This window comes from Coregonus clupeaformis, chromosome 20 (assembly GCF_020615455.1).
Source record: "Coregonus clupeaformis isolate EN_2021a chromosome 20, ASM2061545v1, whole genome shotgun sequence".
In the NCBI taxonomy this organism is placed as follows: domain Eukaryota; kingdom Metazoa; phylum Chordata; class Actinopteri; order Salmoniformes; family Salmonidae; genus Coregonus; species Coregonus clupeaformis.
Genome location: NC_059211.1, coordinates 44761703 through 44903199, shown reverse-complemented (window position 1 = coordinate 44903199; position 141497 = coordinate 44761703). Strand labels below are relative to the sequence as shown.

At 44.2% G+C, this 141497-nt stretch overlaps 9 protein-coding genes across 17 annotated transcripts; 4 read left to right on the top strand and 5 right to left on the bottom strand.

Moving 5' to 3' along the window:
* The first annotated feature begins 7864 nt into the window (after positions 1-7864).
* On the top strand, positions 7865-14764 carry LOC121533495 (UBX domain-containing protein 6-like). The gene is made up of 11 exons (XM_041839476.2): positions 7865-8258; positions 9157-9314; positions 9459-9529; positions 9645-9767; positions 9959-10056; positions 10371-10446; positions 10531-10615; positions 12173-12392; positions 12594-12724; positions 13258-13406; positions 13523-14764. The coding sequence occupies exons 1-11, from the start codon at positions 8176-8178 to the stop codon at positions 13646-13648; spliced, it is 1320 nt and encodes a 439-aa protein (XP_041695410.2). The 5' UTR covers positions 7865-8175; the 3' UTR covers positions 13649-14764.
* A 227-nt stretch (positions 14765-14991) lies between these two features.
* Positions 14992-27378, bottom strand: LOC121533493 (chromatin assembly factor 1 subunit A-like). Of its 2 annotated transcripts, XM_045205515.1 has the most exons (17): positions 27293-27378; positions 27080-27179; positions 24340-24390; positions 23422-24059; positions 23211-23267; positions 22867-23078; positions 22651-22711; positions 22445-22516; positions 22111-22328; positions 21751-21922; positions 19372-19452; positions 19132-19236; positions 18685-18940; positions 16702-16843; positions 16241-16568; positions 16053-16140; positions 14992-15926 (listed from the first exon to the last, which is right to left on the bottom strand). In XM_045205515.1, exons 2-17 carry the CDS (start codon positions 27150-27152, stop codon positions 15805-15807), a joined length of 2676 nt encoding a protein of 891 aa, XP_045061450.1. In that variant the 5' UTR covers positions 27153-27179; positions 27293-27378; the 3' UTR covers positions 14992-15804. The 2 variants fall into 2 exon arrangements, with proteins under 2 accessions (XP_045061450.1, XP_041695409.2); XM_041839475.2 differs by having other exon boundaries at positions 27080-27375.
* A 3556-nt stretch (positions 27379-30934) lies between these two features.
* LOC121533492 (secretory carrier-associated membrane protein 4-like) lies at positions 30935-35224 on the top strand. 2 transcript variants are annotated; one of them, XM_045205514.1, is made up of 8 exons: positions 30947-31019; positions 31292-31331; positions 31576-31607; positions 32375-32503; positions 32626-32782; positions 32882-32983; positions 33265-33382; positions 33553-35224. In XM_045205514.1, the coding sequence occupies exons 3-8, from the start codon at positions 31601-31603 to the stop codon at positions 33733-33735; spliced, it is 696 nt and encodes a 231-aa protein (XP_045061449.1). In that variant the 5' UTR covers positions 30947-31019; positions 31292-31331; positions 31576-31600; the 3' UTR covers positions 33736-35224. The 2 variants fall into 2 exon arrangements, with proteins under 2 accessions (XP_041695408.2, XP_045061449.1); XM_041839474.2 differs by lacking the exon at positions 31292-31331 and having other exon boundaries at positions 30935-31019.
* Positions 35225-35767: 543 nt separating this feature from the next.
* LOC121533491 (semaphorin-4E) lies at positions 35768-54063 on the bottom strand. Its single transcript, XM_041839473.2, has 15 exons — positions 53908-54063; positions 41169-41566; positions 40858-41000; positions 40580-40642; positions 40313-40411; positions 39924-40023; positions 39437-39547; positions 39011-39162; positions 38653-38825; positions 38194-38350; positions 37817-38039; positions 37612-37727; positions 37059-37222; positions 36898-36950; positions 35768-36776 (listed from the first exon to the last, which is right to left on the bottom strand). Exons 2-15 carry the CDS (start codon positions 41275-41277, stop codon positions 36037-36039), a joined length of 2403 nt encoding a protein of 800 aa, XP_041695407.1. The 5' UTR covers positions 41278-41566; positions 53908-54063; the 3' UTR covers positions 35768-36036.
* Positions 54064-54615: 552 nt separating this feature from the next.
* Positions 54616-63128, bottom strand: LOC121532706 (transmembrane and immunoglobulin domain-containing protein 2-like). Its single transcript, XM_041838489.2, has 5 exons — positions 63055-63128; positions 62461-62838; positions 62243-62287; positions 58359-58499; positions 54616-55207 (listed from the first exon to the last, which is right to left on the bottom strand). The coding sequence occupies exons 1-5, from the start codon at positions 63095-63097 to the stop codon at positions 54876-54878; spliced, it is 939 nt and encodes a 312-aa protein (XP_041694423.2). The 5' UTR covers positions 63098-63128; the 3' UTR covers positions 54616-54875.
* A 7942-nt stretch (positions 63129-71070) lies between these two features.
* LOC121533489 (fibronectin type III and SPRY domain-containing protein 1) lies at positions 71071-78418 on the top strand. The gene is made up of 12 exons (XM_041839470.2): positions 71071-71239; positions 72234-72329; positions 72522-72653; positions 73398-73499; positions 73847-73869; positions 74328-74449; positions 74645-74854; positions 75889-75987; positions 76112-76265; positions 76357-76691; positions 77035-77123; positions 77238-78418. The coding sequence occupies exons 1-12, from the start codon at positions 71225-71227 to the stop codon at positions 77346-77348; spliced, it is 1488 nt and encodes a 495-aa protein (XP_041695404.1). The 5' UTR covers positions 71071-71224; the 3' UTR covers positions 77349-78418.
* Positions 78419-78533: 115 nt separating this feature from the next.
* On the bottom strand, positions 78534-96198 carry LOC121533490 (signal-transducing adaptor protein 1). Of its 2 annotated transcripts, none has more exons than XM_041839472.2 (14): positions 96111-96198; positions 85814-85885; positions 85566-85685; positions 85421-85477; positions 84786-84943; positions 84501-84632; positions 84239-84308; positions 83574-83676; positions 83139-83240; positions 82726-82782; positions 82544-82621; positions 81232-81303; positions 79373-79516; positions 78534-79179 (listed from the first exon to the last, which is right to left on the bottom strand). In XM_041839472.2, exons 1-14 carry the CDS (start codon positions 96150-96152, stop codon positions 79124-79126), a joined length of 1263 nt encoding a protein of 420 aa, XP_041695406.2. In that variant the 5' UTR covers positions 96153-96198; the 3' UTR covers positions 78534-79123. The 2 variants fall into 2 exon arrangements, with proteins under 2 accessions (XP_041695406.2, XP_041695405.2); XM_041839471.2 differs by lacking the exon at positions 96111-96198 and adding an exon at positions 95464-96043.
* Positions 96199-96231: 33 nt separating this feature from the next.
* Positions 96232-112396, top strand: LOC121533488 (MPN domain-containing protein). Of its 4 annotated transcripts, none has more exons than XM_041839466.2 (14): positions 96232-96371; positions 96551-97029; positions 98313-98515; positions 100383-100604; positions 102939-103050; positions 103167-103248; positions 103338-103434; positions 103551-103623; positions 103755-103831; positions 103954-104122; positions 104249-104319; positions 104418-104507; positions 111416-111508; positions 111797-112396. In XM_041839466.2, the coding sequence occupies exons 2-14, from the start codon at positions 97026-97028 to the stop codon at positions 111881-111883; spliced, it is 1380 nt and encodes a 459-aa protein (XP_041695400.1). In that variant the 5' UTR covers positions 96232-96371; positions 96551-97025; the 3' UTR covers positions 111884-112396. The 4 variants fall into 4 exon arrangements, with proteins under 4 accessions (XP_041695400.1, XP_041695399.1, XP_041695402.1 ...); XM_041839465.2 differs by having other exon boundaries at positions 96363-96443; XM_041839468.2 differs by having other exon boundaries at positions 96367-96432.
* An 862-nt stretch (positions 112397-113258) lies between these two features.
* On the bottom strand, positions 113259-137272 carry LOC121533486 (endophilin-A2). 3 transcript variants are annotated; one of them, XM_041839462.2, is made up of 10 exons: positions 136882-137272; positions 129763-129831; positions 128963-129035; positions 128623-128766; positions 128361-128494; positions 128047-128205; positions 118372-118475; positions 117694-117833; positions 117420-117464; positions 113259-116124 (listed from the first exon to the last, which is right to left on the bottom strand). In XM_041839462.2, exons 1-10 carry the CDS (start codon positions 136924-136926, stop codon positions 115931-115933), a joined length of 1107 nt encoding a protein of 368 aa, XP_041695396.1. In that variant the 5' UTR covers positions 136927-137272; the 3' UTR covers positions 113259-115930. The 3 variants fall into 3 exon arrangements, with proteins under 3 accessions (XP_041695396.1, XP_041695398.1, XP_041695397.1); XM_041839464.2 differs by lacking the exon at positions 136882-137272 and adding an exon at positions 129935-130198; XM_041839463.2 differs by lacking the exon at positions 117420-117464.
* Between the last annotated feature and the right edge of the window lie 4225 nt (positions 137273-141497).

Below are 141497 nucleotides of genomic sequence, written 5' to 3'. Positions count from 1 at the left end.
AATTGTAGAAATTAATATACAAATATGGAAAGCATTTAATGAGAAAACTAAAAGGTGTGCATCATGAAAATATTCTCTCATTTACATTGTGTAATTTACTGACTGTCCCTAACTAGCCCCAGAGATAGGCTATCCAAAGTCAAAGTCAGGTCGCACACCAGCTGGCTGAAGCTAATTGGCTAAATAATTTGGCTAACCCTTCCCACCTGTGAACACACACGCGTGAGACCCACATCAAAACACACCCCAAAACCAACTCACGTTCAAATTCAATGATGGCCACTAGCATTTCTTAATTAACCAAATCTAAAACGAGGCCAAATCAGTAAGTGCAGTCACCCTTTAAAAATAACTAATGGCATGTTGCACCTCTACCTTGCTACCTTTCAGACATGCCAAGGAGGCGGACAGATGAGAACTGCAGGACAATGGAGCACTTAGAACAGCAGCAGCCCGGGGCTGATGATTTAGATGACCCAGACACAGACCCAAAACAAGTTAAGCTACCCCAGTATCCCCTTGACCATTTTGGATTTGCATAACTAAAGAGACACATCAGACAAGAAACAGAGACAGCAATAGAAAAGTAGAATATGATGGAGAGAGACACACCAGACAAGACACAGAGACAGAGACAGCAACAGAAGAATAGGTGATGAAGAGTGACACCAGACAAGACACTGTCACGACTTCGGCCGAGGCTGCCTCCCCTCCTTGTTCGGGCAGGCTTCGGTGTTCGTCGTCACCGGCTTACTAACCACTGCCGCCCCAATCATCATCACAATTGTCTTGTCTTGTCAATCACACACACCTGGTTCCTATCCCCTAATTAGTCAGTGGATAAGTGTTCCCTCTGCCCCCTTGTCCTTGTGGGTGATTGTTATTTGTGAGAGTAGTGTAGCTCGGTGGAGCTACTCGTAACTATTTGTTGCCAGGGTAGATTTTCCCCTGTGCCTATGTATTATTGGATATCCGTTACAGTGTATTTGCCAGGGATGATAGTTTCCCCTGTGCCTGTTTCGTTGATCGCTATTTGAGCGCATTTGTGTGTCTACGAAGGAATAAACTCTGTATTCGGTGATTACCCTCCTGCGCCTGACTCCTTTCCATCACACTCATCACAGAATCACCCACCCGCTATGGAGTCAGCGGGAGAAGAGCGCATGCCTGGAGTCATGGCACGAGTTCAGGAGCATTCCACGATGCTGGCCAGCTTGGGGGAAGCGATGGATCGGGTTCTTCAGGTCGTCCAACGCCTGAAGAGGAGAGGACCCGATCTGTCGAGACCAGCTGGTCAACTGGATCCAGTCACCTACACCCCAGCACCCAGTAGGATCCAGATATCCCGACCACGGGCGTTTGATGGGACGGCGCGCTGTGCCAGGGATTCCTCCTCCAAATGGAGCTGTATTTCTCCAGCATCAGGCCGGCGCTATCGGAGCGGGAGAAAGTGTCCGTCCTCGTTTCCTGCCTCTGTGGGAAAGCCCTGGAGTGGACCAACGCGGTGTGGAACGAAGAAGGAGACGCGTTGGAGGACTATGGGGAGTTTGCTCGCTTCTTTCAGGCAGTCTTTGATCACCCGGCCGAGGGTCGAGAGGCGGGTGAGCGGCTGGTCCACCTGAGGCAGGGGACGAGGACCGCGCAGGACTTCGCGTTGGGAGTTTCGGACGCTGGCAGTGGCGTCCGGGTGGAACGAGCGGGCCCTGATCGACCATTTCCGGTGCCGTCTGCGGGAGGACGTCCAACGGGAGCTAGCCTGCCGGCACATCATGTTGTCCTTCAACAAACTGGTGGACATGGCCATTCGTTTGGACAACCTGCTGGCAGCCAGAGGACGTCCTGGTAGGGGTCTTCCCGTTTCCACCCCAGACGACTCGGATCCCGAGCCGATGGAGCTGGGTGGAGCCGCCGGCCGAGAGAGCGGAGGAGGACAGCGACAGTGCCAGTCTGGCGGCACGAAGGGACAGTACACCACACGTCGTAGTCAATGTTCTTTTGGGCCGGGAGGCAGCAGGCAGGGCACTCACGTATCACTCCAGGTATCGAACACCCACACTTGTTCAGAGCCCTCTACTGTGCACTGTACCCTACCTATCCACTTTCCCGATCACATGGTAGTTCCCCAGTGTAAGGCGCTAGTCGATTCAGGCGCAGCTGGGAACTTTATGGGCATTCGCACGCCGTCAAGGCATTTCATTGGTTACCCTATCCATTCCACTTCCCATCAGAGCACTCGATAGTCGACCATTAGGGTCCGGGTTTGTTACAGAAGCCACTATACCAGTCACCATGATCTCCTGCTTTCCCTGTGGTATTAGGTATCCCTTGGCTAGCACTCTACAACCCCACCTTCTCATGGCCGCAGAGGGCTCTCACAGGGTGGTCGCGAGAGTGTCAGGATAGGTGTCTAGATGTTTCCGTTGGTGCAACCACGGTGGAAAGTCCAGACGGTACCTCCACCGTGCGCATTCCCCCCGAATACCTCGATTGGGCGCACACGTTTTCCAAGACGCGTGCAATTAAATTACCACCTCATTGGGCGGGGGATTGCGCGATAGACCTTCGGGTAGACGTTGTACCTCCCAGGAGTAGCCCCCTGTCGCAGGCTGAAAGTCCCTGGGCCAGGGGTATATACGTCCCTCCACTTCACCCGCCTCCTCAAGTTTCTTCTTTGTGAAGAAGAAAGACGGCGGTCTGCGCCCGTGCATTGATTATCGATCACTGAACAAGGAGACAATTAGATTTAGTTATCCTCTCCCCCTCATTCCTTCAGTGATTGAGTCAATGCATGGGGTACGCTTCTTCACTAAGCTAGATCTCAGGAGTGTATACAACCTGGTGCGTGTTCGGGAGGGGGATGAGTGGAAGACAGCATTCAGCACAACCACAGGGCATTATGAATACCTGCTGATGCCCTACGGTTTGATGAATGCTCCATCTGTCTTCCAGTCCTTTGTGAACGAGGTGTTTCAGGACATGCTTGGTCGCCGTGTGGTGGTCTACATCGATGACATCCTGGTGTATTCCGCTACTCGCACCGAGCATGTGTCCCTGGTTCGCAAAGTGCTGGCCCGACTGTTGGAAAATGACCTTTATGCCAAGGCAGAGAAGTGTATGTTTTTCCAGCAGTCCGTCTCCTTCCTCGGATACCGCATTACCACCTCAGGTGTGGAGATGGAGGGAGATCGCATTTCAGCCGTGCGTAATTGGCCGACTCCAACCACGGTTAAGGAGGTGCAGCGATTCCTTGGCTTTGCCAACTACTATCGAAGGTTTATCCGGGGCTTTGGCAAGGTCGCAGATCCCAATACATCCCTGTTGAAGGGTGGGCCGTCCCGGCTCCGCTGGTCTGCTGAGGCGGACCTGGCCTTCAGGAGACTGCGGGGTCTGTTCACCTCAGCTCCGGTCCTGGCCCACCCCAATCCATCACTACCGTTCGTAGTGGAGGTGGATGCGTCCGAGGTAGGGATAGGCGCTGTCCTGTCCCAACGCTCGGGCACGCCACCCAAGCTCCGCTCCTGTGCCTTCTTCTCTAAGAAGCTCAGCCCGGCGGAGCAGAACTACGACGTTGGTGATCGGGAGCTGTTGGCTGTTGTCCGAGCTTTGACCATGTGGAGGCATTGGCTCGAGGGGGCGAAACACCCTTTCCTCGTCTGGACGGACCACCGTAACCTGGAGTACATCCGGGCAGCGAGGAGGCTGAATCCTCGCCAGGCCAGATGGGCCCTATTCTTCACCCGGTTTGATTTTACACTGTCATACATTCCGGGTACGAAGAACGTGAAGGCAGACGCACTGTGATAAAGAAATGTGTGAGTAAGATATGACTAAAATGTCACACCCTCAGTTAAACTAATAATGTATGACTATTAGTAGACTAGAGGGAAACGCAAGGTGGTGAGATATTCTATATAGCTTAAGGTAATGTCACCCAATTAGTTATGAAAATAAAAAAATTCCCTATTACAAGGCTATTCAAAGTCAAAAACAAATTCACTATAATTATAGGCTAACTGTGAGCCGCCCTGCACAATAAATGAACCAACATCATCGCCTAGGGCTATACTTTCTCTCCCAGACTCGTGTATAGACATTTTGGAGCGTAGTACAAGGTAACCAGTCCATCCAGTATGCATAATAATACAGTCACACTCAAAGGCGATTACTCAAATGTGTTTATTTTGGGGTATAGGCCTGACTAATTATGTACCAAAGACATCTTAAATCAGTTTTGTTTGATGTTTTTCTGAAATTCGTAATATATGGTAGGCTATGTATCGTATAATGGCACAATCATACTAAAACTTAAAATAAATCGGGCTTGAGCACATAAACCTATCCGTATGCATAAGTTCTAATATGCATATGGTTGTTTTGAATTAATCAACACCTTGGAAAGCGCTGTCTATTTTGTTGTGTTACGCTTTGAAACAACATCCAGAACGACCATGTTTTACACTCAGTTTCAACCTGCTATAGAACTTTCTTCAAACTGATCATCACAGTGAGATACGTTTTTAAAGTATGATACCGTTCTGATGATAAGTGTTTGATGTGATTTTCGATTTAATTTGCATTGAAGTCAGAATGGTTAGAGGGACAATAGAGCCCTGAGTACCAGGATATTAGGACTTGATGGTTGTTAGGGAGTTGGGTACTACCAAATCAAATCACATTTTGTCACATACACTTGTTTAGCAGATGTTATTGTGGGTGTAGCGAAATGCTTATGCTTCTAGCTCCGACAGTGCAGTAATATCTAACAATTTCACAACATATACCCAATACACACAAATCTAAGTAAGGAATGGAATTAAGAATATATATATGGACAAGCAATGACAGAGCGGCATGGACTAAGAAACAGTAGAATATTATAGAATACAGTATATACAGTGGGGAGAACAAGTATTTGATTACATGCTTTGTAAGTAGGAAACACTGCCGATTTTGCAGGTTGAGGTCTGTCATTTTTATCATAGGTACACTTCAACTGTGAGAGACAGAATCTAAAACTAAAATCCAGAAAATCACATTGTATGATTTTTAAGTAATTCATTTGCATTTTATTGCATGACATAAGTATTTGATACATCAGAAAAGCAGAACTTAATATTTGGTACAGAAACCTTTGTTTGCAATTATAGAGATCATACGTTTCCTGTAGGTCTTGACCAGGTTTGCACACACTGCAGCAGGAATTTTGGCCCACTCCTCCATACAGACCTTCTCCAGATCCTTCAGGTTTCGGGGCTGTCGCTGGGCAATACGGACTTTCAGCTCCCTCCAAAGATTTTCTATTGGGTTCAGGTCTGGAGACTGGCTAGGCCACTCAAGGACCTTGAGATTGTTCTTACGGAGCCACTCCTTAGTTGCCCTGGCTGTGTGTTTCGGGTCGTTGTCATGCTGGAAGACCCAGCCACGACCAATCTTCAATGCTGTTACTGAGGGAAGGAGGTTGTTGGCCAAGATCTCGCGATACATGGCCCCATCCATCCTCCCCTCAATACGGTGCAGTCGTCCTGTCCCCTTTGCAGAAAAGAATCCCCAAAGAATGATGTTTCCACCTCCATGCTTCACGGTTGGGATGGTGTTCTTGGGGTTGTACTCATCCTTCTTCTTCCTCCAAACACGGCGAGTGGAGTTTAGACCAAAAAGCTCTATTTTTGTCTCATCAGACCACATGGCCTTCTCCCATTCCTCCTCTGGATAATTCAGATGGTCATTGGCAAACTTCAGACGGGCCTGGACATGCGCTGGCTTGAGCAGGGGGACCTTGCGTGCGCTGCAGGATTTTAATCTATGACAGCGTAGTGTGTTACTAATGGTTTTCTTTGAGACTGTGGTCCCAGCTCTCTTCAGGTCATTGACCAGGTCCTGCCGTGTAGTTCTGGGCTGATCCTTCACCTTCCTCATGATCATTGATGCCCCACAAGGTGAGATCTTGCATGGAGCCCCAGACCGAGGGTGATTGACCGTCATCTTGCACTTCTTCCATTTTCTAATAATTGCGCCAACAGTTGTTGCCTTCTCACCAAGCTGCTTGCCCTGTATTGTCCTGTAGCCCATCCCAGCCTTGTGCAGGTCTACAATTTTATCCCTGATGTCCTTACACAGCTCTCTGGTCTTGGCCATTGTGGAGAGGTTGGAGTCTGTTTGATTGAGTGTGTGGACAGGTGTCTTTTATACAGGTAACGAGTTCAAACAGGTGCAGTTAATACAGGTAATGAGTGGAGAACAGGAGGGCTTCTTAAAGAAAAACTAACAGGTCTGTGAGAGCCGGAATTCTTACTGGTTGGTAGGTGATCAAATACTTATGTCATGCAATAAAATGCAAATTAATTACTTAAAAATCATACAATGTAATTTTCTGGATTTTTGTTTTAGATTCCGTCTCTCACAGTTGAAGTGTACCTATGATAAAAATGACAGACCTCTACATGCTTTGTAAGTAGGAAAACCTGCAAAATCGGCAGTGTATCAAATACTTGTTCTCCCCACTGTACATATGAGATGAGTAATGCAAGATATGTAAACATTATTAAAGTGACTAGTGTTCCATTTCTTAAAGTGGCCAGTTATTTCTATAGGCAGCAGCAGCCTCTAATATGCTAGTGATGGCTATTTAACAGTCTGATGGCCTTGAGATAGAAGCTGTTTTTCAGTCTCTCGGTCCCAGCTTTGATGCACCTGTACTGACCTCGCCTTCTGGATGATAGCAGGGTGAACAGGCAGTGGCTCGGGTGGTTGATGTCCTTGATGATATTTTTGGCCTTCCTGTGACATCGGGTGCTGTAGGTCTTCAAGCTGCTCTGTAGATTCTAATTACTCGTATTTATTTGCACATATTATAAGAAGTGAAATACAGACAGTGAAAAGTAAAACATGGTGAGGTGAAAAAGTCTGAAATTACTATTAAAACAATTGTTTACTTTTACACTTTTTACAATCAGGACAGGACGAGAGAGGAGGGTAGACAAATGACAGCAACATAGAATACTAAGAGATAGCAACAGAAGAGGGCAGACGAGAGACCGTAACAGACGACACAGAGAATGTGATGGAGAGAGGCAGAGGAAGGGTGAGCACACAGTAGACTGTATCACTTAAAGCTGCTCTATGGATTCTAATTGCTGCACCGTGTGTGTGTGTGTGTGTATGTGTGTGTGTGTGAAGAGAGAGAGAGTGTGTTTGTTTGGGTACTGTGGGATTCTTTAATCAGTTTTGACTCATTGGACAGGTCAGAGTCTGTTTGATGTTGAGTGGTTTTTGGCAATACACTGTAGACGTAGGCTATGTGTTCCAGATTAGAGAGTAGAGTGTTCCAGAGTAGAGAGACCCACAGTAGCAAATGTAATTGAGTACTGGCAGTGTCTGCTGTGGAAGGTGCAAGTTACCTAAAAAATATCTCAAATCTCAATGTTCTAATCTCTCAATATTCATCTCAAAGTGCACCAAATTCATGCTGTTGAAATTCCTCCGGGGGGAGAATGCATCCGGACCCCCCTACTGGCTTTGGGCTAAGCCCCCAATGTCTTCAAATCCTAGAAAAGCCCATGCTAAACAGTGATTTTTGTATTCACTGATGACATTTGTATTTTGCAAAAGGTGGTCTAAGATATGCAAGTCCGGTACAAAGGCAAGAAAATGATCAGAAGTTCTGTTCATATATTTGAGCATTTGATAATTGCTGTTCTGCTATAGATACGTTTCCACATAAATCAAAAACTTGCTTGTACGCAATTGAGAAAAACTAATTTATTTCATTAGAACGCAGCAGCATGATTGTACATCCAGACCACCAGAGGCCGCTGTACATAATTTACCACTACTTAGTGTGACAGGCCCGTTTCTGGTTCTATTTCCTCTTCCTTCCCGAGTTTCCACTAGATAGCATAGCCACAAAGTCCAAATGTGCTACATTGTAAAAATTCATGAAAACAAAAATTAGCTTTTTGGTCTTAATTTACGGTTAGGCATAAGGTTAGCATTGTGGTTAAGGTTAGGTTTAAAATCACATTTAAGAATAAATTGTTGAAATAGGTGGAGTATGACTTTGTGTCTGTGGTAACGACCCTTGCATTTCGATGTAAACAATTTACTAAGCATTTCTCATTCCGCGCACCTAGTTACCTGTGCTGTATTTGAGGTTATTTTCCTGTGAAAAACAAAACAATGAAGAAATTTTTCGAGGACATAAAGAAAGATATCAAATTCAAGTCAGCGGGGCCAGGAAAGAAACTCGCAGAAGGCGGCAGGTAAACAAACTTTTCTAGCGAACTAGCAAGCTAACGTAGCCAGCTAACTGCTATGCTCATGCTGTTGACAGTTCAGTTGTTGAAAAGCTGGTTATATCGACACTGCTAGTGTATGGTGTGTCTGATCCGTAGAGTTGCCTTCCCCGTGACTTGGATGGGCTCCGTTATGTTTGCTTTTCTAATGTTCAGGACGGTGCATCGTCATTACATTATCCTGGTTTACGGGACCCACGTGACCACACAGCGAGGAAGACATAGTCAGGAATTTGAGTACTTTATAATTAAATTCTAATTTAATAGGGTCAGTGCTCTCCGGATCCTTGGGACGACCCTACCCTAACCATTTAAAATGTGGCACGAACCAATTTAATAGGATCTCAATGGAGGAAGAGCTGTGACTCACTGGTCTGGAAAGGAGGCCGTTTGTTAATGCGATATTCGCTCAGAAATGGAGCCGACTCATTGATTGGTTCTCTCAAAAGTTTTTTTTCCTGGGGGGTTGAGACCAAAAGAGAATATTTCTATGTTTGAGTGCTCTCGTTTGGATTTGAAAATTCAACAGTTGTAATGGAAGTGGGCAGCTCTCGGGGGCTGTGGGTGTTTGAGTGAGAATAACCTAACCTATTAGACATAAAATAAAGACACGTGGAGTGAGAAAGACCCAGAGGAGAACCAACCAGTAAAAGCACAGCCCCCTTCATTATCAACGCATCGTGCCAATAAATCAAAACAGCCTTTCCAGACTCTGAAGTCAGGAGGACTTTGAGTTTGGTATCAGCCAGACTACTTCATCATAGCCTGTTCTATTCAATGCAAACCCTTGTGATTGTAGCTAGCTAGCCATATAACTTTATACATGCAGTCAAATGGTGAACGTGTCCCCTTCTGTTCCCTGCAGCTCCAAGCCCCGAGTGGTGCAGAGCACTGGCCCTGCCAAGCCCCGTCATGCTGCTCCCACTGAAGGAGCTCAGAAGGCAGGGGCTGCAGCCCTGGCCAGGATCGAGGGGCAACCACGCCCACGGGTACAAACCTCACAGGATGCCATCCGGCTCCAGGGTGAGATGGATACCTATGCATCCAACAACTGCTGCTTGAATGACTGATGATGTTGTCAAAACTGTGCAGGTGTTTCACAGCAGTGGTCAGAAATAGAGAATTGGTTTGTGGGTTAATGGTCTTTCTTTATTTATCACTCCACAGTGAAAAGAGAGCTTGAGGCAGAAGCTGCAGCAGTAGCAGCGACTGAGAAGGAAAAGACAACAGCTGTTGAGGCAAGGAATACATTACATGAATGAATTTCCCCTTACTGTTGCTCACATACAAATTAATTGTGCCACTACTGCCATTGAGTTGTTATTTACAGCTAGTATGTGTCATCTTTTGCAGGGCTCCAGTGTTAAGGATCTGGCATTTCTCTCAGTAACAGGTGTGTATTTCACCTGCCCGCTTACTGGAGCCACCTTAACTAAGAGCGAGAGAGAAGTGCGCATTAAAGAGGCCATTTTCATGGTAGGTCTGAAAGTTATTCTTCTTTTTAAAGTCATATGATGTCATGATTGCATGATTCATGATTGCATTATCTGATATTGACTAACATGAAGAATTGATGTAAAAAGCCTTAGCACTAATATTCCCCAAACCCTTTTTCATTAGTATGGTCCTGACTGAGTACACATGATAACCCTTGTCTTGTCCAACAGCGGTTTGAAGAGGATGCAGTGGAGGCTTCCATTATGATGGTTTATACCTTCAACAAGGACAGGGAGAAAGTCAAGGCTGCAGTGGACATCATAAGCAAGTGAGAAACAGAGGGGAATGGAACTGTCCTATTATGCAGGGTTTCCCAAACTCTGTCCTAGGGCCCCCCATGTGTGTACGTTTTGATTTTTGCCCTAGCATTTCACAGCTGATTCAAATAACCAACTCATCATCAAGCTTTGATTATTTGAATCAGCTGTGTAGTGCTAGGGCAAAAACCAAAACGTACACACAGGGGGGAGCCCAGGACTGAGTTAGGGAAACCCTGCATAATGTGTGATTTACATTGTCCTGTTGACAATAGTTCATTCGATGAGTGTCCTGACACCCCATCATTTTCACCCATCTTGTCAGGTACATTGAAAACATCTGTAAGAACCCCACAGAGGAGAAGTACAGGAAGATCAAACTCAGTAACAAGGTGTTCCAGGTAAATTTGAGACATGAGGGTAATGTGAGACTCAATGTTTTCTGTCGGTGTGGTCCATTCACTTCTCTCTCTCTCTCTCCTTAGGAGAAGGTGAAGACTGTGGAGGGCAGTCGTGAGTTCTTGCAGGCTGTGGGCTTTCAGAGCATCATGCTGGATGTGGAGGGACAGGGTAAACCTATCCAAATGCACAATCTGTGCTTCCTATAGTCTGTGTGGCCTAGTATGTTTCTGCAGAGGCATACTATAGGGCAGCGATTCTCAACTGGTGGGTCGCGGGAAGTTTTGAATGAGTGTCTGAGTATTTTTTTTAAATACACTATATATACAAAAGTATGTGGAAACCTCTTCAAATTTGTGGATTCGGCTATTTCAGCCACACCTGTTGCTGATGGGTGTATAAAATCGAGCACACAGCCACGCAATATCCATAGACAAACATTGGCAGTAAAATGGCCTTACTGAAGAGCTCAGTGACTTTCAACATGGCACCGTCATAGGATGCCACCTTTCCAACAAGTCAGTTTGTAAAATATCTGCCCTGCTAGAGCTGGCCCGGTCAACTGTAAGTGCTGTTATTGTGATGTGGAAACGTCTAGGAGCAACAACGGCTCAGCCGCGAAGTGGTAGGCCACACAAGCTCACAGAACGGGACCACCGAGTGCTGTAGCGCCTACAAAATCGCCTGTCCTCGGTTTCAACACTCACTACCGAGTTCCAAACTGCCTCTGAAAGCAATGTCAGCACAAGAACTGTTCGTCGGGAGCTTCATGAAATGGGTTTCCATGGCCGAGCAGCCGCACACAAGCCTAAGATCACCATGCGTTGGCTGGAGTGGTGTAAAGCTCGCCACCACTGGACTCTGGAGCAGTGGAAACGCGTTTTCTGGAGTGATGAATCACGCTTCACCATCTGGCAGTCCGATCGATAAATCTGGGTTTGGCAGATACCGGGAGAACGCTACCTGCCGGAACGCATAGTGCCAACTGTAAAGTTTGGTGTAGGAGGAATAATGGTCTGGGGCTGTTTTTTCATGGTTCGGGCTAGGCCCCTTCGTTCCAGTGAAGGGAAATCTTAACGCTATAGCATACAATGACATTCTAGACGATTCTGGACTTCCAACTTTATGGCAACATTTCTGGGGAAGGCCCTTTCCTGTTTCAGCATGACAATGTTCCCGTGCACAAAGCGAGGTCCATACAGGAATGGTTTGTCGAGATCGGGGTGGAAGAACTTGACTGGCCTGCACAGAGCCCTGACCTCAACCCCATCGAACACCTTTGGGATGAATTGGAATGCCAACTGCGGGCCTAATCGCCCAACATCAGTGCCCGACCTCACTAATGCTCTTGTGGCAGAACATTCTTTCTCACAGTGTTTTCAATATAGAGGAAATAGCTGCAATATTTACTGGATTTGGTTGATTTTGTGGTCTCAAACCACTGAACTTAACATTCTTCATCAAGAATATGGGCAAAATGGAATTATTGTCAATGAAAAAGGTGGGACTGTTGTTCCCTTGTCATATCATTGTTACATTTACTATCAATATAGCATTAAAAATAGTTTTCCACATTGCATCTTTGACAACAACAAAAAAGTGACACGAATATTGGATCGCGACAGAGACAACCTGGTTCAATTTGGGTCCCGATGTAAAGCCAGTTGAGAACCACTGCTATAGGTGTTACCCAGGGTAATAATTTGCTGATTTATCTTGCCTTCCCAGAGGAGAGTGAAGAGTTCCTGGTGCTGATGGAGCATGACCCGGAGGCCCTGGAGGTGATGAAGGAGAGTAGGGACCGGCTGCAAAGGGGAGAACCAGTCAGAGCCCAGCTGGACCGCCAGCCCCAGGCCTTCAGACCCTCCCCCAATGCCATGCGCTTCGAACTACCCCCAGAGTTCTACAACCTCACTGCAGAGGAGCTCAAGAGGGAGCAGCAGCAAAAGTATGGACTCACTGATGGCACTGATTCTCTGATAAGAATTGTATTTGTTATTGTGTTAAATGATTACTGTACCAGTATTTAAGTGTGAGTAGGTACACTCCGTTAGTGCACATGATATGTGTATTATTGTTGGGTGATTTGTTCCAGTTATGACTATTGTGTGTGTAAGATAAAGTCATGGTGGTTGTGTGTGGTATTCAGGAGCGAGGCGGTGGATAAGAACGCCATGCTGCGTACCAAGGCCATGCGGGAGAGAGAGGAGCAGAGGGAGAGGAGGAAATACAACTACACCCTCCTGAGAATACGACTGCCTGATGGAAACATACTGCAGGGTCTGTATCTGTCAGCAAACACCTACTTTAATGTGATAAGCAGATGTATAAACATGAGCAAAGAATGTTTCTGGTTTCTAACAGCTGGTGTACTGTAGGTATTCACCAGTCAAATGCATTGGGGCGCTTATAACTTGTTGACACTGACAATCATTCTTAGATACATTTGGCAGGACTCGTAGCTCTGCAAATCTTAATTGCACAAAACCCAAACTACGCTACAATATAACTTCCATGGTCCGTTGGCGAGAATCAGCTTGAACAAAGTGAGGTATACAATCACTGATTTACAAATAGTATTCCTGCCAAATAATAGGTTTTGTGCGATTTAAGATTTGCAGAGTTACGCGTCCCGTGGCTTAGGCGATTCCCCCCACCAAACTCTCACACACAACCAGACATTGATTGATTGGAGACCACTTGGAACAATTACAGAACATTTCGTAGGATTTCCTACCTGCAGCAACACTAGTGGAAATGCTGTAAATACCGGTAAAAGCACAGCTTTACTTATCACACATTATGCCCTTCAGGCACCTTCCTGGCCTGGGACAAGGTGTCTGTGCTCTTCCAGTTTGTGCGGGACTCCCTGGTGGACGGCTGGCAGCCCTTTGAGCTGGTGGCGCCTGGAGGACACAAACTCGGAGAGGACCAAGAGGTGGCCCTGAATGAATGTAGCCTGGTAAGCAGAGACACACGGATAGTATTGTCAGAAATGTAAATATCAGGCAAAATAAGCAATGCAATCCATTTACTTTTGTTGTACAAAAGGTGCTGACTAATGTCTCTCTCTTGGAGGTCCCTGCGGTTCTGCTGACATTTTCTTGGAATGCCGCAGTGCAAGCGGACATTGCTGCCGCCGGTGGAAAGGGTCCTGCACTCCTCAAGCCAGAGCTACTGGAGAATATTCGGACCCTTGGCTGAACTGTCCCTGCGTCTCCTATCCTCGTCCTACCACCTTCCTGAGCCTCCACCTCCTAACCTCCCTCCTTCCCAGGTTGGAGATGACACCTTCATCCCCAAACCACATTTCAAAGGCTGTAGAAATACACTACTAATCCTTTAAAGGAAATACTAACAGGGGTTTCTAAGAGGAGACATAATGCCATGCAGTGTTTTTTGTATTGTACTCTGAATGTAGGATGAGGATCTGAAACGGCTACCCTTACCCTGACACCTATGATTAAGCAATCAGAGCTCAGCATGGTATGAGATCTTGTTGTCAGTGTCACCCTTCTGCTCCGCTTCAACATGCATCCTGCTTACACAACAAATACGCTCATAGATATACAATACTAGCTTTACATGTACGAGCGAATGGGTGGTTGAGACCAGACTGGTTGTCTAGTGGTAAGGGTTCGGTTGCTGCTTTTGTGAGCCAGACCAGCTGTGTACCACAATGTATAATGGATAAGCTATTTTATTTAAGACAGAACTTGTAATATTGTATTGGAAATCACTTGCACTTTAAGGTTGCAGCAGCAGCATTTCAAATGATGTACATTAAAAGTGAAGGTTACTGGACAGAGCTCCTTATGTTTAAGTTCCCTTTGTTATTGAATATGAGGGGAAAAAATGAGGGTTTTGTCACAGCAGTCATTCAATTGAGTAATTTCCTATTTTAATTATATTTCTAAATTATCAAGAATGTTATTTGATTTCAGCAGAATGGAAATCTGTGATAGTGGTGGTTGTTTGTTTTTGGATGGTTTGTACTGTATGAGACCAACAATGAAAGGACATACACACAACATGGTGACAAAATGAGCTGAGGGTTTATCCCCTAGTCTTTATCCTGGTGGTAGCTGGAATGACAACAACCTACCTCTACTCACAGCACGCATATTCAGGCGTGAATCCAATGTTTCAGTTCAGTCCGGGCATGAACAGCAACAATTAGCAAAGCAGTTGGCTTATGTACCAAGATGTAAATGTTGTTTTCCTAGCCTGAAGGTCATGCTCTGTCTAGGTATCAAAGCTCAGTCATGTGTTTTGTTGCTTTTAAACCTGCCTGTAATAAAGACGACGGTTGCATCAAGATATTGCTGTATCCCCCAAAATTAAAAACATTCAGGATATGCAGGGCCCCATGTAGCTCAGTTGGTAGAGCATGGCGCTTGCAACGCGAGGGTTGAGGGTTCGATTCCCACGGGGGGCCAGTATGAAAAAATAAAAAAATGCACTCACTAACTGTAAGTCGCTCTGGATAAGAGCGTCTGCTAAACGACTAAAATGTAAATATGCAAATGCCTGCACATAAAAGCATGTTCATTTTTAAATAATGCTTTATTTAACGAAATTGTGAGACACCTTTAATCATACCTGCAAACTGCAACAGTTAGGACAGGACAGCATTCTCTGCCACTGAAAAATGTAAGGCAAACCGCAACGTTTGTAATAATGGACGGCCATTTACTATTTCACCTCAACCATTATTAAGAACACACAAAATGGAAGTTTAGAATAGTACAATAAGCACTGTTTAGCAGCCTGAAAGACAACAGCACTTGCCATATTGAGTGAAATCCATTAACAAAACATGAACTACTTCTTGATAGGAAGGATGAGTGGTGGCATGTTGATAAAGGCATCCAGATAAGGCAGGGGGAGGAGGGCATATAAAAGTGCATTACATTTAATCATTATTTATTTTTAATGAATTCAACCAGTTCAAGTATTTATTTATTTTAAAACAAATACATATATAAAAAGGAGGACACTGGGCCTACGGTGAAGCAGAAAGCAACTACTTCAGTGGGCCTGGTCCACTCAATTGGCTGTGGTAGCAGAGCCTTGACTGTCTGAGCCACCTTCCACTCCTCACCAAGCAAAGACATCCATATAAACATGTCTGACAACTGAACCAAGTAATGAATGGTTGAACATTGGAACAAAATACACAATGAGTTTCTTTGTCAGACACTTTCCTTTTTACAGGCAGCTGTCTGGTACTTAGAGGAGCAGAGTGGGGGTGTAATACCGTGTGGGTGGCATATGTGCCACTACCAGAGTGTGTTATCTTGATTGAAGACCTGATTCTATCTGTGACAAATGCACACACCCAGAGTCAGGGGCAGTCATTAGGCGGTGGCCAGGGTGGGAGTGGCCCGGGGCAGGAGGAGAGCAGCTGTGTCAGAGGGGGTCACCTCCATTTGTTCTGTGCTCTCGTTCTCTGTGGGCGAGGTATCTTTTCTGGAGGATCCTGCAGAGGAAGACATTCACTGTCAATGCCTCCCCTCCTAGAAATATCTAGGACAAACTATTACTCTGTGTCTCTCAATTCCTCTTAACTCATGTCTAAAGGCAGACAATATGCCAGGAAACTGACCTTTGTGTGTGCTGATTATGACGCAGTCTGCTTCATCCTCATCTTCCTCTGTGTCTGCCTGGAACCCGTCCGTCTTCATCGCCTCTGCCTGAGAGAAAGGAGTACTCATTAGGATCTGACATAACGGTCAAAGCAATAGGATCAGAACAAAAGTACCTCATATGAAGATTTCACCAGACGTGTCCTACCTGCTCCGGGTTGGCAGCCTTCTTCATGAACTTGGTGATGGACATGCTGCCGGCACTCTTCCTCTTGTTGGAGGGGGTCTTGGAGGAGGAGGGTGTGGTGGAGGGCTGGGGGGTGGTTGGGGAGTTGCCCTGTGAGCCTGTGGCCGCTGGGGCCTCTTCACGGGGCACATGGGTCCCTGAGGTGAGGTAGTTCCACTGGCAGGGTACAGGGAGGGCCTCCTGGATGAAGCGAGCCAGGACATCTGATTTTACGTACCAGCAGCAGCGTCTGTAGGCTGAGCGTTTCTCATACATAGCATTCCCCTTGATAAGGCGCTTGAGACGGATCCTAGAGCAGAAGAGGACGGAAGTCCATTTCAGTTATGAAAAATGAACATTTTTATAAAGCATCTGCACATTTAATAATGACTGACTAATTCTGTAAAATAGGAAACGTTAAGTAAAATCAGGTATGAAGTCACCTGGTGGGGATGTTGTCTCCTAAGTTCTGAGGGCTGGAGATGGGCGAGGTCGATTGCTGGCGACAAAACTCCTGGAACTCTGTGATGATCACCTTATTGCTGTTCACATTTCCATGGAGCAGTGGCAACAACTGGAACAGCACTGAAGATATGGTATGGGAGATAGGAAGGTTTTTAAAAACACATTCTACATCTAGGCTTATTCATGCAAAGTTTGGGCGAAAGGTGGCATTCAATATGAACACATACTCCCTCAAGCAGCTATTGAGCATCTCAGGTCAGCCATGAAGACAGTTCACAATCAACTGTTGGCACAGTAAATACTAAGTGACTTCGATGCCGCATATAAAGCTGGTCTGAAAACAATACAGATCTCTTATGAGATTGTGAATGGTCTTTAGTTTAGACGTCAGTCTCCCTTGCAGTCTAGACAGCTGTCAATGAGTGCTTCGTGATGAGTACAGGTACATCTCATGTCAGTCTTGGGTGTTCCATCCATCACCACAATCAAAATATAGATTTTGGTGTAGACCAGGGGTAAAGTCATTTGGCTGCTTTCGGTCTTTACCGAGGTCAGGAGGGCCACACTAAAGATGGGTTATATTCCCTTTCCATCCAAATTATTTCCTTTCCGTCAAAATTTGCTAAAAGATGGTGCTCTATCCATTTGTATTTTATTTTGACGCTCCCTGTCTGTGTAGCTTTTGTTTTGGTGATTGTTACCAAGCGGATAGAGTAAAGACTGTTTAGTTGTAGGTCTATTATAATTTCTACAGTTTCGATTTGGTGTTATTCATTTCAATGTAGATTGAGGTAATTTCCCCCCCGGGAAAAAACGATGTGTTTGACACCCCTGGTGTAGACATAAATGCATGCTGAAGTCAGCTAGGGCACAGGTAACTACAGTTTAACCATTCAGAGCTACTCTCAAATAATGTCAGCCAAAACTAACCACGTTTCCATCACAAGTTTTTATGCGAGTAAAGTCATACCGCACAACAACAAAAAAAATCACAACAGCTGTGATGGAAACAGGAATTTTCTGTACATTTTTATAAATGGCGACAGATAATCTTTTTGTCTGTAAAATGTATTATGCGAGAAATGGTGGTGGAAACGCCTTTATGCGCAAATATTGATATAACAACCATCATATCGAAGTAAACTTGTAGTCACGCGATGATATGGTGTGTTGTCTTCCCACTATGACTAGGGAAACCATGCCATTTATTAGACTACAAACTAAATAAGTTCTGATGAACTTCACAGGGTGGTGAAAGTGCACGGTGATCTTGAATAAATATTGAGGGTCTTATTTTGGTGACATGATGATCGATGCTTGACTGCCGTTTGACAAATAAAAATATCCATAATAATCTCATAATGTATCTTGAGCTCTAGCGGTTGGCTAGAGTGCATGTGCCAAGACCAGAGTAGGCACATTTGCTATTTCATTAATGTAACAATTTGTGACAAAACTATCAGTAGAGTCGAAAATGCGATGGAAACACATTGAACTTCAGATTTCTATTCAGTAAATGAACAATTACATTGTGTGCACTAAGTCATCACGCACATATTTTTATCTGCAACAAGTCAGTTTGGTGGAAACACCACTGGTGGGAAAACGCACATATTTTCTTTATGCGAATTTTAGAATATTCGCCTGAAAATCTGTAGCCAATTGGGTGGAAACCTAGCTAGTGACACTATTCGAATAGCACATGGCTCAACCAAATTACTAATTTACATCATTCTGTAAGAACTCAGATAAGCATATCAAAGACAAACATACCCGGTCAGTTTTTCCATACAAACCAAGACCTACATTTTATCACACTTCAGTCAGTAAAACATTCTGACTCAAATGATCACTTAGCAGTGACAAGGCTAAGGCCGAAAAGGTGTAAAAGACAATATTGCAGAGACAAATGAACTCTGCTTTTATGCATGATGTTCCCCCAGGTATAAGAATGTACTCACGCTGCTCATCTTCTTGTAGTTTCTGTTGTAGTTTCTGTGTGTTGTCCTCTGGGGTTGTGGGCTCTGGCTTGGGCAGGGGTTCCAGCAGGCACACAGCGAACTGCTGGAAGAGCTCCAGATGGGGACCCTCTCCCTCCCACACACAGCCCCTCACCACAGCCTCTAGCACCTTCACCTTCTTCTTGGCCATCAGCTCATCCCACTCCCGGGCCTTCAGCTTCTGACGCACCTTCTGCTTCTCTGGGTCGCCACCCTCCTAGAATCGCACCACAGGGATAGGAGCAATTAAGTGTGCTAAAAATAAGTAGTGGATAAAGGTCTTCACCCCTTACAATGTAAAGCACTTCAAGCTCTTTATATCTGTTATTAGTCAAACCAGTCCACTGGAAAAGAACATTAAAGAAAATGAATGAGACAAGCATACGGATTAAGGGCAATTTAACGTACCTCTTCCTCCAATGCCCCCTCCCCGTCTGATAGGTATCCATGTGGTACGAAGAAACCATCCTCATCATCATCATCATTTTCACCTCCATCATTATCATTATCCTCCTGCAAAAACAAGAATCAGTTTGGGTCCTCACAATCAGCTATAATGATTCAGTTTGCAACAATGAGCTAATCTTGATATCAAACAGAACAGCAGAGCATCAAACACTGACAGAAGAGTATTCAAAAGAGACCTACCCCTTCACTGTGTGACAGGGACTCTCCTGGCTCCTCTTCCTCCCACTCCTCATCACTGTCCACCTCATAATCCAACAGGTCCTAGAGGGAACACAGACTTTAGTCCTACATAGAAAGCTCAAACATGGAAGTCACAGTACAACTGATGTCACCACCAGTTAGGGCTGGGAATTACCAGGGACCTCACGATATGATATAATCACAATACTTACAGTGGGGGAAAAAAGTATTTAGTCAGCCACCAATTGTGCAAGTTCTCCCACTTAAAAAGATGAGAGAGGCCTGTAATTTTCATCATAGGTACACGTCAACTATGACAGACAAAATGAGGGAAAAAAATCCAGAAAATCACATTGTAGGATTTTTAATGAATTTATTTGCAAATTATGGTGGAAAATAAGTATTTGGTCAATAACAAAAGTTTCTCAATACTTTGTTATATACCCTTTGTTGGCAATGACACAGGTCAAACGTTTTCTGTAAGTCTTCACAAGGTTCACACACTGTTGCTGGTATTTTGGCCCATTCCTCCATGCAGATCTCCTCTAGAGCAGTGATGTTTTGGGGCTGTCGCTGGGCAACACAGACTTTCAACTCCCTCCAAAGATTTTCTACGGGGTTGAGATCTGGAGACTGGCTAGGCCACTCCAGGACCTTGAAATGCTCCTTCGTTGCCCGGGCGGTGTGTTTGGGATCATTGTCATGCTGAAAGACCCAGCCACGTTTCATCTTCAATGCCCTTGCTGATGGAAGGAGGTTTTCACTCAAAATCTCATGATACATGGCCCCATTCATTCTTTCCTTTACATGGATCAGTCGTCCTGGTCCCTTTGCATAAAAACAGCCCCAAAGCATGATGTTTCCACCCCCATGCTTCACAGTAGGTATGGTGTTCTTTGGATGCAACTCAGCATTCTTTGTCCTCCAAACACGACGAGTTAAGTTTTTACCAAAAAGTTATATTTTGGTTTCATCTGACCATATGACATTCTCCCAATCCTCTTCTGGATCATCCAAATGCACTCTAGCAAACTTCAGACGGGCCTGGACATGTACTGGCTTAAGCAGGGGGACACGTCTGGCACTGCAGGATTTGAGTCCCTGGCGGCGTAGTGTGTTACTGATGGTAGGCTTTGTTACTTTGCAGGTCCCCCCGTGTGGTTCTGGGATTTTTGCTCACCGTTCTTGTGATCATTTTGACCCCACGGGGTGAGATCTTGCGTGGAGCCCCAGATCGAGGGAGATTATCAGTGGTCTTGTATGTCTTCCATTTCCTAATAATTGCTCCCAGTTGATTTCTTCAAACCAAGCTGCTTACCTATTGCAGATTCAGTCTTCCCAGCCTGATGCAGGTCTACAATTTTGTTTCTGGTGTCCTTTGACAGCTCTTTGGTCTTGGCCATAGTGGAGTTTGGAGTGTGACTGTTTGAGGTTGTGGACAGGTGTCTTTTATACTGATAACAAGTTCAAACAGGTGCCATTAATACAGGTAACGAGTGGAGGACAGAGGAGCCTCTTAAAGAAGTTGTTTACAGGTCTGTGAGAGCCAGAAATCTTGCTTGTTTGTAGGTGACCAAATACTTATTTTCCTCCATCATTTGCAAATAAATTCATTAAAAATCCTACAATGTGATTTCCTGGATTTTTTCTCTCAATTTGTCTGTCATAGTTGACGTGTACCTATGATGAAAATTACAGGCCTCTCATCTTTTTAAGTGGGAGAACTTGCACAATTGGTGGCTGACTAAATACTTTTTCCCCCACTGTAGGTGCCGATACGATATGTATTGCGATTCTCACAATTCTATTCGTATAGCAAATCAATACTGTGATTTGACGATTGCTCACTATATGTCTGCTGCAGAGAGACAAGAGAGCATGAGAAAACGAGTTTTGATCAGTTAGGGAAATAAGTGCTGAAAACATGTTGGCTCATTATTTAAAAAGATGGGAACAAGCTTTAGGATGAAAAATACCAGAGTTTTGGCGCAGGTACAGCCGACTAGCGCTAGCTAACGATACAAGGTAAAAACATTATTATAAAATAAAACAATTACAAATCTATACCTTGGGTCAAATATAGATATGTAACGGTATCGATCCCCCCCCCCACATTATTTTCTCATATCGAATATGACAGGGTCAATTTTACATTTTTGTCATTTAGCAGACGCTCTTATCCAGAGCGACTTACAGTTATAGTGAGTGCATACATTTTCATACTGGCCCCCCGTGGGAAATCGAACCCACAACCCTGGCATTGCAAACGCCATGCTCTACCAACTGAGCTACAGAGGGCCTAAATGAGAGCAATATGGCAGAAACTAAGAAGTAAAAGGCTTGAAAAGGATCATGGTCAGAGAATGAGTGAAGCCTCACCTTGTCCTTTCTGAGAGGGCAGCGAGGGGAGATGTGGGGGCTGTTTTTCCTCCACGTGCCCCAATAGGCAGGTCGGTAGTTCTCACGGAACTGAAGGAGCTTCATGCGGCCGTAGCGCTGACGGTCAGGCACACCGTCCGGTTTAGGGCCCTCAACCACCACCATACACTCCCTATGCAGAGAACAGAAAGAGGGGCCAACGACAAAGTCAAAATAGGAGGATACATAAAATGGCCTCTTTCCAGTAGGAATCCCTGATTCTTCATAGTTTCACAAAAATGTCAAGAGTTCAGTAATTCAAGTCACTAATATTATGGCCACGCAAAACTCTTGATTTTTTTCCAGGTGTGATGGTCTCACCTCATAGGGTCTGTGCTTCTGGGCTTGGTCTGGCCTGATCTGCGGGGCTCATTTCTGGTCCAGTCCCTCAGGCCGTCCAGGCTTCCATCAGGTTTAGCCAGGTACCGGTCCAGTTCCTCCAGGACCGCCTCCTCACATTGGACCCGGGTCAGTGGCGCCAGACACATATGCTCCTTTATCTCAAACGGAGCAAACTTTTCACAGGCAGACGCAAGTGTCTGAAGTGGGAGAGACAAAAAGGAAAGAAAGTTTCACATTAAATTAACATGCCACCATTTTGTGATTTAGATTTTGTTTTCTTCTTGTTCAATCTAGTCAGTCAGAGGAATCTTACCTTTGTGGCCTGCTGGGGAGTCTTGGGTTTCTGTAGAAATCGTGTGATCTCGGCTTTCTCTGCTTTGAGCCTCTGTATAGAAAATGTGAAGATGCATTATCAGGTCTGTTACAATTAAATGGCAATTGTCAAGCTTTAAAATGTCAGTCATTACATTTTGATTTAGAGAATAGAAACACTCCTCAGCATAAAAATGATCAACTCACATCCTTCTCTTCTTTCAACCGTTTCTCCTCATCTTTTTTTCTCTTTTCTTCAAGTTTTGCCCTGGGGGAAATTATATCATCTTAATATGTCAATTGCAAGAATTACATTTGCTTTAATAAATAAACGTTCAATCAATTTTTGCAGTTGCGTCAATATAAAAGTAACAAGACATTTCAGATCTGTTGCTAGCTGGTTTTTGATCAAGCAACACTCACTCTTGCTTCGATTTGCGTTGCTCCTCTTTCGCTCTTAATTTCTCTGCTTTTTCCTTTTCCTCTTTCTCCTTTTTCTCCTTTCTTTCCTTCTCCCTCTCCTCCTTCAGTTTGCGAGCCTCCTCTTTCTTCTTCTCTTTAGCTTCTTTAGCCTCCTCCCGCTGCCGCTCTCTCTCTTTGCGCTGGTGTAGCATCTCCTCTTGCTCCTGCAAACTCTATGGGAGAGAAGAAAGCACAATTCCGTTTTAGATAAGTGTCTAGATGAAGATGTTTAAATAGGCATTTGGATGCAAAAGTATGCCAATTAGCGGTGAAATACCGAAGTGACTTATTGCTGCTAATTATACCTTTAAAGATCGTCTTTTCACAGTTTTCTGCTCTATTTTAGGGGTGGTATTTGGCTCCTGTAATGAGAGGAAGAAAGGTAACATAGATTTATAATTTTTCATATCAGAATAGTGATTTGAAAAGTTAACAGGAGATTGCTGATGTACATTTATTCAAAAATCACTGATGACATTGAATGTTTATTGAATCGAATTGCCATTTTGTACTCACTGTGACAGTAGGAGTGTTCTCGGTCTTAGCAGCCTCTGGGGAACTCTCGGCCGCTGACAGAGAGCTGGTGGATGAAGGAGACAGCATGGACCCATTCCCATGACTGGACATATCAGCCTCGACAGACTCCTCTTGTTCTTCTTCATCCTCCTCTTCTTCCTCCTCCTCCGTGTCAGATCCCTGTGTGGTGTCTAGCTGTGAGATGGATGCAGTGTCCCCCCCTTCCTTCTGTTCATCACCCACCTTGCAATCTATGGGCTCCATCTTGACAGTGTGATCTGTTTTGGTGGCTGTTACAGCACTTAGGGTTTTGCTCAGGTGGTTGATTTGTGTCGGAGGACACGAGGCAACAATGGGTGTCGCAGGTTGCTTCTTTAAAAGGTCACTTGAATTGGAGTCCTCAGTGAGATCAATAACTATGCTTTTGGCAGGGGACGCTTGGGTGCTGCGACTCATGAATCCATCCAGGGGTCCGCGGCCATTAATCAGGGCCGGTCCGTGACGCACGGGTAGGGGGGAGCAATCGGATTCATTCTCCCCATCTGACAGCCCAGGCTCTGAGCGGGAAAGGGCGCAGGTCCTTTTGGGCTCAATGGTCTCCTTGGGCTCTAGATTTAGACGCTTGAATGGAAGGCGAGCTGAGGAGAAAATATCCTTTATCATCACTGATGTTCAAGTTGGACTAAATCCATTTCATATTAACAAGTCTTTGGGCAAACAATAATGACAGCTTTTAGAGTGATAAAGCAAAGACACTAAATTATTACAACGAATTTGATTCATTTGAAATATAAATTTACTAAATTAGAATTTCTATGAATTGTTTCAAATAGTTTGATAGCATTATGTATTATAAGTCTCCTTTTGCTAAATAAAACCATCTAATATGCATTCAAAACACCAGAAAGGTTCACTTACCCTGAACAAGCTTCTTGTTAGCATTGCTGGGTTTGACTTTGCCATCCATACCTGTAACCAAAACAAGGTATGGAAGATGAGATGACAACAATCCCACAACCATCCTCCGGTCATGAAACATTTTCTGAACAAAAATAAAACTCCTACATGCAACAATTTCAAAGATTTTACTCAGTTCATATAAGGAAATCAGTCAATTGAAATAAATTCATTAGGCCCTAATCTATGGATTTCACATGACTGGGAATACAGATATGCCTCTGTTGGTCACAGATACCTTAAAAATCGGTAGGGGCGTGGATCAAAAAACTAGTAAGTATATGGATAATGGCGGGAACTGGAACACGCTGTCGTACATGTCGATCCAGAGCATCCCAAACAAGCTCAATGGGTGACATGTCTGATGAGTATGCAGGCCATGGAAGAATTGGGACATTTTCAGCTTCCAGGAATTGTGTACAGATCCTTGTGATATGGGGCCATGCATTATCATGTTGAAACATGAGGCGATGGCGGCGAATGAATGGCACGACAATGGGCCTAAGGATCTCGTGACAGTATCTCTGCATTCAAATGGCCATCGATAAAATGCAATTGTGTTCATTGTCCGTAGCTTATGCCTGCCCATACCACAACGGGGCATTCTGTACACAACGTTGACAAACTGCTCACCCACACAACGGCATACACGCTGCTTTGCCATCTGCCCGGTACAGTTGAAACCGGGATGAATCTGTTAAGAGCACACTACGCCAGCGTGCCAGCGGCCATCGAAGTTGAGTATTTGCCCGCTGAACTACAGTCAGGTCAAGTCCCTGGTGAGGACGATGAGCACGCAGATGAACTTCCCTGAGACGTTTTCAGACAGTTTGTGCAGAAATTCTTCAGTTGTGCAAGCCCACAGTTTCATCAGCTGTCCGGGTGGCTAGTCTCAGACGATCCCGCAGGTGAAGAAGCCGGATGTGGAGGTCCTGGGCTGCCATGGTTACATATTATTATAATATATTATTATGATATTATATGTGGTCTGCGGTTGTGTGGCCGGTTTGACATACTGCCAAATTCTCTAAAACGACATTGGAGGTGGCTTATGGTAGAGAAATGAACATTCAATTCTTTGGCAACAGCTCTGGTGGACATTCCTGCAGTCAGCATGCCAATTGCACGCTCCCTAAAACCGCACATTTTAGAGTGGCCTTTTATTGTCTCCCGCATGATTAATTTGTATGTCGCTCTGGATAAGAGCGTCTGCTAAATGACGAAAATGTAAATGTAATGATCATGCTGTTAAATCAATTTATTGATATGCCACACCTGTCAGGTGGATGGATTATCTTGGCAAAGGAGAAATGCTCACTAACAGGGATGTTAAACAAATTTGTGCACAACATTTCAGAGAAATTAGATTTTTGTGCATATGGAACATTTCTAGGATTTTTTTATTTCAGCTCATGAAACATGTCACCAACAGAAAGTGATGTGTATATTTTTGTTCAGTGTAGATCGATTTGTTTTTCAATACACTTTTACTTCACTATCAGTAACTGCAGTAGTACAATGGTTCCAGCTGCAAACATGTTATGAGCCACTTTCTGTTACACAAAACGGATACTAGAACATCAACCATTCTGTGCAGTACCTTTATAAATGTCCAAAATCAAAGGACAACCACAAGAATAGTCACTACACCTATGACTTAATCACCAACTACTTTATCCCCCACTGAACTGTATTCTTGCTATCAGCTAGTTCTTTGTTCTTAGTTTACTCATACTGTTAACTTGACAAATGCATCCAGGTTATTCAATGAATGATCTGTAAAAATTAATTAAATGTCAGTCAACTAGGGAGCAATCAACAGTTATCTAGACTTGCCACTAACCAAGTAAACGGACTAGCGATGCAGTTCAAATAATTTTCAATATAATAGTTAGTAAAAACTAAATACGAGACTATGGTACAAGTGGTTGGGCAAACTATAGGGAGGTGTTTGCTTTGCTCTCCCGCCATTCGGTGAATCAATCTAAGCCCAGTGCAAAGGCCCGGGTGTAGCTAACGTTACACTCATACCGCGGCGGGGAGAGAAGGTTGCCTCAAAGCAGATGTTAGTTCGTTTGTTAGCTAACATGCCAAGTTTATAACAGTAAGATAACAATGTGTGACTCGATGTCTAATTTAAATGATATATTTTCTGACTATCAACAAGCTGGTCAGCAAAACAACCAAAACACTCAATTTTGGTGCACATCAGCTAGCTAGCTTGCTAGCTGAAGGCAACGGGGTTTCTAGCTAGCTCGCTAGTAAGCTTAGCACAAACTCTCATCACATCAGAGCCAAATGACGTTAGCTCCCATGCTGGCTGACGAATAAATTATGAAGATTAACTAGACTAAGGAAACTTCAAGGGTAGATAACTACATGAAAGCTCACTTTACACTAACGACGTTACTAGTTACGTGTTTGAAAATGTTATGACGGTCTGGCTAACGTTAACAACTTAGTGTTAGCTAGTTAGCGAACCTTACTTGAGGTTAGCTAAAGTTACAACATGCTACTAGTAGTTAGCTGGCTAAATACAGCATGCTAGTTAGCTAACCTAGCTAGCAAGACAGAAGTTAGTGTTGACTAGCTATGTGGTCGTAGACAAATTGAAAGCTAAATCAAACAGTAACTAACTACCTCAGATAACTAAATGCCCAAAACATTTGAAGGTTAAAACATAGCTAAATATCGTCGCTACCTCTCCTCCGTGGAGTGGATGCTAAATGCCCGTCCACGGATGGATCTTCCACCGCCAGCATCACCACCACCATCCGAGAACTTCCCTCACTTTTGATATCCTTGTGCGGAAAAGCGTTGCAATAACACAAAACCATATGAAGTAGCAATATTGACAGGTCTTCCAGAGTAACACTAATATCATGCAAATATAATGTTGGCTGGGTATTATTACTTTTAAGACTAAGTTAATTTTATTATATCCGCATCTCCCACACGCTCCCTTTGCTTTGCCTGGATCCCCGTATCTTGCCTCGCGCCCGTCAGTCAGATTTGGCGGGAGTGTGTAGCTGTCCTCAGAATCCTTTGCTGATTGGCTGGATCACTAGCAAACCGAAGGGCGGGATCTATACTTTTTTCTGGATATTTTGTCAGTCACGCCTTCTTTTGAGATGTTGTTCTTTATGATAGGTTGCTTTCTCTGTTTTCAAGAGAGTACGATTAGTGATTGGATGTCACCGAATAGTGTCGTGGAATAAATTCAAATAAAGTTGTGATTGGACGAAGTCACTCAGTGGGTTTAACCAAGTAAATACTCAAAACATGTTGACAATCAGAAAAAAAGTATGTACTCTGTAGCAATCAAAACACAAGCTTGCATGCATGCAACATTAAATTAATTAACAGAATGTCAGTCTGAATGTCTTTTAATGGGAAAATAAAATGATGGCAAAACAACATGACAAAGAACTGAAAATAATACAAAAGGCAAAACCTCTATGACGAGAGACACATGATGTAGACAAACGTTTCAAGTTTTAATGTCACGTGCACAAGTTCTGTGAAATGCCTTTCTTGCAACCTCTACACCTAACAATGCAGTGATCAATATCAATGTAGTACTAAAAAATAACAACAAAAATAACTAGATGTAACGCTGAGGAGAAAATGAGATCTATAAAAGGAAAAATCATTGATTGTCGATCTCTTCCTCTCACAACAAGGCCTTCATGTGAGGAATTCCTCCTTTTTTTTTTTTTGTTCAGATGCCCTCTCTCAATAAATAGATACAGTTGAAGTCGGAAGTTTACATACACCTTAGCCAAATACATTTAAACTCAGTTTTTCACAATTCCTGACATTTAATCCTAGTAAAAATTCCCTGTCTTAGGTCAGTTAGGATCACCACTTTAATTTAAGAATGTGAAATGTCAGAATAATAGTAGAGAGAATGATTTATTTCAGCTTTTATGTCTTTCATCACATTCCCAGTGGGTCAGAAGTTCACATACACTCAATTAGAATTTGGTAGCATTGCCTTTAAATTGTTTAACTTGGGTGAAACGTTTCGGGTAGCCTTCCAGAACCTTCCCACAATAAGTTGGGTGAATTTTGGCCCATTCCTCCTGACAGAGCTGGTGTAACTGAGTCAGGTTTGTAGGCCTCCTTGCTCGCACACGCTTTTTAAATTCTGCCCACAAATGTTCTATAGGATTGAGGTCAGGGCTTTGTGATGGCCACTCCAAAACCTTGACTTTGTTGTCCTTAAGCCATTTTGCCACAACTTTGGAAGTATGCTTGAGGTCATTGTCCATTTGGAAGACCCATTTGCGACCAAGCTTTAACTTCCTGACTGATGTCTTGAGATGTTGCTTCAATATATCCACATAATTTTCCTTCCTCATGATGCCATCTATTTTGTGAAGTGCACCAGTCCCTCCTGCAGCAAAGCACCCCCACAGCATGATGCTGCCACCCCCATGCTTCACGGTTAGGATGGTCTCCCGTGTAGCTCAGTTGGTAGAGCATGGTGTTCAAAACGCCAGGGTTGTGGGTTCGATTCCCACAGGCGGCCAGTATGAGAGGGAAAAAATGTTTATGCACTCACTAACTGTAAGTCGCTCTGGATAAGAGCGTCTGCTAAATGACTACAATGTAAATGTGTTCTTCGGCTTGCAAGCGTCCCCCTTTTTCCTCCATACATAACGATGGTCATTTCTTTATTTTTTATTTCACCTTTATTTAACCAGGTAAGCCAGTTGAGAACAAGTTATCATTTGCAACTGCGACCTGGCCAAGATAAAGCAAAACAGTGCGATAAAAACAACAGAGTTACATATGGGGTAAACAAAACATAAAGTCAAAAATACAACAGAAAATATATATACAGTGTGTGCAAATGTAGCAAGCCAAACTATTTTTGTTTCATCAGACCAGAGGACATTTCTCCAAAAAGTACGATCTTTGTCCCCATGTGCAGTTGCAAACCGTAGTCTGGCTTTTTTTAATGGCAGTTTTGGAGCAGTGGCTTCTTCCTTGCTGAGCGGCCTTTCAGGTTATGTCGATATAGGACTCGTTTTACTGTTGATATAGATACTTTTGTACCTGTTGTTTCCTCCAGCATCTTCACAAGGTCCTTTGCTGTTGTTCTGTGATTGATTTGCATTTTTCGCACCAAAGTACGTTCATCTCTAGGAGACAGAACGTGTCTCCTTCCTGAGCAGTATGAAGGCTGCGTGGTCCCATGGTGTTTATACTTGCGTACTATTGTTTGGACAGATGAACATGGTACCTTCAGGCGTTTGGAAATTGCTCCCAAGGATGAACCAGACTTGTGGAGGTCTACAATCTTGGCTGATTTCTTTTAATTTTCCCATGATGTCAAGCAAAGAGGCACTGAATTTGAAGGTAGGCCTTGAAATACATCCACAGGTACACCTCCAATTGACTCAAATTATGTCAATTAGCCTATCAGAAGCTTCTAAAGCCATTACATAATTTTCTGGAATTTTCCAAGCTGTTTAAAGGCACAGTCAACTTAGTGTATGTATACTTCTGAACCACTGGAATTGTGATACAGTGAATTATAAGTGAAATAATCTGTCTGTAAACAATTGTTGGAAACATTACTTGTGTCATGCACAAAGTAGATGTCCTAACCGACTTGCCAAAAGTATAGTTTGTTAACAAGAAATGTGTGGAGTGGTTGAAAAACGAGTTTTAATGACTCCAACCTAAGTGTATGTAAACTTCCGACTTCAACTGTACAATTAAGAGTTGCAGACAAAATTATCATTGATCAACTCCTTTGAGAATACAGTTGCCAACCAAGTATCATGTCTCAATGAAAATCACCAGAAAATACTAAAGTTTCGGAAAAGTATGAGCCTTTTTGTTGAGGTGTGGGAGGCAAGTTGTAGAGGTAGTGATGGATTAATTAGGTGTGACTGAGATCAGCAGAATTGAAGTTTCTTCACATATTCTGTTTGCGTTTCTGCTACTGTCGGGTGCAAAAGGTGTTGTAGGACATATTTGTAGGACACAGTACGGTACCCACATGGAAAAGACAGTTGCCTAAGCCTATGGTAAATACAATATAACGTATGTCAAGGGAATCGGACAATAGTAAACTCCTGACAATAGAAAAAACTTATTCAACATCAACTCCACAAAACTGATAGTTGATCAAGAAAATACATCATTGTTAATTTGCCATAACGTAGCTTTTCTTATCTAGGGACAAGAATTATCCAGCTCTCTCTGAAGTCACACGTCTCCTGTCCACGCCCTCTATAGGTTACGGGATCTGTAGTTTCACAATCGAAACAATCGTATTTAAATTTGCTTTGGTGGGACCTGTGTTGAACTACCACTCCCTCAATGCAGTGCGGTGGCTTTGGTTCGACGCGACCCCTAACGGTTTCCACCAGCTAGATACCACAGCCACAAAGTCAACATTCGCTATACCATACAAATTTATGAAAACAAAATGTCGCGTTTTGGTCTTAATTTAAGGTTAGGGTTAGGCATAAGGTTAGCAATGTGGTAAGGGTTAAGGTTAGGTTTATGTGTAAAATCCGATTTTAAGAAGATAAATTGTAGAAATAGGCGGGGTTTATGCCTTTGTGGCTGTGGTAGCTAGTTACGACCATCCCGAACCGAGTTGAGTTAGTGGTTTTCAGGTAGGTGCTAGCAAAACATTGAATTACAAGAAAATAAGTTACACAATCACTAGCTTTATTTCTTTAACATTGAATCTGCTATTAATCAGTTCATTGTATCCACATGGCAGCTGACCTTTTTATGACATTTCGCTTGAAGACCGCTAACAAATCATTATCTACATACTGACAGTAGTACTAGCTAACTTTACGTTAGCTAATTACCTGGCTAATAGGGGTAGTTAGTCAAAATTGTATCTTACGCGTGGTCTTATTTTCTTGCCTAAATATAGCTAGCTACTTACATTTCTTATTTTTACGAAGTTATCAAAGGTAAGTGTATCTTTTAAACTGGGTTTACTAGAAAATTACCTCCTAGCTAGCATACCCATATCTAGTAGGGACACGTGACCTGACTATCTCATGCATATAATTTAATCTTTGTCATCATCTTGATATCACTGAGAGTATTTTGTTGTTGATTAGTTATAAATCACACACTGCACGTTCCCAGATAATTATTTATTTGAATGTTTATGAGATGTAAAGTATGCCAATTATTTGTGTTATGTTGCAGGAAAGGACACACATAGGATTTCATAATGACAGGTTTGTATCTAAATGTTTTGCAATTGAAGTCTTGCTGTAAACAATGCAATTATGTTCTTCATGAAACATGACATGTACCTGTTACAAGTAATGTATACGCATGACACAGATTATAAGTGACACACTCAATCTTTTTATTCAAATAGCCATACCATACTCATTAGGGCTGGGAATTGCTAGGGACCTCACGATATGATATTATCGCGATACATTGATGCCGATACGATATGTATTGGGATTCTAACGATTCTATATGTATTGCGATTCGATGTTCCCAACCTATTGCTCACCATATGTCTGCTGCAGAGGGACAAGAGGGAGCCATGTGAAAACAAGTTTTGATCACTCATGGAAATAAGTGCTGAAAACAAATTGGCTCCGTATTTAAAAAGAAGATGGAGAACAAGCAATGAAGGAAAAATACTGGAGTTTTGGTGCAACTACAGCCAACTAGCGCAAAAATAATATTACGATTGTCAAAACAATACGATATATTGGCAAAAATAATATCCTGACGTAACTATATATATATATATATATATATATTTTTTTTTTTATCGCATTATTATTATAAAAAATAAAATAATAATTTAATCACAAATTTTCATAGTTAAATTGTGGCCATAAAGATCAACTAATAACACTGACCACTTTCACTATTGTGCCTCACCATTTGTTATATTCCAAAAAATTCTCAAAATTCACCGTATTCTCGTTTCACTGACATCCTGTTTTCCCACGTGTAATCATCCGTTTCCTGTTTTCAGAGCGGGTCAACAACTTCCCCCCGCTGCCTCAGTTCCTAAGAATCAAGCCCTGCTTTTACCAGAATGTGGAGGAGGAGATCCCAGCCCCGCACCGACAGCTGGTGCGCAGGGTCTACAACCTCTGGATGTGTGAGTTACACCAACAATCTTTATTGGGTCACATATAGGCCTACTCTGGGAACTGGACTGTGTTTCATTCAATGCTGAGTGAATATGTTAATGTTTTGTGGTGTCTCTGCTCCTCTCTGCAGTGTATTCAGTCACACTGTGTGTGAACGTGGTGTCATGCATAGCTTGGTGGGCAGGAGGTGGAAGTGCAGCCAATTTCGGCCTTTCCCTGCTCTGGCTTCTTCTCTTCAGTCCGTGCAGCTACACATGCTGGTTTAGACCTCTCTACAAGGCCTTTCGGTAAGGTCCACTCAACAAACGTCAAGCCAAACATCTATAATTTTGCACTCCAAATACAATTTTCTTGACTGACTCCATAACTCCCTTTCTCTTTCCTAGGGCTGACAGTTCCTTCAACTTCATGGCCTTCTTCTTCATCTTCTTCCTCCAGTGTGTTCTTGCTCTCATTCAGACTGTGGGCATCTCTGGTTGGGGTGCTTGGTGAGAATGAATATTTTATATCCTCAAGTCTGGAAGGGACTGTCTAGGATTTTGGCTGCTATATCTGAATGGCTTGTGCCTCACTTACCTCAGGAATATAGAAAAATCTTCACAGCTTAGCAATAAAGATCACCTGTAGATTATGTATCAATGCCACCTTCATTTTACTCACTGCAGTGTCATGCTGTGATAGGTGAATAACTACAGCTGATGTAATCCAGTATTCATGCCATTGACAAATACTAACCCCACTGCTCCACCACTCTGATGAACCCCCAAAGTGGTTGGATCGCGACAGTGCTGTTTTTCAGCTACAACGTGGGTTCTGCTGTAGTCATGCTATTCTCAGCTCTGCTCTTTACTCTGGTGACTGTGTTGATGGGACTGGTTCTCATCAGGGTGAGTCCAACGCGCACACACACACCTAAAAAATGCATGAGCACCTGGAAACACACACACAAATCAGAAAAATACATAACATTTTGACAATTCACTCATTGTAGGCAAGGAAAGAGAATAAACTTTCAGGACTGTATAACTAGTTGGTTTGTCTGCTCTGCTTCTATCAGGTTCATAGGATGTACCGTGGCGGAGGGGGCAGCTTTGAGCGTGCACAGGAAGAGTGGACCAATGGACTCTGGAAGAGCGCCCCTGTGAGAGAGGCCGGCTTCAATGCTGTCACTGAAACTGGCCCAAGCCTACCCCAATACCCTGCTTCTGTGCCAAGCTACCCAGACAATGGCCCCTGGTAAAACCCTAAGTGGACTCTAGATGGAGACAGAGCACTTTTTCCATGGCATGCAGGATAGTCCACCACATCACTGTCCACCACATCACACTTGTACAATCTCACCTTGATAATATATGAAAGGCATAGCTGGAATTTAAGTAAGAATGTTAAGAAAAAAAGGATAATCAGCTGATTTTATTCAGCAGTACTTCATTTTAGATTTAAAGAGGCCACTGTTATAGACACTGTTTACTGGAGTGGGAAGCTTTTCCAGGAAAACTAATCTAAGCCTTATATTGTTGGAAAAATGTGTGATGGATATCCAAAATATGATCCATTACATATGTTTAAATATTTTTATTTTCTACTCTCAAAATATGAATATGTTCCCTCATATTTGGAAGAGCGACTGAAATAAAAAAAAATATGATTTTCATTTGTACTTGGAGAGCTAGAAAGGGGTCTTGTATTATAGATTGTTTATATTACAGTAGCAGAATTAATACTGTTCAATAAAATTGATATGTCAAAGGCTTGTGCCTTATCTTAAAATGTCTGAAACAGAAAAGAAGCAAGGTGATTTCAAAGTTGTCTTTGGATCAATTCTTGCCAATTCAATACTGTACTGTATGAAATCAACAAAAGCCTTAACACTACTGGACGTGACTGAAGGATCAGGGTTCTCCTCTTGTAGCTGGAAATATGGATGTTTTTACTTAGTGATAATGTATTGTTTTTTTATTGATATCACAAGTGTTTGTTTTTGATACCTTTTCTTTTTACTTGATCTTCTTTGGCTTGTTTCTGAAAACTAAACGCGCCTTAATCGTACATACAGTATTTGCATGTAAAAAAAAATATTTGCTTGACTGTCGCCTTAAGTACTGCTACATGTTTCAGTGTAACTAGACAAAGCCAATGAGAAATGTGCTTAAACACATTTATCACTAATGCTAGATTTCACATCAAAGGAATATTGTATCCTTCTTATTCAACCTGAGCCTTTTATTTTTCACTAATCGGGTGCAGTGTACTGATCTCTTCTTTCTTTGCTTTTGATGGTCAGTGCCCTGTTGTGGAAGCACCCTTCTCTCTAGCCAGTACTCCAAAACAGCTCATCTCTGTCAGTGTGTTCCAGGCTGGAGTCTGGCTGGGAGAGCAGCAGCCACTCATCTTGAGTATGTGACTTAACTTTTATTTTCTATTCAAGTGTTCCTCTCCAGGGTTAACTACCATAATGAGGTTTATTTTTTGTTTGTTTTGTATGGCTTGTCTGTAATGCGTGTCATTCTGTAGTGAATATTTAGACATTCTTAAATGCTTCAAATGCGTTGCTGCAATGACTCAGCCTAGAACAAACCATCCTGATCTTGCAAGCTTACATTGTTTCGCTACACAGATACTGTGTCCGTGTATTGAAACAGAATGTAAGCTTGCGAGATCAGGATGGATCGTATGAGGCAAGCAATGACTCACTAACTTAAACAATTCAGTAAATATTCTTATTAAGACCTTCTGACTGGTGTTATTCAGCTTCTCTTCCTGACAATTATCACATCACATTTTAGTGTTTATTTCATACTTTAAAGTATGCATTTATTTTCAATATAATCAATACAGTATAAAACTCCATACCAATACTGTATTCACAGCTGTCAGTAGATCATAATGGCTGGCTGGGATATACAACACAGACCTCATCTGTCCATCATTGTGTAGTACAAAAACAAACTCCAGTGAAGTGACTGACATTACGTCAGTTACGTCACACATCTTACATAAAAAAGGTCCAATGCAGCCTTTTTATCTCAATGTCAAATCATTTCTGGGGAACAATTAAGTACCTTACTGTGATTGTTTTCAATTAAAATGGCCAAAAAAGAAACAAAAATAGTGAGAAGTTAACATGTATTGGGGGTATGATATTTGTGATTTGAAACTTTCTCACTCATCATTATTCACAATTTATTCAGGACTATCTGTAATCATGGTAGCATCCACATTAACGTAGAAGTGTTTAGAATCATATTCTATTCTTATTTACAATAAAGCTGACTCAAATGACACAATACATTATTTACCATTCATTTATATTGGGCACAATACTTTTGGAGCTCACTGTATATTTGCATTATGGCATGACTATACAAAATAAATTCAACCTGGTGGGGAAATGTTTTTATGGACAATTCCTAGAAAAATATTATAACAAACGTGCCTCTAAGTCCAATATACAGAGCCTGACATGGCCTTAGTGTCCTAAATCAGCTGCCTGGTAAGAGAGAAAGAGGGCAAACCCCCAGAGAGTGGTGAACACTCAGGGTCAGATCTCTGACTCGTTGTCAATGTAACCCAAACCGTCCATAGTGGAAATGTTGTGTCCTGGAGAAAAGTGGTGCTCCCCATTCCCTTTGAAAGCTATGACTGTGTGATGGTTATTGTTAGCGTTATGACTGGGTGTAGGTCCCAGCAACTTCATTTCTGAAGTCCTATTGTTTTGAATGTGCATGTAGTCAACTGACAGCCTTTTCACCTGGCAGGCACCTGAGTTCTCTGAAGATCTGTTTCTAAAGCTTCCTTTATACAGATTCCAGGTTACTAGACCAACCAGCATCAGAGAGAGGAGAGCTACCGCCACCTGCAGGCCTACCACCCTGCTATCTTCACTCCGTGACTCAGGAGGGAGAGGGGGCTCCAAAGTATGTGGCACCTCCAGGAGCTCTGGTAGTGGGGTATTGTGGCTATGGGGGGACTCTGTCGTCGTCTCACTCGCCTCCTCCTCATCCTCTGTGTTAGTGTGGGGCTGCAGTTGATAGACTGCCATAGTCCTGGTGTGCGGTCTGCTGTTCACCTGCTCTACAGACTCACAGGTGTACTGGCCCGCGTCGGTGGCAGAGGCATTAAGAATGAGGATCCCTCCGTTGTAGATGTAATACTTGGCATCAGACGGCAGCTGTTGCCCTAAGAAGAGCCAGTGTACCTGAGCCAGGTTGGAGTCAGGATGGCACGGCAGCTTGATGTTGTTCCCAGGGACTAAGGTGTAGTTCTCTGGCTTCACAGTCTCTGCAATACACACAAAAACGCAAGCATTCCTATGTGCATCTACTCGTCAAAGGAAGTGATGACTACATCTGTTCTTTGTTCGTAGTGTGCTGAACATTTAAATATTGTGAAATCAATTTACCTGATTTTGGACATTTTGATATATTACCATCTTTTAGACTTTGAATCATGTTCCTGAAAGATAAATAAACTTGAAACATTAGGGTATACTTAAATTCTAACATATAGTAAACACACTAATCTTTATTTAAAGTCAGAGGTTAGTCTACAGTGAAAACGTACATGTCAGAGGATGAGCTGGCCACAGAAGAGCAGATGCCAGTGGTGAGGTCCCATCCACAGTAAGGGTCTCTGGCCAAGACACAGTCCAGACACGACTCATAGCGGCCACAGTCACTCAGAGGCATCTGCACAGCTCCATACTCTGAGCCTGCATACAGCTGACCCTGGGGAAACAAGAACACAAACCAATACCACATGAGTGTCAGCAGCTCGATGAGTCTGTTCCACCCACTGTTGGTAACAGCAATGACACAATGCCATTCTCCTCGAATGATCTATTGTAAGTGCCAAGGAAATAAAAAGTAAATGAGTAACCATCGGTCTGCAGAAATGCCAGGAGACAACAATAAACTGCCATTGATCCCGTAAAACCCTTATGTTTACATTGTATGAATGACCACAATATCAGTAAAACGTTGTTTTGCAAAATGCTTCGTAAAATGTTGCTGCACCTTGGGAGTTTAAACCAGAGTTGCCAATAAGAACTTTGTGAAGAACGCATTTGTTAAATGCGCTATACAAATCAAAGTTTGATTGACTGAGTTAGTGTTACCGTGCTGGAGGAGAGGCGTAGCGTCCTGATAGCCTCTGGGGTCTGGTACAGCTGTATTTCCTCAATGATGAACATCTCCCCAGCGTAGTTCACTGCCTTCTGCACATAGCCGTTCTCTGTAAGGAGAGAAGGACACCCATGTCATTGTCTGAGATCCACTGCCAGAAGAAGTCTGTTCTAGGGCTGTGTGTGCGCTGTACAGTACCTGTGCCGATGAACATGACTGCGTATCTCTCTCCATCCAGAGCTTGCACGTTGTCCACCACCAGTCGTGTGAACATGGCTCCTTTTTTGACCAGCAGCGGACCCCCAGTCAGAGGGCGCACGGCCTCGTCCATGAGGGGCCGGTCCCTGATGAACTGCAGGGTCTTGTCTGGCAGGTCCAGGGAGCGCTCCATCCCAAGGGCCCGCGCTGCATTGTTAATGCACTGAAAAACAACAGAGGATTGATGAGTGGTAATAACTTGAAAATAATACATTTATTAGTGCTGAGTTAGTAGCTGAACTGTAGAAAAGTAGATCATTTCCTTTTGTGGCCCTAAACCATTTAGATCTTCACAATAATATTAAAATGGGACATACGGCTCCAGGTCTGGGGGTGGGCACCTCTCCACTGTACATGACCCACTTCACATGCGACGTCTCCACAGTCACTGGCGTCTTAAACTTCCCCTTATTGAACACGTCTCCGATTGCTGACACACTGTACGCACACACTGCAGACATGTCGGACAAGCTCCTAGTGCAAACACACAGTCAGAAAAACATGTTTGATGTTTTCAAACCACCAGTATATCATGGTTAGGTCCCTATGTCTTTCCTGACCACTTGGAAAATACCCTAGGCACTAGTTATAGTTAGCCTTCTATTAGCCTGGGGTTTCTGGTCAGGTCACAGGGTCGGAAAAAACTCCTGGCCCTATGATTATGGTAAACGTGCGTGTAAAGCAACCATTAAAAACATAGTGAGAATCTCAGTCCCCTTCCCACTGAAACAATGTTGCCAACGTTAAAGCCACTGGATTCTACTGACAATACTCACGACTGGGGAGTGAACACTGCGTAGAAAACACTTTTGCTCCAGTCATCGTTTTTGAGTAGGAAGACATCCTGTACAATGGAGGGCAGGCTGGACTCTGGCAGAGAGCAGTCCAGACGAGCCTTCAGGAACGACGTCCACTTCCTCTGGAGCGTCCGCTGGCCGCCCATATCCCCCTACACACAGTGTGAGTTCTAGTCAAACAAGTGAATGCTTTTGGAGAGAAGGGACACATGCACACACTATACCCTTGCACTGTTTAAACAGTGTACACATACTTTCCTTTCTTTATATTTAAAATACCATGTATGGACCAATGAAACTTATTGCAACTGAAAGTAAATTTGTAGCAAGTTGTTACCTTGCATACACGAGCCACTCGTGACACCATGAGCTTGTTGTAGAAGTCATACTCCATGGCGTTCTCGCTGAAGAACAGGTAAACCTTATCATCATCGCCCTCTGGGTTGTTATTGCTCTCGGGGACAAGGTCCATGTACACAAAGTTGGGCTCTGAAATCATAATGAGCACTTATTACGCTACCTATCAGGAACTGTTTTACAGGAGTAGCTGAAGTTTCATAATTCAAAACACAGAGACCTATAGGATCTAGGTTATTACTCAAGGCACATAGAGTATGTAAAATGCTATGGATACATTTTGCCATTCAAAGTTCATCTTCAGGTGTTAGAGGAGATATGGTGCAGACATTAATAGAATCTAAGGCATGGTGTATAGCAGTATACAAGTTTATAACACAAGTATGAACAGAAAGGGAGAGCTGACCGTTGAGCCAGGAGCTCTTAAACTCGGTGCGGAGTGCAGAGGAAGAGCTGCGGAGAACCACAGGCTCAGAACCCAGGAAGTTGATTGAGGTTGCAGAGTACAGGTCATTTCCTGGCAGATCAGAGACATAACAAGAATCACAACGGGGAAACATAATGGATCTTCAAGCAAAGTAAATAATATTGTAAATATTTGGAGAGTTACAGGTGCAATCTTAATTTTGCCACTGGCAACTCAAAGTAGTATAAACACATTCAGCCATAAAGCAAAAAATGTGTTCAATTCAAAGAAGACCCAGCCCCCTCACTTTACAAACTCTCCCCCTCAATTAACAAACAAGTGCAGCGGCAGCACTTTCAACTGAAAATGAAAGTTAGAGATTGCACCTTTGAAACCCCACTTTTCAGTTGGTGCCCTTTGAACTTCAATGGGTGCACGATTGTGTAGGGCAGATAACCAGAGACAGACAGAGAGTCACAGTACATACCGACCATGATGGAAGAGTATCTCTGGAAGGGATCAAAGGGGCATTTCCCTTTTCCCTCCTCCTGCGCTTCCTCTAGTCTCAGCTGTCCTTCAGAGTACGTCTGTCAGGGTCAGAAACAAAGACACTATTTAGCTGTATTCATTCACATTGTTTCAGGGAGAGAGAAGCAGGAATATACCCCCGAGGGCAAAATTAGTTAACACTCAGTAGCCACTAACAATAGAGAGACGGAAGGCAGAAAGGTGTCTGTAGTATGCAAACACTTCACACTCACTGTAAATATTCAGTGACAACTGCCTGCCTGCAGCAGTCACATGATTGCTTCAAACAACAGAGCTATTCTTACAGGAAGATGTCCTGCTGTCCTGTTCTGGCCAAGCTATACTTACCATGTAATCACAGGTGGGACTGAAAGCATTTGTCCCGCACACATACATTCTGCCGTCATCCACTTTATGCAGCGTCCGGATGTAGTTACGGCATTCGATCTGCAAGAGAACAGGGATGAGAAATGTCAAGGTTGATATAGTAATGTATGATTTCAGTGTATGTATCTGGTTCTGTTTGTCATGTCTTCTGTTGGTGTTCAGATAAACAACTCACTTCACACAGCTGTCTGCGGGGAGAACTGTTTCATGATTGATGGAGCCACTTACTTCAGCATGTTTCCCTTTGTATGTGCACTCCATCTGTTTCTCCTCAGTGACCCGCCAGTACACCTGACACAACAGAGAGCTGCACGTCAAAGTATGTTCTAGGTAATGGATTTATGGTTCCAAGGCATTGGTATTAGGTCACCGCAAAGTAGTTACAGCAGCCTTTTATTGCAGTCCATTTGTGATTTATAAAATTGGTGTATGCAAATGATACAGGATAACTGATAGCTAAAGAGGATATCTGAATACCTGTAATAAACAGAAGTTCTACTTCCTACCCATGACTTCTTGATGGAGATATCATTGATGTCCAGGGCATAGACAGCCTCTCGAGCCCCAAGCAGCAGCAGGCCCAAATCCTCTCGAACCAACATGGTGGAGTAGTTACAAATCCCTTGCTCTCTGAACAGCTTCATATTGTCTAAACAGGAAAGCATTTGAAAACTCAATGATAGCTCTGTATCACAAACTGTGTGTGTGTGTGTGTGTGTGTTCATTCACTAGTTATAAGGCCAACATTTTAGTATTTGAGGAAACTTCACTACACCGTTATGAGAAAACAGGGGAGAAGTGAGAGTGAGGGACTTACCCTGGTAGAGGACACTCTTGCGTGGGATACAGTTGTGAGTGTTGTATTCACTAAGAGACAGAGGAAGGAACAATCCACAGAAAACACCCAGGGCAGAGAGAGGAGACATGGCTTCTTGCCCAGGTGGGAGGGGATGTGTGGGAACGCTGCTTAGTCTTGCTCACACAATAACACACTGTAGATCAAGGACAGCAGTTCATGTCTCTATAGAGACTCCAATCTTAGTATTCTGATGGTCGATAGCTATGTTGGTATCAGCCTCCAACAAACACTTGCCGCTGCTGCTACCTCCTCTGTAGCTCAGGAGTGAATCCATGCTGTCCCAGGTACTGTTGTAGGATGTGGTAGCTCAAACTTCCCAATTCAGGGGATCTTTATGCTGGTCCAGAGGCTCTCACCTAGGGACATGAGAACACAATACATGAGTGAGAGCGACACAACATGGACTACTATATGCCGTCTAAAGACAAAATATAGAACATGTTGATTTTATGATCCAACTGGCTAAAAGGAAGAAATGAAGAGGTCTCCACCTCCCTTACTCTCTCTTCCTGCCTGTCCTCCCCCAATAATAAGGACCTGGGTAAGGACCTGGGAGTGTGCTTCTTCCTTTTGATTACCAGGATACTAGCAGCTGGGAATATGCTCAGGTAGGGGCATGCATGCAGATCACACTGACTATCTAATATAACTTTCTGAGTTCCCTGTGAGTCACTGGTTTTAATACTTGGGTTGGGTCCCTTCTGCTCCTATGACTAGAGCACTTGAGTTTTTCCATACCATAAGACCTGACTAGGACAAACAGTGGGCCCTAGTTAAGGACTCTCCACAGTGATTTCAGTCTACGCAAATGGAGCTCCGTTTGAGTCGCATTCCAAAAATGCAGCCTCACAAAAGTACTTAGAACTATGTAGAGAGCTACACAAACGACCCTGCGTCGGATCCGTTGAGTAGACTGTGGAGAGCCCTTTAAACTAAACAAGGGCCCATGGAGTTTTTCCAAGACAGGTCACGTGCACAAGAAAAACCTAGGGCCCTATCCATGACAAGCAACACAAAACGCTGATTACTTATTTCTTTCAAAGTTCAAAAACACAGAAATACTGTTAAACGGACTCAAAAAACTGACATGCTGGTTCCTTGTTGTTACTTAAAACACAGAAACGAGCTGGTGCATGCTAACGACTGCTCAACTGTTGGCAGAGCAAGGAGAGCACACATACCTTACGCCTCAGGCGAGTGGGGCTACAGTTAAGCACTACAGCTGGTTTGAATGACTACAAGTTGTTATTCACTGTGTTTGACAGACATGTCCAAGCAGTGAAGACAAGCAGGAATGCCTACAACAGGGATCATCAACTAGATTCAGCCGCGGGCCAACTTTTGGATGGTCGGAAGTGGATGGTCGGAACATAATTACAAATAATTTGTAGACTGCGAATTGACCGCAAGAAGCCCAAACAGATATAATATTTGACTAAAACATAATCATTTCAAACCTTGCTTACATTTGTATACGATCACTTGCCTCTCTATTATGCGTGGGAATACTTGGGAACAGATTTCCAAAATTAAAAATCACTTGGAGCTGATTTCCTGGTGTTTTTAGTATTTTATGGCAAACAATGAAACATTTAACACGTTGAGAGAGTCAATACAAAACACGTCGTCAAATGATGTCACTGACCCTCCAGTGAAGTTTCACATCAGTCTGTAGATTCGTGAATCTTTTTATGACACCTAAGCCACATCTATCTACATGATCAACCATCCTCACCTTTAGGTGGCTTTCAAACGGCGTGTGAAGTATTTGAGAAACACAATGGTGTGAAATCCGATGGTGTGTTCTTTTATAGGAGATGAATGGTAATTTTTCTAGTACAGCCAGTGAAACCAGCTTGAGGATCTATAAAACAAACAACTTAGAACTACGCAAAGCCCAAGTTACATCATTTGTACAATTGAACTTTCTCAATTTGAATATATTTTCTAATGCTGACTGCATCATGCCTGATTGTTGTTTACTCAATCGACAGCTCCATAATTGATGCAATTCACCTACAGTTGAAGTCGAATGTTTACATACACCTTAGCCAAATACATTTAAACTCAGTTTTTCACAATTCCTGACATTTAATCCTAGTAACAATTCCCTGTCTTAGGTCAGTTAGGATCACCACTTTATTTTAAGAATGTGAAATGTCAGAATAATAGTAGAGAGAATGATTTATTTCAGCTTTTATTTCTTTCATCACATTCCCAGTGGGTCAGAAGTTTACATACACTCAATTAGTATTTGGTAGCATTGCCTTTAAATTGTTTAACTTGGGTCAATCGTTTCGGGTAGCCTTCCACAAGCTTCCCACAATAAGTTGGGTGAATTTTGGCCCATTCCTCCTGACAGAGCTGGTGTAACTGAGTCAGGTTTGTAGGCCTCCTTGCTCGCACGCGCTTTTTCAGTTCTGCCCACAAATGTTCTATAGGATTGAGGTCAGGGCTTTGTGATGGCCACTCCAATACCTTGACTTTGTTGTCCTTGTTTGCCACAACTTTGGAAGTATGCTTGGGGTCATTGTCCATTTGGAAGACCCATTTGCGACCAAGCTTTAACTTCCTGAATGATGTCTTGAGATGTTGCTTCAATATATCCACATCATTTTCCTTCCTCATGATGCCATCTATTTTGTGAAGTGCACCAGTCCCTCCTGCAGCAAAGCACCCCCACAGCATGATGCTGCCACCCCGTGCTTCACGGTTGGGATGGTGTTCTTCGGCTTGCAAGACCCCCTTTTTCCTCCAAACATAACGATGGTCATTATGGCCAAACAGTTCTATTTTTGTTTCATCAGACCAGAGGACATTTCTCCAAAAAGTAAGATCTTTGTCCCCATGTGCAGTTGCAAACCATAGTCTGGCTTTTTGATGCGGTTTTAGAGCAGTGGCTTCTTCCTTGCTGAGCGGCCTTTCAGGTTATGTCGATATAGGACTTGTTTTACTGTGGATATAGATACTTTTGTACCTGTTTCCTCCAGCATCTTCACAAGGTCCTTTGCTGTTGTTCTGGGATTGATTTGCACTTTTCGCACCAAAGTACGTTAATCTCTAGGAGACAGAACGCGTCTCCTTCCTGAGCGGTATGACGGCTGCGTGGTCCCATGGTGTTTATACTTGTGTACTATTGTTTGTACAGATGAACGTGGTACCTTCAGGCCTTTGGAAATTGTTCCCAAGGATGACCCAGACTTGTGGAGGTCTACAATTTATTTTCTGAGGTCTTGGCTGATTTCTTTTGATTTCCCCATGATGTCAAGCAAAGAGGCACTGAGTTTGAAGGTAGGCCTTGAAATACATCCACAGGTACACCTCCAATTGACTCAAATGATGCCAATTAGCCTATCAGAAGCTTCTAAAGCCATTACATCATTTTCTGGAATTTTCCAAGCTGTTTAAAGGCACAGTCAACTTAGAGTATGTACACTTCTGACCCACTGGAATTGTGATACAGTTAATTATAAGTGAAATAATCTGTCTGTAAACAATTGTTGGAAAAATGTATTGTGTCATGCACAAAGTAGATGTCCTAACCGACTTGCCAAAACTATAGTTTGTTAACAAGAAATTTGTGGAGTGGTTGAAAAACGAGTTTTAATGACTCCAACCTAAGTGTATGTAAACTTCCGACTTCAACTGTACATAGCAGATGTTGAGAGTAGGGTAAATGTGTAAATTAGGCTAAATGCTGCATTGGGTATAAACTGAGTGTACAAAACATTAAGAACACCTTCCTCATATTGAGTTGAACCCCCTTTTGCCCTCAGAACAGCCTCAATTCGTTGGGGCATGGAGTCTACAAAGTGTCGAAAGCGTTCCACAGGGATGCTGGCCCATGTTGACTCCAATGCTTCCCACAGTTGTGTCTCCAATGCTTCCCCCAGTTGTGTCAAGTTGGCTGGATGTCCTTTGGGTGGTGGAACATTCATGATACACACGGGAAACTAATGAGCGTGAAAGACCCAGCAGCGTTGCAGTTCTTGACACACTTAAACCGGTGCGCCTGGCACCTACTACCATACCCCTTTCAAAGGCACTTAAATCTTGTCTTGCCGATTCACCCTCTGAATGGCTCACATACACAATCAATGTATCCATTGTCTCAAGGCTAAAAAATCCTTCTTTAACCTGTTTCCTCCGCTTCATCTAAACTGATTGAAGTGGATTTAACAGGTGACATCAATAAGGGATCATAGCTTTCACCTGGTCAGTCTCATGGAAAGAGCAGCTGTTCCTAATGTTTTGTACACTCAGTGTATATACAGGGCCTTCAGAAAGTATTCATAGCCCTTAACTTATTCCAAATGTTGTTGTGTTACAGCCTGAATTCAAAATGGATTAAAGAGTTTCTCATCCATCTACGCACAATACCCCATAATGACAGTGAAAACATTTTTGCAAATGTTGTGAAAATGAAATACAGAAATATCTAATTTGCATAAGTATTCACACCCCTGAGTCAATACTTTGTAGAAGCACCTTTGGTGGCGATTACAGCTTTGAGTTGTCTTGGGTGTGTCTGTATCTGCTTTGCACATCTGGATTTGGGGATTTTCTCCCATTATTCCTTGCAGATTTCCTCAAACTCAGTTAAATTAGATTGGGAGTGGCGGTGAACAGCAATCTTCAAGTCTTCCACAGATTTTCAATGGGATTCAAGACTGGGCTTTGGCTGGGCCACTCAAGGACTTTCACATTCTTGTTCTGAAGCCATTCCAGCATTGCTTTGGCTGTATGCTTGGGGTCATTGTGCTGTTGGAACGTAAATCTTCGCCCCCAGTCTAAGGTCGTTTGCACTTTGAAGCAGTTTCTCATCAAGGATTTGCCTGTATTTGGCTCCATTCATTGTTCCCTCTATCCTTACCAGTCTCCCAGTCCCTGCTGCTGAAAAGCATCCCCAAAGCATGATGCTGCCACCACCATGCTTCATGGTAGGGATGGTGTTAGACGGGTGATGAGCTGTGCCTGGTTTTCTCCAGACATAGCACTTTGCATTCAGGCCTAAGAGTAAAATTGTTGTCTCATCCGACCACAGAATCTTTTGCCTTATGCGCTCAGTCTTTCACGTGCCTTTTTGCAAACTTCAGGCGTGCTGTCATGTACCTTTTTCTCAGGAGTGGCTTCAGTCTGGCCACTCTCCCATAAAGCTCAGATTGGTGAAGTGCTGTAGAGACTGTTGTCCTTCTGGCAGGTTCTCCCATCTCAGCCAAGGAACTCTGGAGTTCTATCAGAGTGGTCATTGGTTTCTTGGTCACCTCCCTGACCAAGGTCCCTCTTGCCTGTTTGCTCAGTTTGGTCGGACGGCCAGATCTAGGCAGAGTCTGGGTAGTTCCATATTTTTTCCATTTACCAATGATGGAGATAATTTCTAGAGTGTTGAAACTATTTTATACCCTTCCCCAGATATATGTGTCATCAAAATTCTATCTCGGAGCTCTACTGACAGTTCCTTGGACATGGTATAATAGTTTCTGCTCTGACATGCACTGTCAACTGTGGGAATTTATATAGACAGGTGTGTTTCTTTCTAAATTATGTCCAAATCATGTCCAATTGAATTGGCCACAGGTGGACTCCAATCAAGAGGATGATGAAAAGAAATTGGATGCCCCTGAGCTCAATTTGCACATGAGCTCAGGTGCATCCAATTTGATGGCAATTTTCAATAAATTAGCAAGATTTTCTAAAAACACTGTCATTATGGGGTATTGTGCGTAGAATACAGTGGGGGAAAAAAGTATTTAGTCAGCCACCAATTGTACAAGTTCTCCCACTTAAAAAGATGAAAGAGGCCTGTAATTTTCATCATAGGTACACGTCAACTATGACAGACAAAATGAGAAAAAAAATCCAGAAAATCACATTGTAGGATTTTTAATGAATTTATTTGCAAATTATGGTGGAAAATAAGTATTTGGTCAATAACAAAAGTTTCTCAATACTTTGTTATATACCCTTTGTTGGCAATGACACAGGTCAAAAGTCTTCACAAGGTTTTCACACACTGTTGCTGGTATTTTGGCCCATTCCTCCATGCAGATCTCCTCTAGAGCAGTGATGTTTTGCGGCTGTCGCTGGGCAACACAGACTTTCAACTCCCTCCAAATATTTTCTATGGGGTTGAGATCTGGAGACTGGCTAGGCCACTCCAGGACCTTGAAATGCTTCTTACGAAGCCACTCCTTCGTTGCCCGGGCAGTGTGTTTGGGATCATTGTCATGCTGAAAGACCCAGCCACGTTTCATCTTCAATGCCCTTGCTGATGGAAGGAGGTTTTCACTCAAAATCTCACGATACATGGCCCCATTCATTCTTTCCTTTACACGGATCAGTCGTCCTGGTCCCTTTGCAGAAAAACAGCCCCAAAGCATGATGTTTCCACCCCCATGCTTCACAGTAGGTATGGTGTTCTTTGGATGTAACTCAGCATTTTTTGTCCTCCAAACATGACGAGTTGAGTTTTTACCAAAAAGTTCTATTTTGGTTTCATCTGACCATATGACATTCTCCCAATCCTCTTCTTGATCATCCAAATGCACTCTAGCAAACTTCAGACGGGACATGTACTGGCTTAAGCAGGGGGACACGTCTGCCACTGCAGGATTTGAGTCCCTGGCGGCGTAGTGTGTTACTGATGGTAGGCTTTGTTACTTTGGTCCCAGCTCTCTGCAGGTCATTCACTAGGTCCCCCCGTGTGGTTTTGGGATTTTTGCTCACCGTTCTTGTGATCATTTTGACCCCACGGGGTGAGATCTTGCGTGGAGCCCCAGATCGAGGGAGATTATCAGTGGTCTTGTATGTCTTCCATTTCCTAATAATTGCTCCCACAGTTGATTTCTTCAAACCAAGCTGCTTACCTATTGCAGATTCAGTCTTCCCAGCCTGGTGCAGGTCTACAATTTTGTTTCTGGTGTCCTTTGACAGCTCTTTGGTCTTGGCCATAGTGGAGTTTGGAGTGTGACTGTTTGAGGTTGTGGACAGGTGTCTTTTATACTGATAACAAGTTCAAACAGGTGCCATTAATACAGGTAACGAGTGGAGGACAGAGGAGCCTCTTAAAGAAGAAGTTACAGGTCTGTGAGAGCCAGAAATCTTGCTTGTTTGTAGGTGACCAAATACTTATTTTCCACCATAATTTGCATATAAATTCATTAAAAATCCTACAATGTGATTTTCTGGATTTTTTTTCATCAATTTGTCTGTCATAGTTGACATGTACCTATGATGAAAATTACAGGCCTCTCTCATCTTTTTAAGTGGGAGAACTTGCACAATTGGTGGCTGACTAAATACTTTTTTTCCCCCCACTGTATATTTTTTAAATTCATTTTGAATAAAGGCTTTACTGTCATAAATATATTTTTAGTCGTGGATATTAAGTTCAACCACCTCTGGCATAGTTAAATATGTAGCGCTCCACTAGAGAAGGCAAAGGGCATCCACATGTGTACTTTGTGGCGGACCTGATATGGCAGCACCCAGAACACTAAAACCCAAACTTGCACTGACACTCCAATATCATCATCTGGAGATTGATTTGGTGCAAATGGTCTGAAAATAGGCCTTAGTAGTGCTTCTACATTTGACTTGAGCAAAAATGCCCTCTCCTAATCTGTAGGCTACTGCTGCCCAGAATTGAGTTGTACTGTAACTGATTTACCAGAGCTGTGAATGGCAGTGACAGTGTGTTCCATGGGGCTGGGTTTGAACAGGAAACTGGGAGTTCACCTCTGACAGTCCTTGTGTCATAGCCACTGTTGTGAAACACCATTGTGTGGAGAAAACACACCCAGTTCAGGACGAGATTATGTTTTCGCTAGCTCAGATAACTAAAATAAATAATTTTATCAAGATGACAATAGGCCACCAGATGTGTTATTAGGTTGAGAAAGTTAATTAGCTGGAATAATAAAACGAATTGCAAAACGTTTTTGCCGTGAATGGGGTTATGAGTGACCAGGGTTATGTATAGTGAAGCCACTGGGGACTTCATATACAGTGCTGTGAAAAAGTATTTGCCCCCTTTCTAATTTTCTCTACTTTTGCATATTTGTGATACTGAATGTTATCAGATCTTCAACCAAAACCTAATATTAGATAAATGGAACATAAGTGAACAAATAACACAACAATTACATATTTATTTCATAAACAAAGTTATGCAACACCCAATTCCCCTGTGTGAAAAAGTAATTGCCCCCTTACACTCAATAACTGGTTGTGCCACCTTTAGCTGCAATGACTCCAACCAAATGCTTCCTGTAGTTGTTGATCAGTCTCTCACGTCGCTGTGGAGGAATTTTGGCCCACTCTTCCATGCAGAACTGCTTTAACTCAGTGAGGGTTTTCAAGCATGAACTGCTCGTTTCAAGTCCTGCCACAACATCTCAATTGGGATTAGGTCTGGACTTTGCCATTCCAAAACTTCAAATGTGTTGCTTTTTAGCCATTTTCATGTAGACTTGATTGTGTGTTTTGGATCATTGTCTTGCTGCATGACCCAGCTGCGCTTCAGCTTCAGCTCACAGACGGATGGTCTGACATTCTCCTGTAGAATTTTCTGATACAGAGCAGAATTCATGGTTCCTTCTATTAAGGCAAGTCGTCCAGGTCCTAAGGCAGCAAAGCATCCCCAAACCATCACACCTCCACCACCATGCTTGACTTTTGGTATGATGTTCTTACTGTGGAATGCAGTGTTTGGTTTTCGCCAGGCATAATGGGACCCATCTCGTCCTCCACAGTGACGTGAAAGACTGATCAACAACTACAGGAAGCATTTGGTTGGAGTCATTGCAGCTAAAGATGGCACAACCAGTTATTGAGTGTAAGGGGGCAATTACTTTTTCACACAGGGGAATTGGGTGTTGCATAACTTTGTTTATGAAATAAATATGTAATTGTTGTGTTATTTGTTCACTTATGTTCCCTTTATCTAATATTAGGTTTTGGTTGAAGATCTGATAACATTCAGTATCACAAATATGCAAAAGTAGAGAAAATTAGAAAGGGGGCAAATACTGCGTGGTCCCATGGTGTTTATACTTGTGTACTATTGTTTGTACAGATGAACGTGGTACCTTCAGGCCTTTGGAAATTGTTCCCAAGGATGACCCAGACTTGTGGAGGTCTACAATTTATTTTCTGAGGTCTTGGCTGATTTCTTTTGATTTCCCCATGATGTCAAGCAAAGAGGCACTGAGTTTGAAGGTAGGCCTTGAAATACATCCACAGGTACACCTCCAATTGACTCAAATGATGCCAATTAGCCTATCAGAAGCTTCTAAAGCCATTACATCATTTTCTGGAATTTTCCAAGCTGTTTAAAGGCACAGTCAACTTAGAGTATGTACACTTCTGACCCACTGGAATTGTGATACAGTTAATTATAAGTGAAATAATCTGTCTGTAAACAATTGTTGGAAAAATGTATTGTGTCATGCACAAAGTAGATGTCCTAACCGACTTGCCAAAACTATAGTTTGTTAACAAGAAATGTGTGGAGTGGTTGAAAAACGAGTTTTAATGACTCCAACCTAAGTGTATGTAAACTTCCGACTTCAACTGTACATAGCAGATGTTGAGAGTAGGGGTAAATGTGTAAATTAGGCTAAATGCTGCATTGGGTATAAACTGAGTGTACAAAACATTAAGAACACCTTCCTCATATTGGTTGAACCCCCCTTTTGCCCTCAGAACAGCCTCAATTCGTTGGGGCATGGAGTCTACAAAGTGTCGAGCGTTCCACAGGGATGCTGGCCCATGTTGACTCCAATGTTTCCCACAGTTGTGTCTCCAATGCTTCCCCCAGTTGTGTCAAGTTGGCTGGATGTCCTTTGGGTGGTGGAACATTCATGATACACGCGGGAAACTAATGAGCGTGAAAGACCCAGCAGCGTTGCAGTTCTTGACACACTTAAACCGGTGCGCCTGGCACCTACTACCATACCCCTTTTCAAAGGCACTTAAATCTTGTCTTGCCGATTCACCCTCTGAATGGCTCACATACACAATCAATGTATCCATTGTCTCAAGGCTAAAAAATCCTTCTTTAACCTGTTTCCTCCGCTTCATCTAAACTGATTGAAGTGGATTTAACAGGTGACATCAATAAGGGATCATAGCTTTCACCTGGTCAGTCTGTCATGGAAAGAGCAGCTGTTCCTAATGTTTTGTACACTCAGTGTATATACAGGGCCTTCAGAAAGTATTCATAGCCCTTAACTTATTCCAAATGTTGTTGTGTTACAGCCTGAATTCAAAATGGATTAAAGAGTTTCTCATCCATCTACGCACAATACCCCATAATGACAGTGAAAACATTTTTGCAAATGTTGTGAAAATGAAATACAGAAATATCTAATTTGCATAAGTATTCACACCCCTGAGTCAATACTTTGTAGAAGCACCTTTGGTGGCGATTACAGCTTTGAGTTGTCTTGGGTGTGTCTGTATCTGCTTTGCACATCTGGATTTGGGGATTTTCTCCCATTATTCCTTGCAGATTTCCTCAAGCTCAGTTAAATTAGATTGGGAGTGGCGGTGAACAGCAATCTTCAAGTCTTCCACAGATTTTCAATGGGATTCAAGACTGGGCTTTGGCTGGGCCACTCAAGGACTTTCACATTCTTGTTCTGAAGCCATTCCAGCATTGCTTTGGCTGTATGCTTGGGGTCATTGTGCTGTTGGAACGTAAATCTTCGCCCCCAGTCTAAGGTCGTTTGCACTTTGAAGCAGTTTCTCATCAAGGATTTGCCTGTATTTGGCTCCATTCATTGTTCCCTCTATCCTTACCAGTCTCCCAGTCCCTGCTGCTGAAAAGCATCCCCAAAGCATGATGCTGCCACCACCATGCTTCATGGTAGGGATGGTGTTAGACGGGTGATGAGCTGTGCCTGGTTTTCTCCAGACATAGCACTTTGCATTCAGGCCTAAGAGTAAAATTGGGACCCATCTCGTCCTCCACAGTGACGTGAAAGACTGATCAACAACTACAGGAAGCATTTGGTTGGAGTCATTGCAGCTAAAGATGGCACAACCAGTTATTGAGTGTAAGGGGGCAATTACTTTTTCACACAGGGGAATTGGGTGTTGCATAACTTTGTTTATGAAATAAATATGTAATTGTTGTGTTATTTGTTCACTTATGTTCCCTTTATCTAATATTAGGTTTTGGTTGAAGATCTGATAACATTCAGTATCACAAATATGCAAAAGTAGGGAAATTAGAAAGGGGGCAAATCCTTTTTCACAGCACTGTAGGCTATAACAATTTATGAAACAATGTTTTATACAATGACTTGAGTATAAACAGACAATAACCTTTTATTTTATTTACTAGGCCCTGTTCTAACAAATTGAGCACAATCAGTGAAACATGCATGGCTAGGCTGCCTACACAAACACATCATGGGCAAGTCTCAGCAGGAGCTGGGAGACAAAGGAAAATTTGAACTCCTTCAAATCTCACGCTGCTCACAGAGGCTCCTCCTTACAGTTTTATGGGAATACCCAACTTCTGCCAACTGACATATTGACTATTTAATTGAGCAGGTCCCACTTTGCCACTGGGAATATCGGCATACCAGGCTGGTCATGTCCAATGTGTTTCCACTGGTAAAATCAATCCTTATTGATTTAGAGAATTTACACCAATGTTTCCTGCCTCTGAGCTGTCATGCAGCGTACCAATTGCACTGGGATTTGACATCGTGTTACCAGCTATGTGTGTCGATAATACACAACAATGACAACATGTTCATTCATCTCTCATGAATAATAAAAATGATATGCCATTTAGCAGACGCTTTTATCCAAAGCGACTTACAGTCATGTGTGCATACATTTTTACATATGGGTGGTCCCGGGGAATCGAACCCACTACCCTGGCGTTACAAGCGCCATGCTCTACCAATTGAGCTACAGAGGACCACAGATTACATAAACATTTGACCAATTACGCAAGACGTTTGGTTCTGGGTTAATTACATGTTCATTGACATAAACCCATTTCCCTATTACAATATAAACAATCTTTGAATAAATTGAAAATATTACCTATTGTTCAGATATTTAAAGTCATTCTGTGTTGATGACATCTTTGGGAGAATAGATTTTAAAAAACAGTGGACAGCTAGTCAAAAAGAGGTTCCATCTAATACATGATTGAAAGCACTTCTCATAATTAATAACAGACGTTTGCATAATTCTCAGTTAGTCAATGTTTCTGACTTGACTGTGATTTACCTGCTGATTCAACCTCACACCTGGACTATGTCTATAGTCCATGAGGTGTGTTATTATGACTCATAAAAACGATGTAAAATAATACATTTCTGATTCTGATAAAGAAATGAAAGGAATGACAGATGGGAAAAGGTGAGTTATAAAACGTACGTGCTATAACCCTTTAATTTAATCGGGCTAATATTGATGAGTTACTTTTATTACAGAATAGGACAGGTGAAAATCACTACACCTTAAAACTAGTCAAACGTGTCCACTAAAAGGAGTGCACGCCGTGGATAATAATCTTGTTACACCACTTTACCTGCTACCAAGGTGGCTGGCTAGTTAGCTTGCTAGTTGAGAATCATTTCACTTGTTACAAATGTATCTCACCCATGAAGAACAACCCAACAAATGCTGCTCGCGCAAGTTCAAATACCAATAGACCGACACGACTTACCGGTAATAGCACTATTTATTCTCAGTCTACATCGTTAGAAATTGATCCAAAGTATCTTCCATTTCACATCGATATTATCTTTCGGCTCCACCTGTAACGTTTGCTGGCTAGTGTGCGCGTTAACGCGATAATCCCATGGAAGCGGTCTCTACCAGTGCCGCGTTCAAAACAACTGGGTACTCGTAAATCTCCACTTCCGACATCAGTGTATTCAAGACAACTGGGAACTCGGAAAAAAACGAGCTCCGACTGGTAAAAACGTTTTGAATGGTCATCCAACACGGAATTCCAAGTCGGAAACTCGGGCATCTTTATCGAACTCCGACTTCCGACCTGAAGGTCACTGACGTCATGATTTGACCTCGTTTGTTCCTGAGTTCCCAGTTGTCTTGAAAGCACCACAAGTACCTGGTTGGGGACATGCATCACGTGACCATGTTTTTCTATTTTCGAATGATTGACGTTGATTGACTGTTACATTAGACTGATATATTTTCTCCGTTTTTAGGATGACACCATTTGACGTGGTTTTCTGGTAGGCTATAATTTTAAAGACTTTGTCTAAAACGAACTTGATGTATGTTATTGTCCTTGTATACATGTATAGCACAATTGGCAGTCACATAATATTTGTTCACAATTTTGACACTAGCATTGCAAGAAAATATTGAAATATGGACTTTAATTAATGCACTATTAACCGCTATAGACATTTCTTTTTTTACAAAGGCTACCGATACAAAAGACTGTACATTCCAGAAAATAGCACTTATTTTCCTTATTGCTAAATTAAGCTTTACAGAACTCGGGTAACTTTAAATTACCCTGAGAATAATATTTACACAACAAAAAATATGTAATAGAGGTTAGGACAGAGTCAAACTACACTCACAACACAAGAGATAAAAAATTACTTGCTGAGATAATTTCAGTAGAGGAAATATGATTAATTGGGAACATAAAAAGTATTAGGGTTTTGGGCTGTATTTGCTTTCATGGGCCCTGGCTGGAGTTGGGGTCCTGAAGTGTTTATTGTCATGGGCTGTGGCTGGAGTTGGGATTGTGAGGTGTTTGCCGTCATGGGCCCTGGGTGGGTTTGGGGTCCTGAAGAGGTGTTTGTTGTCATTTGCCCTGGCTGGAGTTGGGGTCCTGAGATGTTTGCTGTCATGGGCTGTGGCTGGGGTCCTGGTGTGTTTTAAAGGAGGAGGAATCTTCTGGTTGTCCATCTGTATTCCTGGACGCGGAGAGGGCTGTTTTATTGCAGATCTTGGTAGATGCATATTCATATAGATAGCATTCTCTGGAAATAAACAAGAAAAAAAAATACTCCAAAGTAATTGTCACACCAACAAATATTCACATCTGATTGACTGTCTTTGCTCAGCAGCCTGCACTGTCAAGAAATGTGTAGATTGGGCGGAAAGGACAAGACACAGCTGAGAAGCTGCAAAGAATGAACCAGTAACCACAGGCAGTGAGACGTTCACCTATCCTCCCCCTGCTCTGTCTCAGAGCTTTTAACCACATACCACCTGCTCTCTCATTCAGAATGACTAAGGAAAGACCTCACTTTGTGCAAATTAGCTGCTCTGTAAATGAGTGCACCGGGCTTGCTGTTTTTTCATTTTTTTATCTCTCTGTCTCTCTGTCTCTCTGTCTCTCTGTCCCTGTGTGTGCTATGATACTTATATACACTACCAGTCAAACGTTTTAGAACACCTACTCATTCAAGGGTTTTTCTTTATTTTTACTATTTTCTACATTGTAGAATAATAGTGAAGACATCAACACTATGAAATAACACATGGAATCATGTAGTAACCAAAAAAGTGTTAACCAATCAAAATATATTTTATATTTGAGATTCTTCAAATAGCCACCCTTTGCCTTGATGACAGCTTTGCACTCTCTTGGAATGCATTTGGAATGCATTTCAATTAACAGGTGTGCCTTCTTAAAAGTTAATTTGTGGAATTTCTTTCCTTCTTAATGTGTTTGAGCCAATCAGTTGTGTTGTGACAAGGTAGGGGTGGTATACAGAAGATAGCCCTATTTGGTAAAAGACCAAGTCCATATTATGGCAAGAACAGCTCAAATAAGCAAAGAGAAACGACAGTCCATCATTACTTTAAGACATGAAGGCCAGTCAATACGGAAAATATCCCATCCCATCTGGTTTGGGCTTAGTGGGACTATCATTTGTTTTTCAACAGGACAATGACCCAACACACCTCCAGGCTGTGTAAGGGCTATTTTACCAAGGAGGAGAGTGATGGAGTGCTGCATCAGATGACCTGGCCTCCACAATCCCCCGAACTCAACCAAATTGAGATGGTTTGGGATGAGTCGGACCGCAGAGTGAAGGAAAAACAGCCAAAAAGTGCTCAGCGTATGTCGGAACTCCTTCAAGACTGTTGGAAAAGCATTCCAGGTGAAGTTGGTTGAAAGAATGCCAAGAGTGTGCAAAGCTGTCATCAAGGCAAAGGGTGGCCATTTGAAGAATCTCAAATATAAAATATATTTTGATTTGTTAACACTTTTTTGGTTACTACATGATTCCATGTGTTATTTCATAATGTTGATGTCTTCACTATTATTCTACAATGTAGAAAATTGTAAAAAATAAAGAAAAACCCTTGAGTGAGTATGTGTTCTAAAACTTTTGACTGGTAGTGTATATTATAGAGCTTTCTTTCCTTTTCTTTCATGTGTTGCATATGCTCTGATCATCCTCCCCCTCTACAAACTACTCCTCTCTGCTTCAGGTCACACGATCTGGTTTGAGATTAAGTTCAAAGTACAGTGGGGGAAAAAAGTATTTAGTCAGCCACCAATTGTGCAAGTTCTCCCACTTAAAAAGATGAGAGAGGCCTGTAATTTTCATCATAGGTACACGTCAACTATGACAGACAAAATGAGAAAAAAAATCCAGAAAATCACATTGTAGGATTTTTTATGAATTTATTTGCAAATTATGGTGGAAAATAAGTATTTGGTCACCTACAAACAAGCAAGATTTCTGGCTCTCACAGACCTGTAACTTCTTCTTTAAGAGGCTCCTCTGTCCTCCACTCGTTATCTGTATTAATGGCACCTGTTTGAACTTGTTATCAGTATTAATAAAAGACACCTGTCCACAACCTCAAACAGTCACACTCCAAACTCCACTATGGCCAAGACCAAAGAGCTGTCAAAGGACACCAGAAACAAAATTGTAGACCTGCACCAGGCTGGGAAGACTGAATCTGCAATAGGTAAGCAGCTTGGTTTGAAGAAATCAACTGTGGGAGCAATTATTAGGAAATGGAAGACATACAAGACCACTGATAATCTCCCTCAATCTGGGGCTCCACGCAACGATCTCACCCGTGGGGTCAAAATGATCACAAGAACGGTGAGCAAAAATCCCAGAACCACACGGGGGGACCTAGTGAATGACCTGCAGAGAGCTGGGACCAAAGTAACAAAGCCTACCATCAGTAACACACTACGCCGCTAGGGACTCAAATCCTGCAGTGCCAGACGTGTCCCCCTGCTTAAGCCAGTACATGTCCAGGCCCGTCTGAAGTTTGCTAGAGTGCATTTGGATGATCCAGAAGAGGATTGGGAGAATGTCATATGGTCAGATGAAACCAAAATATAACTTTTTGGTAAAAACTCAACTCGTCGTGTTTGGAGGACAAAGAATGCTGAGTTGCATCCAAAGAACACCATACCTACTGTGAAGCATGGGGGTGGAAACATCATGCTTTGGGGCTGTTTTTCTGCAAAGGGACCAGGACGACTGATCCGTGTAAAGGAAAGAATGAATGGGGCCATGTATCGTGAGATTTTGAGTGAAAACCTCCTTCCATCAGCAAGGGCATTGAAGATTAAACGTGGCTGGGTCTTTCAGCATGACAATGATCCCAAACACACCGCCCGGGCAACGAAGGGGTGGCTTCGTAAGAAGCATTTCAAGGTCCTGGAGTGGCCTAGCCAGTCTCCAGATCTCAACCCCATAGAAAATCTTTGGAGGGTGTTGAAAGTCCGTGTTGCCCAGCGACAGCCCCAAAACATCACTGCTCTAGAGGAGATCTGCATGGAGGAATGGGCCAATATACCAGCAACAGTGTGTGAAAACCTTGTGAAGACTTACAGAAAACGTTTGACCTGTGTCATTGCCAACAAAGGGTATATAACAAAGTATTGAGAAACTTTTGTTATTGACCAAATACTTATTTTCCACCATAATTTGCAAATAAATTCATTAAAAATCCTACAATGTGATTTTCTGGAATTTTTTTTCTCATTTTGTCTGTCATAGTTGACGTGTACCTATGATGAAAATTACAGGCCTCTCATCTTTTTAAGTGGGAGAACTTGCACAATTGGTGGCTGACTAAATACTTTTTTCCCCCACTGTATGTATACCAGGTAAATACATTTTTGGAACAAAAACCGTCTTGTACCTATGCTCTTGCATCCCCTTCGTTGTAGTAAGATCCAGATGACCACTAGAAGTGTGACAAGTATGGCACTCGCTGCTCCCACTGCTACCCACAGCCTCCAGTCTACAAGCAGACCCCCATTGGAAGGGTGAGACAGAGTTACTGGTTGGAGGGAGAGGAGGGTAAACAGCAGTTATTTCATTCGACATCTTCATTCAACACTAGTGGTGCGCAGGTCACATAATTAGTTAAATAAAGTCCACCTTTGTGCAATCTAAGTGTCACATGACCAATTTGTAAGTCGCTCTGGATAAGAGCATCTGCTAAATGATGTAAATGTAAATGTAAATCTGTCACATGATCTCAGTATATATACACCCCAGGCCCCAGAGTCTGCAACACCACTGAAGACCAAGGAGCTGTCCAAACAGGTCAGGGACAAAGTTGTGGAGAAGTACAGATCAGGGTTGGGTTATAAAAAAATATCAGAAACTTCCCACGGAGCACCATTAAATCCATTATTAAAAAAATGGAAAGAATATGGCACCATAATAAACCTGCCAAGAGGCCGCCCACCAAAACTCACGGACCAGGCAAAGAGGGCATTAATCAGAGAGGCAACAAAGACACCAAAGATAACCCTGAAGGAGCTGCAAAGCTCCACAGCAGAGATTTGAATATCTGTCCATAGGACCACTTTAAGTCGTACACTCCACAGAGCTGGGCTTTACGGAAGAGTGGCCAGAAAAAAAGCCATTGCTTAAAGAAAAAAATAAGTTTGGTGTTTGCCAAAAGGCATATGGAAGACTCCCCAAACATATGGAAGAAGGTACTCTGGTCAGATGAGACTAAAATTGAGCTTTTTGTCCATCAAGGAAAACGCTATGTCTGGCGCAAACCCAACACCTCTCATCACCCCGAGAACACCATCTCCACAGTGAAGCATGGTGGTGGCAGCATCATGCTGTGGGGATGTTGTTCATCGGCAGGGACTGGGAAACTGTTCAGAATTGAAGGAATGATGGATGGCGCTAAATACAGGGAAATTCTTGAGGGAAACGTGTTTCAGTCATCCAGAGATTTGAGACTGGGAGGGAGGTTCACCTTCCAGCAGGACAATTACCCTAAGCATACTGCTAAAGCAACACTCGAGTGGTTTAAGGGGAAACATTTAACTGTCTGGGAATGGCCTAGTCAAAGCCCAGACCTCAATCCAATTGAGAATCTGTGGTATGACTTAAAAATAGCTGTACATCAGCGGAACCCATCCAACTTGAAGGAGCCGGAGCAGTTTTGCCTTGAAGAATGGACAAAAATCCCAGTGGCTAGATGTGCCAAGCTTATAGAGACATACCCTAAGAGACTTGCAGCTGTAATTGCTGCAAAAGGTGGCTCTACAAAGTATTGACTTTGGGGGGGTGAATAGTTATGCACGCTCAAGTTTTCAGTTTTTTTGTCTTATTTCTTGTTTGTTTCACAAAAAAAATATGATTTTGCATCTTCAAAGTGGTAAGCATGTTGTGTAAATCAAATGATACAAACCCCCAAAAAAGCCATTTTAATTCCAGGTTGTAAGGCAACAAAATTGAAAAAATGCAAGCCACTGTATGCAGCTACGCTCCCCATCCAACCTGACAGAGCTTGAGAGAATCTGCAGAGAAGAACTCCCCAAATACAGGTGAACCAACCTTGTAGCGTCATACCCAATAAGACTTGAGGCTGTACTCTCTGCCAAAGGTGCTTCAACAAAGTATTGAGTAAAAGGTCTGAATACTTATGTAAATGTGATATTTCCTTGTTTAAAAAAAAACAAAATTTGCTAACATTTCTAAAAACCTGTTTTTGCTTTGTCATTATGTGGTACTGTGTGTAGATTGATGAGGGGAAAACTATTTTATCAATTTTAGAACAAGGCTGTAACGTAACAAAATGTGGAAAAAGTCAATGGGTCTGAATACTTTCCGAATGCACTGTATAATTAGATAATAATAATTGGTCATTTAGCAGACGCTCTTATCCAGAGCGACTTACAGGAGCAATTAGGGTTAAGTGCCTTGCTCAAGGGCACATCGACAGATTTTTCACCTAGTCGGCTCGGGGATTAGAACCAGCGACCTTTCGGTTACTGGCACAACGCTCTTAACCACTAAGCTACCTGCCACCCTAGAATACAGCTTCTGTCATTATATGCTGCCCTAGAAGACTAAAATAAACCCTTGCTCACCAGAATAATGTAATAAATAGATAGAATGAGTGCTTCAATCTAGTCAATCTGGTCTCAGAACATTTAATATTATTTTGTATGTAAATCCGAGACACTCCATTTAGTAGGATATGTTACGTTTCTTATGGTATGTATTAATTTGGGGATGTCCATTACCCATTTCATATGATATATTACGAATTACAATTCATATTATATGTTAGGAATTTGCAAAATGTACAATATGTTAGGAATTTGCTAAACGTAGTATATGTTACGATTTGCAAAACATATTATATGTTACAAATTCTAGCTAGGTGGCTAACGTTAGCTAGCTGGCTAACGTTAGCAAGTCTAGGGGTTAGGGGTTAGGGTTAAGGTTAGGGTTAAGTTTAGTAGTTAGGTTCATTGGTTATGGTTATGGTTAGGGTTAGGGGAAGGGTTAGCTTAAATAGTTAATGTTAGGGTTAGGGGAAGGTTGAGCTAAAACGGTTAGGGTTAGGGGAAGTGTTAGCTAACATACTAAGTAGTTGCAAAGTAGCAAAAAAGTAGAAAGTAGTTGAAAAGTTGATAATTAGGTAAAATGCTAAAGTTTTCCGTGATAAGATTCGCACTCACAACCTTTTGTATAACGCAAACGTCTAGCAACTCAAAGGTTCCGAGTTTGAATCTCATCACGGACATCTTTAGCATTTTAGCTAATTAGCAACTTTTCAACTACTTACTACTTTTTTTCTACTTTACAACTACTTAGCATGTTAGCTAACCCTTCCCCTAACCCTAACCTTAACCCTTTTAGCTAACCCTTCCCCACCCAACTTTCGTTTTTGCCTTAAGTAACCATATGTCTTATGTAACCATACCAAACGTAACATTTCCTACTAATTTGAGTGTCCCGGATATACGTTTATTATGTTATGTCTAGTCTATGAGACCAGGTTGATCTAGTTGACATCAGTAAAGTTCTCTGTGATCTCTGCTTCTTTCAAGGAACAAAGATGGTTAGGGACCAGGGAGAAAATGCAATAACAAAAAAACAAAAAAACAGACAGTCTTGTGACTATCGAATTTGTATAGCTCCTCACAACCATCACACAATCATCACATAACATGCTATTATCCTCTTTTACCACTTCACCAAATCTTTCCCAAACATTTATTTTCTGTCCCTCCCTTCTCTTTACTTTAAATTCTCCATTTCGCAGCTTTTCTCTTATTGAATTAAACTCCGACATTAAACTCATGCATTTGGCAATTGGCATGTAGGCTATTTGGCGCCCATACAGTTAGGCCTTAAAGCTTAGGCTTATGCACTAATGCCAGATAGCCTAAGATAATGAAAGAAAAGCCTCAATGTAACCTATAGATATAAATTGGACAAGAATTATACATTTATGGATTTTGTAAGGTATTGTTTTCTCTTTATTCAACCCGCCCAATATTTCATGACCCTAAATCCACCCGTGGGGACTGCAGGTTATGAGTCAACCAACGCATCACTCACTACCACACACATACATACATACATACACACATACACACACACACACACACACACACACACACACACACACACACACACACACACACACACACACACACACACACACACACACACACACACACACACACACACACACACACACACACACACACATATATTCACACAGTGAAAACGCCTATGGTTTGTTGGAGGATTTACCTGTCATCAATGTAGTATAAGTGGTACTTTCTACCTGGCTGTCCGCTGCAATAGAAAGACCATAATGAGGTTTTTAGAATATTTACAGTATACCATTCAGTAACAATAGTAGTGCTGCCACTGATGCTACTGTTGTAAGACTCATCATCATAACATTTCTAAACATTTCACAGAGACTCTGATGAATTAGATAAAAAAGGATTCCCTTTTGTACTTACTTATATTAACTTGAGTTCCATTGCTACATGCTTGTTGAAGGGCGGGAATCTCTACTGTGACACGGCAAAAGTACCATCCACTGTTATTGTGTGTAACATCTTTAAGAATTAATCTGGACCAACTCTTTCCAGGTTCTTTAGATACATGACCCCCAGCATCAGGCTTCACAGTTTTGTCAGCCGAATGGGTACTGATGTTCAGTTTTATATCAGAGCTGCAGCTTGAGTGGCCAGTTCGGCTGAAATACCAGTTCACCTTGACACGAGTTTGGGGCTTAAAACTGCAGTTCAGGGCAAGAGAGGAACCAAGATGAACTTCCACAGTCCTTGGTGGCTGATCCAGGATCATAGTGCTCAGACCAGGCTTCACCAACATTCCTGTCGCAAGAGAATGCACACAATTGAGAGTTTAGTTGTTGGATTATTTAGAAGCAAACAAGAGATTGTGTGAGTACAGATCAGGGAAAGAGCAGAGGAAAATCAAGGAGCTATGAATATAATTGCAAAAAGCAAATGCAAATGTTTGTATGACCATATATTGTCAAATTTAAACCATGTATTGAAGAGTTGAAGAGCAAGGAATAGTAATCCCACCTATAAGAAACAGCAAGAGGGTCCCTTTTCTCCAGATGTCCATTTTATGGCTCAATGGTGGGCTTCTCAGTGTGTCCCTACATGTCATAGCTACAGTACCTTCCTGAGTGAGATGAGGAAGGACTCTCTATGTGTGGGTGGAAGGAAGTGCTTAAAATTTCGGTATACTGAAAGCAGTCATGGGGTGAGGGGTGGTGGGGGATGCACATATAACTACAAAGTGTCACAGTTCCCTCAGCCAGAACCCAAAAGCAGACCAGGACAAGGAGAGTTGAACGAAGGTGAGGGTTTATTGGATACAACAAAAAGGTGCAGTATAATCCAGGGACAGAGCGGGCGGCGTGGTTGAGTAGTTGGGGGTGCAGTCTGGGTCCAGTGATGGCTCGGCAGCCACCACCATCAGGCAGAGGTGGAGTGAAGGTTCCGGACGTGTGACTGCAGGTGGAACAAAAACGGAGGTAAGAACACAAAACTCAACAAAGTACAAAATAACAAAACTCACGCAAGATACTCTTAAACTGATACCACAGTACACCTACTGTTCATGGCTAACGATCCGGCAGGAACTGGATGTTGGGCCAGAGCCTAAGAAAGGTGCTGATTAGGCCCAGGTGTGCAGATTGCTAACAGGAATCAGGTGCGGAAACCAGAGCGCTCCCCGGAGCGTTCCCGAACCTCGGGAAACTGGAGACTACGACCAGACCCCGACTCAGACAGCCGGGATCGTTACAGTACCCCCCTCCGGCCCAGACGCCACCGGCGGACTCCCGGAGCGCCAGGATGGAGGCGGTAAAAGTCCCTGATGAGATCCGCATCTAGGACCTGTCGCCGCGAGAATCCAACTCCTCTCCTCCGGACCATACCCCTCCCAGTCCACGAGATACTGAAACCCCGGCCCCGCCGTCTGGCATCCATAATGCGACGCACCGTGTAGGCAGGACCACCTCCGATCATCCGAGGAGGAGGAGGAGGAGGCGGAGGAGGCAACAGAGGACTGAGGAAGACAGGCTTGAGGCAGGAGACATGAAAGGTGGGATGGACTCTGAGCGTCCTCGGTAGTTTGAGTCGCACTGGCCACTGGATTGATCACCTTCTCCACCACAAACGGACCAATAAACTTGGTAACAACTTCCTAGACTCAGTCCGTAACGGAAGATCCCGTGTGGCCAACCAAACCCTATCTCCGATGGTATAGGTGGGAGCGGGGATCCGGCGACGATTCGCCTGGAGCTGATACCGTCCGAACCTCTAAGGAGTGCCTTTCTGGCCCCGATGCCAGGTCCGGTGGCAACGCCGAATATGGGCCTGAACAGAAGGCACTGAGAGCTCCTTCTCCTGAGAAGGGAACAGGGGAGGTTGGTAGCCATACAGGCACTGGAAGGGAGACATCCCAGTGGCCGATGTAGGGAGAGTATTGTGGGCATACTCAACCCAAGGCAACTGAGAGGCCCAGGAGGTGGGGGTTGGAAGAGACCAGACAGCGTAGCGTGGATTCCATCTTCTGGTTGGCTCTCTCCGCCTGACCATTGGATTGGGGGTGAAAACCAGATGTGAGACTGACTGTAGCTCCAATGGCCAAACAGAAGGACTTCCAGACAGCAGAGGTAAACTGAGGGCCACGGTCGGAAACGATATCACTGGGCAACCCCGTGGACCCTGAAAACCTCCCTAACCAGGATCTCGGACGTCTCCGAGGCAGAGGGAAGCTTGGCAATAGGCACAAAGTGGGCGAACTTGCTGAATCTGTCCACGATAGTCAGAACGACCGTGTTCCCCTCAGAAGCGGGCAACCCCGTGACGAAGTCCAGGGCCAGATCGACCATGGACGCGGGGAATAGGAAGGGGATGAAGTAGTCCAGAGCTGGGCCGATTGGTACTCTTATTCTGCGCACACACTGGACAGGCAGCAACAAAACCCCGAGTATCCTCGGCCATGGCAGGCCACCAAAAACGTCTGCGAAGAAACGCCATCGTCCGAGCCACGCCCGGGTGACAAGCCATCTTGCTGGCGTGGGACCATTTGAGGACAGCAGGACGAACAGACTCAGGCACAAACAACCGACCGGGTGGACCGTTACGGGGACCGGGCTGAGTCCGAAGGGCGCCAGCACCTCCTCCTCAATCTTCCACATCACTGCTCCCACGACGCAGTGCCGGGGGAGAATAGTCTCGGTCTTGGACCCACTCTCCTCCGTCTTGGAGAACATCCGGGACAAGGCGTCCGCGCTTGCCGTTCTTAGATCCAGGTCGGAGCGTCAGGGCAAACTTGAATCGTCCAAACAACGCCCACCTGGCCTGACGGGAGTTGAGACGTTTAGCCGATTGCACGTAAGCAAGATTCTTGTGGTCAGTCCAGACAATAAACGGTTGCTCCGCCCCCTCCAACCAGTGGCGCCACTCCTCCAAGGCAAGTTTCACCGCGAGAAGCTCCCGGTTACCACACATCGTAATTCCTCTCCGCAGGCGAAAGGCGAGCGAGTAGTAGGCGCAGGGATGGGAGTTTACTGTCCGTGGAGCATCGCTGCGACAGGATGGCGCCAACTCCCACATCAGACGCGTCCACTTCAACGACGAACTGACGGGCCGTGTCCGGTTGAGAGAGAATCGGTGCGTTGGTGAATCGCCTCTTCAAATCCAGAAACGCTCGATCCGCCTCCGGATTCCACTTGAAGGTCCTGATGCTGGAAGTCAAGGCAGTTAATGGAGCGGCCACACGGCTGTAATCCCGGATGAATCTGCGGTAGAAATTCGCAAACCCCAAAAATCTCTGGAGCTGCAATCTCGTACCGGGCTGGGCCCATTCCAGAATCCGCTCTAACCTTCTCCTGGTCCATCCTAATCTCACCCCTGGAGATGATGTACCCGAGAAAGGATGTCGTGTGGGCGTGAAACTCGCACTTCTCGGCCTTCACGAACAGGCGATTCTCCAATAATCGCTGCAGAACCTGCCGGACATGCTGGACGTGGTCGGAAGGTTCCTTCGAGAAGATCAGAATGTCATCCAGGTAAACAAACACGAAGAGACCGATCATATCTCTCAGGACGTCGTTCACCATACTCTGGAATACCGCTGGAGCATTGGTCAGTCCAAACGGCATCACCTGATACTCGTGCCCCATCGGTGTATTGAAACCCGTCAACCACTCGTCCCCCTCTCTGATCCGGACCAGGTGATACGACATTGCGTAGGTCTAACTTGGTGAACACCGTAGCACCCTGTAAGGAGTCGAAGGCAGAACTCATCAAGGGCAGGGGATACTTGTTCTTGACCGTGATGTCATTCAACCCCCGATAATCAATACACGGTCGAAGAGAGCCATCCTTCTTTCCCACAAAGAAGAATCCTGCCCCCAGGGGGTGATGACGAGGGACGAAACGAGACCAGCAGCTAGGGACTCCTTGATGTAGGTCTCCAACGCCTCACGTTCAGGTCGAGATACTGTATAACCTTCCCTTGGGGTAGACAGCTCCAGGAACCAGGTTGATGGCACAATCATATGGTCGGTGGGAGGAAGTGACAGAGCCTTCTGCTTACTGAAAACTTCCCCCAAATCGTGATATGTCTCGGGGAACCAGGGACAAATCTGGGGGTTTAGCCTCAATCACCTGACTGGGAACCGAATGGGGGCAGGCAGTCTTGAGACAGTTAGCATGACAATCAAGGCTCCAACTCCGTTACCTTGCCCGTCGCCCAATCGAACGTGGGATTGTGTTCCTTCAGCCAGGGGTATCCAAGGACCAGAGGAACATGGGAAGACGGCAGAATGAAAAATGAAATCATCTCCGAATGATTCCCCGACAACCGCATCTTAACCGGTTCAGTCCTCATGCGTGATACGTGCCAGACTACTGCCGTTCAGAGTGGTCGCTTCAATGGCTTCCGGCAATTGCTCCTTGGAAAGCCCCAGCTGTTCCACCAACTCGGCATCAAGAAAGCTTCCATCGGCACCTGAATCGATAAAAGCGTTAAGCGCTAAGCTCTGATTCCTGTTCACAAGGGTAGCCGAAGCGGGGTCTGACAGAGGTACTGAGAGGTTGAAACTGGCTCGCTAAAAGTCCTCCCAACTTTAGCGAGGCCGGGCAGTTTGACGACCGCCGGGAACAAGTGGAGATGTAATGTCCCGAGCGACCACAGTAGAGGCAGCAGTTGGTCTTACGTCTAGGTTGACGCTCCTCCTTGGTTAACCCGTGCCGCCCCCACTTGCATGGGTTCAGAATCGGAAGAGAGGTCCTCTCTACTAATCCTTAGTGGTGGAGAATGATCGACGTGTTCTGGTCCACCACCCGATCCGACTGGGAACTGAGAAGCTGATCGATTGGACGGACCCCCATTGCTTCTCCCTCCTTCGCTCTCGGACTCGATTATCCACCCGAATAGACAAGGCTACCAAGCTGTCCAGGTCACTAGGCTCCGGATAGGAGATCAACTCATCCTTGAGCTGCTCCGACAGGCCCTGGTAAAAGGCCGCTTGCAAAGACTCCTCGTTCCACCCACTCTCCACAGCCAACGTCTTGAACTCGATCACGAAGTCGGCCACGCTGCGAGTTCCTTGGTGAAGAGAAAACAGACGCCTAGCTGCGTCCCTCCCTCGGACGGAATGGTCGAAGAGCTTCCTCATCTCGGCCGTGAACCCCTGGTATGAAGCCATGCAGGGATCCTGTCGTTCCCAAACGGCTGAAGCCCACTCCAGCGCTCGACCACGCAGCAACTCAATCAAAAAGGCTATCCTAGCCTTGTCAGTGGCATAAGAGTAGGGCTGTAGATCGGAACACTAATCCACACTGCATAAGGAAGGAACGGCATCTTCCCAGCTCCCCCTCATATTTATCCGGTGTCGGCACCTTGGGCTCACGGAGGGACACAACTTCAGAAGCGGCAGGCGAGATGGGTGAAACCGGTAGTGAGTCCTCCACCGGACACTGGCGTTGGTTCTGGACCTCCGTCAGGCCGGTAGAAAGGTTCCCGAACTGACAACGCGATCTCCTGTAGTACCATGCTATGATGGCCCAACATCTTCTCCTGCTGGGTAATGGCATGGCGAACAGAGTCCAGGTCCGCTGGGTTCATAATTGGCGGATCGTTCTGTCACAGTTCCCTCAGCCAGAACCCAAAAGCAGACCAGGACAAGGAGAGTTGAACGAAGGTGAGGGTTTATTGGATACAACAAAAAGGTGCAGTATAATCCAGGGACAGAGCGGGCGGCGTGGTTGAGTAGTTGGGGGTGCAGTCTGGGTCCAGTGATGGCTCGGCAGCCGCCGACCATCAGGCAGAGGTGGAGTGAAGGTTCCGGACGTGTGACTGCAGGTGGAACAAAAACGGAGGTAAGAACACAAAACTCAACAAAGTACAAAATAACAAAACTCACGCAAGATACTCTTAAACTGATACACAGTACACCTACTGTTCATGGCTAACGATCCGGCAGGAACTGGATGTTGGGCCAGAGCCTAAGAAAGGTGCTGATTAGGCCCAGGTGTGCAGATTGCTAACAGGAATCAGGTGCGGAAACCAGAGCGCTCCCCGGAGCGTTCCCGAACCCTCGGGAAACTGGAGACTACGACCAGACCCCGACTCAGACAGCCGGGATCGTTACACAAAGACTGGTAGACTACATTAAAAACAACTATTGCTGAGTTACTAAGCTCTACACACATAGTTGTCCTGCAGTCACAGGTGTCCTCAAACGTTAGTACTGTAGGTGTGCACTGTGCAATTTAAGGGGCATATGCGATCTATGACTAAGTCTGTGTGGTCAGAGAAACTGTACGTGCTTCCGAGAGTTTGTGGGTTTTGGTCCATACGTGTCAACTCACTTCGCCACTACAATCAACGTTAGAATATCCATGTGATTTCCCATCCCAAAACAATACTAAGATCAAATAGCCATGCAAAGTTTATGATTTACATAGGGTTTATCAGCTTGAAGTGTCATGAAAAATTAAGTAAGAAGATGAACCCACACAGAATATGTACAGTCGTGGTCAAAAGTTTGGAGAATGACACAAATACTAATTTTCACAAAGTCTGCTGCCTCAGTTTTGATGATGGCAATTTGCATATACTCCAGAATGTCATGAAGAGTGATCAGATGAATTGCAATTAATTGCAAAGTCCCTCTTTGCCATGAAAATGAACTTAATTCCAAAAAAACATTTCCACTGCATTTCAGCCCTGCCACAAAAGGACCAGCTGCCATCATGTCAGTGATTCTCTCGTTAACACAGGTGAGAGTGTCACTCTCTGGAGATCACTCTGTCATGCTGATTGAGTTAGAATAACAGAATGGAAGCTTTAAAAGGAGGTTGGTTCTTGAAATCATTGTTCTTCCTCTGTTAACCATGGTTACCTGCAAGGAAACACGTGCCGTCATCATTGCTTTGCACAAAAAGGGCTTCACAGGCAAGGATATTGCTGCTAGTAAGATTGCACCTAAATCAACCATTTATCGGATCATCAAGAACTTGAAGGAGAGAGGTTCAATTGTTGTGAAGTAGGCGTCAGGGCGCCCAAGAAAGTCCAGCAAGCGCCAGGACCGTCACCTAAAGTTGATTCAGCTGCGGGATAGGGGCACCACCAGTGCAGAGCTTGCTCAGGAATGGCAGCAGGCAGGTGTGAGTGCATCTGCACGCACAGTGAGGTGAAGACTTTTGGAGGATGGCCTGGTGTCAAGAAGGGCAGCAAAGAAGCCACTTCACTCCAGGAAAAACACCAGGGACAGACTGATATTCTGCAAAAGGTACAGGGATTGGACTGCTGAGGACTGGGGTAAAGTCATTTTCTCTGATGAATCCCCTTTCCGATTGTTTGGGGCATCCGGAAAACACCTTGTCCGGAGAAGACAAGGTGAGCGCTACCATCAGTCCTGTGTCATGCCAACAGTAAAGCATCCTGAGACCATTAATGTGTGGGGTTGCTTCTCAGCCAAGGGAGTGGGCTCACTCACAATTTTGCCTAAGAACACAGCCATGAATAAATAAATAAATAGTCCCGTGTAGCTCAGTTGGTAGAGCATGGCGCTTGCAACGCCAGGGTTGTGCGTTCGATTCCCACGGGGGGGGCAGTATGAAAATGTATGCAGAGCGTCTGCTAAATGACGTAAATGTACCAACACATCCTCCGAGAGCAACTTCTCCCAAGAACAGTTTGGTGACGACCAATGCCTTTTCCAGCATGATGGAGCACCTTGCCATAAGGCAAAAGTGATAACTAAGTGGCTCGGGGAACAAAACATCGACATTTTGGGTCCATGGCCAGGGAAACTCCCCTGACCTTAATCCCATTGAGAACTTGTGGTCGATCCTCAAGAGGCGGGTGGACAAACAAAAACCCAGAAATTCTGACAAACTCCAAGCATTTATTATGCAAGAATGGGCTGCCATCAGTCAGGATGTGGCCCAGAAGTTAATTGACAGCATGCCAGGGCGGATTGCAGAAGTCTTGAAAAAGAAGGGTCAACACTGCAAATATTGACTCTTTGCATAAACTTAATGTAATTGTCAATAAAAGCCTTTGACACTTATGGAATGCTTGTAATTATACTTTAGTATACCATAGTAACATCTGACAAAAATATCTCATAACACTGAAGCAGCGAACTTTGTGAAGACCAATACTTGTGTCATTCTCCAAACTTTTGACCACGACTGTAGAATGTGATAATGAGTAAACAACATTGATGACACATTGTTTATTTTCATTTTCATTAAAATGTGTCACTTTTTATGATAGGGAGAAGACAGGAGTCAACACAGGACAGGCAGCCTACTAAAACATGAAAAACCTCACGTGTCATGTCATTCTATTTGGTGGAAACCCTGAGGATAAACTAAAGAATACAATTTAGCATATGAAATAGGCCTTTAAATTAATCATCATTTGCATTTCCTCTGTAGTTGCTTTTCATTTTCAAAGGAAAACGCATAGCCTACACACCCAGAAACAGACTGGAAACAGTGTTTCACATAAAAGCTACAATACCCAGAGTTCCCCTCTACTGCATCTGCGCAATACACACTACGGCCCTAGGCGTTGGACGAAAGATGCAATGCACTCCAGCAGCATCAGTACCAGCCCAGTAGTGTGTGCTGCAAATAAACCAAAAAGAGGGGACGGCGAAGAATAGCCTTTATAATTACTGATACACCGGTACCGGTTCCTTGGTCTAGCAAGATGGGTGATCAGAAGGTAGGATGGAAGTGGCGGAACAGGTGTTTTGTGTTTGCTGCGGTCTCAGGGCGTACAAAGAAAGGCGAGTAGCGCGAAGGACGGGAACTTTGTTGCTGTTTTCTATCATTGGATTGTATTCCGTCCTTCAATACAACCTTGAATGGTTACATATTTTAATTGATTTAAAACACCATGCGTATTTCGCGGAGGCGCGTCGACATCAAGGTTTGCAGTACCTCAACCATTCGATGCTCATGAGCATCAAATTTCGCCAAGAAGACTCCAATTCGTGCGCGAGAAAAACTGCGCCTGGCTAGGTCTCAGAATAGTCTTTATTGATTTAACTTGTAAATGCATACCAGTCCAAGACACATTAACAGCTGTCTGTTTTTAGTTTTTATCGATTTGCTGAGACCGAGGTTGCAATAAGTGTAGAGAGTGTCCCGTTATCCCTATGATTGGGGCCTGGCGCATAGCCTCTCGCATGAAGGAGCATATTAAATGCTTATTGGGTTGGGAGTGTATGATTCTATGAACCTGACGGGCGTGGGACTGGACTGTGGAAATGTCTCACATAATTTGCCTGGATCTTTTTAATGCAGTATCATAATGAATTCAGATTGGCTGCTGCAGAGATAGGGTGCATAGTGTATGATGATGGGTTAAACCTAACCACTGGAGAGGAGACGCATTATTACATTATATGGATGCGTATCCTTATGGTTATGTAGCAAGATGTTCGCCCTTGTCACAGTTTACACAGAAGGGAAAATTACTGGGAAGAGATTCAGGGGACTAAGTAGCCTACTGACCATTTATGATTCATCCTTACTTCTTTAAATGTACGCTAGTATTGTTAGGAGTCACTACTGATGTGTTATCTTGAAGCAAGGCATCTCAAGGAAATATTATATTCTACGTATTGAGAACTTGGTCCAATGTCCAATGTGATATGTAACAATGTTCTCTATAATATATTTGTAGGCTTAATAACCTTTTGTATGTTGTTAAGGAATCGCTTCATAAGATTACCACAACCCTGGCCCTGAAGAATGAGGAGATTACAAACTTCATTTGCTGTCTGAAACAGAGCCTGGAGAACCTGGAGGTATTGTACACAACATCTGGCTGTTCTAACATTAAGATTACAGTCTGACAGTAGGATATGTGCACAACACATATAGACAATACACACATGGTATTATGAATTTGGCTTGTCATGGTATACTAGTCAGATGGACTGGCTGGATGTACATGGTATCTATCAGTGAACTGATTCCTTCCCTATTGACCCCTGCAGGGTAACTCCAGCCGTGTCCAGGAGGACCTGGAGACAGAGTTCAGCTCCCTCCACTCAGTACTGGACGATATGAAGGACAGTATGGTCACCAGGATCAAACAGGAGAGGGCCAGCCGCACCTATGAGCTACAGGTCAGTTCACCTTTATTGGCCATTTACTGGATAAGGGTTTTACATGCCTTTGCTTTGCATTTTCTTGAGCTTCCAAGATTTCAGTCATTAACATTCAACATTGGAACAATATTTTGATGACTTCCCCAGGCTATCCGATCATAAGATCAGCTCATGATCAGTGTAGCATGACTCATTCTCAGGCTCACAATCGGGTGAACTTTTTGTGCAGACTGATTCAGTGTTGCTATGAAAGAAATGTTGCCATGAAAGGCTGTGTGTGTTGGGGTTCACAACGTTAGTATTCCTAGAGGATTATTGTGTCTGTGTATAATCCTGTTTTATCTCTTAGCCTCTGAGTGTCAGTCAGTCAGTCAGTCAGTCAGTCAGTCAGTCAGTCAGTCAGTCAGTCAGTCAGTCAGTCAGTCAGTCAGTCAGTCAGTCAGTCAGTCAGTCAGTCAGTCAGTCAGACAAAGCCACGGCAGGGGCAGCTTTGTAATGACATCACTACACTACATCCCTCTGTGCTTGATTTTGTGAGTGGGTAGCCAAACGGATATATTGTACAGCTTCCAGTAGGTTAATTGAAAATAATAATGAAAAAGAAAGTGATTCATGGCTATTCAACTCAAATAACTTTTCTTATGAACTTTTCCTCTGATGGAAAGAAACTTCAATGACACAGTACAGCATAGAATACCTTCATTATATTGAAAGGAAACATTGTCTGGACTGTGATTAAATATATCATGCTCTCTCTCTCAGAGTCAGCTGAGTGCGTGCTCCAAAGCCTTGGAGAGCTCAGAGGAGCTTTTGGAGGTAGCCAATCAGACTCTCTGCTCCTCGGAAGCAGACGACTTCACTCAGGTAACGGCTGGCAAAATCTTCTACAACCTAACTTTCATTTACATATTTTCTGCAATGATGCCATGATGGCATTGGTATTTAGCTTGAGGATATCCATAATGGTTCATAATGGTTTTAGTGGCATGACTGTTGTTTTAACACAGTTACTACCTGTTTCTTATCTTTATTTACCTTTATTGTAAAGCAGTATAGTATGTTGATCTGATGTGGTTCGTTGTGATGTGTGTACTTATTAACACAGATGTAATGTTTTTATTGTAAGGATGTGGCTGCAACTCAGTTCTCTGTTTGTCCGTTTCTCCCCTCTCCTTCATTTCCTTTTGCTTTCCCTCTCTGCTTCTCTCCAGGCGGCCAAAGACATTAAGGATAGGTATAGTAGATTGCTGCCCATTTCTCAGAGTATCTTCTTAACTCCCTAACCATCTGCTCACCCACATGCTTTCCAACAAAATCTAGATTAGATACAATCACGCTGTAGCACGCTCTTTCTTCACCACTCTGGCATTTCATCTCAGCCTTTTCTCTCTCACCTCACCTGCCCTCTCTGTCTCAAACATGTGTCAGTCCCTCATGGCACATGCTCCAGTCTATCCCCTCTCTGGCAGTGGCAGTTTAGCTTGTATGTTTTGTGTATGTCAGTTCATGATTCATGAATGTTTTTGTGTGGTACAGTAGAAGAGTAGTTAGTATGGTATTATAGCTCTGTGTAGTGATTAGTTACAGTAGTACTACAGTACAACATTCACTAACTAATGTGTCCCGTCAGTCCTTCAGTGGGTTGAATAATGAGGGATGTCTCACTGTGTGTTTTTGTTTGTGGGAGAGCAGTGTGACAATGGCCCCAGCCTTCCGTTTGTCGCTGAAAGCCAAAGCCACTGACACCATGAGTCACATGATGGTGGACTTCACCCAAGAGAGGGAGATGCTGCAGGCCATCAAGTTCCTCCCAGGTCAGTCTGTGAACTGTCATGTCTCTATTGGTTTTTCTTTAAGAACTGAACTTTATAGTTAATGTGAATTGTGATTTTAAAAAAATACAATACTGCTGCCTTGTCCGTGTACAATGATTTTGTATTTTGCTTGTGGCTAGTAGTGACAAATAAGTAGGACAATAAGGCTAATCTCAATCTCTCTATCTTCCCCAGTGCCTGCGACCCCAGAGATTCTGGTGTCAGAGTGCCAGGTGTGTGACAACACAGTGACGGTACAGTGGGCTCTGCCTGAGCCAGACAGCAAGATAGACCACTATGACCTGGAACACCGCCACACCAACCACGAGGGGCCGCCCCGCGCCCGAGAGGACTACCCATGGATGGTAGTGGAGGGCATCCGCGAGACCGAGTACACCCTTACAGGTAAGAGTTGACTCGAGAAGAGAAGTACGGGTTAGGGTTAGAGTTATGGTTAGGGTTGAGCCGGGTTGTGGACAAGAAACTAGCGTTAGGGTTAGGGTTGAACCGGGATGTGGACATGAAACTAGGATTAACGTTAGAAATAGGGTTATGGCTAGGATTAGGTTTGAGCCAGGGTGTGAACATGAAGCTAGGGTTAGGGTTGAGGGTTAGGGTTGAGCCGGGGTGTGGACATGAAACTATAGTTAGCTCCGAAAGTATTGGGACAGTGACAATTTTGTTGTTGTTTTGGCTCTGTACACCAGTATTTTGGATTTTAAATGATACAATTACTATGAGGTTAAACTGCGGACTATCAGCTTTAATGTGAGGGTATTTTCATCCATATCGGGTGTACCGTTTAGAAATTACATGATTTTTGTACGTCTGTAACGTCTCACTCATCATTATTCAAAATTTCATTCAGGACTGTCCATAATCATGGTACCATCCATATTAATGTAGAAGTGTTTAGAAACATATTATATTCTTATTTACAATAAAAGTGAGTCCGAAATGATACAATACATTATTTACCATTAATTTCTATTGGGCACAAAATAATCAGAAACACAACCAAAACAAACAGCAAATGCATCCAACAAGTTTGTAGAGTCACAAGATTGATGTAATCATTGCTTGCCAGGAATATGGGACCAAATACTACACTTTTGACTACTTGAATACATATATAAGTGAATTTGTACAAAAAGTGCTGTAATTTCTAAACGGTTCACCCGATATGGATGAAAATACCCTCAAATTAAAGCTGACAATTTGTATCATTTAAAGTCCAATGTGCTGGAGTACAGAGCCAAAACAACAACAAATGTGTCACTGTCCCAATACTTTTGGAGCTCACTGTAGTGAGAGGAGTGTAGTATGAAAAAAGGCCTGTCTTTGGATGCAGTAGCCTAGGAGTAATACGTTGACTCTAATCTACCAAATGTAATTGTCAAGTAGCCATCAAATTCATTATTATTATTATGTATTTTCAGGGCTTCGCTTCGACACACGCTACATGACATTTCGTGTGAAGGCATGTAACAAGGCTGTGGCAGGAGAGTTCTCTGAGCTTGTAACACTGGAGACACATGGTGAGTGACCGGAACTGGACATAGTCCTCCACCGGGAGAATGTATGTAGCTTATTGTCCTTAATGGCCTAATGATGTCATGATAAGAATGAGTCAGCAAACCCTCTCTCCACCTCTCCTTTCAGCTTTCCTGTTCAAGCTGGATGCAGGCTCGGCCCATCAGAACCTGAAGGTGGAGGACCTCAGTGTGGAGTGGGACAGCTGTGGGGGGAAGGTTGTCCAGGACATCCGCAAGGACAAGAACAGAACCAACCAATCTCCCATGCACTCACCTGCCAGGTCAGAAACATTTTATGCCAAATCCTTTGTGTACTCTTAACAGTGTATAGAATGAAAGTTGATGTTCAACGTTGGTGGCCTCCTCTCCTAGGACGGCCATGAATTCACCTAAGAGAGTGCCGTCTGCTCGGGTCGGCAGAGACCGATTCACGGCTGAGTCCTACACTGTACTGGGAGACACTTTTATCGACGCAGGCCAGCAGTACTGGGAGGTGCGTTTCGATAAGGAGAGCAAGGCGTTCGCTGTGGGCTTGGCCCTGCGGAACCTGGGCCGCTTTGACCAGCTGGGGAAGAGCAATGCCTCATGGTGCATCCACCTGAACAACTGGCTGCAGCAGAGCCTCACAGCCAAGCACAACAACAAGGCCCGCACCCTGGACTGTCCTATCCCGGACCGCATAGGGGTCTATTGCAACTACGAGGAGGGTGAGATGGATCTCCTGTTCCCTTTGTAGCAGTTTCCTCCATCCAGTTAGCACCACTTAACTCAGACTGACATACAGCATGTTGTTATCTGGACTTCATTAAATTGGTCTGGATTAAGGATTGGACCAGGAATGGGTTGGGTAATGTAGTCAAATGAACATGTTCATTTCACTGGTGCCTGTCTGCAGTCTGCATCTAGTCTGGAAGACACATTTCAGTTGAATGCATTCAGTTGTACAACTGACTAGATATCCCCCTTTCCCTTTCCACTCAGTGTTCCTTAGCTATGCCGCTGTATCAAATTTCAAGCTGCCTTTGTCACATTACCTTTCTCTCCATCCAGGTGCACTGTCTTTCTACAACGCCAGAACCAAGACACTGATGCACACCTTTAGGACCAAGTTCACGCAGCCTGTCATACCAGCCTTCTCGGTGAGAAACATCGATTTTTGGGTGGCTCACAGATCAAAAAGTTATGAAACCACTACCGGTATCTTTGATAACTCCTGCCTGTGAGTTAAGCATGTGCTCTGTCTCCCCCTGCAGGTGTGGAATGGGAGTTTCTCAGTGCAGACGGGTCTGCAGGTGCCCAGTGCGGTGCAGAGCGGCCAGAGGAAGAACAGTGGTACCAGCAGCTCCAACGCCAGCCTCACCTAGACCCACCTGGGCCCCAGCCAGAACCAACCGCTGCAGCAGAACTTTACCCCATTCAGGTTGTGTGGTGTTAGCTGCTCACCCAAACGCCCCCATACACACCACACCTGCCTGGGGCGATGGGTCCTACTCTGCCTGATCCCAATCAGCTCACTACACTCCCTGTGCCTTCCAGAGAGGTGCCCTCATCAGTATACACACTTATGCAGAACTGAATCATAAAGTCATTTCATTCATATCCATAATTCAACAAAGGCCAAATGAAGATAACCCAGTTACCAATATATTAGGAGCTAGGCACAATATTATATGTTAATATTTCAATGCAACAGTCAAAGACCCCAATGCAACTAAAAACAAATAGTCCATATAACGTGGTAGTAGTACAGTAGTCATTAATACATACTGAATGTTTGGAATCCTCTGCCTCTAATTTTGCTAGTTGCTTCTCAGTACAGAACCACCTCATTTGCCTGTATAACCCAAATAACTTTGTAGCACAACGACCTGCTTATAGTCACTATATAAACACTAGTTTATTGCTACATAAGGAAGAATGTATTGAATTCTACATTGCCAGCAGCTGTGTGGACCAGGTGAGACAGAGCTGGAAATACAGTACTGCTGATTGGATCTTGGGGAAGTGTTTGTATGGGTCGGAGGGTCTGAATATTGTATTGTACTGTAACGAGTGTCCCCCTGACTTGTCACCGTTTAATCACCACCTGAAGTGAGAAGAGAAGCCATTTTATGAGCTGGGTGGGGACTACCTGGATAAGAAATAAACATTCCGAGATGATGTTGCAGCAAGTGTTTACCAATGTTAACACCAGTCCTTATTCATGTCACCTGATGTCTAAACTCAGTGCTGGGATGCTATTATTTTAAATACAGTCTACGTTGATGGTATGCATCGTGTGAATATAACCTGCAATGCTTTAAAGCTTCCACTGGAGAATAGTTTTTACTTTACTTCATGGGTAAAGATATTTGACATGTAAATATGTTCCTTACATTTTTCCACTACAGTATGTATGTGTCTGTCATACACTGTTAATAAACCAGTAAGACAGCCCTGTGTTCCTCTCAGTCTGTACATTGAGGACCAGAAGTACATTTCAGGTGTCAAGACTACTACATTTTGAAAGATATCAGATCAATTTTGTTCTCACAAGAATAGAGACAGGATCCCTGTGATTCCTTTGATTTCATTCAGGATACAGCCAGAGACAATAACACATTGGCTTCATTGCCTTTCTGACAAAAGTCTGTTGTAGAATTGAGAGACAAATATATAGTGATCTCAGTATAAATATAGAAGACAGAAAAACACTGACAGGTTTAGACAAATATTTGATACTGTAGGCATATTGTACTTTTTCAATAAATATGCAAATATACAAACAACTGTGGTGAGAATAATGTGACATTTACATGGCGATTTACAGTGCGTTAATTTGCTAGTGTCTGGGTTAGATGAAGCGATACAGGAAGGAGGAATCGATAAGGCATTCATCTTAGAGTCTGAGCTGACACAGCCAGCTGAGAAGGAGCAGGGCGAGATCAGGCACCCAGCCCAAGGGAGGAGGCGGCCAGAGTAGCCCAGAGAGGCTGAGTCTGACAGAGGGAAACACGGTCCATGTCTGTCTGTCTACCATAGAAAGTGACATGTTAGGGCAGTAGTAGTAGAATGTTGAGGGAGTGTCCCCATTTTGTTGTGATGCCATTGTTGTAGCAGGTTTTTCCCACTTGCTGGTTGACTAAGCTGCCAGGAGAGGTTATTGATATTGCGCCCGCCTCTTCTCCAACTTCAACTTGAGCTCCTCAGAGATGGCTGAAAGGAACACAAGAGAGTAAAAAAAAACAGCATTTAAGGATTTAACTTTGGAATGGTTTTATTTGCATTTCAACAATACATTTGTAACAAGTTCCCTGAGCTATTACCTCTCAAAATCATATTCTAGATGGATGGAACTCTTCTAAATGAAAAGATAGTAAAAAAGAAAAGATCAAAATGGTTGACCTACTCTGAGCAACAGTGTCTGGTGTGACAGAAGTCACAGTGATGCTTCTCAACCTGGTGTCAGGGGTATCTGTAGAGGTGGAGCGGAAGGTATGAGGTGTACGAACAGAGGGCACCAGTGGTGGCATCAGGGCCTTCCTCTCAGGTCCTACAACACAAGGGAGAACAATTTCATTGACTGATTGATTCCCAAAGGGAAGATTCAGTGGATAGCCTAAAAAAGAAACACGCAAGACAAAAAACAACAAGGTGCCATGATACGTTTTTTTTTGCATGTCGACTGCCTTATAAAATGATATACAGTGCATTCGGAAAGTATTTAGACCCCTTGACTTTTTCCACATTTTGTTACGTTACAGCCTCATTCTAAAATGGAGTAAAGTGTTTCTCTCCCCCCCCCCTCAATCTACACACAATAACCCATAGTGACAAAGCAAAAACAGGTTTTTAGAACTTTTTGCCAATTTATTTAAAATAAAAAACGGAAATATCAAATTTACATAAGTATTCAGACCCTTTACTCAGTACTTTGTTGAAGCACCTTTGGCAGCAATTACAGCCTTGAGTCTTCTTGGCTATGATGCTACAAGCTTGGCACACCTGTATTTAGGGAGTTTCTCCCATTCTTCTCTGCAGATCCTCTCAAGCTCTGTCAGGTTGGATGGAGAGTGTTGTTGCACAGCTAATTTCAGGTTTCTCCAGAGATGTTGGATCGGGTTCAGGTCCGGGCTCTGGCTGGGCCACTCAAGGACATTCAGAGACTTGTCCCGAAGCCACTCCTGCGTTGCTTGTCTGTGTGCTTAGGGTCGTTGTCCTGTTGGAAGGTGAACCTTCACCCTAGTCTAAGGTCCTGGGCGCTTTGGAGGAGGTTTTCATCAAGGAGCTCTCTGTACTTTGCTCCTTTCATCTTTCCCTCGACCCTGACTAGTCTCCCAGTCTCTGCCGCTGAAAAACATCCCCACAGCAGGATGCTGCCACCGCCATGCTTCACCGTAGGGATGGTGCCAGGTTTCCTCCAGACGTGACGCTTGGCATTCAGGCCAAAGAGTTCAATCTTGGTTTCATCAGGCCAGAGAATCTTGTTTCTCATGGTCTGAGAGTCTTTAAGTGCCTTTTGGCAAACTCCAAGCGGGCTGTCATGTGCGTTTTTACATATGCCATCTCCACAGAGGAACTCTGGAGCTGTCTCAGAGTGACCATCGGGTTCTTGGTCACCTCCCTGACCAAGGCCATTCTCCCCAGATTGCTCAGTTTGGCCGGGTGGCCAGCTCTAGGAAGAGTCTTGGTGGTTCCAAACTTCTTCCATTTAAGAATGATAAAAGGCCACTGTGTTCTTGGTGACCTTCAATGCTGCAGAAATATTTTGGTACCCTTCCCCAGATCTGTGCCTTGACACAATCCTGTCTCGGAGCTCTACGGACAATTCCTTTGACCTCATGGCTTGGTTTTTGACCTGACATGAACTGTCAACTGTGGGACCTTATATAGACAGGTGTGTGCCTTTCCAAATCATGTCCAATCAATCGAATTGACCACAGGTGGACTCCAATCAAGTTGTAGAAATATCAAGAATGATCAATAGAAACAGGATGCACCCCAACTCAATTTCGAGTCTCATGGCAAAGGGTCTGAATACTTATGTAAATAAAGATATGTTTTTTATTTTTAATACGTTTGCAAACATTTATAACAACCTGTTTTCGCTTTGTTATTCTGGGGTATTTATGTGTAGAATAAGGCTGTAACGTAATAACATTTGGAAAAAGTCAAGGGGTCTGAATACTTTCCGCATGCACTGTATCTACCAAGACCACGAAAATTATCTTTGCAAGAAAGCAGAAGTCAAGACAACAGGCTGCTCACCAGAGCTGAGCGGCACTTCACTTGACAGAGATGTCTGATGGGGCAAATGGGGGGTCTGACGGGGCATCATCACTGAAACATAAAACAATATGTTTCAAAATGTTGCTCCTCTATACGTTTCAAGTACATAGTTCATGAAATATCTTTCAGTTTGTTAATGGCTGAGGCAAGGTATTATAGTAGTGATTTTATATTAGTTTTTTTGAAATTCAGTTTAGTTTCAGTTAGTTTTCATTATTTAATTTTTATATTTAGTTTCAGTGTTAGGGACAGAAAGTAGCCTATGCGTGGGAGGCTAGTCCCATTTATGTGTTATAGGCCTATAGCAGGGCTCTCATATCAGAATATTTGTAACAACCTAAACACTACTCTATTTAATCAAATAAGCCTCATGTAATTTGACACTCAGACCACCATGCAAAAATGTCTGCTTATCTCGCAGGGAAAGGTTTTGGGCGGAGGTAATCCTCTCGCTTCGCCTCTTCCTCTCTGGTAATAGCTAGTGAGTGATGCACAAGCTAGGCCTATTTGAAAAATAAAAAATAAAATAAAAACACTGAACTATTTATGATGGTTTTTAATTTATTTTGCAGTCAAAGATATGTTTCAGTATAGTTTTAGTTTTTCTTTATTATTTTATTTCAGTTTACCAGTGGTGTAAAGTTCTTAAGTAAACATTCTTGAAAGTACTACTTAAGTAGTTTCTTTGGGTATCTGTACTTTACTATTGATATTTTTGACATATTTTACTTTACTACATTCCTAAAGAAAATGATGTACTTTTTACTACATACATTTATCCTGACACCCAAAAGTACTCATTACATTTTGAATGCTTAGCAGGACAAGAAAATGGTCTAATTCCCACACTTATCAAGAGAACATCCCTGGTCATCCCTACTGCCTCTGATCTGGCAGACTCACTAAACACATGCTTCTTTGTAAATTATGTCTGAGTGTTGGAGAGTGCCCCTGGCTATCCATACATTAAAAAATTCAAGAAAATGGTGCTGTCTGGCTTGCTTAATATAAGGAATGTGAAATTATACTTAAGTATATTTTAGCAATTACATTTACTTTTGATACTTAAGTATATTTAAAACCAAATACTTTTACTCAAGTAGAATTTTACTGGGTGACTTTCACTTGAGTCATTTTCTATTAAGGAATCTTTACTTTTACTCAAGTATGACAATTGGTTACTTTTTCCACCACTGCAGTTTACTAAATCGTTTTTTCCTATTTTAGTTTTAGTTTTAGTTAACTTGTTAGAGTAGTACGGTACCAGTAGTTTTAAGATAGTGGGACTCACCTGGCAGACGAAAGCGTGTGGGAGGGGTCTGAGAGGGGTGAGTAGGCTGCACAGTAGTGTCTTCTTCCTTTTCTTTCTCTGGAAAAGAACACAGACAAGAATAGCAACCGAGGGTGAGGAATTAAATCATACTTGAAGTGTGTTTGAAGACAGAGGGGAGGGGGACAGAGGATAGTACTCACGGGTGTCATTGAGGTAAAGACTCTCTCCTCTATCTGACTCAGACTCTGGAGTTGGACCTGGGATTAAAACACAATATTCCCTTTTATCTCCTCTTTAGCATAACAACTCATTGAAGCTGTTCATTAATAAGGCAAAACATTCATAATTTGAAGCTTGAGATAGAAGTTGCCAAGTAGATCTAGGATCAGATCCTTTCCCATTGTCTTACGCCAGATTGCGTCTAACATGACGCAAATGGACTACCTGTCTTGTCTACTTGTCAAAAAATGTGTGTTAAAGGCAACTATCTCTAATTCCTAATTTGAATGAGAGCTATAAGTGGTTAAGTGCATTTGGTGACATTGTTAACGTGTGAGTGCGTGTGTGTTTGTTAACAGGGTCAAGGAGGTCCCAGTAAGGGATGTATGTATACCTGGTTTGGGAGGTAGAGCAGGGACTGGCACACGGGGGATGGGAGTACTGGGGACACACTGCAGACTCTTCTCTCCATTCTCCTCATTTGCCTGAACAAATGCTGCGGAGACAGAGGGCATGAATGGTATGACCAACATGACTGATAAGCCAGAGCTATATTTAGTTCATGATGGACAAGGAACAGAAACCCAGAGGGAAAACTGAGAATGAGAGGGAAAACTGAGAATGAGAGGGAAAACTGAAAGCGAGAGGGAAAACTGAGAGCGAGAGGGAAAACTGAGAGCGAGAGAGAGAGAGAGAGAGAGAGAGAGAGAGAGAGAGAGAGAGAGAGAGAGAGAGAGAGAGAGAGAAAATGAGGAAGAATGTAAGAGACAGAACGTAAGATAGAGCGAATGAAAGAGAGCAGTAGTAAGTGGTGTGTGCTCTGTCTTACTGATGCTCTCTTCATAGGGTCCTTCCATAATGAAGGGTGTCAGAGTTCCATTAGTCCTGTCCACCAGACAGTTGATGACATCATGCAGTGTGGCACAGGAGATCTACAGGCAGAACCATCATCATTAACATTCTGCATACACCACCTCATACTGTAAATACAGTGAAACAGCTGACAACTCTGTCAATATGGCCCATTTAGAGAAACATTTAGCACGCACTCTGTGCCAGCAATCAGAGTAAAGTGCTCAGAGATTGGCTAAAACTAAGGCCTTATCCAGGTCATAACATCAAAAAGCACCAATAAAGGTAATATATTTGTCTGTTTTTCAGGAGAAAACAAGGGCAGGCAAAGAATCTTATGGTTTATTGTCCTGTGACTACATGTGGAATATTTCATCAATGTCTTCCTTATCACTCCCTCACATTGGGTTAACCTGAGGTTCAATGCCTCTCTAGAGTCAAGACGAGAATTCCCATTCATACATTTAGAATGAGGAAAAGTGAGAAATAGTTATTTGCCATAAAGAAAATAACTTTTTATAAATTGATTATTTTATGTTCTATTAGACAAATAAAAACTCATTAAAGTATTGTGTTTAAAGTGTTGTGTGTGGCAGTGGACAAGCAGGTGTATTCGGGAATGAGGAAGCAGGAAACACTCACTGGAGTCTCTACATCAATTGTGTATCCTCCGTCATGTTTCCTTGTCACGCGATAGTGTCTGAACACAGACCTGACAGAAGAGAGCGATAGTATCAATGAGCGGCACATTAATTGATTATAAGCAATAATCTGTCACATGAACAAATAAGTATGGCCTTTCCTTCACTTGATTCAGCATGCATGTTGCTTTCATAGACTATTAATCAAATGATCATGTGACATGTATTTTCTTTGATTGTACTGTAGGAATGGGGAAGCGTACCCATTGAGGTCCTGTCGAGTGGTGACAGCCAATGAGGCGCCGTCCCTGCCGGGCCGTAGTAGCAGGTTCCCACAATCAGAGTGTCTCTCCAACGTCATCTCTGCCTCAGTACGAGACACGGGCTGGTAACACCTGCACACAGAACATCCACATATAGCACATCTGAACAGTAGTACAAAATTGGGCAAACAGAGCTAGCCAGACACCAGTAAAGAGCCCAGTGTAAACCTCCGACTATCAACACCTTTGTCCCCTAGTCTTATAATGTATATATAGGGCACTCACGCAGGCATGTCCCCTACGAGGCTGAGGTAAAGGTTGGAGCTGGATGCTGAAGCAGGGGTAGGGGACAGGGTCTTCCGTCTCTCCCTCTCGGTCTCTACCGTCTCTCTCATCATGTGGATCTGGCCTGGCAGCAGGTTGAGTGAGCTGGGCACTGACAGCTGGAGGGAGAGACACAAGGAGTATTTACCATCATTTAGACCAAAGGCCATGAAACACTGGAAATGTTTGAGGCAATATTGACTAAGCTGTGTGCCATTATGCCATTGTTGCCAATGCTATTTCATCAAATGGCGGGTCATGTTTTGGAGGACGCATGACTCGACCTTCGCCTCTCCCGAGCCCATTGGGGAGTTGCAGCGATGAGACAAGATCGCAATTGGATATCACGGAATTGGGGAGAAAAAGGGGGGTAAAATTACAAAAAAACTAATAAAAATATTATATTTGTGATTTGATGTTATTATAATCCCTGTCAAGACTGGAGAAAGTCCCTTTGTGTTTTTTTGATAAGCAGTGCTTGAACCCAGAGATAAAATGAATTATTCTCAGTTTACTGACCAGGTATTACCAGGAAAACTAGCCTACTGAGCCATATGTGGTATGATAGTGAATTAGCTGTATCATGTTTCACTAACCTCAAATACAGAGTAGATGAAACCTTTCCATAGTTCTCGAGCTTCTAGACTTGGGGCCTGTAGAGGGAGGGAGAGAACCCATTAAACCATTGATAAAACAATTGTAATGCAAAACAAAAAGGAAAATAGTCAGCCATGTCCTTACAGTGATTTTGATCTCCCCATCCTCCATGCGCAGGATGAGTCTGGCTGCCTCCAGGTTTCTGTCCCGACTGCAGTCATCCGTCACGGAGATGAGGTCACGGAGCTCCAGTTTCTCCACATACTGTTGAAAACACACACAAACGAGTATACATTGATAAATGGGAGTGCCCACCACCCCAATAGACCGACCACTGATCTTTCCTCTATCTAATGTCCCCTTCTCTAGCCCATTACTTCCAGTTAACTCACATCGCTGTCGTTGGTGTTGTTGAAGAAGAAAAGAGTGTTCCCACACAAGCATGTCCATAGTCTCCGAGATGCCTAGACAGACAGACAGAGATGGTGGAAGATACACAAGACAATGGCTATCATACATTGCATGACACCATAAAGACATAAAGAGGCCAATTTACAAGAATACTGCATGAGATAAGCTGGAATTCACCATCTATAGTTCATGTCAGTATAGTCGCATGTAATGAGTTGTCATTTGAGTCACCAGTCTACACAGTGGCACATTATATTATTGTTGAGAATTGTTCTCCCAGTGTAATTCATGTAAATCCTGTTGAACTGACTGACCGAGTCTAGTTCCCATCAAGCTCACCTTTGTGACAGGACTGGCTTGAATTGTGAAGATGACCACACCGTGGGTGGCTTTTGACAATTTTGGGGGGATTCCTCAGATCTTACTCATTGGTAGGAAAAAGTATGGTCCAAATCGGATGTCGGGTACTATATTTATTGAATATTATCTGAATCCTATTAATTAAAAGGGCCCATTTGGGTGCAATCAATTAGCTTCATTTCTCAGAGATACAATAAAATGTCAAGAAAATAATGTTTCAGGAATGCCAATCTTACCTGTTTCTAACCACAGAAACAATGTCATAACAATCTGAGATGGTGGGTATCATGGCTTGCTGAAATGACATGGAACGACTCTGGTGGTAAATAACAGAACAGAACACGCTGAATGACAGATTAGAAAAACAACCAAATACCATCACGCGATGCCTTTATTAGCGCCCCAACACTGTCCAGTCATGTCTGAAGCCCATCCCTACGCTCAAATAGGACAATATAGCAAATAAGACAATAATAAAGACTTGTCATTCATCTAATCTGTCACACCAGCCTGCTCTAATCTTAATGCCTTGTGACATTCAGTAGTCTAACCAGTTCTGTCTCTGTCATCCCTTGGCTCCTTCAGCGAGAACAACCAAAGTCCAAAAGAAACACCCTACACATTTACCAGAAACCATTTATAATGTATGCTCCACCCATAGTACACATACTAGAGCCGGCATGCAGACATTTTCTGCGTTAGTTATCCAATTAGCCAGGAATATTGTGACCATCGCAAACAGTAAGACAATGTCTCAACTGTGGCCTGATGAATATGGCTTAAAAAAGTAAGAAAGAAGGGGATTAATTGTTGGTGCAAAGACTACTGTCCTTCAGGGGAATCCAGACATCACAAGACAACCCAACTTTAATTGTTCCATATAGCATATGAAATGTTCAGCCATTTGGCTCACAGGGATATTGTTGTGTGTCAACTGTTAAAAGTAGTCCTTGTGCAGAGTAGGGCTGGGAATTGCCAGGGACCTCACGATACGATATCACAATACTTAGATGCCGATTCTCATGTATTGCGATTTGATACAGTGAATTTATTGCGATTCGATGTTCTAAACATGTTGCTCACCATATATCTGCTGCAGTGGGACAAGAGAGAGCCATGAGAAAACTCGTTTTGATCAGTCATGGAAATAAAAGGCCTGAAAACAAATTGGCTTCCGAAAAGAAGATGGAGAACAAGCTATGATGCTAAAATATTGGAGTTTTGGTGACGGTACAGCCAACTAGCGCAAAAATAATATTGCGATATTGTCAAAACGATACAATTTATCACAAATAATATTTTGATATGTAACTACAGTTTAAGTCATAAGTTTACATACACCTTAGCCAAATACATTTAAACTCAGTTTTTCACAATTCCTGACATTTAATCCTAGTAACAATTCCCTGTTAGGATCACCACTTTATTTTAAGAATGTGAAATGTCAGAATAATAGTAGAGAGAACGATTTATTTCAGCTTTTATTTCTTTCATCACATTCCCAGTGGGTCAGAAGTTTACATACACTCAAATTAGTATTTGGTAGCATTGCCTTTAAATTGTTTATCTTGGGTCAAACGTTTCAGGTAGCCTTCCACAAGCTTCCCACAATAAGTTGGGTGAATTTTGGCCCATTCCTCCTGACAGAGCTGGTGTAACTGAGTCAGGTTTGTAGGCCTCCTTGCTCCCACACGCTTTTTCAGTTCTGCCCACACATTTTCTATAGAATTGAGGTCAGGGCTTTGTGATGGCCACTCCAATACCTTGACTTTGTTGTCCTTAAGCCATTTTGCCACAACTTTGGAAGTATGCTTGGGGTCATTGTCCATTTGGAAGATCCATTTGCGACCAAGCTTTAACTTCTTGACTGATGTCTTGAGATGTTGCTTCAATATATCCACGTAATTTTCCTTCCTCATGATGCCATCTATTTTGTGAAGTGCACCAGTCCCTCCTGCAGCAAAGCGCCCCCACAGCATGATGCTGCCACCCCCGTGCATCACAGTTGGGATGGTGTTCTTCGGCTTGCAAGCCTCCCGCTTTTTCCTCCAAACATAACGATGGTCATTATGGCCAAACAGTTCTATTTTTGTTTCATCAGACCAGAGGACATTTCTCAAAAAAGTAAAATCTTTGTCCCCATGTGAAGTTGCAAACCTTAGTCTGGATTTTTTATGGCAGTTTTGGAGCAGTGGCTTCTTCCTTGCTGAGCGGCCTTTCAGGTTATGTCGATATAGGACTCGTTTACTGTGGATATAGATATTTGTGTACCTGTTTCCTCCAACAAGGCCCTTTGCTGTTTTTCTGGGATTGATTTTCACTTTTCGCACCAAAGTACGTTCATCTCTAGGAGACAGAACGCGTCTCCTTCCTGAGCGGTATGATGGCTGCGTGGTCCCATGGTGTTTATACTTGCGTACTATTGTTTGTACAGATGAACGTGGTACCTTCAGGCATTTGGAAATTGCTCCCAAGGATGAACCAGACTTGTGGAGGTCTACACATGTTTTTCTGAGGTCTTGGCTGATTTCTTTTGATTTTCCCATGATGACAAGCAAAGAGGCACTGAGTTTGAAGGTAGGCCTTGAAATACATCCACAGGTACACCTCCAATTGACTCAAATTATGTCAATTAGCCTATCAGAAGCTTCTATGCCATGCCATCATTTTCAGGAATTTTCCAAGCTGTTTAAAGGCACAGTCAACTTAGTGTATGTAAACTTCTGACCCACTGGAATTGTGATACAATGAATTATAAGTGAAATAATCTGTCTGTAAACAATTACTTGTGTCATGCACAAAGTAGATGTCCTAACCGACATGCCAAAACTATAGTTTGTTAACAAGAAATTTGTGGAGTGGTTGAAAAACGAGTTTTAATGACTCCAACCTAAGTGTATGTAAACTTCCGACTTCAACTGTATTTATTCCCCCCCCATCACTAGCATATAGTTGTATGGTTTGTTAAACTTTTAAATCAAAGGTTTTTGTTTGGCATACATTTTAAGTGAAAAATCTGAGTATCAGTGCAATTTCGTTACCGTGGAATTGCCCGACATCTCTTGACATGTTGGCTTTTGTGTTGTACCATGACGATAAGAAATCTTACAGGAAATTCCCGGGAGTTTCCAGCTTGCTCAAGTAGTGGCACAGGCTCATTCCACACATTAGTGAGTTAATCACTCATCTGGAACAGCCCTTCTTGCACAGTCAACCACAATAGCCCCAAGGTTCGCCAAAGTATATGTTGTCTGGTCTTTGGCTCCCCAACGTAAGAAGGCTTGCACTCCTAACCCCCCGCGACCAGCGAGTACAAAAAACATCCTCCGTTCAGGCTGCAAAGGCATCGGTTTTCACCATAATTCGATTTAATGGCGGCTCGGACAAAAAAAGGCGGAAATATGCATAGGCCTACTGTCTAACTACAACCATTTTCCAGCACCATGGTAGAGTGGTTGAAGCAGTCTGTTTACCCCTGGCTGAAGGCGGTGCGCAACATCCGGATGTAGCATTAGGCACTCTAGCATAGTGGCGGAAAATTGTGTTTTATTAAGAAAGTACACATATTTTCCCCGTTTTTTAAAGTTCGGTCACCCATTAAATTGAGTTAAATGAGGAAACAGATGTGTCACACTCGTTCATGAAGGAGAAGGACCAAGGCGCAGCGTGATATGCATACATGTTTATTTGACTATTAAACACAACGACAAAACAAGAAACGAAACTCCAAGGTACACAAACAACATACCTAACACGGAACAAGATCCCACAACCCACTAGTGCCAATAGGCTGCCTAAGTATGGTCCCCAATCAGAGACAACGAGCGACAGCTGCCTCTGATTGGGAACCACACCGGCCAACATTGATCTAGAAAACCTAGATCACAAACATAGAAAATCACACCCTGGCTCAACAAATAAGAGTCCCCAGAGTCAGGGCGTGACAGTACCCCCCCCCCCAAAGGTGCGGACTCCGACCGCACAACATAAACATAACAGGGTAGGGGCCGGGTGGGCATTCCGCCTTGGAGGCGGATCCGGCTCATGGCGTGACGATCTCTCACTCTTCGCCTCCCTGTTGCGCCCCTGGTCTGGTCTAGACCTCGGCGCGTTGCTTCCCCTCTCCTTCCTCCGTCTATACTCCAAGCCCTGTCTGGACCCTGGTGTGGGAGACCCCGAACCTGGAGAGGGGCTGACGTCTGGGTCTGGACTGGAGCCGCTGACTGGAGCTGGGTTGGGCACCGGTGGAGTGGACTGCTCTGGCTCCGGAGTGGAGCCGCTGACCGGATCTGGACTAGACCCCGGTGGAGCGGACTGCTCTGGCTCCGGAGTGGAGCAGCTGACCGGAGCTGGATCAGGCACCGGTGGAGCGGACTGCTCTGGCTCCGGAGTGGAGCCGCTGACCGGAGCTGGACTGGACCCCGGTGAAGCGGATTGCTCTGGCTCCGGAGTAGAGCAGCTGACCGGTGCCGAACCAGGCACCGGTGGAACAGGCACGGGTCGTGCCGGACTGGACACACGCACCATTGGCTTGGTGCGAGGAGCAGGAACAGGCCGGACCGGGCTGGCGACGCGCACCACTGGCTTGGTGCGAGGTGCAGGAACAGGCCGGGCCGGGCTGGCGACGCGCACCACTGGCTTGGTGCGAGGGGCAGGAACAGGCCGGGCCGGGCTGGCGACGCGCACCACTGGCTTGGTGCGAGGGGCAGGAACAGGCCGGGCCGGGCTGGCGACGCGCACCACTGGCTTGGTGCGAGGGGCAGGATCAGGCCGGGCTGGCGCTGCGCACCACTGGCTTGGTGTGAGGGGCAGGACTGGGTTCCTTTATTAACCCCCACTCCTTCTGCTGCCTAACCAGCTCCTCTCGCCGTGCCTCTACACTTTCCTTCTCCCTTTTAGCCTCCTGTAGCCTCGTCATCCACCCCGTGTGCCCCCCCCAAAATGTTTTATTGGGGTTGCCTGTCGGGTCTCCGTCGTCGGCACGGTTGGCGCCGTTTCTCCTCTCCTGCCTGGGCATCTACCTTCGCCCATGGCCCTTTCCCCGCAAATATCTCCTCCCATGACCACCATTTGCCCACCTGTGACATGGCTATTCGCTCTTCCTGGGCACGCTGCTTGGTCCTCGTTTGGTGGGATCTTCTGTCACGTTCGTTGATGAACGGGTCAGACCAAGGTGCAGCGTGATATGCATACATGTTTATTTGACTATTAAACACAAGGACAAAACAAGAACCGAAACGTGAAGTCCAAGGTACACAAACAACATACCTAACACGGAACAAGATCCCACAACCCACTAGTGCCAATAGGCTGCCTAAGTATGGTCCCCAATCAGAGACAACGAGCGACAGCTGCCTCTGATTGGGAACCACACCGGCCAACATAGATCTAGAAAACCTAGATCACATCATAGAAAATCACACCCTGGCTCAACAAATAAGAGTCCCCAGAGTCAGGGCGTGACAAGATGCCTTTGCAGCCTGAATGGAGGATGTTTTATGTACGAACCAGTCGCCAAGGGACGAGTGTATTACCGGCTGGGCATATCACGTCCAGTCGATAGTGCCTGCAAACTCAACTCTGGACCTCGAAGTCAGTTCCACTGCATTTTTTCATTGTTCCCCTCTAATCAGGGACTGATTTAGAACTGGGACACCAGATGTGTGCAATTAATAATCAGGTAGAAGAGAAAATCAGCAGGCTCCAGACCTCATAGGGTAAGAGTTGAATACCCCTGCGACAGTGGCTCCGTCAAAAGACAGGTAAATAGCGACCACTAGCGGCTGTCCAGGTTACAACAACAACTGATCCCTCAATGTTGTGCTCATACCAATGGCTCCAGAATTTAAAAAATAATGGGCAAGACTTGTAAGCATGTATGACCTTCATAATGTTTAATTATCGTCGCATGATGGCAAATAAGTCTTGCTGCACAACCGATTGGCAAACATACTGCAAATTGAGAACTCGTGTGACTAAACTGAATAAAAAGAAACTACACTATGAAACAAAGATAAATTACATAAAGAATGATAGTAAAAAGCTTTGGAGGACCTTAAATGAAATTTTTAGCAAAAAGGCAAACTCCGCTCCATCATTCATTGAATCAGATGGCTCATTCATCACAAAACCCACAGACATGGCCAACTACTTTAATGATTTTTCCATTGGCAAGATTAGCAAACTTAGGCATGACATGCCAGCAACAAAACGCTGACACTACACATCCAAGTACACTACCAGTCAAAAGTTTGGACACACCAACTCATTCAAGGGTTTTTCTTTATTTTTACATTGTAGAATAATAGTGATGACATCAAAACTATGAAATAACACATATGGAATCATGTAGTAACCAAAAAAGTGTTAAATATTTGAGATTCTTCAAATAGTCAGCCTTTGCCTTGATGACAGCTTTGCACACTCTTGGCATTATCTCAACCAGCTTCATGAGGTAGTCACCTGGAATGCATTTCAATTAACAGGTGTGCCTTCTTAAAAGTTAATTTGTGGAATTTCTTTCCTTATTTCCTTAATGCGTTTGAGACAATCAGTTGTGTTGTGACAAGGTAGGTGGGGTATACAGAAGATAGCCCTATTTGGTAAAAGACCAAGTCCATATTATGGCAAGAACAGCTCAAATAAGCAAAGAGAAACGACAGTCGATCATTACTTTAAGACATGAAGGTCAGTCAATACAGAACTTTGAAAGCTTCTTCAAGTGCAGTCGCAAAAACCATCAAGCGCTATGATGAAACTGCCTCTCATGAGGACCGCCACAGGAATGGAAGACCCAGAGTTACCTCTGCTGCAGAGGATAAGTTCATTAGTTACCAGCCTCAGAAATTGCAGGCCAAATAAATGCTTCACAGAGTTCAAGTCACAGACACATCTCAACATCAACTGTTCAGAGGGGACTGTGTGTATCAGGCCTTAATTTTTTTTTTTTGTCATTTAGTAGACGCTCTTATCCAGAGCGACTTCCAGGGGCAATTAGGGTTAAGTGCCTTGCTCAAGGGCACAGACAGATTTTTCACCTAGTCGGCTCGGGGATTAGAACCAGCAACCTTTCGGTTACTGGCACAATGCTCTTAACCACTAAGCTTCATGGTTGAATTGCTGCGAAGGAACCACTACTAAAGGACACCAATAAGAAGAGACCTGCTTGGGCCAAGAGACATGAGCAATGGACATTAGACCGGTGGAAATCTGTCCTTTGGTCTGATGAGTCCAAATTTGAGATTTTTGGTTCCAACCGCCGTGTCTTTGTGAGACGCAGAGTATGTGAACGGATGATCTCTGCATGTGTGGTTCCCACCATGAAGCACGGAGGAGGAGTTGTGATGGTGTAGGGGTGCTTTGCTGGTGACACTGTCTGAATTATTTAGAATTCAAGGCACACTTAACCAGCATGGCTACCACAGCATTCTGCAGCGATATGCCATGCCATCTGGTTTGCGCTTAGTGGGACTATCATTTGTTTTTCTACAGGACAATGACCCAAAACACACTTCCAGGCTGTGTAAGGGCTATTTGACCAAGAAGGAGAGTGATGGAGTGCTGCATCAGATGATCTGGCCTCCACAATCACCCAACCTCAACCCAATTGAGATGGTTTGGGATGAGTTGGACCGCAGAGTGAAGGAAAAGCAGCCAACAAGTGCTCAGCATATGTGGGAACTCCTTCAAGACGGTTGTTAAAGCATTCCTCATGAAGTTGGTTGAGAGAATGCCAAGAGTGTTGAAAGCTGTCAAGGCAAAGGGTAGCTACTTTGAAGAATCTAAAATATATTTTGATTTGTTTAACACTTTTTTGGTTACTACATGATTCCATGTGTTATTTAATAGTTTATGTCTTCACTATTATTCAACAATGTAGAAAATAGTAAAAATAAAGAAAAAACCTTGAATGAGTAGGTGTGTCCAAACTTTTTACTGTATGTCCTTGAACCAATTATTTTTTAAATAGAACACAATAAATTGAGGATAATTGAGTTGCTAATGGCAGCCTGCAGTACCCCTGTCGGCCTTCAACTTGAGATACTCAATGAGAGGGGGCAGCACTGAGCTAGCTTGCAACGTTACTTACATTTACGTCATTTAGCAGATGCTCTTATCCAGAGCGACTTACACTCACTGAGTAGCTCAAACTGGGCATGTTATGCCACGTTAAAGAACTCGGAAACTCAGAACCTCGGAGTTAAAATGTGCATACATTTGTTTGTACTATTGGTTGATAATAATATTTTCCAAGTGGAAAACTCGGACCCCATCTTTCTACAACTAGTTTCCAAGTCGTACATTTCTGAGTTTCCGAGTAGTCTTGAACTAGGCATTATGTCTCCATGGCTTCGTTTATACAGGCAGCCCAATTCTGATCTTTTGTTCACTAATTGGTCTTTTGACCATTCAGACCTGCTCTGAAAAGGACCTGATGTGATTGGTCAAAAGACCAATTTCGTGGAAAAAAAATATGAGAATTGGGCTGCATGTGTAAAAGCAGCCCATGAGATGCCATCTTAACCAACTTCAAATGTTATATTAAGTCTTCATATAGGAACGAAAGCTGTCACGTGATCGATGGTTTTGGCCATTATACAGTCATTGGTCTACCAGTAGCGCACAGAGGCTAACTACCTTTAGCGTTTATTCATGAAGGCATCTTCGGGCCAGGGGTGTTTTGTTAAGAGCCCCGGACGCTCGTTCTGAACTTTAACACGCATTACTTATGGTATGATTTTGGATACATAAGGAACGTATCTTTCATATCAGCAATAAATAAATAAAAATACATGTTAAATTACTACACTTTATAGGGTTAGTGTTCCCACAGGTCCATATCTCCATGTTGTTTACGGAAAACAGACAGAAGTGACCACCTGTGCTAATTAGCTATCTAGCATGCTGGAACACCTGTATGTAAGCATAACTGGGTAGGAAGTATTCGGAAGTTTAGTTTGTCGGCAGGAGGCACACAGCCATATGGATCTGTGCAAACCTGCTACAAGTGTGTATATTTGTTTGATTATTTCGTGGTGTCTTAATCGACACAGGAAGCCTGTCTGACCTTAGTGTATTTAATTACTACTAGTCATTTTAGTCTTTTTTTTTTTTGCAGACGTTCTTATCCAGAGCGACTTACAGTTAGTTAGTGAGTGCATACATTTTCATACTGGCCCCCCGTGGGAAAAGAACCCACAACCCTGGCGTTGCAAGCGCCATGTTCTACCAACTGAGCTACAGGGGACATAAAGTAGCATCATCCTTATACCTTGTCTTCGAATGATCTTTTTTCCAGGTATCCTTCGTAGTAGCAGTATGGAAGCTGGTTGCGCTGTCGCCCAGCTCGCTTGGTGGCCGCCATCAGTGCCGAGCGCGACGAAGAGTTTACGCACCGGGACAGTGATTCACCGCTCTCCTGGTTAAGTGGTTTGACAACACCTGGGTGGATTTATGGCTTTAAGAAGTTTACAAATAAAAAATGTATAACATAAGAAATCGATAGTCCCTGTCAGATTAGAGCCACGAGGTTTGTTGGTCGTCGAGCTGTAATTTGGAGAAGCTTTTGTTATGTGCGCAAGTATCATCTGACATTCCTCTCTTGACTGGAAACAATTGCCCTTTTCGGTTGAATTGTCGGTAGAGTACTGCAGGTGCCACTAGAGGCAGGGCAGGTGTCTGTCGCCAAAACACGCCCACTGCAAGCTAAACGCTGATTGGTCTATTTCACATTGGTGCCATACCGGTTTTTCCAGATGAGGAAGAGCACAGACGTTTTTACTTAAAGTTTCGGTGAGTGCAGGAACTACCATAATAAAAAATAGTTTCTCACTATAGTTGAAGTTTTAATTAGGCTACTTATTTAGGCTACCAAGCTCAAAGCGTACACGGTCTCCAAAGCCTGTGTTAACCTCATACCTTATTTTCGACGTTTATCCCCAAACCGTATTCTTTCCACATTCATGTTCCCCATAGGGATGGTTTAACGAACCAGAGGTAATTCATTTCCGGGTTTTAGGACTAGGCTACAAGCTGGCGAGCTCTATTGTCACGGTGAAGGTTTACTTGTAGGTGGAGGTTTGCTGCCCCCCACCGGATTTGTTTCGTTAATTTGCTCCTTTTCTAGATAGAGGAACCTCGCAAAGGAGGAAAGAGACCAGGGGGAGCGTTGAACTGACTGTAAGAGGAGGAGATTCTCTAGTGGCTAAATATAGGGGAATTGAGGGCTAGGGATGATTAGGTTTGGACAAGGTTAACTTATTTTACATAGATTTGATTGTAAATGTCTCTTTGGCTACTTGTGGAACGTGTTTATAAATGCCAGAAATTAAATGTTTTTATTATTTTCTCTTCGCTAGAATCATCGAATGGACTGACTGGCCACGTACATAGCGGCTGTCTCAAAGCACCGAGCGACACTATCTTTCCGGAAGCAGGAATTTGTAAACTGATGATCTAATTCTACCATGTAATTACTAATTTATAGATACATATACATTTTTACTATATCAATGTCCGATATCGAGTGGACATTGCATAGTAGTAGCCGATGAGACATAGGATCAAAGAAACATCGCTTTTGTTTACGGGGAGAGTGACAAGGACGGGAGTGAGAGAAAGAAAGGGGAGGGGAATTGACATTAAAGCAACACAACAAGGAAACCACACTGCAGATACAGACGCCTTCATTTTATGTTTTTGAATAATAGCTCGCCAGCCAGTTTGGCGAATTGTGTTTATTGAACATATTCTGTGCATTGCTCTAAAGTGCCCCGAAAAGAAAACCTCTTGGCGGAGTTGGAAATAAAGCCGCTCTCCGACGCTTTCAGAGAAATGGGTGAGAATGATAAAATAGTGATTTTAATTATAATACTCGGTGAAATTAATCTCGAGCAGCAGGCCTCGTGTTGCGGAGAAATGCAGAATAACCAATGGCCAGAAAACAACAACAAAGCGCATACATATTTAATCTAATTTTAATAGTGGTAATTAATAAAATAGCAAATGAGATTCAATCAGTAGGCTATCATTTTGTCCCTATGGAATTCCTTCTGCGTTTTTGGTTTCTTACTAACCATACAAAAGGACGGTGTCTCACAAAGGCCCCAACGTTAATTAGGGCTACCACAATTATCACAAGTGGCAACTAATTAGCTATGTCAAACAGCTCTAAATATAACATGTCCTACAGATTATTACTACATTTTAACTGTGACAGGGATTTATGTGGGTCAGTGGGTGACTTCTTGACCTCAGATGTCATGACCCCTTTATTTGTATTTGTATTTATTAAGGGTCCCCATTAGCTGCTGCCAAGGCAGCAGCAACTCTTCCTGGGGTCCAGCAACATTAAGGCAGTTATATACAATTTAAAATATTACATGACATTACATTTCATAACACTTTTCACAACACATTGTGTTCCCTCAGTCCACTACTCTACTACCACATATCTACACTACAATATCCATGTGTACGTGCGTAGAGTGCATGTCTTATCATGTGTATGTGTAAGCGTGTGTCTCTTCACAGTCCCCGCTGTTCCATAAGGTGTATTTTTATCAGTTACCTGATGTGGAATAGAGTTCCATGTAGCCATGGCTCTACGTAGTACTGTGCGCCTCTCCATAGTCTGTTCTTGACTTGGGGATTGTGAAAAGACCTCTGGTGGCATGTCTTGTGGGGTATGCATGGGTGTCCGAGCTGTGTGCTTGTATTTAAACAGACACCTCAGTGCATTCAGCATCTCAACACTTCTTACAAAAGCAAGTAGTGATGAAGTCAATCTGTCCTCCACCTTGAGCCATGAGAGATTTACATGTATATTATTAATGTTAGCTCTCCATGTACATTTAAGGGCCAGCCATGCTGCTCTGTTCTGAGCAAGTTTAGAGGGAATTGTTTGTTGGACTCAAGGATATAATATCTTATTTTGGATTAATGACCATCTTTGGTTCCTCATTTCATGTCAAGGTCATGGCACCTTATCATGTTTTCATTTGGACATGTTTTTGTTACATTGTAATAAGAGTGGTTCCTCTCTCTAAGAGCTCACCTTTCTATTGTATACATGGCCTACAAATGCATCATACATAACATTTAATGTGTGTGTGTTTTCAGGCTCTGAGCCACCCTTGTCTCCACAGGTGGTGGAGGAGGGAGGAGAGGAAGAGGAGGAGGAGCTGAGTGGAGGAGAGGAGTCTGATCTAAGGACCCCTTCAGGGCGTGGCTCCCTGCTGACTAGGCGAGGCATCACCCTGAGAGTGCTGCTGAAGGACGGCCTGGTTGAGCCTGGGGACGGAGTGCTGTCCATACACTACCTGGTAAAAATATAGTAGATGTCTATACATTACCTGGTAATAAGATAATAGTATACAGTGAGAGGAAAAAAGTATTTGATCCCCTGCTGATTTTGTATGTTTGCCCACTGACAAAGAAATAATCAGTCTATAATTTTAATGGTAGGTTTATTTGAACAGTGAGAGACAGAATAACAACAAAAACATCCAGAAAAACGCATGTCAAAAATGTTATAAATTGATTTGCATTTTAATGAGGGAAATAAGTATTTGACCCCTCTGCAAAACATGACTTAGCACTTGGTGGCAAAACCCTTGTTGGCAATCACAGAGGTCAGGCGATTTCTGGCTCCCAGGTGTCTTTTATACAGGTAACGAGCTGAGATTAGGAGCACACTCTTAAAGGGAGTGCTCCTAATCTCAGTTTGTTACCTGTATAAAAGACACCTGTCCATAGAAGCAATCAGATTCCGAACTCTCCACCATGGCCAAGACCAAAGAGCTCTCCAAGGATGTCAGGGACAAGATTGTAGACCTACACAAGGCTGGAATGGGCTACAAGACCATCGCCAAGCAGCTTGGTGTGAAGGTGACAACAGTTGGTGCGATTATTCGCAAATGGAAGAAACACAAAAGACCTGTCAATCTCCCTCGGCCTGGGGCTCCATGCAAGATCTCACCTCGTGGAGTTGCAATGATCATGAGAACGGTGAGGAATCAGCCCAGAACTACACGGGAGGATCTTGTCAATGATCTCAAGGCAGCTGGGACCATAGTCACCAAGAAAACAATTGGTAACACACTACGCCATGAAGGACTGAAATCCTGCAGCGCCCGCAAGGTCCCCCTGCTCAAGAAAGCACATATACATGCCCGTCTGAAGTTTGCCAATGAACATCTGAATGATTCAGAGGAGAACTGGGTGAAAGTGTTGTGGTCAGATGAGACCAAAATTGAGCTCTTTGGCATCAACTCAACTCGCCGTGTTTGGAGGAGGAGGAATGCTGCCTATGACCCCAAGAACACCATCCCCACCATCAAACATGGAGGTGGAAACATTATGCTTTGGGGGTGTTTTTTTTCTGCCAAGGGGACAGGACAACTTCACCGCATCAAAGGGATGATGGACGGGGCCATGTACCGTCAAATCTTGGGTGAGAACCTTCTTCCCTCAGCCAGGGCATTGAAAATGGGTTGTGGATGGGTATTCCAGCATAACAATGACCCAAAACACACGGCCAAGGCAACAAAGGAGTGGCTCAAGAAGAAGCACATTAAGGTCCTGGAGTGGCCTAGCCAGTCTCCAGACCTTAATCCCATAGAAAATCTGTGGAGGGAGCTGAAGGTTCGAGTTGCCAAATGTCAGCCTCGAAACCTTAATGACTTGGAGAAGATCTGCAAAGAGTGGGACAAAATCCCTCCTGAGATGTGTGCAAACCTGGTGGCCAACTACAAAAAACGCCTGACCTCTGTGATTGCCAACAAGGGTTTTGCCACCAAGTGCTAAGTCATGTTTTGCAGAGGGGTCAAATACTTATTTCCCTCATTAAAATGCAAATCAATTTCTAACATTTTTTACATGAGTTTTTCTGGATTTTTTTGTTGTTATTCTGTCTCTCACTGTTCAAATAAACCTACCATTAAAATTATAGACTGATAATTTCTTTGTCAGTGGGCAAACGTACAAAATCAACAGGGGATCAAATACTTTTTTCCCTCACTGTATATTTATACACTTTCTGGTAATAACAGATTAATGTACACTACCTGAAAATACATGTTCATACACTATCTGGTAATAATGTTTATTACAAACACTACATATGTTATAAGCCTTTGTAAGCCAAATTGCATCCGTTTCTACCTGTTCTCTCCCCCTCTCTCTCCCCAGGGTAAGAAGTTTGTAGGCGACCTGTTGAATGATGGGAAGATCCGCTGGGTGGAGACAGGGCAGATCTTCAACTCTCCCAGTGCCTGGGCCACACACTGCAAGCGCCTGGTCAACCCTGCCAAGAAGTCAGGCTGTGGATGGGCCTCGGTGCGCTACCGGGGCCAGAAACTAGTGCAGTACAAGACCAGCTGGCTGCACAAGTACCAGCCCAGCGCAGACATGGTGAGAAGGAGTGAGAGATGGATGGTGGTGAGAAGGAGGAAAAGAGGGGTAGTAATAATAATAATATAATAATAATATGCCATTTACATTTACATTACATTTTAGTCATTTAGCAGACGCTCTTATCCAGAGCGACTTACAGGAGCAATTAGGGTTAAGTGCCTTGCTCAAGGGCACATTAACGTCATTTAGCAGACGCTCTTAGCCAGAGCGACTCACAAATTGGTGCGTTCACCCTATAGCCAGTGGGATAACCACTTTACAATTTGGGGGGGGGGTTAGAAGGAATACTTTATCCTATCCCAGGTATTCCTTAAAGAGGTGGGGTTTCAAATGTCTCCGGAAGGTGGTGAGTGACTCCGCTGTCCTGGCGTCGTGAGGGAGCTTGTTCCACCATTGGGGTGCCAGAGCAGCGAACAGTTTTGACTGGGCTGAGCGGGAGCTATGCTTCCGCAGAGGAAGGGGAGCCAGCAGGCCAGAGGTGGATGAACGCAATGCCCTCGTTTGGGTGTAGGGACTGATCAGAGCCTGAAGGTACAGAGGTGCCGTTCCCCTCACTGCTCCATAGGCAAGCACCATGGTCTTGTAGCGGATGCGAGCTTCAACTGGAAGCCAGTGGAGTGTGCGGAGGAGGGGGGTGACGTGAGAGAACTTGGGAAGGTTGAACACCAGACGGGCTGCGGCATTCTGGATGAGTTGTAGGGGTTTAATGGCACAGGCAGGGAGGCCAGCCAACAGCGAGTTGCAGTAGTCCAGACGGGAGATGACAAGTGCCTGGACCAGGACCTGCGCCGCTTCCTGTGTAAGGCAGGGTCGCACTCTCCGAATGTTGTAGAGCATGAACCTGCAGGAGCGGGTCACCGCCTTGATGTTGGCGGAGAACGACAGGGTGTTGTCCAGGGTCACGCCTAGGCTCTTCGCACTCTGGGAGGAGGACACAGCGGAGTTGTCAACCGTGATGGCGAGATCATGGAACGGGCAGTCCTTCCCCGGGAGGAAGAGCAGCTCCGTCTTGCCAGGGTTCAGCTTGAGGTGGTGATCCGTCATCCATACTGATATGTCTGCCAGACATGCAGAGATGCGATTCGCCACCTGGTTATCAGAAGGGGGAAAGGAGAAGATTAGTTGTGTATCGTCAGCGTAGCAATGATAGGAAAGGCCATGTGAGGATATGACAGAGCCAAGTGACTTGGTGTATAGGGAGAAAAGGAGAGGGCCTAGAACCGAGCCCTGGGGGACACCAGTGGTGAGAGCACGTGGTGCGGAGACAGCTTCCCGCCACGCCACTTGGTAGGAGCGACCGGTCAGGTAGGACGCAATCCAGGAGTGAGCCGCGCCGGAGATGCCCAGCTCGGAGAGGGTGGAGAGGAGGATCTGATGGTTCACAGTATCAAAGGCAGCAGACAGGTCTAGAAGGACAAGAGCAGAGGAGAGAGAGTTAGCTTTAGCAGTGCGGAGAGTCTCCGTGACACAGAGAAGAGCAGTCTCAGTTGAATGACCAGTCCTGAAACCTGATTGGTTTGGATCAAGAAGGTCATTCTGAGAGAGATAGCAAGAGAGTTGGCTAAAGACGGCACGCTCAATAGTTTTGGAAAGAAAAGAAAGAAGGGATACTGGTCTGTAGTTGTTGACATCAGTGGGGTCGAGTGTTGGTTTTTTTGAGAAGGGGAGCAACTCTCGCTCTCTTGAAGACGGAAGGGACATGGCCAGCGGTCAAGGATGAGTTGATCAGCGAGGTGAGGTAGGGGAGAAGGTCACCGGAGATGGTCTGGAGAAGGGAGGAGGGGATGGGGTCAAGCGGGCAGGTTGTTGGGCGGCCTGCAGTCACAAGTCGCAGGATTTTATCTGGAGAGAGAGGGGAGAAAGAAGTCAAAGCATAGGGTAGGGCAGTGTGAGCAGGACCAGCAGTGTCATTAGACTTAACAAACGAGGATCGGATGTCGTCAACCTTCTTTTCAAAGTGGTTGACGAAGTCATCCACAGAGAGAGAGAAGGGGGAGGATTCAGGAGGGAGGAAAATGTGGCAAAGAGCTTCCTAGGGTTATCCAAAGCGACTTACAGTCATGCGTGCATACATTTTTGTGTATGGGTGGTCCCGGGGATCGAACCCACTACCTTGGCGTTACAAGCGCCGTGCTCTACCAGCTTGTAACGCCAAGAGGGGTAGTAAAAGAGGGGTAGTAAAAGGAAGCAATGGAGGTTTGTTGATATGGAAACTAAAAGCTCTTGAGGGAAATAAGGGGATGCTGAAAGAAGGAGATTGGGAGAACTGCTGTAGAACACTGTTAGTATGAATACTGGCATCTCACACCCTCCCTCTTCCTGTGACGTCAGAGCCTGGTAAGCGAGGGAGAAGATGATGAGATGGGTGATGAGGAGGAGGAAGAGGGGAAGACGGCAGTGCTGACAGATGACAAGAACAGGAAGAACAAACCTGAGCTGCATGGTGAGATATTAAATCCATCAAGAATCTGGAGAAATGGCATTATGTAATTTGAACTATGTATGGTAGAGAGTGATATGGGAAAGGGATAGATGTATCTAATGTGTTTTCTCTTACAGATATCAGCCTTGTGCCCAGGAGAGGAGACAGAGAGCGAATCCCTGTCAGATACTGCACTCTGGGTACCAGGGATGCTGCAAGGTATAATTGTGCTCGTGCCAGCCTATGTCTCTATATAATGCATATAAGTAAGCTTCAACACTAATCAAACACATACTGTATATCGACAGGGATCCACACACGTTGGTGGAGTTATCTGCTTTCTCAGCCATCAACAGGTTCCAGCCTTTCAATGTTGCTGTATCCAGCAACGTGCTGCTTCTTATGGTAAGCATGAGTCATACAGTGGTAGTAAGAGAGGAAATGTACAACCGGGGTGTAGGCTACAGTTTGAATCTGTTTTATTATGGGAAAGTGACAAAAGTGTGATTGTGTGCCCTCAGGATTTCCACTGTCACCTGACCACCAGTGAGGTGGTGGGCTACCTCGGAGGACGATGGGACACTAACACACAACGTGAGTATTTCCTACAAAAGCAGAGACAGTGAGCAAACAGGACATTGCACTTCCCCTCTGACATTACAGTAACGATCTTCAACATGTATGATGTTCATGGCCTTGTCTGTTGTGCCCTTTGCTGCTTGCAGTTCTGACAGTTTTAAGAGCATTTCCCTGTCGTACACGATTGGCAGATAGAGATTCGGCCTCTGCTGTTGAAGAAGAGGTAAGCCCTAGCAACACTGCTAATATCAGGATATGCTCAACATACGTCAATTCCATAGTATGAGTATGATACAATCATACATGTTTGTGTGAAATACAAATAGTCTCTTCTTCCAATTACAGATATGCCAGAATCTGTTCATGCGAGGGCTGTCATTGGTGGGCTGGTACCACAGTCACCCTCGGGGCCCCGCCCTGCCGTCCCTGCAGGACATTGACTCCCAGATGGACCACCAGCTGAGGCTCCAGGGGAGCAGCAACGGCTTCCAGCCCTGCCTGGGCATCATCTGTGGTCTGTACTGGGCTTGGACACGGGGCCTGGAGCTCTTGCAATCAGTTGGCACCAACGGTAGAAAACGCTTTCAAATGAAAATAACCAGACATTGAACTAATATTCCAATGTGTCCCTGATTTTTAGGCCCCTATTACCATGGGAACCAGGGTGTGGCATCCACTATAACGCCGTTCTGGGTAGTGCCACCCCCTGAGGTGAGTGCAGTGGTAGTACATGCCTTAATGAATAAGAACATATTCCTCTAAGACAAGGTAAACCTCTATAACACTTATCACCATTCTTCCATCCACAGCAAAGGCCCAATGACTATGGCATCCCTGTGGCGGTGGAGGTGACCTATGTACAAGATAACTTCCTAACCAGTGATGTCCTGAATGAGATGGTACTGTTCGCAAACTAAACTGAACAAAAATATATACACAACATGCAATAATTTCAACGGTTTTACTGAGTTACAGTTGATATAAGGAAATCAGTCAATTGCAATAAATTAATTAGGCCCTAATCTATGGATTTCAAATGACTGGGCAGGGGCGCAGCCATGGGTGGGAATGGGAGGGCATTGACCTACCCACTGGGGAGTAAGGCCCAGCCAATCAAAATGAGTTCTTCCCCACGAAAGGGCTTTATTACAGAAATAAATACTCGGGTGACTGTTCTCAGGCGATCCCGCAGGTGAAGAAGCCGGATGTGGAGGTCCTGGGCTGGCGTGTTCAAATCAAATAATATTTTATTTGTCACATGCGCCGAATACAACAGGTGTAGACCTTACAGTGAAATGCTTACTTACAAGCCCTTAACTAACAATGCAGTTTTACGAAAGAATACCAAAAAAAATCACAAAAAATACAATATAAAATAATAAGAAATAAAAGTAACAAATAATTAAAGAGCAGCAGTAAAAATACCAATAGCGAGGCTATATACAGGGGGCACCGGTTAGTCGAGGTAATTGGGGTAATATGTACATTATTAAAGTTATTAAAAGTGACTATGCATAGATAATAAACAGAGAGTAGCAGCAGTGTAAAAGAGGGGTGGGGGTTGATGCTGTTGGCCTGTTGATTCTGGTCAGTCCACAGGATTGACTTGTTTGAGGGCACCACATGACTTACTTTCTTTGTTTTTGTTTTCCGTGGGTGGTCAGGTAATTTCTCTGAATCTGCTTTCAGGAGGTCATACAGACAGCTGGCCCTCCTAGAAAAGTATTTGATGTACTGTCTGTAGTAAGTGAGCAAACCAAGCATTTTTCTGAGCTGGCCCACAGTCTCTGGTCTGATTTCTTTCAATGCTCTTACGGCTTCAAAATCGGCTGGGTCAACTCTGCTGCCCTCTGCAGATACTATTCTGCCCAAATAACGGACCTGGGGTTTAAAGAGATCACACTTACTTGGCTTGAGTTTGATGCCATACTCTCTGAGACGCTGCAAAACATTTCGCACATCATTCACATGGCTGTCGAAAGTTTTACTGAAAACTAGCGTGTCGTCCAGATAAGGAATGCAGATGTTATCCCGGAGCCCTTCCAAACATTCCTCCATACAACGCTGAAAAGCTGCAGGAGCGTTCATGAGGCCGAATGGCATACGTATCCACTCATAGAGTTCCCACGGGGTCACAAATGCTGTCAGTGATCTGCTTTCTTTAGAGATGAAACCCTGGTGATACGCTTTTCCTTGATCTAAGAGGGAGAACCAGGAATGACCACCTAAACTGTCCATGATGTCCTGGACCCGAGGGATGGGCTGGCGGTCGGGATGTGTCTTTCTGTTCAAGTCTCTGTAATCTATACACAACCGGAGGGTCTCGTCCTTCTTTCTAACGCACACGACAGGCGAAGAATATGAAGAGTTTGACTTCCTAACCCAGCCCTGGGCTATGAGGTCATGAAGGTAACCCTTCATCTCCTGATACAGTAGCCTGGGCACTGACATGTATGTGCGCTTGACTGGTTCAGAGTCCTTTAGAGAAATAGTCATTTTCAATCGTTCAATGCAGCCAATGTCATTGTCTGATCTGGAGAAGGAGTGACACTCTTCTCTAAGCATTTGCCTAACAACCTCTCTCTGCTCTTCGGTTAGGTGACTTAAACCTACTGGTGGATCCCACTGTTCAGTAGCAGTACATGGGGTTCGAACGCTGGTGTGATTCACTGTGTCTGGGGTGACAGCTTTTTCACAGACTTGGGCAGGTAACACAGTCATAATGGTTTGTACTGTACTGATTATTGTGCGTCCTAGCAGGGCAATGTCGTGGTCAGTGGGGTTAGAGACATCAAGCATGATAACTGGAAAAACACCTTTCCTGACTCTTACTAGTGTGTCAAAGAACTCAAGTTCATCTGGCCACTGCGGGTTCAGGTCTGGCTGGAAAAGCATTGTCATGTCCTCTTTGAAAGGCTGGGAAGCTACACGGCACTCAATCTGAATGCTACTGTGTTTTGGTACAGCAACCTTCTCTTTCTTGGTTTTCACTGCGTATTCATCTGTCTGTTCTGCGCTAACAGCTTTTATAAAAGCTCTCACCTTGTTTCTTTTGAGGCTTGGGAAAGCTTTTTTCACTGTACTGTACCGTTGAGTCTTTTCGGTCATTGTCAGGATGTGCTCAATAACATTGAAACCTATGATGGGATGAGATAGGTGACAGCCTTTCATTACCAGCACTGGGATGATCAGTTCCTTTGTTTGGTCAGTTTCAGAGGCTAGCCGAAAAGTTGTTTCAATCCATCCCAGGTACGGCATTTCAGTCCCATTTGCTGCCGTCAATCTTAGATCATCAGGTGAGTCCAGAATTTCTGAAACATCCCTCAGCCTTGCGTTTGGGAGAGATTCCTCTTTCCATCGTTCATCAATGACCGATACCTGAGAGCCTGTGTCCCATAGGGCTTGGAGGTGGTGGCGATTCAGGTGACACTCAACAAGGCACTGTCTGCCGACTAGCGAGGTGACCTTATGGGGGTGGCAAACTTGAGCTAGGGATGGTAAAGAGTGGGCATTTTCCTCTGTACAGGAAAGCTTTTCACTGGTAGAGTCAATTTTCAGGTGAGTGCATTTTTCCTTATGTTTAGTCCAATGTTGGTTTTGACATCCTTTGGAACAGTACAGTGTCTCTTTACATAATGAACATTGTTTCAGGTTCTCAAATGAATCTTCTCTGGCACAATTTGCACATTTCCGGGTCTTTTTGGTAGCTACGGTTAACACTCGTCCCTCAGCGGTAACTCTTCCCCGTTTAAAAGGGGCCTCTTTTGATGGTCTGACTCCCCGGATTTTACATCCAGCTTGAAAATGTTCTCCACTCCCACATCGGAAGCAGTGTGTGCAGCGTGCATCTGTTCTGGCCTGCTGGCAGACAAAACACCTCCTTGGAGCTTGAGCAGAGTATACAGTATATCGGTTGGTATACAGGTTAGGTGCATATTGATGCTGCACAGGGTCAGGTGCTTGGGGCTGACTGTAGTTGCTGTAATACTGCTGCTGGGAAACCGGTGGCTGGGGGTCCCTATCTGGCCTCCTAACTGGAGGTGGGGCATAGGCGTAAGGCGGTGACTGAAACATAGGCTCCTGTAATGTCTCCTTAATCTGAGCAATCTCTGCACTGAGACCTTTTAGGGAAGCTACACCTGTCTTAAGTTCAGCTAACTCTGTTAACAGTTCTGCGGGTATCTTAGCTTTTGCTTCCTTCACAGGACACTTTGCAGATGGCGTATCTTGTAACTGGACTACACTTACAGTTGTAGCAGGCTGTGGGGCATTAAACTGCTTTTTGTTTCGTCTTTCTATCTCATTAGCACAAGCAATGTTAAGCTTCTCTAGCAAAACCTCATCTGATGTTTCCCTATCTAGCAGGAGAGGCTGCATGTCTATCCTGATACTGTCACTCTGGAGACCTGTAAGGGTCATACTTAAGCCCTGATTCTGACTCCTGGGACGCAAATAGTACTTTCTGCGTCAAATCTAAGACGCGCATCAGGAAGCTTTGAAGGGTCTCCTTGCTATGCTGTGCTTCTGAAGCTAGCTGTTTGTATAGCTCTGTTGCATTCTTCTCTTGGAAGTGGGAACGCAGGATGCATCTAAGTGTAGGAAGAGTTAGCTGGGGTTTACCTTCCAAGTAGTTGCGTAGCTGTGAGCCTGGAGAAATAGCCCTGATTACTGCGTCTACTATTTCTACCTCAGGATAGCCTCTGTTAAATCCATTCTCAATCTGATGGGCAAGGCTGGAAAAAGTAAGTTTATCTTTCTGGCCCGATTCACCTATCTGACCAGACATTTTTAACTCTTTGCGCCAGTATGAGCCGGGCTGTGCACTGGGTGAGAGCTACATGCTCCCCTGAAGATGGGCAGGGGGTTGGGGTTGGGGCTGGCGCAGACAATCACTGGCTTTGGCTGCAGTACTCTGCTCAGTTCCCACCCCTTGTTGTGGGGTTACAGTTCTCAGTTCCTCTATTCTGTGATGTGTTCCGGCTGTTTCAATATCATGGTCAGTTTGCCCTGTTTTGTTATCTAGGCCACTGATCATCTCTGTCATTTTGTCTTTAAGTAGCAACAATTCCGACATGCCGCCATCTTCTAACTCTGCAACTTCCTCTCTTTCAAGGAACATCATAATGTGAGTCATCAATGATATACGGGATTTGTCTTGAACATCTCTTCTCTGTTCGCCTGTGATGTCAAGGAAATCACATATGTCTAGTAACTTGTCTTTAGTCAGGGTGTGCAATTCTCCTACTACCTCTTCCTGTAGTTCTTCCAAGGCGGTTGTCATGTTGACAGGACAGGAGGGACTTTTACTGTGCAGTAGTTGACTCTGAATTACTGTCTCTGATGGTCTCACAATGGCCTCAGTTGACACGTACTTAACCACCAACTTCCAGCTCCCCTCGAACAGCAACACTTTCCTCACTGCAGCCTGGCTGGGTTGTTATGTGGGGATTTAGCTGGCTCGGAATTCAGCGACCAGGATGTGGAAACTGGACATCTGAGCAGCAATCTAAGCGGAGCATCCAAAATGTTACGCCCCTGAAAAAGGGGAGAAATAATCACGAGAGTGATGCAGTTATGTTTCCTCACTGAGAACTTTAGTGTAATGAGGAAAAGACCACAATTTCCCTGGGAACTTGGGTGGAGACCAGAGCAATCGATCTCAGGCTCATAGATTAAGAGCATTTAGTAGATCACACTTTTACCCTTAAATTAGGCACCACAAAATAAAGTAATCAATATCACGTTTACACATTCCTTGTACAATTTTTACCCTTTGTACGCTTGACGGATTTGAACCTTTTAACACAATTATATGAATTTTATCAATCTCTATGAACTAGTACTGAATGCATGATCTTTTTAACCTTAGATATTTTAAGATCCTCACATACCATGAACTTACTGATACTATTTAGTGTATAACAGGCTATGAATACTTCCTTTAACCTGTCACATACGCACTACCCTCTGTAGTACCTTGCGGTCGGAGGCCGAGCAGTTGCCATACCAGGCAGTGATGCAACCAGTCAGGATGCTCTTGATGGTGCAGCTGTAGAACCTTTTCAGGATCTGAGGACCCATGCCAAATCTTTTCAGTCTCCATAGGGGGAATAGGTTTTGTCGTGCCCTCTTCACAACTGTCTTGGTGTGCTTGGACCATGTTAGTTTGTTGGTGATGTGGACACCAAGGAACTTGAAGCTCTCAACCTGCTCCACTACAGCCCCGTCGATGAGAATGGGGGCGTGCTCGGTCCTCTTCTTTTTCCTGTACTCCACAATCATCTCCTTTGTCTTGATCACGTTGAGGGAGAGGTTGTTGTCCTGGCACCACACGGCCAGGTCTCTGACCTCCTCCCTATAGGCTGTCTCGTCGTTGTCGGTGATCAGGCCTACCACTGTTGTGTCATTGGCAAACTTAATGATGGTGTTGGAGTCGTGCCTGGTCATGCAGTCATGAGTGAACAGAGAGTACAGGAGGGGACTGAGCACGCACCCCTGAGGGAACCCCGTGTTGAGGATCAGCGTGGCGGATGTGTTGTTACCTACCCTTACCACCTGGGGGCGGCCCGTCAGGAAGTTGTCGTATCGGGTGAATGGTGGCAATTATTGCTGTCAACAAAGAGTCCGCTTATGCTGCACAATGATTAGAGGCTTTTATTAATATCACAAGGTTACAGCATAAGTTACAGACCCGCGGTGTCTGGAGAACGGCGTCCCAGATTGCAATGGCCGTTCTGCCTTCTCCTTCGGTTTTCCCCCTACTTATAAACAATGCAAAAAGATGCTCCCTCTTCTGGCCAATCACCAGTCTCCCCTGTCTACAACACACTTCCTGTCTGTTGTATGTGACGTTACACTAAAACATTCCCTCTTGATACTAAAATCAACATTCTTTCAGTTCCACTTAAAAACATTTAACAACGTCATAATCTCAATACACGACAAAGTCCAGGATCAAGTTGCAGAGGGAGGTGTTTAGTCCCAGGGTCCTTAGCTTAGTGATGAACTTTGAGGGCACTATGGTGTTGAACGCTGAGCTGTAGTCAATAAATAGCATTATCACGTAGGTGTTCCTCTTGTCCAGATGGGAAACGGACTCATACGGGGAGAGGTTGAAAATGTCAGTGAAGACACTTGCCAGTTGGTCAGCGCATGCTCGGAGTACACGTCCTGGTAATCCGTCTGGCCCTGCGGCCTTGTGAATGTTGACCTGTTTAAAGGTCTTACTCACATCGGCTACGGAGAGCGTGATCACACATGGTCTGTGGTTGTGAGGCCGGTTGGACGTACTGCCAAATTCTATAAAACGACGTTGGAGGCGGTTTATGGTAGAGAAATGAACATTAAATTCTCTGGCAACATTCCTGCAGTCAGCATGCCAATTGCACGCTCCCTCAAAACATCTGTGGCATTGTTTTGTTACAAAACTGCACATTTTACAGTGGTCTTTTATTATCCCCAGCACAAGATGCACCTGTGTAATGATCATGCTGTTTAATCAGCTTCTTGATATGCCACACCTGTCAGGTGGATGGATTATCTTGGCGAAGGAGAAATGCTCACTAACATGGATGTAAACAAACTTGTGCACAACATTTGAGAGAAATAAGCTTTTTGTGCGTATGGAAAGTTTCTGGGATCTTTTATTTCAGCTCATGAAACATGGGACTAACACTTTACATGTTGCGTTTATATTTTTGTTCAGTATAGTTATAATCATAGTAACCATACCTATGCAAATAAATTCAATGGTAGGGCATCGTCTATTTTGTCACTGTTCTTACTGTGTTCAATTATTGTTCCACAGATGCTGCTGGTGGACTTCTACAGGGCAGCCCCTGACCTGGTGCAGTTCCATCAGTTCTGGTGTCCTGATACCACCATGATGGACAAAATCAAGGTCTGCTCACATAAGAACTCATTAACAACAGGAAACCGCATACCATCTCACTTTTTGGCATATCTTATTAAATTATTCTAATTCCTTATTATATGCTTTTTGGCCTTTCACTTACGGCCTGATGCTAACTTGTGATCCGTGCGCGTTATCCAAATTATCACACAAATCTCTCATTGACATCAATACAGTTGCGTGAAGTTTGAGTCATGCATATTATCTCCAGTTAGGATATGTCCTTCAGAGATTTCCTCCTCACCTGTTTGGTTTCTCTCTGTCTCTCTTCTTCAGGGCTCTCTGAGTGGCCATGCACCCAAAGACCAGGCCTATTCTCAGATCCTGGAGCATGTCTACAACCAACTCATCAATACACACTAAGCTGGAGGAGAAACGAGGTTGGGTGTATGCAATGGCTTCAAATGAAAATCTATATAGTTCACTACATTTGTAGGTCTCTATATAGGGAATAGGCTCTACACAGAGAATAGGTTGTCATTTCTGACCTTTGTCTGTGGCGCTTCAACTGCTGCCCTGACCTCAGACATACTGTAAGTGAATCTGCACTGTCCTGATGGAGATGGTGACTCCTGAGTCCAGAGGGCGAGTGTACTGCTCTCCATGGCCTTTTCTTACTGTGAGGTCTTTATCACTGACATTGTTTGTACAGTATGACATGATGTGCGTGCTGTGAATGTGTCCCCTAGCGTCTGCTGCCAGTGCTTGACGTCAGACTGTTACAGAAGTTGACATGGAAATAAGGATCTTCGTCTTCTCTATTACCTGTGGTGTATTTATCTAAACTGTGGTCTGTGACATGTGGAAGTACTAATATGAGAAGAATGCTTTGAACCTGCTGAATATCTAATACATTAAAAACACACACTGGAGCTACTTCTGTGTTTGTCTGTGTTGGTGCTTTGGAAAGAGCTACACTGCCACCTTTCGTCCCAACAACCTATTCAACATTACAAGCCAAAACACAAAACAAAGGTAAAAAATAATAATTCGTGTAAAATCCAAGCTCTTTACATGCATTAACTCTCTATAAATCACTGCTAGGCAAATCCCTGCCTTATCTTAGCTCATTGGTCACCATAGCAGCACCCACCCGTAGTCTGCGCTCCAGCAGGTATATCTCACTGGTCATCCCCAAAGCCAACACCTCCTTTGGCCGCCATTCCTTCCAGTTCTCTGCTGCCAATGACTGGAACGAATTGCAAAAATCTCTGAAGCTGGAGACTCTTATCTCCCTCACTAACTTTAAGCATCAGTTGTCAGAGCACCTTACCGATCACTGCACCTGTACACAGCCCATCTGAAATTAGCCCACCCAACTACCTCATCCCTATATTGTTATTTATTTTGCTCTTTTGCACCCCAGTATCTCTATTTGCACATAATCTCTTGCACATCTAGCATTCCAGTGTTAATACTAATTGTAATTATTTTGCACTATAGCCTATTTATTACCTTACCTCCATAACTTGCTACATTTGCACACACTGTATATATATTTTGTTGTATTTTTCGACTTTGTTTGTTTACCCCATATGTAACTCTGTGTTGTTGTTTTTAATCGCACTGCTTTGCTTTATCTTGGCCAGGTCGCAGTTGTAAATGAGAACTTGTTCTCAACTGGCTTACCTGGTTAAATAAAGGTGCCATTTTTTTTTTTTTACATTTTGGCATCCAAGCAGTATAAGTTGAGCATTTTATTACCAAAACATTCCACACACTCAGTGCAGACTGCTTTTTTTCTCAATTTATTTATACAAAGACAGGTGGAAACAAGACAAAGGAAGTACAAATATTTTGATAATACATTACAAGATATTGCAGTTAAATTTGACATACCATACTAAAATGACATACCAAAAGTAAAAAGAAAGCTTCAACTAAAATACATACATTTACAATGTATTGGATAGACCTACATGCAAAGGTTAATAAAACAATTATTTAAAGGTTTCGTATATAAAAAATAATACTATTGAGTGCGAGAATGACCTTTAGTTTAAAAGAGAATTCTGGTACTCGAACTGATTAGACAGAAATAACCCTTTTTAAAAAGTGTAGTGTGACACAAAGGCATGCACAAATGTATGTACGCAGCAAAGTGCCGAGGCTGGAAATGAACAGAACCCTTGGTACAGAAATGTATGACCATTGTAAGTAGCTTGGTTATTTTGGTTTGTTATTATTTCCCTCCTTCCTTTCCCAAAGGCACTGAAGCGCCCCTAACTATGGATTCTCTGTTTGTTTTGGACTTGTGATGGTGTGTGATCCAGTCAGCACCAAGTTGCTCTTAACCAGTCCACCAACTCCACTCTCCCAATGAAATTAACGAGCAGGCCTGTAAATGTATTGGAGAGATCTAACACCAGTGAGGTGTTGTAAGTGACAGAGCAGAATGGTGGATGGAGGGAGCCGGCTGGGGCAAAGAAGAGTAGCTTAAACTCATGACCATTGAAAGTAGCCTGGACCTCAACACTGAGGGGACAGGAATATGTGAATGAAAGAGTGCACTGCAGCAAGTGTGAGTCAATCACATCGTCTCCACAACTATCAATCGTGGAGAGTCTCTTAGTGCTGATAGTATGCATCTTGGTAGTAGGGGCTTTTCCTAACAGAACAATCACCACAAATAAAATAAGAGGACTTCTGCTATATATTATTCCTTTTCCCTTTTTATCCTGTTCTACATCACTACCCTGTCTTTCCCTCATTCAGTATTTACTGTATTTGACGCCCTATGCAGACCTGTCCAGCAGCACACATACCAACTCCAGACTAGAACCCAACCCCTCCTACTAAGAGACCCAGCCAGGAGTATGATAACCAACGGAGTAGTAAAAAATACTAAATACAGAAAGAACGTGACTGACGTGAATGAATGGGATTTACTGATCCTAAAGAAGTTCAGTCTCACACACCCAGGCACATGAAAACAGGCCCACATCTATGTGCACTATGTGAGAGACAGACAGCGACGCCGCCAGCAGCGTTGTTGTCTATGGAGGCACTGGGACAAACAGGCTCTCGGAGAGGGAGGGAGGGTGGAGGGTGGGGGGCGGCAAGCGGAGTTACTAAGGAGAAGCTGAACAGACAGGCACTATGACAGCTAAAACCCAACTCACCATATTAACGTCATTTGGTTTACACACCATGTACTCTATTCTATTTGGCATGTTTGGCTGTGTTTCCTCTTTTGAACAGATGATTAGTCAGAGGAAAAGTAAAACACACAGACTTCGTATGTTGCTAACGTCACTAAACGTGCAGTAGCCCACCCCTGGGGAAAGGGGTTTCTTATAAATGTTAGTGTTTGACTTTGGGTCTTGTGTTCTCCTCAGGGGCTTCAGTCTCTGACTGTCTGGGTTTGAACACCCTCTCAGTAGAGGCATATAACTACACAAAACGTACACAGTCTCTCATACAAACAGCAACAATCTCATTGGAGGACCAAGGTGCAATTTAACAGTACATAAAAAAAACAATAAACAAGGCTGAAACCAAAACAAATCAAATACAGACCATAGCAAAACTACATATCTGAGGGCCTTTGTGCTCTCCTGTGGCTCAGGCATACAGCATGTACATAGTGTTGTAAATCTACTGACTGTAAATGGATCATGGCTACAAGGCATTACTGTAGTTGTTTACTGAGGAGGAGAATGGTTGTCTAAGCCTGGCCGGCAGCGGGCTCCAAGAGACGTCGTCCAGTCAAAATCCATCATTTGGAAAGGCTGTGCAGTTGCAGTGTGTGTGACACACTTGCCTTAGAAATAAGTCAAGTATTCACCAGAGTCCATACTGAAATGTGGGACCTAGAGAAACTTGATTTGTGACTGAAATGACTTTTTAAATGGTTGTAGTTACAAGTTGTACAGTTTTTACAGAGTCAGAACCAGCTAAACTGCAGATGTAAATATATTCTGCTGCTTACCGGTATGTAATTTAACATTAAGTAATAGATTTTGACCATTTCAATTTTAAAAATGAACTCTTTCTATAGGGATATCTGTGGTTGACAGAAAATGTTACTTTAAAACATTAACAGTCTGGTTTAGTCCTGTTCTTCATGTCTGTGTCTGTCCGTCTTTATTTTTGCTTGGGGGGCAGGGGGGTCATATTCAAATCTCTTTCAGAACTGGAATGCGAGAAGCCACCATCTTCCAATTTCCCTCTTTCAAATGTCAAAATGACAAAGTGCCAAAGAGTACAGGTACGTCTGTGATGATGGCGATGATGGTGAAGATTAGGACAAAGACTCTAGAATCTGTCCCATAGATTTAACTGGCTCCTCATTCCCTCCCTCACTCACTCTCTCATTCCCTCCTCTCTCTCATTCCCTCCCTCCCTCACTCTCTCATTCCCTCCATCTCTCTCTCTCTCTCGCTCGCTCTCACTCATGTACAGCACTCTTTAGTGTGGCAGGGGGACGACGATTTCCACGTAGTTGAGAGGGAAGAATCCTGATTGGCCGTGCAGCATGCCCTCGTACCAGTTCTCGTCGATCTGATTGGTCAGGGTGATGATGTCGCCCTCCTTGAAGCCCAGCTCTCCCTCGTTCTCCGGGTCAAAGTCAAACAGGGCCTTACAGCACGGCTGTTCTGAGACTGAACGACAGAAAGAGGAGAAAGAGAGGAGGAGAGAGGGGTGGAAAACAGGGGGAGAGGGTTGAAAGAGTGTATATAATACCCTGGTAGACTAATCTCATCTCCTCTCTCTGTCCATCCGTCCCTCCCTCCTTCGGCTGGCTGACAGAGCTGGAACAGTGTCAGACTGATTGTGGTTTTAGGTTCACACGGCACTGTTTGTTAGCTTGTGATTCACACTGTAGTTTCAGTATTTGTGTGTGTGGCTAGGCTGGGATATTATCACACTGCAGGCTCAGACAATGAGAGACAAGATGCTGAGTGCTGGAGAGATGACCTGGCCCCCCATACAGTCCTGTGTTGTTCTTAGCTGGGGCCTGCAAGGGTTGGGGGACTACAGTGGCTAGGACTGGAGGGGTACAGGAAGTCTGTATATGACTCATAGGGTGGAACACACATGCTGGTCAGTCTCACAACACACACAAGCAGAAACACACACACGCAAAAGTAGTTGACCACACACTGATGGGTGTCCCAATCCCAACGTTTCGCATCATCTCTGTGAGACACTGTCCTGCTCCCCCTCCCCATCCCTCCCTCTCGCTCTCTCTCAGAGCTCAGGCAGCCCATGGCCATATCCACACACCAGGCTTTTTGTCTCAAAACAATTTCCTCTTTGTGTCAGTTTACCCCACAGGCAGTTGGCACAGGGCATGGCACAGTGGATATGGGGAGGGATCCATCACTGTCTCTGCCTGGGAGATTCACTTTCATTGTTGAACACAACACATCCCCTCCCCATAAATCTAGGAGACTTCCAGAGATACACTAACTCAAATATGTATCATATATCTTCTATCATTATTCAACCCATTTCTGTACCAGCATAACAGTGAATGTAGTTAGTATAATCTAGAATAAGCTTTATAGTTACACCAGCTTTCTGTACGTGACAATGATCCAGCTGACAATATGGAGAGTGGGTTAGTCCAATGGTACCACTGCATTCAGTGCAGGTCATTAAACTGTGTCAATCAAAAAGCTCTAGGCTTCGTCTCTAAAAACAATTCTGATAAACATTTAAACCAGAGAAACAACCAAACCCAATGAAGAACCCAATCAAATGAATGAGTTCTTAAAATTAGAAGTTTCTCAAATATCTTGTGTACAAGATAATGGATTACTTAAAATCACAGAACTTAAATTCTAGAGCTTTTTGATTTGACACTTGGCTCACTGATAGGATTGCATCAACCATTTCATACAAGTAGCTCTGCTGCCATCTCTCTGACAAACACACTCTCAATCTGACTCACATCTGGTTTTCTGAAATGACAATCTGGCGTGGAGGAAGTGTAACTCTGATGATGTCACAGGAAGAGAAGAACAAAGTCAAAAGGAGAAGAACAAAGTCTCCACACACATCGAACACACCTCAACCTTCGACAAACACACACATTCATACTACACTGCAGTCTCAGTGTGAGCGTGAACCTCAAAACTGGCTCTGGTAGTACAATAAGATTTTAAAAAGTGCCTTCTCTTTGATGAGCTGATGTACACAGTAGGTAGCATGTCCAACTGTGTTACCTGAGTTGCGGGAGGGTGGTGGGGCAACGGAGGTCGTGTAGCCACCATTGGTTGATTGGTTGTCACATTCTCCAAAGTCAAAGATGGGTTTGGGCTTGGGTGTGTACTCGCGGCGTGGTCGGTTCTGGGCCTCGTTCATCCTGAAGAGGAAGAGAGTTAGATTAACCCAGCAGGTCCAGAGACCAAAGTTAATATCCGTTAGTAGACTCAATGTTAAAAATAGTACATTTGACATTTTTGTCATTTAGCAGTTGCTCTTATCCAGAGCGACTTACAGGAGCAATTAGGGTTATGTGCCTTGCTCAAGGGCACAGACAGATTTTCACATAGTCGGCTCAGGGATTCGAACCAGCGACCTTTTCGATTACTGGCCCAACGCTCTTAACCGCTAGGCTAGTAGGAAAATATCAAGAACTCAAAACGTACACAAGGTCAATCAGTGTGTACTGTATGCTCTGTGATTGAGGGCCTTGAATGTGTTCATTCAGATTCACAGGAGAACACATTGACATAGATATGGCAAGGGCACACATGCTTGTTATGACTAGACAGGGAGAAGGGGTTGGGGTTGGTGAGTGGCTACTGTATCTGTATAATGACACTTTGGACACATAACTTGTAGTGACTGAGCAGGGAAGAAAGGTTAGGGATAGAGCTGGAGGCTGCTGCATTGTGTACCTGTCCCTGAGTTTGTCCGAGAGCTCGTCCAGGATCTGTGTGGCCTGTCTGTGGTACTGCAGCTGGGACTCCACCAGAGACGACAGCTGGCTCACCTGCTCTATCTGCACAGAGACACACACAGAGAGCAGGCTATGGTTACTGACTGTACACACTCACACACAAACAGAGATACAAGCATGCACACAGTCACATACACAGAGACACACGCACAAGGACCCAGCCCATGGTCACACTTGATACACATATGAGTAATAACAGTGGCATTCCCCTGGATACACAGTAATCTGTCTAATTGTAAGTGAGAGCAGTACAGTAATTAGATCAACTAGGGGGAAAACACACTTTGGTGATGAAATGTTACTTATGTTATAAAATACATTTTACCAAGACAAACATGATTATTCATCTTCTGAATCGTTCAGTGGGGTCTTTCTCTTACATATATCAAAAAGTCAAATTTCGTAACCTAATACATCCGATAATAAGCACCGAGCTCTGTTGACATAGCGGTGCAGGTTTCTCTTAACAACTTTTGAGGATTTTACATTTTATAGTCATCGTCTTCAAAGTTGTTTCCGCGGGTCGCAAAAAGCTCAATTATCATGTTCTGGCAATCCTACAAGGGTAAAAACTCCCAAAACATTTTAACGGATTATGATAGAGACATGAGGTTTGGTAGCCTGATAACTCACACTCAATTATTTGGCTGCTCGGTCATTCGCTACATACACTGAGTATACCAAACATTAGGAACACCTTCCTAATATTGAGTTGCAACAAATGTTCCATCCCGAGAATAAATCACTTTTCTCCTGGGTAATCCGGTATTTCCTGCCAAAACCGGAAGTGTCATTCAAAAGCATTATAAAGCATATAAATATGTCTGGATTTGATTAGAGCTTTGATCCACATGAAAATTCAAACCTGATGCTAACTGAGCCTGATGAGCCATATATTAAATACATTTTATGAGCCCTACATTAAATGACATTTAATGAGTCCAAGCCCAAAAAAGCCAAAATGATTGTGCTGTTATCCAATACATACATGATATAGGCTACTGCACATTACGCACAACAGAAAAACATAAAAGCCGATAAATGTAGCTAGCTACAGCGCATTCGGAAAGTAACTTTTTCCACATTTTGTTACATTACAGCCTTATTCTAAAATGGATTAAAATTGTTTTCACCCCCTCACAAATCTACACACAATACCCCATAATGACAAAGCAAAAACAGGTTTTTAGAAATTGTTGTTAATTTATTAAAAATTAAAAACGGACATATCACATTTACATAATTATTCAGACCCTTTACTCAGTACTTTGTTGAAGCACCTTTGGCAGCGATTACAGCCTTGAGTCTTCTTGAGTATGATGCTACAAGCATGGAACACCTATATTTGGGGAGTTTCTCCCATTCTTCTCTGCAGAGCCTCTCAAGCTCTGTCAGGTTGGATGGGGAGCATCGCTGCACAGCTATTTTCAGGTCTCTCCAGAGATGTTCGATCGGGTTCAAGTCTGGGCTCTGGCAGGGCCACTCAAGGACATTCAGAGACTTGTCCCGAAGCCACTCCTGCGATGTCTTGGCTGTGAGCTTAGGGTTGTTGTCCTGTTGGAAGGTGAACCTTCGCCCCAGTCTGAGGTCCTGAGCGCTCTACAAAAATAAATGTCCAGCAAGCTATTCTAGTCTAGCTTTTCCTGCATGAGACTCCAAGAGCAAAGGAGCGTTTTTTTAAGGAGAGGCCAGAGCAGCACAGGTGCTTGCGTATTGCGCAAGAGACAGAGGCTATAAGTTAGAAGCTTATTATGCATAACCCATCATTAATTAGCTAAATATAAAGGCTAATTGCTGCATTGAATTTATTACCTGAAAAAGGTAGGCTTGGACATCTATATACTGTATCAAATACAGGATGATCTATTTTGGATGCAATTTGAATGGACTTGATGGAGAGAGAGAGACTGCGAGAGTGCTCACGCGTGCACTGATTTAAAGCAGCGATATTTGAGTGATAGGCTGTTTTAAAACTCTGCAGCTGCAATAAAAAAATACAAAATTGTTAAAATTTTTAAAAAGGTGACCCACGAAAGCCAGATGGAGATGGGTAAATTAAACACGCAGTCGGTCTTTGTCTTTATATTACTGTAACATAGGCTATGTTGCAGCAAGTGTAGGTCTACCTGTCACAAGAAAAAAAGTTACCATGAGATGATAGATCTGTATGCATTGCGAACTGCTGCTCCATACTGAGATGGGCTGTCTGTCCCCACCCTGAGCGTTGATTAATCATGCAAAGGCCGTAGAGAAGCCAGATTTAGACATCACATATAATTTAACAGTGTCACGACTTCGGCCGAGGCTGCCTCCCCTCCTTGTTCGGGCAGGCTTCGGCATTCGTCGTCACCGGAGTACTAACAACTGCCGCCCCATTCATCATCACAATGGTCTTGTCTCGTTATCACACACACCTGGTTCTAATCCCCTAATTAGTCTGTGTATACAGTGGGGAGAACAAGTATTTGATACACTGCCGATTTTGCAGGTTTTCCTACTTACAAAGCATGTAGAGGTCTGTAATTTTTATCATAGGTACACTTCAACTGTGAGAGACAGAATCTAAAACTAAAATCCAGAAAATCACATTGTATGATTTTTAAGTAATTAATTTGCTTTTTATTGCATGACATAAGTATTTGATACATCAGAAAAGCAGAACTTAATATTTGGTACAGAAATCTTTATTTGCAATTACAGAGATCATACGTTTCCTGTAGGTCTTGACCAGGTTTGCACACACTGCAGCAGGGATGTTGGCCCACTCCTCCATACAGACCTTCTCCAGATCCTTCAGGTTTCGGGGCTGTCGCTGGGCAATACGGACTTTCAGCTCCCTCCAAAGATTTTCTATTGGGTTCAGGTCTGGAGACTGGCTAGGCCACTCCAGGACCTTGAGATGCTCTTACGGAGCCACTCCTTAGTTGCCCTGGCTGTGTGTTTCGGGTCGTTGTCATGCTGGAAGACCCAGCCACGACCCATCTTCAATGCTCTTACTGAGGGAAGGAGGTTGTTGGCCAAGATCTCGCGATACATGGCCCCATCCATCCTCCCCTCAATACGGTGCAGTCGTCCTGTCCCCTTTGCGGAAAAGCATCCCCAAAGAATTATGTTTCCACCTCCATGCTTCACAGTTGGGATGGTGTTCTTGGGGTTGTACTCATCCTTCTTCTTCCTCCAAACACGGCGAGTGGAGTTTAGACCAAAAAGCTATATTTTTGTCTCATCAGACCACATGACCTTCTCCCATTCCTCCTCTGGATCATCCAGATGGTCATTGGCAAACTTCAGATGGGCCAGGACATGCGCTGGCTTGAGCAGGGGGACCTTGCGTGCGCTGCAGGATTTTAATCCATGACGGCGTAGTGTGTTACTAATGGTTTTCTTTGAGACTGTGGTCCCAGCTCTCTTCAGGTCATTGACCAGGTCCTGCCATGTAGTTCTGGGCTGATCCCTCACCTTCCTCATGATCATTGATGCCCCATGAGGTGAGATCTTGCATGGAGCCCCAGACCGAGGGTGATTGACCGTCATCTTGAACTTCTTCCATTTTCTAATAATTGCGCCAACAATTGTTGCCTTCTCACCAAGCTGCTTGCCTATTGTCCTGTAGCCCATCCCAGCCTTGTGCAGGTCTACAATTTTATCCCTGATGTCCTTACACAGCTCTCTGGTCTTGGCCATTGTGGAGAGGTTGGAGTCTGTTTGATTGAGTGTGTGGACAGGTGTCTTTTATACAGGTAACGAGTTCAAACAGATGCAGTTAATACAGGTAATGAGTGGAGAACAGGAGGGCTTCTTAAAGAAAACTAACAGGTCTGTGAGAGCCAGAATTCTTACTGGTTGGTAGGTGATCAAATACTTATGTCATGCAATAAAATGCAAATAAATTACTTAAAATTCATACAATGTGATTTTCTGGATTTTTGTTTTAGATTCCGTCTCTCACGGTTGAAGTGTACCTATGATAAAAATTACAGACCTCTACATGCTTTGTAAGTAGGAAAACCTGCAAAATCGGCAGTGTATCAAATACTTGTTCTCCCCACTGTAAGTGTTCCCTCTGCCCCCTTGTCCTTGTGGGTGATTGTTTATTGTGAAGGTTAGTGAAGCTCGGTGGAGCTTGTGTATTTTGTTCGACGGGAGTATTTTCCCATGTGCCTTGTATTTTCCAGTGCACCTGTTTTGTGCCCTGGAGTGTTTGACGCATTTCTGCGTAACCGTGTATTTTCGCGGATTAAAGCCTGTTATTCTGTGATTTACCCTCCTGTGCCTGACTCCTTCAACACCACCTTATCACAGAATCACCCACCCGCTCATGGAGTCAGCAGGAGAAGAGCGCATGCCTGAAGTCGTGGCACGGGTCCAGGAGCATTCCACGATGCTGGCCAGCTTGGGGAAGCGATGGATTGGGTTCTTAAGGTCGTTCAACGCCTGGAGAGGAGAGAACCCGATCTGTCGAGACCAGCTGGCCAACCGGATCCAGCCACCTACACCCCAGCACCCGGAGGGATCCAGATATCCCGACCACGGGCGTTTGATGGGACGACGGCGCTGTGCCAGGGATTCCTCCTCCAATTGGAGCTTTACTTCGCCAGCATCAGGCCGGAACCATCGGAGCGGGAGAAGGTATCCGTCCTCGTTTCCTGCCTCTGTGGGAAAGCCCTGGAGTGGGCCAACGCAGTGTGAAACGAAGGAGGAGCCGCGTTGGAGGACTACAGGGAGTTCGCTCGCCTCTTTCGGCGGTCTTTGATCACCCGGCCGAGGATAGACAGGCAACCTGCTGGCAGCCTCTCTTGGACAACCTGCTGGCAGCCAGAGGACGTCCTGGTTTCCACCCCGGACGACTCGGATCCCGAGCCGATGGCGCTGGGTGGAGCCGCCGGCCGAGAGAGCGGAGGAGGACAGCGACAGTGCCACTCTGGTGGCACAAAGGGACAATACACTACACGTCATAGTCAACTTTTCTTTGGGCCGGGAGGTGGCAGGCAGGGCACTCATGCATCACCCCAGGTATTGAACACCCACACTTGTTCAGAGCCCTCTGCTGCGCACTGTACCCTACCTATCGACTTTCCCGATCTCATGGCAGTTCCCCAGTGTAAGGCGTTAGTCGATTCAGGCGCAGCTGGGAACTTTATGGACAGGGCATTCGCACGCCGTCAAGGAATAACATTGGTTCCCCTATCCATTCCACTCAGAGCACTCGATAATCGACCAATAGGGTCCGGGTTTGTTACAGAAGTCACGATACCAGTCACCATGATCACCCAGGACTCATTGTGAGCAGGTTATTTTTTCGATTATTGAATCTCCTGCTTTCCCTGTGGTATTAGGTATCTCTTGGCTAGCACTCCACAACCCCACCTTCTCATGGCCGCAGAGGGCTCTCACGGGGTGGTCGCGAGAGTGTCAGGGTAGGTGTCTAGATGTTTCCGTTGGTGCAACCACGGTAGAAAGTCCAGACAGTACCTCCACCGTGCGCATTCCCCCTGAATACCTCAATCTGGCACAAGCGTTCTCTAAAACGCAGGTGACTAAATTACCACCTCATCGGGCGGGGGATTGCGCGATAAACCTCCGGGTAGACGCTGTACCTCCCAGGAGTCATATATACCCCCTGTCACAGGCTGAAACAGTGGCTATGGAAACCTGTATCACCGAGTCCCTGCGCCAGGGGTACATACGTCCCTCCACTTCACTCGCCTCCTCAAGTTTCTTCTTTGTGAAGAAGAAGGACGGAGGTCTGCGCCCGTGCATTGATTATCGACCACTGAACAGGGAGACGATAAGATTTAGTTATCCTCTCCCCCTCATTCCTTCGGTGATTGAATCAATGCATGGGGCGCACTTCTTCACCAAATTAGATCTCAGGAGTGCGTACAACCTGGTGCGTATCCGAGAGGGAGATGAGTGGAAAACAGCATTCAGCACAACCACAGGGCATTATGAATACCTGGTGATGCCCTATGGTTTGATGAATGCTCCCTCAGTTTTCCAGTCCTTTGTGAACGAGGTTGTTTTCGGGACATGCTTGGTCGCGGTGTAATGGTCTACATCGATGACATCCTGGTGTATTCCGCTACGCGCGCCAAGCATGTGTCCCTGGTTCGCAAGGTGCTGGCCCGACTGTTGGAAAATGACTTTTATGCTAAGGCAGAGAAGTGTATGTTTTTCCAGCAGTCCGTCTCCTTCCTTGGATACCGCATTTCCACCTCAGGTGTGGAGATTGAGGGAGATCACATTTCAGCCGTGCGTAATTGGCAGACTCCAACCACGGTTAAGGAGGTGCAGCGCTTCCTTGGCTTTGCCAACTACTATCGGAGGTTTATCCGGGGCCTTGGCAAGGTCGAAGCTCCCATTACCTCCCTGTTGAGGGGTGGGCCGTCCCGGCTCCGCTGGTCTGCTGAGGCTGACCTGGCCTTCAGCAAACTGCGGGGTCTGTTTACCTCAGCCCCAGTACTGGCCCACCCCGATTCATCACTACCGTTCGTAGTGGAGGTGGATGCGTCCGAGGTTGAGATAGGATCAGTCCTGTCTCAACGCTCGGGTATGCCACCCAAGCTCCGCCCCTGTGCCTTCTTCTCTAAGAAGCTCAGCCCGGCGGAGCAGAACTACGACGTTGGTGATCGGGAGCTGTTGGCTGTTATCCGAGCCTTGACCGTGTGGAGGCATTGGCTCGAAGGGGCGAAACACCCTTTCCTCGTCTGGACGGACCACTGTAACCTGGAGTACATCCGGGCAGCGAGGAGGCTGAATCCTCGCCAGGCCAGGTGGGCTCTATTCTTCACCCGGTTTGATTTTACACTGTCATACATTCCGGGTACGAAGAACGTGAAGGCAGACGCACTGTCCCGGCTGTATGACACAGAGGAGAGGCCCAGAGACAACACCCCCATACTCCCGGCCTCCTTCATTGTGGCGCCTGTAGTATGGGCGATGGACGCGGATATAGAGCAGGCATTACGCACAGATCCATCTCCACCGCAGTGTCCAACTGGGCTGCGGTACGTGCCTGCTCTTATCCGTGATCTTCTGGGCACACACGTCACCCTCCTCTGGTCACCCAGGTATCGGCCGTACAGTGCGCTGCTTGACCGGAAAGTACTGGTGGCCTACCTTGGCTAAGGACGTGAGGGTGTACGTCTCCTCCTGCTCAGTGTGCGCCCAGAGTAAGGCACCTCCCAACGGGTAAGCTACAACCATTACCAGTTCCACAACGACCATTGTCTCATCTTAGTATTGATTTTCTGACTGATTTTCCCCTCTCCCAAGGTAACACCACCATCCTGGTCGTTGTGGACCGCTTCTCCAAGTCCTGCCGCCTCCTTCCTCTTCCCGGTCTCCCCACGGCCCTGCAGACTGTGGAGGCCCTGTTTACTCACATCTTCCGGCACTACGGGGTGCCAGAGGATATCGTGTCCGACCGAGGTCCCCAGTTCACGTCCAAGGTTTGGAAGGCTTTCATGGAACATCTGGGCACCAGAGCCAGACCGAGGCTCCTGCGGTGGATGACTGGTTTCGGCACACGGAGAAGACGTGGGACGCTGCCCACGTTCACCTCCAGCGCGCCGTGTGTCGTCAGAAGGCCAACGCTGACCGTCACCGCAGTGAGGCCCCGGTCTTCGTACCGGGGGATCGGGTCTGGCTCTCGACCCGGAATCTGCCCCTCCGCCTGCCCTGCCGGAAGCTGAGCCCGCGGTTTGTGGGGCCGTTCAAAGTCCTGAGGAGAATCAACGAGGTTACGTATACGTTGTTACTTCCCCCTGATTACCGTATTAACCCCTCGTTTCATGTGTCTCTCCTCAGGCCGGTGGTGGTTGGTCCGCTCCAGGAGTCTGAGGTGCGGGAGGTTCCTCCACCTCCTCTGGACATCGAGGGGGCCCCAGCGTACTCTGTCCGTGCCATCCTGGATTCAAGGCATCGGGTGGGGGGCCTTCAGTACCTTGTGGAGTGGGAAGGGTACAGTCCGGAGGAACGGTGCTGGGTCCCGGTGAGGGATATCCTCAATCCCTCCCTGTTGCGGGATTTCCACCGTCGCCATCCGGCTCGCCCTACTCCACGTCCTCCTGGCCGTCCTCGAGGCCGGGGTCGGCGCGCTGCTGGAGCTGCGCGTCGGGGGTACTGTCACGACTTCGGCCGAGGCTGCCTCCCCTCCTTGTTCGGGCAGGCTTCGGCGTTCGTCGTCACCGGAGTACTAACCACTGCCGCCCCAATCATCATCACAATTGTCTTGTCTCGTTATCACACACACCTGGTTCTAATCCCCTAATTAGTCTGTGTATAAGGCCCCTTAGTTCCAGTGAAGGGAAATCTTAATGCCCCTCTGCCCCCTTGTCCTTGTGGGTGATTGTTTATTGTGAAGGTTAGTGAAGCTCGGTGGAGCTCGTGTATTTTGTTCGACGGGAGTATTTTCCTGTGTGCCTTGTATTTTCCAGTGCACCTGTTTTGTGCCCTGGAGTGTGTTTGACGCATTTCTGCGTAACCCTGTATTTTTGCGGATTAAAGCCTGTTATTCTGTGATTTACCCTCCTGCGCCTGACTCCTTCAACACCACCTTATCACAAACAGTTCCATTTCACGCCATGCTGTTCATATAAATAGTTCTCGACACAAACCATACACCTACCATACAAAGGTACTTAAATATTTTGTCTTGCCCATTTACCCTCTGAATGGCACACATACACAATCATTGTCTCAAGGCTTAAAAATCCTTCTATAACCTGTCTCCTCCCCTTCATCTACACTGATTGAAGTTGATTTAACAACATCAATAAGGGAAAATAGCTTTCACCTGGATTCACCTATGTCATGGAAAGAGCAGGTGTTCTTAATAGTTGTGTACTCAGATTACTTTAGTCTAAGACTGCCACCATTGAAGTCGTTTGAGGTGATGAGGGGCACGAAGTTGCACAAAACAAAGTCATCAGCGATTGGATCGTCTCTAATCAATCAGAGTAAAAGCCAATGACAAATGTTCAAACCACCGCTTTACCCATGTGTGTTCTGGCCCAACACATCGGTTTCGGACCAATCAGACGGCCCCGAATGTGTTCGCATTCGGTGAAGGGTCGGGGAGGTACTCAGATCATGACTCATTGCAGAGAAGAAACGAACGTCCGTAGGCGTGGCGTAGCGTTTGGAGCAAGGAGTCTGGGTAGCCAAGCAAGAGGTTTGGACCATTGGTTTTCTTAGAGGATTATCTACAAAAATAACATTATTTTACTCATTGGTCAAAATATGGGTTTTTGATTGGACACCCTGTATAAACCCTCAACAGAAGGGCGGGTAGGGCTAACCACAGTTAACATAGGCCACTGAGCTGATTAACGCTGTACATAGATTATATTTCATGTTGACCTAAATTGGTTTATGCTGCAGGTGACACTCTTGTTATGGTGGAAAAGTGTGGATTTAACCAGTAAATCTAATTGAACAAATGACCTTTAGCACACAGATGGCACTGCTTGCCCCCAATGGAACTGGTCTGTCACTGAGCAATCAGATAATGAAATCATAAACATCAGATTGATGATAGGCTGGGTATTCCCATTGACATTATGAATGTTATCAGGGGACAGGCCCACACCCACAGACAGGTACTACTTACGTCAGTCTCCAGTATGTTGTACATGCTGATCTCGGCCACCTCTTTAGATTCGTGGAACTTCTCCAGGGCCTGTCTCAGCTCCTCATCTGGTATCTTCCCTTGGCGCTTCTTCTTATAGTCGTAGTCCAGACGCCTTCCCTCCAGCTTCTTTAGATGGTGCTGGGGGACGGCAGGAGAGGAGGAGGGGGGAGAAGAGATGGGGGAGAAGAGATGGGTAGATGAGGGATGTAAATCACATTCAGTTCAAACTAGAGAGATGACAAAGAGGTTGGTTTTCAGCAGCGGATATATACGTTTGTAATGTGATACAGTACCTGTATCTCTCGGAGGTCCTTGTCACACAGATTTTGTAATGGATCGATGAAGTTCTGTTTGACGTCGATGTCTAGAGAGTCCTTAACCTCCGCCAGCCTCTTCATGGTCTCCCCCGCATCTACTAGAGCCCCACCTGACACAGTAAGAGCAGATGCTGAATCACATCAATAGATTCAATTCACCACTCCACAAAACAGATGCCATCTATGCACTGGCAGGCATACACACTCACAGACAGAAAGGCAGACAGACACAACGTACCGAAGTTGGTTTCCTCCCCTAGGTCCCGGCCGTACTTGACCATACACTCTCCCAGCAGGCCCTCAGCTTGGGGATAGCCTGGGTTCTTCACCTGGCCTCTGATCTTAGACACAGTGTTCAACATAGACAGCTTCGCCCGCGATGCTGAGAAAGGGACAGAGAAAGGGAGACAGTGAGAGGGAGGGATGGAGCGGTGGCAGTTATAGGACTTGTGTTCAAGCTACTGTATATCTGTGATATAGTATAAAAGGCATTTTCCACCACCAATTACACATCTAATATTAATTTTAATTGAAAGTCTAATTAAGACACTAAGTCTCTTTCTGGTCCATTGCCTTACCTGGGTTAGGCTGCAGGTACTCTGAGGTTTTAGATATGACCTCCACCACAGCTTTGCTGGTCACATCTACTTTCTACAAAACACAGGGGAGGGGACGTCACTAACAATCACAAGGAAATATGAAACACAATGTCGTTCCTTTAATATTTTCCAAATCCTTTATTTGCGATGAGACTAGTTTCCAAATAGGCAATGAAAAAGTTAATGAAATATTGTCACTTCGCTAATTGTACTGTTAAATGAAACTGACTTTGTGAAACAACCAATCAACAACCAATGTTCATTCAGCGGAGGTCTGTACAGTAGACCACTACAGTGAAGGCCTTTTCTGTTGATTGCTGGAGTTCTCCATGACAGTTGGCTGGAGCAGAAAAGGCAGGTGTGCTGCCAGTCTGCCACTCTATGGATCTATTCACAGGGCTCCCCTATGAATACTATACTGACATACTGTACCCAGCATGCAAACTGAGACTGCTCACTAACAGCTGACTCTTCACTTCAGTCGACAGCTATGCATGATGCAACACTCCCTTCTAGTGCATGGTAGTCTAGACTCTATGGCCATATGCAAGTAAGGTATTGTGAACGTGGCTGTATTATTACCATCACTACTGTATTATGTAACACGGTAGGGCATATCTATTCATGCACTGTGTTGTTGGGCTATGTGTGTCTGGTTGTGTTAACTTATTAGCCTTTTCCCTGATGCCATTCTGTAAACCTGTAAATATATTTGCCGAATGGATAGGCCTAATATATAGAATTCTAACGTATTTCATGTAGAGTCAGAGGCATTATACCCTTTCCAAATCTTTGAAGTCTTCATCCAGTTTCGTTCCCTCTGCACCGCCAACCTTCTCACTGACCATCTGCACAGAGAGTGGGAGAGAAAAGGGTCATTATTACACAATACATGTGCTGTTCTTGAGAGTGTATCAGAAAGATCCCTCAACAGATATGATTGTTTCTTACTTATCATTTTAAAGAAAATACAGCTGGCCAGTTCTGCCATTCACACAGTAATGTTCTAATCGTGAAGGTAACAGTTGAATCTTAACTGACAATCTGTTCTGACTGACACCATCAAACAACCCTGTAGGAAACAAAAGAAGTTGAGTTATTTTTTCTCACACACTGATGATACACCCCTGTGCAGAAACAAATACAGGCTTGTCTGGATATGACCATTGTAGATCATTGGAGCCTACAGTACAGATTCTGAGGCTGAATTATGTAAATACAGTAAAAGGACCAGATGCTGGAATCCTGTACAATATATTTTATCCTCTATAATGACCATGTACTGTAGGGTAGTGAATCATCTCATAACTGTAAACATCGGCTATAGGCCATTTCTCACATTCACTTCAACATGTTGGAACTTGTTGTGTAAGACACCAATACGTGCAGGCCACCCAGCAGTAAATGTAGCCTACACGTTTACCTTCTCCCGCTATCTTCCCCTGTGTGGAAAAAGACTGCTTTATATGTCTGCACTTTAAAGGGATACTTCAGGATTTGGGCAATTATGCCCTTTTTCTACTTCCCCAGTCAGATCAACTAGTGGATACCATTTGTATGTCTCTGTCCAGTATGAAGGAAGTTAGAGGTAGTGTCGAGCCAATGCTAACTAGCGTTAGCACAATGAATGGAAGTCTATGGCTATCTGCTAGCACGCTAACGCTAGTTAGCAATTGCACTAGCGCTAGTTAGCAACTTCATTCAAACTGCATGCAGACATAAAAATGGTATCCACGAGTTCATTTGACTCTGGGAAAGTAGATAAAAGGTCCTCATTGCCAAAATCCCGAAGCATCTCTTTAACACTATGTGTAAAAAGAAAAAAAAGAAAAAGAAATCACCCTCCCCCTACTGCACCTCTCTCCCTCAGTTTTGCTTCCCAGTTCCTCCCTCATAAAATGTCTCAATTGAACTACTTGGCTATATCTAGGCTGACTACAATACAGTATGTATTAAGGTCAACATTTCAACTAATTTTCAGCTTTGACCTGTTGCAAGTACCATATGATGACCATGACACCATAACATCACAGTGACGCAATAACATGTTCACTCTCTCGATATGATTTCATATGAATCTAGCTGCCAGTGCCTTGACTATATCAAAACATTAGGGCTGATGATATCAGTGTCGCAATCGTTTTTCCATGGCAAAAATGAAAACACAAAGCAGACCAAACTCCTTGGTCCTTTAAAAACCTGCTGTATGTAAAATATGGTGTGCTATAGCTTGGAATATAAATAAATGTGACTGAATGACAACATAATGATGTTTGTTTCCAACATTAGGGCTGTTTTCCTAAAGATGTTAAATCTGCTTAATGTTTTGTTTCCTTGCCAGGACAGTAACGAGTATCGCAATACTGGTATTGTCCCAACCCTACAACACATATGGGGAAACTGTACGTCTTGATTCTACTCCTTTCTGGATTTTCTATAATAACAATACCCAATGTTTTTCAAGTGACGTAAACCGCTACGTTAATTGAAAGCATATGCACTCTTTTATGAGGAAACTTTAGGATACACATTCAACATGTTTAGGCCACGTACTGTATTCAGGCATCCCAGTTTAAAAACTTTTCCTTGCACATCATATACTCACTCACGTCATTTTGCCGACGCTCTTATCCAGAGCGACTTACAGGAGCAATTAAGGTTAAGTGCCTTGCTTAAGGGCACATCGACAGATTTTTCACCTAGTCGGCTCGTATCCCAAGAGTTTGTATACTTTTTAATTCCCCATAGGCTATCGGTAATTCTTGGGTATTCGAGTAGCCTACATTTCTCTCCCTTCTGCCATTCTGTCAGTCCTAAACATGTCAGGGAGGTCTAGCTAACCCAGTTATGACCAGGAGAAAAACAACTGCCTGTGGGGACAAAGGGAGCAGCAGACACTGCCAGCGGCAAGGCACAACATCTACCCACTACTCCTGCACTCTCTGAGGCCAGGACACAACCAGCCATGTGTCCCACTGCATGAGGGGCTTCACTCCAACAAGAGGATATGTATAGGCTATTTGCATTTCCACCTCTCTCAGCCCGGGGAGAGGTATAATCATTGAAAGCCTTTCCTTGTGCAAATATCACATTATAGACTAGTTAGGCTACAAGCACTAGATGGGTGCAGCAGCTCGCCTACCTTTAGATTACAGTTACAAACTGTAGTATGTATGAGGTAAACATGATACCCTGAAGGACTGAGGTCATGAGTAAAGACACAGACACACCTCAGGCTACGTAGGACTGCTGTAACATTCACTACAGTCGCAGAAAGTGAGGTTGGTGAGAGCAAACTTATTGATCATCTTTTCTATTATGTGACATGATGTGGCATTTGGTTTTACTTACTGAAATGGTTCAAAATGAGTTATGCCAGTATACTTCAGGGGGGAGGACATGATTGGTACATTCTGTGCCCATTAATACAAACCACATTGGGGTGAAAAAAGCTTTGTATAGTTCAGAAAATATACAGAAAAAAAATATCAACGCAACATGTAAAGTGTTGAGCCCATGTTTCATGAGCTGAAATAAAAGATCGCAGAAATGTTCCATCTGCACAAATTTGTTTACATCCCTGTTAGTGAGCATTTGTCCTTTGCCAAGATAATCCATCCACTTGACAGGTGTGGCATATCAAGAAGCTGATTAAACAGCATGATCATTACACAGGTGCACCTTGTGCTGGGGACAATAAAAGGACACAAAAATGTGCAGTTGTCACACAACACCACAGATGTCTCAAGTTGAGGGAGCGTGCAATTGGCATGCTGACTGCAGGAATGTCCACCAGAGCTGTTGTCAGAGAATTGAATGTTCATTTCTCGACCATGTCGTTTTATAGAATTTGGCAGTACGTCCAAAACGGCCTCTCAACCACAGACCACGTGTAACAACGCCAGCCCAGGACCTCCACATCCAGCTTCTTCACCTGCGGGATCATCTGAGGCCTGCCACCCAGACAGCTGATGAAACTGTGGGTTTGCACAACCGAAGACTTTCTGCACAAACTGTCAGAAACCGTCTCAGGGAAGCTCATCTGCGTGCTCGTCTTCCTCACCAGGGTCTTGACCTGACTGCAGTTCGGCGTCGTAACCAACTTCAGTTGGCAAATGCTCACCTTCGATGGCCACTGGCACACTGGAGAAGTGTGCTCTTCAAGGATGAATCCTGTTGTTTCAACTCTACCGGGCGAGCGGTTTGCTAATGTCAACGTTGTGAACAGAGTGCCCCATGGTGGCGGTGGGGTTATGGCATGGTCAGGCATAAACTACGGACAACAAACACAAGTGCATTTTATCGATGGCAATTTTAATGCACAAAGATACTGTGACGAGATCCTGAGGCCAATTGTCGTGCCATTCACCTGCCGCCATCACCTCATGTTTCAGCATGATAATGCATGGCTCCATGTCGCAAGGATCGGTACACAATTCCTGGAAGCTGAAAATGTCCTAGTTCTTCCATGGCCTGCATACTCACCAGACGTCACCCACTGCACATGTTTGGGACACTCTGGATCGAGGTGTACAACAGCGTGTTCCAGTTCTCACCAATATCCAGCAACTTCGCACAGCCATTGTAGAGGAGTAGGACAACATTTCACAGGCCACAATCAACAGCCTGATCAACTCTATGCAAAGGAGATGTGTCGCGCTGCATGAGGCAGATGATGGTCACACCAGATACTGACTGGTTTTTTGATCCACGCCCCTACCTTTTTAAAAAAGGTATCTGTGACCAACAGATACATATCTGTATTCCCAGTCATGTGAAATCCATAGATTAGGACCTAATTTATTTATTTCAATTAACTGATTTCATTATATGAACTGTAACTCATTAAAATCTTGCATGTTGCGTTTATATTTTGCTCAGTGTATGTACTTCATAGTACCAGTTGTTGCTACAGACTTGTACACTGCTTTTACACTGAGTGTCAGATCTGACAAGTAGAAATGGACACCCAGCGAATAGAGTGATGACTTCCTGTGCATGCCGCGCTACTGATTCCCCACTTAATGTGTAAGCCAGAGAATGGATAATCTAAACACACACAACATCTGGGGTAGAAAGTCCACTGACTGAGGGATGGGGAAAGTGACTCATATAGAGGAATCTGAGTGGGGATGAAGAGCAGCCACAATGACAGTGCAGGAGCTAATAGAATCAGTATCTAAGCCAATGGTCTTAGCCCATAAAAATGTGTTTGCTTTACATCAACAGGTGGGGAAATGGTGTGTTCAGCTCTTCCTAGCCACAAAACTGCTACTTTGGCAAAACATGGATGGTGGCTGTGCTTTCATAGGCCTAAAATATGTTGGGGAGGAATAATGATCTTTGGAAAAGTAGGCCTACAGCTGAAAAAAAAAAAAAATTATATATATATAAAATACATAACCGCCACAGAGCGTCTTGAAAGTAATGAGTAAATCTCCTGCTGAAAAAGATACAGCTTTATTTCATAGAAATCTTCAAAAAATAGAAATGTAGTCACATTTTAGTTATGCAGTGAAGCAGACACACAAGGCCACATACGTGCCGGCTCCTACTAGCTAGATAATGAGGGAGGAGAGCACAACACTGACGCCTGAAAATACCATCTATTTTAACAGAGAATGGTGTGATTGTAATCCTATTGGGTGAGAGACGGCGTGATAGTGAGTCAGCTGCCTCCTTAACAATGGGCCAACCGCTGCCAGGCTTTCTCCTTCTACACAACATTATAGAAAAACATCTCATAACTGTCTGACACCTGAATGAATCAAACACTGATCATGCAGCAGCCTCACACTGGCCCCACTGACCCTGAAGGGAAAAGGCTGTGAAGGACTTTGTAACACTGCTGGCAAAATAGACATTACACACCTATACATTTGGATCATGAAGTATGTACTCTGCTAATAGGCCTATGTGAGATTAGGCATAAAAATGCTATCCACGTGTTCATCTGACTCTGGGGAAGTAGATAAAGGGCCTCATTGCCAAAATCCTGTAGTATCCCTTTAACCTTTTGAGCTGCATATGATCCTTCAGTTGACCACTCCCTTTGTGAGTGAATATGATAGGATCAGCCATCTGCAGACTCCACTCTGACCCACCATTTCCTCTAACATTCCCACCAACTTCCCTGTACATATTGCAAAGTATGCCGCTGCTGCAAGACAATGAAAGGCATTTCAGATATTGAGTCAGATTAAGTATTATCTATGATACTTGGTGCATGTGTGTAAACAAGTTGAATGTGTAGGCCATGTTTGCCAGGTTTTTGAAATGTGTTGAAAAGGGGGGCAGTAAGTAAAAAAACATGGGCGTGTGGGGTGCTGCGTATACATATTATCTAAAGCCAACTTCGTGCATTCCATAAGAGCAGAAAAAAGTGCTGTAAAAAAAGAGGCCTATTTCCAATCACATGCCATCATTGGTAGTAACATGCATGCTCATGCTTTGAATAAGCATGTTCTTTTGTGCCTTGCAGGGGAGCGTAATTTATTGTTTGCGTCAGGCATTATCGACTCCTATGGAGTTTGGCAAGAAACTGCAACTGCATTGCAGTCCAATCCAATCTGGGAAAGTACTGCCTCATTCATCTCTCTTTGCCCCCTGTAACACATGCACGGGCACATACAAACAGTACACACATGCACTGCAGTTCTGCCGCTCCATTTTTTGGGGGGGTTTTCACTTGCACTTTCTTTCAGTCTTCTCAACGGATTGACTCTTTTCCCTCTTTATCTCCCCAACAAGGATCTACACCCGCTCCTAACAGGAAGTCGGGGTAGAAAGCAAATGGATTTTCTGCTGAGATCAGCAGGAAGTCTGACTCAAGTCTCTTTTAATAATCAACAACCAGAACTGAGATCAGACAGGGAGGGCTCCAGCCAAACTGAGGAGATTTTATTTTTACTGAAGAGTAACAATGTGTACAAATGTATTATTTAAGAGATTTCCTATGCCCTACAAGGCAGTTAATACCAACACCAATCCACACAACAAAATCAATATCCTCAGGGTATAGATAGCCTAGTGCCTTCAAACAACTATGGACCTCGAAGACAGTTACACTGCATTTTTTCCATTGTTCCCCTCTAATCAGGGACTGATTTAGACCTGGGACACCAGACCGTGTGTGCAATTAATTATTTTGGTAGAACAGAAAACCAGCAGGCTCCGGACCTCGCAGGGCAAGAGTTGAATACCCCTGGCATTGTAGGACAAAATGTGTTACTTGAGGGTGTGTACACACCCCTAGCTTTGCCTGTTGAGTGACAGCTGACAGACTTGACACATGCACTATGTAACTAACGGTAGCTCAGCTGTGCACTAGGATTCGATACCTGAGAAGTGTTTATCTTGTTTAGATTCTAAGCACACAAAAAGTAGCTAGTTTAGCTAGCTAAACGTTAACTGTCAAGTTTATCATGGCAATATTTTTGAATTGAAAGGCTCTTACCAAGTGTTAGCTCGCTAACGTAGTTTGCTGACGTTTGCCAATGAAATCAGTAGGACACATAGCTACTAGGTAGCTTACTATTTTATTTTCTTAAGAATGTCTAGCTAGTGTCTAAGGTAGCTAGCTAATTAACCATCTAGCAAGATAACTAGTTAGCTCGCTAAGACACGTTGCAAGCTAACGTTAGCTAGTTACTGTTAACTTAGCGAAGTATACATTTTTATTGAACCCGTTGATTGCTAACATTATAGCTATAACGTTAGCTAATACTTATTTAAACCAATGTGTTAGTTATAGACAGACATGCAAACAAAGACTATTACAGAACTTCAGAAGTGTATAAAAGCTAACTAGCTAGCTGGCCATATGCTAGCTAGCTGTTTAGCTACGTTAACTAGCTACAGTAACAGTTATTCGGAGGGGAGAAAAGTTGTTCGCTAACCTGGCTGGCTTTATAAAACTGCTTCTTAAATCCCGCTACTGACATCTTGGACCCGGACTGTGTTTCACTTTTTTAGTAAATTAAAGTTGAGAATAACTAGTTAACTAAATTATACTAAATCGTTAACTAATACGCCGTGGTCATAACATAAAATTGCGCTACTGTCGTTCAGTCAGGACACGCCAAATATCTGATAGCTGCTGGCGGACCACGTCTACGAGGATTTCCTGCGGTAAACGTAAACCGCGGTTGTACAAGCACGCAGATCTCTATAAAGTGCAGATAGGTCTTGAAAGCCTCTAGTAATACGTAGCTATGAGCATATCCACACAGTGTACACTTTTGCTAAATAGCACCAAACTCTTAATCCCTGCGCTGCACATTCCACAGTTTGCAGATGGTCTCTCCATAAACAAGTATGCAGCGCCAACTATTGCACAGAAGAGGAACTGGCCAATCAATACAATACCACAGTTTGCAGATGGTCTCTCCATAAACAGGTACGCAGCGCCCACTATGGCACAGAAGAGGAACAGGCCAATCAATACAATAGGGTCTACAGTCGTGGTAAAACGTTTTGAGAATGACACAAGTATTGGTATTCACAAAGTTTGCTGCTTCAGTGTTTTTAGATATTTTATGTTTCTATGGTATACTGAAGTATAATTACACAGTCCCGTGTAGCTCAGTTGGTAGAGCATGGCGTGTAGATGCACTCACACCTGCCTGCTTCCATTCCTGAGCAAGCTCTGCACTGGTGGTGCCCCGATCCCGCAGCTGAATCAACTTTAGGAGACGGTCCTGGCGCTTGCTGGACTTTCTTGGGCGCCCTGAAGCCTTCTTCACAACAATTGAACCTCTCTCCTTCGAAGATCCGATAAATGGTTGATTTAGGTGCAATCTTACTAACAGCAATATCATTGCCTGTGAAGCCCTTTTTGTGCAAAGCAATGATACTTTCCTTGGAAGTAACCATGGTTAACAGAGGAAGAACAATGATTTCAAGCACCACCCTCCTTTTAAAGCTTCCAGTCTGTTATTCTAACTCAATCAGCACGACAGAGTGATCTCCAGCCTTGTTCTCGTCAACACTCTCACATGTGTTAACGAGAGAATCACTGACATGATGTAATAATAATAATATGCCATTTAGCAGACGCTTTTATCCAAAGCGACTTACAGTCATGCGTGCATACATTTTTACGTATGGGTGGTCCCGGGAATCGAACCCACTACCCTGGCGTTATAAGCACCATGCTCTACCAATTGAGCTACAGAGGACCAGCTGGTCCTTTTGTGGCAGGGCTGAAATGCAGTGGAAATGTTTTTTTGGGATTAAGTTAATTTTCGTGGCCTTTGCAATTAATTGCAATTCCTCTGATCACTCTTCATAACATTCTGGAGTATATGCAAATTGCCATCATCAAAACTGACGCAGCAGACTTTGTGGAAATTAATATTTGTGTCATTCTCAAAACTTTTGACCACGACTGTATGTTCACTTTCCACCCCCACAGGGTGGCAGAAGTGTTCTTCAATAGTTTTCTAGGCGTGCGTTTTAGTCTCAAGCACTTTTAAGCTAGTTTTGAGATACATTTTGAGCAGTGGAGGCTAGTGGGAGGAGCTATAGGAGGACAGGCTCATTGTAATATCTGGAATGGAATAAATGGAACGGAGTCAAACGTGTTTTCCAAATGTTTGATGCGTTTGATACTGTTCCATTTATGCCATTCTACCCCTTATAAGGAGCCCGTCCTCCTATAGCTCCTCCCACCAGCCGCCACTGATTTTGAGATACCCCTACCAGAGGTATAACTAAACAGAACCATGTTTTTCCATATCTCTAAGGTCTCCCATATATGAAATGGATGGTTGTGTGAAAATACTTTACTGCAAAAGTGGTTCAATTGATAGATATTGTGGGGTGGGCCAAATAAACTCATGTAACCCAATATTGCTTTTTGGTAGCTGTTCAATAGACAACTTTTGCTCTCATTCAGTGCTGTATGGTTATGCCTAACAAAAATACATACAGTATCACGTCTTTTGATGTTGTGGCTATTGTAATATGCTCTAAAACACCCACTAAACAAAAAAACTTACTGGAGTAGAGTGCGCCACATAAACTCATGTAACCCAATATTGCAATCTCTGATATTGCTTAAATGTGGAATACAACTATTCAGCTGTCTGTATTTATGATGAACTACCCTTTTTGGTAGCTGTTCAATAGACACATTTCCAAGTCAAATTTGCTCTCATTCAGTGCTGTATGATCCTGCCTGACAAAAATGCATACCGTTACACGTTTTTTAAAACGTTGTGGCTATTGTAATTGTCTCTAAGGAAATCAAGTGTGCTCAGACATCAAAATACCAAAAAAATGGGGTCCAAGGTTCCTTAAAAGATTTTGCATCTTTAGCCCCTAGTCTTGCAATTAAGTGAAAGGGGCAATCACAGATTATCTTTATATTTAGTCTCAATTCGAAAATGGCGTCCTAAATCAAATATGGCTGCCATAATAACGTTTGATGGAGGTGAACAACATTTGATGGAGGTTAAATCACCTGCAAATTTGAATTTTGTAAATTATAGTATTTTTTCAGAATTGTGAACAACACTCATGCCTTTAAAGACTGTTGCTGTGAACCAATTTTATTCTGAATCCAAGATGGCCAATATGATTACACTCAAACACCATAGCCTGCATATAAGTAGCCCTAGTTCATTTGTATTGTGTTATTCTGTCTTTAAAATGGTTTCATAAGGCTCTTCATATATCTAGTTAGGTTAATTTGAGTGTAGCTAGGTCATAGACTATGACTAAGAAGCGTTGGTTGTGAGGGACATAACACAGCTCCACACACGTACACATTTGAAGATGATCCCAGGGCTTTGATGGACAGTAAAAGGGTTGCAGAGGAGGTGGAGCTGGTCAAGCATGGTGCACAAAGGCCACTATCTCACAGTCAATCATTAGCCACCATAAATGATCACATACAGCCAGTTTTACCATCCTAAGGTGCTTCTTGTTTGCCATAAATGGCATATGTCCCTATAGGGATATTGGTATTACTGCAGTTTCCCAGACCAATGCATGAGTCACCCCAGCATGAAAACTAATTCTTCACATACGAGTCCAGTTCAGGTGTCACATGGGCTTACCAGTCATGGTTGGTAGCAAAATAGGTACAGATGAGGACAATACACAGCAGCAATTTCTAGACGGCATTTTGATGGAGGACTGATGGTGGAGTGGGCCTATCAATGACAGTTCTGGGAGATTTAGGATGGCATTGACATTGGAGAGGTGCAATTCCTATGACATGTGAAGGACCAATAAGTTGATGGCATTTCTTGTCAATTAGTGTCTGGCTGTGTTGGTTCACTATAGTGAACACCTACCTGCCTTATGCGTTTGTCATGTGTGGTTGCTTCCTCCCCATACACCATAACGGTCACCAAGCCAACATATATACAGCAACTCCAGTGCAGACATCCAGGATGGTGGACATGATTGTCTGGAAGAAGCAATGTGCCAGCTCAACCCAAAAAGGATAAGAGTGCACCGGAACATCCCAATGTGCATCACAAATGCAGTGAGCCAGCAGAAGATCATGTTGGATTCAGGGAAGGCCTCGAATTTCCCAGCAGTATCGACGACCATGCCCCCTATATGTTAATATTAACTATCCTACATTATCTTTGTCACGGTTTCGGCCGAGGCTGCTCCTCCTCCTGGTTCGGGCAGGCTTCGGCGTTCGCCGTCCCCGGAGTACTAGCTGCCACCGCTCTATGTTTCTGTGTTTGATTGCTTTTGTCTGTCTGTCACACCTGTGTCTGTTTGGGAGTTGATTACGTGTCTTATAAGTTCCGTGTTGTGATCTAGGGTATTTGTGTGTTGTTATTCTGTTGCCACTGTGTCTATGATACGTGTTTGTTTTCCGTGTCATTTTTTCATGTTTAGTGTTTTACGCGTGTGCGTAATTTTCCCTCGCCACTTCGTGTTTTCGAGGTCGGGGTTTTGTTCTCGTGTTATTGAGACTATTAAAAGTCTTGTTGGACTAAACCTCTGTTTCCTGCGCTTGACTCCTCCACCACATCCACGACGGAATAGTGACAGAACAACACACCATCATGGAGTCAGCAGGAACAGCGGCGGCACCCGAATCCCTGCTGGACCGGATCAACTTCCAGGACGCCATGATCCGGCAACTCAGGACCGCCATGGACGAGGTGTCCAACACTCTGCGCCGATTGGTGAACCATGAGGTGGCCAAGGACCCTTACAACATCGCATCACCAACGGCCAGTCCTCCTCTCTCAGCACCGGAACCCAGTGGCATTCGGCTCTCACTCCCGAGGGCATATGACGGTTCTGCAGCCGGGTGTCAGGGATTCCTCCTGCAGGTAGAACTTTACCTTGCCACCATACACCCGGCGCCCTCGGGATACGAGAGCGTCTCCGCCCTCATCTCCTGTCTCTCCGGCAAGGCGTTGGAGTGGGCCAACGCCGAATGGAGGGGAATAGACGCCGCAACCATCACCTACGCGGAGTTCTCCCGCCGCTTCAGGGCTGTCTTCGATCATCCCCCTGAGGGGAAAGCGGCGGGAGA

Bases quoted from the DNA above. Each gene is read 5' to 3' on its own strand.
- LOC121533495 (XM_041839476.2), top strand. From the start codon at position 8,176: ATGAAGAAATTTTTCGAGGACATAAAGAAAGATATCAAATTCAAGTCA. The intron at 8,259-9,156 runs GTAAACAAACTT...TGTTCCCTGCAG, and splicing joins AAACTCGCAGAAGGCGGCAG to CTCCAAGCCCCGAGTGGTGC. The intron at 13,407-13,522 runs GTAAGCAGAGAC...TCTCTCTTGGAG, and splicing joins CCCTGAATGAATGTAGCCTG to GTCCCTGCGGTTCTGCTGAC.
- LOC121533493 (XM_041839475.2), bottom strand. From the start codon at position 27,215: ATGGTTTTGTGTTATTGCAACGCTTTTCCGCACAAGGATATCAAAAGT. The intron at 19,453-21,750 runs GTGAGGCTTCAC...TGTTCCCTCTAG, and splicing joins GCCCTCTCAGAAAGGACAAG to GACCTGTTGGATTATGAGGT. The intron at 16,141-16,240 runs GTAGGACACGTC...CCTTTCTCTCAG, and splicing joins AGGCTGCCAACCCGGAGCAG to GCAGAGGCGATGAAGACGGA.
- LOC121533492 (XM_041839474.2), top strand. The intron at 32,984-33,264 runs GTGAGAATGAAT...GAACCCCCAAAG, and splicing joins ATCTCTGGTTGGGGTGCTTG to TGGTTGGATCGCGACAGTGC. The intron at 33,383-33,552 runs GTGAGTCCAACG...TGCTTCTATCAG, and splicing joins TGGGACTGGTTCTCATCAGG to GTTCATAGGATGTACCGTGG.
- LOC121533491 (XM_041839473.2), bottom strand. From the start codon at position 41,277: ATGTCTCCTCTCTCTGCCCTGGGTGTTTTCTGTGGATTGTTCCTTCCT. The intron at 37,728-37,816 runs GTACTGTACAGC...CTCTCCTTACAG, and splicing joins AGTCATGTTCATCGGCACAG to AGAACGGCTATGTGCAGAAG. The intron at 36,951-37,058 runs GTACGTTTTCAC...TTTATCTTTCAG, and splicing joins GCCAGCTCATCCTCTGACAT to GAACATGATTCAAAGTCTAA.
- LOC121532706 (XM_041838489.2), bottom strand. From the start codon at position 63,097: ATGGACATCTGGAGAAAAGGGACCCTCTTGCTGTTTCTTATAG. The intron at 62,839-63,054 runs GTGGGATTACTA...CTCTTGCGACAG, and splicing joins CCTCTTGCTGTTTCTTATAG to GAATGTTGGTGAAGCCTGGT. The intron at 55,208-58,358 runs GTACAAGACGGT...GTTTATTTCCAG, and splicing joins AAGGGGATGCAAGAGCATAG to AGAATGCTATCTATATGAAT.
- LOC121533489 (XM_041839470.2), top strand. The intron at 72,330-72,521 runs GTATTGTACACA...TGACCCCTGCAG, and splicing joins AGAGCCTGGAGAACCTGGAG to GGTAACTCCAGCCGTGTCCA. The intron at 75,988-76,111 runs GTGAGTGACCGG...CTCTCCTTTCAG, and splicing joins TGTAACACTGGAGACACATG to CTTTCCTGTTCAAGCTGGAT.
- LOC121533490 (XM_041839471.2), bottom strand. From the start codon at position 95,556: ATGGCGGCCACCAAGCGAGCTGGGCGACAGCGCAACCAGCTTCCATAC. The intron at 85,478-85,565 runs GTAAGGACATGG...CTCCCTCTACAG, and splicing joins ATGGGGAGATCAAAATCACT to GCCCCAAGTCTAGAAGCTCG. The intron at 83,677-84,238 runs GTGAGTGTTTCC...TTCTGCCTGTAG, and splicing joins CAATTGATGTAGAGACTCCA to ATCTCCTGTGCCACACTGCA.
- LOC121533488 (XM_041839466.2), top strand. The intron at 100,605-102,938 runs GTGAGAAGGAGT...CTGTGACGTCAG, and splicing joins ACCAGCCCAGCGCAGACATG to AGCCTGGTAAGCGAGGGAGA. The intron at 103,051-103,166 runs GTGAGATATTAA...TTTCTCTTACAG, and splicing joins GAACAAACCTGAGCTGCATG to ATATCAGCCTTGTGCCCAGG.
- LOC121533486 (XM_041839462.2), bottom strand. From the start codon at position 136,926: ATGTCAGTAGCGGGATTTAAGAAGCAGTTTTATAAAGCCAGCCAG. The intron at 118,476-128,046 runs GTAAGTAGTACC...GTCTCTGTGCAG, and splicing joins ACAACATACTGGAGACTGAC to ATAGAGCAGGTGAGCCAGCT. The intron at 117,834-118,371 runs GTACACAATGCA...CTTCCTCTTCAG, and splicing joins TCGGACAAACTCAGGGACAG to GATGAACGAGGCCCAGAACC.